The 125,128-nt window shown below is 43.3% G+C and overlaps 1 protein-coding gene and 1 long non-coding RNA gene across 4 annotated transcripts; one reads left to right on the top strand and one right to left on the bottom strand.

The window, feature by feature from the left end:
* Window positions 1-32,825: 32,825 nt before the first annotated feature.
* Window positions 32,826-94,704, bottom strand: ZNF652 (zinc finger protein 652). 3 transcript variants are annotated; one of them, XM_027519571.1, is made up of 6 exons: window positions 94,467-94,704; window positions 47,410-48,576; window positions 44,096-44,243; window positions 43,637-43,752; window positions 43,016-43,160; window positions 32,826-35,632 (listed from the first exon to the last, which is right to left on the bottom strand). In XM_027519571.1, the coding sequence occupies exons 2-6, from the start codon at window positions 48,313-48,315 to the stop codon at window positions 35,121-35,123; spliced, it is 1,827 nt and encodes a 608-aa protein (XP_027375372.1). In that variant the 5' UTR covers window positions 48,316-48,576; window positions 94,467-94,704; the 3' UTR covers window positions 32,826-35,120. The 3 variants fall into 3 exon arrangements, with proteins under 3 accessions (XP_027375372.1, XP_027375373.1, XP_027375375.1); XM_027519572.1 differs by lacking the exon at window positions 94,467-94,704 and adding an exon at window positions 93,520-94,385; XM_027519574.1 differs by lacking the exon at window positions 94,467-94,704 and adding an exon at window positions 52,002-52,096.
* A 267-nt stretch (window positions 94,705-94,971) lies between these two features.
* Window positions 94,972-107,030, top strand: LOC113878248. Its single transcript, XR_003506952.1, has 2 exons — window positions 94,972-95,090; window positions 106,236-107,030. It is a non-coding gene; the product is annotated as an uncharacterized LOC113878248 (long non-coding RNA).
* Window positions 107,031-125,128: the final 18,098 nt, after the last annotated feature.

The following is a 125,128-nucleotide window of genomic DNA, read 5'->3' as shown; positions in this document are numbered from 1 at the left end:
CTGACTCTGCAATCCCATGGAATTCCAGTCCATGGAATTCTCTAGGTCAGAATATTGGAGTGGGTAGCTGTTCGCTTCTCCAGGGGAATCTTCCCAACCCAGGGATCCAACCCAGGTCCCCTGCACTGCAGGCAGATTCTTTACCAGCTGGGCCACCAGGGAAGCCCGTGATTGGAGGAATCACAGCACAAAGTGCCAAAATAAGAACCCACTCTGCCCATTTGGCCAGCACAGCCTCCCTGCCTCTTAGTAACAGAACTGTTGCTTGTAAGTGACCCATGGCCTGTGGACTCCTTCCTTTTGTCCCTTCCTCCCTCTCACCTGAAGGATGTCTCTCTTATCCCGCAGTGCATCTTCATGGTCCCTCGGGGCTCCCCTCTGGCAGGCCCAAGGCCATAGCAATTGTATTTTCCAGATCAGAACAGACAGACAGTGCAGCAAGCCTGAAGGTATACTTAGAGGACAAAGGGACAGACCACTGAAGAAGGGACTTTCTGGGAAAATGAAGGGCCCAAAGTAGCAAATACCCCTGCCCCCAAGAGACCCACTCATCTTGGAGGGCAGATGTGCCATCCCTTTACTCATCAGTGAGTTCTTTCAACAAACTTTTCTTGAACCCCTACTATACAGCAGAACTGGCCCAGGTGCTAGAACAATCTGAGCAAGTCAGACTTCCTGCCCTGGGAGCGTTACGGCCAGCAAGGGAGAGAAACAGACCAGGGAGGGACTCTCATCTGAGTCCAAGGGGAGGACCTAGGAGGAGCGCGTACGTGTGGTGATATCAGGGGAAAGTGCCTTGGGAAGTGACCTCTAAGCCGAGATCAGCAGTATGAGTAGGAACTAGATGAAGAGAAGAACTAGGCAGGGGAAGAGCTAGTGCAGAACTCCTGAGGTGAGAGAGGTGGTAGAAAGGGCAGACAGTCTTGAGAGTTTCATCTCTAAGACCCACCGGGCATTTTATTTTTTTGTTTGTTTGTTTACATTTGCATTTTAGAAACATCACTTCTGCTACTGTATTGACTGCTCCCCACCCACTGCCCGCCCCTTCCTGGCCCTGTGGCTGGGCATGAGCTGAGGCAGGAGCCTCTGGGGAGACTTCAGCCCAGGCTGACCCAGTCTCCCCACGGTGTTGGGGGTGTAATGACAGGCTCTCCTCTTCTCTGCACCCCACCCACCCAGCAGACCACGGGGTCAGTTCTGAGGGCCGCTATATTGGGCTCTGGTGGGTGAGGGTTCCGTCCCTCCTCTGCCCGCATAGGCCGGGTTCCCCCCCGGGATTGAGGGGTCATTTATATTTCCAGGGTGGCAGGGCCTCCTCCCCAGAGCCACGGGCGCCTGAGATAACAGGGCAGCCCAGGCGCTGTTTATGAAAAGGCAGTCTAGTGGCAGTGGGCAGGGCCTGAGGGAATGGTGACTGCTGCCACAGATAGCAACTGGGGCGGGGAAGGTTGTCTAAATTACAGCTCCCAGAATAGAGGGACCCGGAGGGAGTGGTGGGGCATCCTACCAAGAAAGCACTGGCTGCCTGCCAGGCACGTCTGGGCTCCGGGCCCTGCTGCAGGCAGAGGCGGGGTGACCACACGCCAGCCAGGCCCTGGGGGATGCCATTCATCCCTAGCCAAGGCAGCGGGCAGCTCTGGGGTGGGCTGGGCAGTGGCAGGGAGGCTTCTGGGGCTTGGGAGAGAATCAGCCCGGTGTGACCTTCTCAAGGGGTGAGAGCACGAGACGAGGGAAAACCCGGGAATGGGGGTGGGGGGCACTGACATCTTGCTCGCCCCTGGAGGAGACTCCATCACACGTCTCTCTGGATATTTCACATAAGAAGTGTGAGATACTGTGAAAATAACAAGAATGACAGGCATAAAAATAGCAGCTACGTGTCAGGCATGGCTCTAAGCAATGACATACATCACTTTAGTTCACCCTCATAGCTTAAGTGATGTGGGTATTATCACCCCCATTTTACAGCCGAGAAAGCCGAGGCCCACAGAGGTCGAGTAGGTGCTAAGTAAAGCCAGTGAGTGGGAAACCTTATTTGACACTAAAGCCTGGGCTCAGTCAGGAGTCTGGTTGGAGCCTTTACCCACTGGGTTTGGGTTTTTTCTTCTTTTATGTGGATCACAGCTTCCTGCTTTGTATCAGCCTCCCAGAACTATTGTAGGAATCACATGCAGACAGCATGCTGGGCTGGGAAGATCTTCAACTCTGAAAACCTGGCCAAACTGTATGGCTTACCCACTGTAGGCCTCTCTGTTCTCATCTGTAAAATGGGGATTTCCTAGGGCCCTCTGATAATCAGATGAGAATATATATGTGGGAAAGTATTCAGAGCTTTGAAGGCAGGTTATAAAGAGAATGCCACATTTCAAATGATTATTGTTGGGAAGTTGAATTGTCATAAAGGTGACAATTCCAGTTCACTAGGGGAGCTCACCATCCCCAAGGAGCATCCTTCTTTTTTCTTTAAAAAATTATTTACTAATGGCTGCACACAGGCTTTCTCTAGTTGCAACTAGCAGGGCCTATTCTCTAGTTGCAGTATGTGGGCTTCTTATTACTCTAGCTTCCCTTATTAGAGCATGGGCTCCAGAGCACTGGGCTTCAGTAGCTGCTGCTCAAGGGTAGATTCTTAATCACTGGACCACCAGGGAAGTCCAAGAGTCCTTCAATATGGACTTGCCCCTGGGTTTATCCTTGGTAGCGATTTAGTTTTCCTGTAAGCGGTGGCTTAAAGCAAGGCACACTCACATCCATTTTCCATGAGGATTTGCTGCTCTGAAACTGCATTTCTTCAACTGCTTCTCCTCCAGTGCTGATTTTCAGCTGAGATGGGGGTCCCTCCCCACCCCTGAGTTCTCAGCACCAGCTGTGTTTGGGGCTGGGCTCTCCATACGGAGACCCAGACTTGGCCCCGGGTGACCCTTGTCCCCAGGCTCCTGTCGGCTTCCTGAGCCTTCTACCCTGCCCTCCCAGGTGTGTTACTTAATGTTGTGCAAGATCCTCCAGTCCAGCCCCAGGGGGAAGTGGGGCAACAAGCCCCAGAAGCTGGAACTTGCTGACTCATCCAGGAGTCAAGGGCAGGTGAAGGAGGAATAAGCAGGGACACCTGGCCACCAGCCTCACCGAGCTCCCTGCACACATGACTGCCTCCTCTCCCTTGGTCTCTGGCTCAGGGTCTTTGGTGACCTAGCTTTACCCCTGTTTCTCCCAAGCCCAGTGGTAGTCTTTCCCAAGGCCAGGTCTTCCTCCTCCCCCCAGGATCCTTGTCATTCACTGTGAGGAACTGGTTCAACTGGGCTCCTACACCTTCTGCTGAGATTTATGTCGCACTCTCAATGACCTCAGAGGGGGCAACGTTTAGTTTCGGAGAAGGCAATGGCACCCCACTCCAGTACTCTTGCTTGGAAAATCCCATGGACGGAGGAGCCTGTTAGGGCTGCCGTCTATGGGGTCGCACAGAGTTGGAAACGACTGAAGTGACTTAGCTTAGCTCAATGACTACTCCTGGTGAAACTGCCCCTGCTGCTGCTGCTGGCAGCCCACCAGGCTCCCCTGTCCCTGGGGTTCTCCAGGCAACAACACTGGAGTGGGTTTCCATTTCCTTCTCCAATGCATGGAAGTGAATAGTGAAAGTGAAGTCGCTCAGTCGTGTCTGACTCTGTGCGACCCTATAGACAGCAGCCCACCAGGCTCCTCCGTCCATGGGATTTTCCAGGCAAGAGTACTGGAGTGGGGTGCCATTGCCTTCTCCAAAACTGCCCCAGGACCTATTAATGTGAGCAGCTCTCTCCATCCTAGGGAGGATTCTATGGAGAATCCTTAAGGGGAAACCATTCACCATCATTCACCAGCTCATCCATTCAACGAATGCTTATTGCCTACTTACTGTGTCTATGGTGCTATTCTGGTCACCAGGGACACAAAACATTTTGCCCTCATGGAGCTCACATCTAATGCAAGAGGCAACTGATACCTAAGTATACAGAATGCTAGCCAGCTAGATACGCCATGGAGAACACAAAGCAGGGAAGGGTATTGAGAGTGGGGGGAAGGGTGATATTTATTCAAAGACAGCTTACCAGCTGGAAGAAACCCAGCTGGTAAGGTGTGGGGCAGGATGAGGGAGCCAGCTGTGCAGATGTTTGGGGACAAGCCTTCAGGCAGAGGGAACAAGCAGCAGGAGGCCAGAGCTTGTGAGAGAGTCCAGAGAGTCATTGCGGCGTGGTGGGGGCCGGCGGGGGGGCGGGGCACTGGAAGAATAGAGTTGTTGTTTAAGGAGAAGCAGGTTTGAAAGATGGACATTTTGGCTGTAAAGCCCTAAACTCTAACCCAAGTCCCTCAAGCCAATTAGTTTAAATCAGCTGGGGTTAAGGGTTCACGTCCTGATTGCCGCTTCCTCGACTCTGACCGTGTCTGCAGGGAAAGTGATCTAGCTCCCCTGTCTGGCAGAGTATCCTGCTGTCTCTCCCACCTCCACCCCATGCCTCCTCCAGCTCCCCCAGATCCACAGAGGAGATGACTTACCTGCCTGCTCACCTTCCTTAAGTCCCGACCTGGCACATACCTGCTTAATGTCATCACTTCTATTTATGTCTTTTCTCTCCAGCTACATTGAAAACAATGGGAGGGCAAGAACTAGTTTTAAACAGCTTAGAATTTATTGCGCTGGACTTAACAGAGATGTCTCTATAAATATACTTGAATTGATCAAGATGTAGATGCTCAAAGGAGGCTATCTCTCATCTTGGGGACAATGGGGCTCCAAGCAGCCTTCTCTCTAAACTGCCTTCATGGGTTTGAGGGATGTGAGGAAGCCTGGTGGGGTTTACCAGACACCAGGGGTTTCCAGGGTTCTCCCACCTTGGATCTAAACATCTAAACACCAAGTTCTTGTCACCTCTAGGATGTCACCTAAGATGAGACTGTGGTCTCTCAATCCTTGGGCTCCAAGAAGGTGCTGTAGGGGTTGCAATAAGGCAGAGGAAGCTCGCTAAACACCCCCTACCCACCCCACTTCGCCAGGAGGAGGAGCTCTGCTTTTCTTTACATATATGCTTCCAGGTATGATTTCTTTTTGAAAAAAGATTTGCTTCTAATCACACACACACACTCAGAGTCTGTAAAACACTGGTGTAGCTGAAAGTGTTGGAAACTCTGGTTCTAGATCTTATATGAAGCTGACCAGGTTTGGCCACAGTCTCCTCATTTAGAAATACTAACATATGGAAATACCTTTCCAACCACAGGATGATAAATGTCAAATTCTTCAAATCAATGTTCTCCAGCTCTAATGATTGTGGCCCAAGGAGCAGACACTCTGAGATTCTGACTCAGGTGATCTATAGAGCATGTCTTGACAAACACGGCTTTGAAAAATTCCTAAATGGGTAGGAGAGATAATTAGGATTAACATATACATACTCAGTTCAGTTCAGTTCAGTCACTCAGTCGTGTCTGACTCTTTGCGACTCCATGAATCACAGCACACCAGGCCTCCTGTCCATCACCATATCCCGGAGTTCACTCACACTCACATCCATCGAGTCGGTGATGCCATCCAGCCATCTCATCCTCTGTCGTCCCCTTCTCCTCCTGCCCCCAATCCCTTCCAGCATCAGAGTCTTTTCCAATGAGTCAACTCTTCGCATGAGGTGGCCAAAGTATTGGAGTTTCAGCTTTAGCATCAGTCCTTCCAAAGAACACCCAGGACTGATCTCCTTTAGGATGGACTGGTTGGATCTCCTTGCAGTCCAAGGGACTCTCAAGAGTCTTCTCCAACACCACAGTTCAAAAGCATCAATTCTACCGCACTCAGCTTTCTTCACAGTCCAACTCTCACATCCATACATGACCACAGGAAAAACCATAGCCCTTGACTAGACGGACCTTTGTTGGCAAAGTAATGTCTCTGCTTTTGAATGTGCTATCTAGGTTGGTCATAACTTTCCTTCCAAGGAGTAAGCGTCTTTTAATTTCATGGCTGCAGTCACCATCTGCAGTGATTTTGGAGCCCAAAAAATAAAGTCTGACACTGTTTCCACTGTTTCCCCATCTATTTCCCGGGAAGTGATGGCACCAGATGCCACGATCTTAGTTTTCTGAATGTTGAGCTTTAAGCCAGCTTTTTCACTCTCCTCTTTCACTTTCATCAAGAGGCTTTTTAGTTCCTCTTCACTTTCTGCCATAAGGGTGGTGTCATCTGCATATCTGAAGTTATTGATATTTCTCCCGGCAATCTTGATTCCAGCCTGTGCTTCTTCCAGTCCAGCGTTTCTCATGATGTACTCTGCATAGAAGTTAAATAAGCAGGGTGACAATAGACAGCCTTGATGTACTCCTTTTCCTATTTGGAACCAGTCTGTTGTTCCATGTCCAGTTCTAATTGTTGCTTCCTGACCTGCATATAGGTTTCTCAAGAGGCAGGTCAGGTGGCCTGGTATTCTCATCTCTTTCATAATTTTCCACAGTTTATTGTGATCCACACAGTCAAAGGCTTTGGCATAGTCAATAAAGCAGAAATAGATGTTTTTCTGGAACTTTCTTGCTTTCTCCATGATCCAGTGGATGTTGGCAATTTAATCTAAGGTTCCTCTGCCTTTTCTAAAACCAGCTTGAACATCAGGAAGTTCACGGTACACGTATTGCTGAAGCCTGGCTTGGAGAATTTTGAGCATTACTTTACTAGTATGTGAGACGAGTGCAATTGTGTGGTAGTTTGAGCATTCTTTGGCATTGCCTTTCTTTGGGATTGGAATGAAAACTGACCTTTTCCAGTCCTGTGGCCACTGCTGAGTTTTCCAAATTTGCTGGCATATTGAGTGCAGCACTTTCACAGCATCATCTTCCAGGATTTGAAATAGCTCAACTGGAATTCCATCACCTCCACTAGCTTTGTTCATAGTGATGCTTTCTAAGGCTCACTTGACTTCACATTCCAGGATGTCTGGCTCTAGGTGAGTGATCACACCATCGTGATTATCTTGATCATGAAGATCTTTTTTGTACAGTTCTTCTGTGTATTCTTGTCACCTCTTCTTAATATCTTTTGCTTCAGTTAGGTCCATACCATTTCTGTCCTTTATCGAGCCCATCTTTGCATGAAATGTTCCCTTGGTATCTCTAATTTTCTTGAAGAGATCTCTAGTCTTTCCCATTCTGTTGTTTTCCTCTATATCTTTGCATTGATCACTGGGGAAGGCTTTCTTATCTCTCCCTGATATTCTTTGAAACTCTGCATTCAGATGCTTATATCTTTCCTTTTCTCCTTTGCTTTTCACGTCTCTTCTTTTCACAGCTATTTGTAAGGCCTCTCCAGACAGCCATTTTGCTTTCTTGCATTTCTTTTCCATGAGGATGGTCTTGATCCCTGTCTCCTGTACAGTGTCACGAACCTCCGTCCATAGATCATTAGGCACTCTATCAGATCTAGTCCCTTAAACTATTTCTCACTTCCACTGTATAATCATAAGGGATTTGATTTAGGTCATACCTGAATGGTCTAGTGGTTTTCCCTACTTTCTTCAATTTAAATCTGAATTTATTAAGTCTGTATTAATTAAGTCTGTGTGTGTGTGTGTGTGTGTATATATATATATATATATATATATACACATACTACTATATGAAAAATGGGGCTTCCCTGTTGGCTCAGTGGTGAAGAATCTGCCTGGAATGCAGGAGACATGGGTTCGATCCCTGATCTAGGAAGATCTCACATCCCACAGAGCAACTAAGCTTGTGGGCCAAGATTATGGAACCTGCGCTCTCGAGCCCAGGACCCACGAACTACTGCAGCCCTGGAGTCCTAGAGCCTGTGCTCTGCAGCAAAAGAAGTCACCACAATGAGAAGTCTGTGTACAGCTAGAGAGTAGGACCCATTCCCCGAAACTAGAAAAAAGCCTGTGCAGCAATGAAGACCCAGCACAACCAAAATACATAAATAAATACAAATTTTAAAGATGTACCTTTATACGTAAAAAAAGATGTATGTAGTTTTTCATTTCCGTGTGGGCTTTTCTCTAGTTGTGGTGAGTGGGGGCTATTCTCCAGTGGCGGTGCATGGGCTTCTCATTGTGGTGGCTTCTCTTCTTGTGAAGTATGGGCTTTAGGGTGTGTGGGCTTCAGTGGTTGTGGCACATGGGCTCAGGAGTTAGCTCCCAGGCTCTAGAGCCTGGTGTATGGCCTTAGTTGCTCCAGGGCACGTGGGACCTCCATCAGGGATCAAACCCCCGTATCCTGCATTGACAGGCAGATTCTTTTACCAATGAGCCCCCAAGGAAGCCTCCCTTTATACTTATTTATAGGCTTTTATTGAGTGCTACTATGTGCACGGGTGCTAGGGAGATAAGTATAATTATGATGTGGAGAAAAGGCAGAAAATTTAACTCTTTACATCAGAGAAAGTATGTGAATTAGAATCTTGGAATATTAGTCCTGCAAAATTTCTTAGGGGTTTATATAATCCTTCTTATATGGGTGGGAAAACTGAGGTTCATGATGGAGAAGGAGCTTACCCTAAGTACCACGAGTTAGAATGCTTATGTGGTCTTTAATCAGATTTATTAATGAGAAAATAGGAGTGGTCCTTAGCCTCCCACCCTGATGGAGTGAAGCCAGGAAAGGTGGAGACAAGAGGGGGAAAGTGGAGTCATCCTGTAAAAGGAAGCCAGGGAACATAAAGCAAGGTCCAGGACCTAGGTCCTCCCTCCCTCCCAGCTTAGATCCTTGAAGCCTGCCATCACCTCAACAGGGGATGCAGGCAGGAAACGAGGGAGATTGGCCTGTTCGATTCTGAGCCCTGCTAAGGAGGGTTTTCCAGAACTTCACTCCAGAGACTGACAATGGAGGGATAGGAATTCTTTCTTTTCTGTTAGTTGTATCTCGCAATGCGTTTTTGGCCAAGTGGCTTCGCTCCTCAGTTTTGCCATCTGTTAAAGGGAGTTATGGTCCCCACCAAGTCGCAGACGCAGATGGCAAGAGAATCAAAAGAGACCAGAGGCAAGGTTATTTGTACCCGGCTTTTCCTGAAAACAGATTCCGCCCCCCTCCCCCAGGACCTGTCCCAAAGAGGCGTCTGGAAATTCAACAGAGCCAGCCAGTCTGGGAGTTAAACAATCGGCAGCCGACGCGGGGATCTGCAGAGACAGAACTGCTATTCAGACGGCGGGGGCGGTGAGCGGGGGCCGCGCAGTGACACGTGGAGGGAGCAGTGTTGCACACGCGTCCCCTCCCGGCCCCACCCGTTGCCATGGCCGACCCCACCCCACCTCGCCGGGCGTCCCCGGCTTTTCCCGGTTCGCGGTCGCTGGAGAGCGCAGTGTGTCACGTCCAGGAAGGACGAGTTGGCCCGCGACGGGGCCGGCATCAGGCTCCGGCTGGCAGCGGCCCTTTGGCTCCGGCCACGCCTCCGGCGGCGCCACATTCTGGGTCGGGTGCGGCCGCCAGGGGAGTCGCTTCTCGGGCCGGGGTGCCCGCGCGCCTCCCAGCCACACGTGGCGCTCCTGGGGCACCGGGCGGCAGCTCGCGGTTGCAGGGCGCACGTCCGTCACTGGCCGCTTTGTCAGCGCCGGACACTTGCTCAACTTGAGTTGGCCTCTTGGGGGCCGAAACCAAAGGGGAAGGGGCTCAAAGGACTTCCGCTGGGCCCCCCGCCTCTGCTGCCCCGGGTGGGGTTCCCGAGCAGAAGCAGTTGCTTCGCGCTTGTGTGACACTCCGTCTGCCCCAAGGGTAACACTTTGCCTGCTCAGATGGACCAATCGTAGAACTGACTGCAGGATAGCATTGCCTGGTGGAGCACGGTGGAGAGAGCCTAAGGGCACACCTGTGTGTTTTACTGCTGGGGAAACAGAGGCCCACCCAGAGAAGGGGGTTGATTTGTTCAAGGTCAAGGTCCCAAGGTAAGTTACTACCCAGCCGGAATTGGGACCTCTGTTTTCTATGCCTAGCCCAGGGCTCTTTCTCCAACACTCTCCTCCCTACATTAAATTAAATCACACCCACCCTGGGGCTAAGGACAGTCAGACTTTTTGCCAAGAGTGGCTTGGGTAAATTAGTGAAATGCTAGAAAAATGGAAGGTTTCTAATAAAAGCTGTCTCCAGGGGCCCAGAGTGTTAGAAGGTCTCACCCACTGACTCCACAAATCACCTGCACAGCCTTGCTGGATGTTTGCCACCTGGCAACAGCAGACAGTCCAACACCTCCCTCCCAACCCCCTCCCCTGCTCCGGACTCACAGACACAATAGCATTTTCTTCTCTGGCACTTGGAAGGAGTGGAGATGTCCAGAGACCTGATTTGACCTCTTACTGCCTGTTTTTTCTCTAACTTTAAAAAATCCTAGAACTGGGAAAGTGGGAGTGGGGGGGTGGGTTTGATTTTTCTCCTATCTTGTACCTCTTGATGGGGTTTTTGCATTCTACCCACGGGCAGTTCTCAAACTGTGTCCCAGAGTTATATTTAGATGTCCCTTCATTCCCAGTCTTTATGAAGGGCTAATTTAGCTATTATCCAAGCACACCATGGCAGCGTTTCAAACCGCATCAAGGAGGACCTTTTGTATGTGAGTCCCACATCAAAAGTATTGAGTAGCTCTCCCTAGGTCCCTGCCCTGCCCCCAAAGAGTTCAGAGAGGAAATGGCCAGCTGTGTCTGCTGCAGTAGATTGAAACCTTAACCTGGTCAAGATTTTCTTTGGTCAGGAAAACCCAGAGTAGAAATTGAGAGTGTCAGCTGAGCATCTGGATCACCCCTCAACATGTGTGTGGCTCAGCACATCACTCAACTCCTCTAGATTCTCCTCCTTCCATCCCCCTGGGGAAATGCTCCATCTTCTCACCTATTAAAGAAACACCATCTCATCTCACACTGTGATGACAGACCTCAAAATGCTTTCAGATGACTAACCTATGCCCACAGCGGGGGTGAGGGGAGTGGGAAGAGGCATGTCTAATCTCCAGATCTCTGTCATGCCGGTGTACATGATATATACATGTATTTTCCCAGACTGCTGCATCGGTGTCCCAGAGGTGACTTCTGGGGTTACCTCTCAGAGAGGTAACTTGTCGGAGACCAGCTGGGTTGGAGCACTTGGATCGAGCGTGCTTGCTCTGAGGGTTTAAGGATCCTGGGTCTTCCACCTCTCTGTGCCTCTCAGGCATTGGGGCCCAACCTCTGAAGTGAGGTTGGGGTCATCATAGACTCTGACAATAAGGAAGCTATCTTCAAGATTACATTGGGGCAATTCCATAATTATTTATTTGTTATCGAGTACCTAGAAAGATGAGATGATCAAGACAATTCTCTTCCTTCAAAAGCTCACAGTAGGCCCATGCACAGAGGAAGTGGTGCTTGAGCTGGGTTTTGAAGGATGGACAGTTGGCCCAGAAAGGCAGGTTGTGATAGAGGCTGGAGTTAGGACCTGTTTTCTAGGCTGGCGCTCTTTATATATATGGTCACTGCTTCTGTCATCATTTAAACAAATTATTTAAAAATATTTTAATTGATTTATTTCATTATTTATTTGGCTGCACTGAGTCTTAGCTGAGGCATGCAGGATTTTCTATCTTTGTTGCAGCATATGGGATCTTCTTTTATTCATAATTTTTATTTATTCATTTAGTTATTAGTTTGGGCGGCACTGGGTCTTCGTTGCTGCACACGGGCTTTCTCTAGTTGCAGCGAGGGGGGCTACTCTTCATTGCGGTGCGTGGGCTTCTCGTTGCCCTGGCTTCTCTTGTTGTGGCTCAGAGGCGCTAGGCCTACAGGCTTCAGTGGTTGTAGTGTGCAGGCTCACTAGCTGCGGCTCGTGGGCTCTAGTTGTGGTGCATGGGCTTAATTGTCCCGTGGCTGTGGAATCTTCCCAGACCAGGAACTAAGCCAGTGTGCCCTGCACTGGCAGGTAGAATCTGAACCACTGGACCACCATGAAGGTTCTTCTTTTCTTTTAGTTGCAGCATGTGGAATCTTTAGTTGCAGTATTCGAACTCTTAGTTGTGGCCTGTGGGATCTAGTTCCCAGAAGGCCTCCTGCAATGAGAGTGTGGAGTCTTAGCTATTGGGCCATCAGGGAAGTCTTTGTTTCTATCATCTTGAGATGACTTGCTAGGGAAGCTGGAGACCTCAATTCCTAGCAGCCTGAAAAGGGACACCGATGCAGCAGTCTGGGAAAGGCCCTTCTTATGTTCAGCCTTGATCCAGTATCCATCAGAAGACCAGAGGTGTCTGGGCAGTAGAGGGAGGAAATAAGAGACAGCCTCACAGATTCACTGTGCTAGGCAGCAGCAGTGGAGATTTGAAGCCTTCAAAACCTTGGCATCTCCTAGAGGGAAACCATGGTCAGGTTGTTCCATTTTTCCTAGGCAAAGAAAGGAGAGGTAGTTTCCATTTCTCTTTCCACTCATAGGCACCACAAGGATAACCTGCTGAATCTGAGCATTTGATTCTTGATTATCTGACTGTGGCTTATCCACTAGTAAAGAAGCTATTTCCTAGACCCCTGGGTCCCTGCCTTCTGGCATGGGTGTTCAAAGGATGCAAATATCTTAGCATAAGACAAACCCAACTCAGAATGGCAACATGCCTCATTAAACACATGCTTATAGAATGAATATCTAGTAAAAATGAAGTTGGAACCTGTTGCTGTTTTGGATTAGTCTCTATATTCCTTCCTCTCCTTTAAAATATGAATGAATTAGAATTTTCATATTATTTTGAAAAACTGAAATGAGAGAAATACCAAGGTAACAGAGCACGGTGCATGCAGGCCATAGCTCACAGCCATTCCTGAGCATCATCACTCACCCTGTTACTAGGCAACTGGTCCTGCTCAGTCATTGGTCAGTGCCTCAAATAGGCCCCACCCACTGGCAATCAACAGTCAAGAAATGACAGGAGATTCAGATAACAGTAGAGTGGTGGTTGTGAGGTAGAAAGTAAAGTAAGAGGCAGATCCCGGCCTTCTCCCAAGGCCCTCCTGCTCACCTGGGCCAGTGGCTGAGCTGGGGGGCCCAGAGAACAAGCTTGGGACTGTGTCCTACAGGGACACAGGGCTCTGTGTCCAGAGCCCTCACCAAGGCCACCCACTAGCCTTGGCCCAGGCCTTGAGGCAGCAGTGAACCTCTCCCCCATCCTTGTCTCTGCAACCTAATAGCAGTGGCAGTCTGCCTGGGTTGCAGTCTGTGGGACCTTGTCTCCCCGCCTTTGGGCGGCATGAGGAGCCTGAGGGCCAGTTGGGTTGGGTGCCTGCCTCCTTCAGCAATGACAACTGGGTAGGGTCTGGGGATCTGGCCCCGAGGAAGCTGCCAGCTGAGAGCTGCCTCCTCTTAACCAGGATGGGGACCTCGGAGGGTAAAAGTTATGCCTTGGGACCTGGCCCTTTCTTGTCAGCACAGAGAATAATATTCATTTGGTAGAGATTTACAGGTACTTGATTTGGTAGAGATTTACATCGTTATTTGACCATGACCTGACTTCAGGAACAAAGGATCTGATACCAAGAAATTTGCAACAATTAATTACACCCCTCCCTCACTTTTTGCTTTTAAAAGGGCTATGATGAAAGCTTTCAATAACTTTGGGGTTGTTAAGGCATGAGCCACCCATCTCCTTGCATGGCCCTATAATAAACCTTTCTGTGATCCAAACTCCAACATTTTAGCATTATTTGGCCTTACTGTGCATTGGGCACACTCACCTGCATTGTTTGGTAACATCAACATGCAAGTGGAAGGATGAGAAAGGAGTGCTCCATTGTGGTTCTGGAACTGACCTTCCAAGGATCAGTTCTGCCATGAACTTGCAATGTGGCCTTGATTGGTCACTTCTCTCCAGAAGTCAGTTTCCTCACCTATAGAATGGGGGCAGATACTCCAGGGACTATGAAACATGGAGTTTAGTCCTAGAAAGCTCAGACTCCTGAAACTGAAACCTGTCTGACTTTATCCCCCATCACATGGAAATGTCTCCTGGTGACTGTCCTGCGCATCAGTCTAGAACACAAGAGTAAAAGTGGAGGGTGAGAGTCTGAGTCTGGGGCCCAGGCCTGGGTGAGCACACAGCAGGGGAGCTCAGGGCCAGGCAGAGGGGCCCATGTGACCGTAAGAGGGCTGGTCTGAAGGGAGGTAGAGGTGGAGGCAGAGGGGCTGGAGATGGTTCGGCCCCTTGCTTGTTAGGTGGCCTTGATGGATCCTGCTCTCCTGTCATTCTCACAACACGTGATTCAACTGATGGGGCAGCTCTCAGGATTCTCTAGAATGGGTCCTCGAATATGGTGGAGTTTTCAGATGCTCCACCGTTGGTCTCCGAGCTGAAGTCCCCAGCTCTCTCCTTGACCCTTCCGTGGGGTCTGGTAACTTGGATCATAAAGAGATGGAAAAAAACAAATCCTTTGACAAGGGCTCTGTTCTTTCACTGAAGACAGCCAGTATGGTCTTCATAGGCCCAACCCAAACATGTCACATCACCCCCAAGGACATCATTCTATTCATTCTGCTTGTGGTGCAGACCTGGACAGAAAGATGTGGCTCCCTGAGGGCGAGGAAGGTAAATAAAAGGGTCTTAATTTGGTAACTAGCTAATGTCTGAAGTTCTAACTTTATAGCTTTCCAGGGTGAGCACTATTTTGTGGTCTGAGATTGTCTGGAACATTATTTGCTAACCCAAGCCACCGTCATTTGCCTAAGCCTGCATGCATTCCTGTTCTTTAAAAGTTCTGCTGCTCCATGCCCGCATTGGGCTGGCGTTTTCCCAGTGAGTTCCCTGATTTTAACCCTCCACTGGGTTGGCCTACGGTAATGAATGTCCTTTCATGGGCCCAGCATGAGACGAAGACAAACCCAGTTGTGAAATCAGAGCATCAGTCAAGGCAGATCAGTGGCTTCCTAAACTGATTTTTACAAAGTCACAATCGGAAAGCAAGAAAAGTAATTTTCAAATGCTGAATCCTGACTGTTCTCATTTTTTGGTTCAATATTCCTGACTCCAGAGGAGCATCTCTCATTACTCTGACTGGTCAACTTCTCATTCCTCTGCTTCTGACCCCTTTCAGGGCTTGATCTGGTCACTTCACACATGAGGGGCTGTGGGGGGTCATGCATTCATCCTGCGGGGTCACCTGTCTTCACCCCAACTTCAGCACCTGCCCATTTCCTCAAGGGGGAGACTTTTCAATGAAAGTCTTCTTTGGATGAATGTGCCTGCACCCCCTCAGACTGGCCACACTCTCTGGTTACCGTTTCTATCATCCATTGATAACATTGCCAAATGCGATTTGCCACCATCTGTGATTATTAGCCTGGAGAGTTATGATCCTGAATAGTTTTCTTCTTCCTTGGTCTTGTCTTTAACATCAAATCTGTATTAATGGATACCACAGCAGGTGCTTGGGACAGGTGAGCTGTGGACTTTTGAGTTCCCTGGAAACTGGTGATTTGGGAGCCAGATGCTTTCTGTCCACTCGCATGCTTTTTTTTTTTTTTAAGTAAGCCCTCAGATAGTGATGCTGGTACAGGCCTTAAATCAGCCAGGGCTCTACCAGAGAGACAGAACCAGTAGGAGATATATCTGTGTCTACCTATGGCTTTAGAGACTTATTGCAAGGAACTGGCTTATACAATTGTGGGGCTAGCTAGACATGTCCATGATTTATTAGACAGATCAGCAGTCTAGAACTCTTAGGCAGGGGCTGATGCTGCAGTCCACAACGGAATATCTTCTTCCTTAGGGAAACCTCACTGTTGCTCTTAAGGCATGGTAGTGGTTTAGTCGCTAAGCTGTGTCTGACTCTTGTGACCCCATGGACTGTAGCCCTCTGTCCATGGGATTTCCCAGGCAAGAATACTGGAGTGGGTTGCCTTTCCTTTCTCCAGGTGACCTTTCTGAACCAGGGATCGAACCTGGGTCTCCTGCAGTGCAGGCAGATTCTTTACTGACTGAGTCATCAAGGAAGCCTTGATTAGATGCTACTGCTACTGCTACTGCTACTGCTAAGTCACTTCAGTCGTGTTTGACTCTGTGCGACCCCAGAGATGGCAGCCCACCAGGCTCCTCTGTCCATGGGATTTTCCAGGCAAGAGTACTGGAGTGGGGTGCCATTGCCTTCTCCGTGATTAGATGAGGCCCATTCAAATTATTGAAAAGACTCTCCCTAGAGTCAATAGATGTTAACTATCATAACAGCAAAACCTAGATTGAATTGGTATTTCACTGAATAAGGGTGCAATAGCCTAGTCTAGTTGATGCAGTCCCTGTTAACTTCCCTGTGGCAGGAAAGGCAAACACATAACCAGAATATGTGTTGATTCCAGTCAAGATTAATTGCTGCTGCATCCAGAGTAGAAGGGATCCAGGGTGGTCAACCTGTTATCAAACGGCTAGTTGATTTCTTTGAGGAATGGCAGTGCTGGATCTGTACCACGGCACTGGCCTCTTAGAAGTAGGTTGGTTGGCAGTAACCAGAAGAATCTTGGTGAGTGGGAGTCCATGCTAGTTGGACCAGTTACAATTTCTATTCCCTGCTCTCATGGATCTCCATTCATATACCCACTGGGTGAGCACTGGATTGATCAGTGTTAATGGTTAATGTCAACTGGCCCAACCATTCGTTCTACTTGGCATGTAGAGTGTAGACATGGTGGATGTCTGGGATAGTCCTTAATGTGTATTGTGAAGATCTTCACACTTCCCACCCATTCTCTTAGGTCCATCTGCATATCTCTTTACCATGCTTCTTTGTTCCTGATCATCCAAACTTTATTTCTCAAGCCCCTGAACAACTAGTCAGACCATTTGCGCCTATGCGTGTCTCTGGCATATTCTTACCGCAGGCTGCTCCTTTTTCCACATGCAATGGATGTTGGCATGCGTGGCCAAAGCTCTGCCCATGGAGGATTCTCCTTCATTGCTCTTCCTCAGGATGACCCAGAGAGGGTGGCAATGTAACAGTAATCTATCCCAGAGTGTGTCCAGCAAGCCAAACCCCCTGTGAACCAAGCTTTTCCTTCAGATGATCCTAGAGGGCCCTCACCCCCCACTCCGTGTATCCACCACACATAGATAACCGGAGGAGAAGCGCCCATGTGGTGGGAGACATGGGGGTTTGGGCCGCGCTTGTGTGGCTTATTGGTGTGTTTTACTTGTGCCCTCTGTCTTTGCTCAAGTTCAACCCTGAATATATTCCTTACATCTTACAGTGCTGCTCAGCCCGCTGACCTTGTGCGCTGGTGAACCTGACAGACTCGAGCTCATGATGGGAAGTTCTGGCTGCACGAACATTGATAGCTGAGCCCAGCTGTTCTGTGTATACCAGGGTTCAGTGGCATTCCAGGTAGCTGTTTTGCAAAAAATGTTTAATGACCTGATGCAAATAGATCTGCTCCAGATCCCATAAGCAAAGTGTTAGTCATTCAGTTGTGTCCAACTCTTTGCGACCTCATGGACTGTAGCCCGCCAGGCTTCTCTGTCCATGGGATTTTTCCAGGCAAGAAGACCCCATGTCTATGTAATTCTCCTATTTGGGCTTGCTATAAACGCCACATAATTTCACAGATACCTCTAGCGCCACAGTTGTATGGCCCTAAGGTGTGAAGTGGTAGGCCCGCTTGCACCATGGCCTGGACCTGCTGAAGAACTCTTTTAAACTCTGGACCCCACTCAAGTTGGCATCCTTCTGTGCCACCATTTATATGAATTGAAGCCAAGTATGGAAAGATGCCTTCAGAACCCATTGAAGCCTACCAGGCATTATACTTCTTTAAGTTGGAAGGTGCAGGATGAAACGATTTGTCCTTTATTATGGATGCCCTAGGGGGCTTCCCAAGTGGTGCTAGTGATAAAGAACCCACCTGCCAATGGAGGAGACGTAAGAGACACAGGTTTGATCCTTGGGTCAGGGAAGATCCCCTGGAGGGGGGGCATGGCAACCCACTCCAGTATCTTTGCCTGGAGAATCCCATGGACAGAGGAGCCTGATGGGCTATAGTCCATGGGGTCGCAAAGAGTCAGACACGACTGAAGCTACTTAGCATGCACGCATGAATGACCTAGATCACTGGACCCCTAAACATTTCACTGATGTGGCAGGCCCTGGAATTTTAAGGATAATTTTCTACTCTCTAGAGCACACGTGTCTTAGCAAAGCCTACAAAATACTTGCCACTTCTTGGCCCTGCAGTCTGATTAATAATGTCATCAATGTAATGTATCAATGTGATGCTTTTCAGGATGTCCAGTTGTGTCCCTTTGGACTATATTATATCAGAGGCAGGAGAGAGGACACAGATGGAGGGTAGAAGGAATAAGGCTATAAAATATACTTTTATCCATCTAAAGTGGATGTAAATTTTTTTCTGCTTCTCTTTGACCGGCATAGCCATTCACTAGGTCAATGGCCATAAACCATGTATTAACACTTGAGGCTGTATTAATTACCTTTAGGAAAGATACCAAGTCTGGCACAGCAGTTTCAATGGAGCTACCATTTGTTGAGTTTGCAGTGAAGCCTGTTTTAATCCCTGAAGCCCAGTCTGTTTTTTTGCAAAGGCCAGACTGGTGAATTTAGCGAGGATATAATGGAGATTGTCATTCCTGCCATGTTCTATTAATCATCTCTGTAACTCTTTGCAGATCAGCTACCCTGCCCCCCAAATCTGACATGGCCACTCATTATAATTGAATCCACCTTGCCTCTGATGTTTAAGTGCTACCATCTGCTTCCATTATGTAAGGATCCTAGCATCCCCATTGCTATTAGGAAGTCTAGTTCTGCACCATCAGCTCTAGTCAGCAGAGGACAGACACATGGAGCTTCTCAGCCATGGTCTCCCTCTCACCAGAGATTTCTAATTCCTCTGGTAAAAGGCATGAGCTCCAGGTCCTCCTGTGGAATACAGTTATCTGTTGAATGTTCTAGCTCTTCATTGTATGTTCCACTCAAGCATGCCTACTTCTTTGAGCCTCCCACAGCAATTTCAGCTTATCTACTTCTCTCGGTGTAGGCCGTTTTCTCTCCGCATTTCCAACAGCCATCCTAGCAGCAGTATATTAGCACCATCTCCTGTGGAATCTTTGCTAGGGTCCATTTGCAGAATGCTCCCATATCAATAAACTGTCATTTATTCAACCTTACACCACTCTATATCTCTTGATCTTGATCATAATACTGTCCTGGGTTCTGTCAGTACATGCTGGCTAGGTCCTACAACTTCTGAATATAGAGTCTAAATCAGTCAGAGTCCAATCAGGAGTCAGAAACCACATTGTAATTTGGACATGGAAACTTTAATATGTAGAATAATGAAGTATAATATGGAACAGGAATGATAAATGATTGGCTAGTAAAAAAAACAAAGAGAACTGAGAAGAGTATAAAGCAGCAAACTTTATATGTTGCTGTTGGGATGGAGCAGTCAGGAAGAGGCCAGCCCAGGGCTGAGATCCAGATCTTGTTTAGAGGATATAGTCATGACTCTCAGGATGGCAGAGAAGTCACTGTGGTGCTGAGCAAGTGGAGCAGGAAATTGGCCCTGCAAACTCACCAAATCCATCCTCCAGGCTGCCTGGCTCAGTCCACTATGAAACTGTCTGATGGGAGTGTGGGAAAGGCTGCTGGCTGCTGGGTGCTGCTGACTGTCCTGCACCAAGACTGGACATGGAAGCTGCCCATGCTGCAGAAGCTGGGAGCTGGAGAAGCTGCAGGAACCTGCCAGGAGTGGCACACGAGACCTAGGAAGGAAAGCCCCTTGCTCCTGCAAAGGTTCTCCATAGCCCTCTAGTGCTGAAGCTTAGCATCATGCCAGCTGCCAAAGAAGAAACATTTAAAGGGCTCAGATCCACTCCTACAGAGCAGGCAGTGAAGGGTATTTCCGGAACTAAGAGGCAAAAATTGACAACTGGCACAACTCTTCTCTTCCTTTGGCAAGGCCAGCATTTCCCTGGTTAGGTTATGTTGTGACTTGATCCTAGTTATTGGTCTGGTAGCCAGGAGGAGAGATGGAATAGACCCAGAGAGGTGTGCATTATAGCAAGGCAGAGGTCTCTGCATCCTTTTTAAGCAAGAGGGGGATATTAGTTTCTTCCAGGAAGGGATGAGGTGTTTCTGCAGTGCTAGAGGGTTCAGGGAGACCTGGGATTCCTCGGCCCAGATGTCCCCATTACATCTCTTCCCAACCAGACCCCTGGACTTGTCATAGTAGACAATGGATGAGAATTCATTGGATGAGAATGCAATGGATGAGAATTCAACTTGACCTGGAATTCTGCTACTCTTACATTTACAAACTGGACCTGATCATCAGCTCTTCTCCTTTCTGACTGCAGAAGATGAGGATCTGTCCTTATATGCTGCCAAGGCAGTTAGTTTTCTATTGCTGTGTAACAGAAGACTGCAAAGAGTTGCTTTAAAAAACATCCACTTAGTGTCATGCAGTTATGTGGTTTAGGCGTCTGGGCAGACTGGACTAGGTTCTGCTCAGGGTGTCAGGTCAGCTGTGCCATAGTATATAACATAAATATGGGGGTAGAATCTCATCATATTAACAGGTTCCAAGGATTAGGGCATAGAATCTTGGGAGGCCATTTTTAGAATTCTGCCTTCTATAGTCTATCCTGTGGTCCCCAAAGATTCACATTCCTCCTAAATACAAAATATACTCAACTCCTTCCAAAGTTCCCAAGGGTCTCATCCTATTACAGCATCAATTCAAAGTCTAAAATCTCATCTAAATATCATCATCTCAAAAGTACAAAGTTTTATCATCTAAATCAGGTGCAGATGAATCTACTGAGTGTAACCCACTAAGTACAGCTCCTGGGCACAATTCTCCATCTATTGACCCATGAAACTAAAGAAATAACAGGCTCTGGTTCGAAAAGCAGGAAATGTCATCAGTCCAAAGCAGTCATTAAATCTAATCAAGCAAGCTCTTAGATTTCAAGGTTTGGAACAACTGGCTCTTGACTCTGCCGTTGGGGCTCTTGGATCCCCTATTCTTCATTTTTCATGAAAGATAGCACATGTTTTCAGCTGAGATGTTTTATCAGCCTGCTTCTTGCCAGTGAAATTTGGGGGACCCAAAAACCTTCTTTCATTTTCCACTCTCTTTCCCTGTGGGTATAAATTTCTTGAGAACCTTGTGGGCTATGCATTGATTGCACAGGGATTAACCAAACATCTAATGAGACAAAAGTCTCTCCCATACATCTTTCTGGAATAATCCCTTCTCTACATTTGGCTTCTGCTGAGAAGGCTAAGGAGCAATAACCCCTAAGCTTCCTACAGGACCCCTGGTTTGCTTGAGATCTATGACAATGACAGAGACTGAACTGTGTCCTCCCAAAACTCATCCTTGAAATCCTACCTCCCAGTACCTTAGAATGTGATTTTATCTGGAAATAGGGTTACTGCCGAGGTAATTAGTTAAGATGAGGTCAACCTGGAATAGGTGGACCCTTAATCCAATATGACTGGTATCCTTATAAAAAGGGGAAATACACACACACACACACACACACACACACACACACACGGAGATGCAATGAGAAGATGGAAGCAGAGATCAGGATGATGCTTCTACAAGCCATGAACTCCAGAGATTGCTAGCAACCTCCGAGAAGCTAGAGAGAGGCATAGAACAGACAGTCAGTCTTCAGAAGGAACCAACCCTGCTGATACCTCAATCTCAGGAACTGTGAGACAATACATTATTGTTATTTAAGCTACCAAGTTTGTGGTACTTCACTGCAGCACCCCAGCAATCTAGTACAACCCCTGATCTCTGGTGACTGGCTCGTGAATCTTTCTGAAGTTTCAGCAAAAAGTTTTACAGCCACATACCAGGGCTTTTCTTTAGGCCAGTTTTTGGCAGCCATTTGGCTTCCTCGGTGGCTCAGATGGTAAAGAATCTGCCTGCAATGTGGGAGACCTGGGTTCCATCCCTGGGTTGGGAAGACCCCCTGGAGAAGGGAAAAGTTACCGACTCCAGTATTCTGGCCTGGAGAATTCCATGGACTGTACAGTCCATGGGGTCCCAAAGAGTTGGACACGACTGAGCAACTTTCACTTTCACTTTCTGTATTTTACTATCTTTTGCAATCTCGATAGGCTGAGAATTTGCCAAATCATTGTCTCCATTCTCTTTCAACAATTCTTCCCTTAATTTCTTTCTCTCCTCTTGTATTTTACTATCATTAGCAAAAAGAAACCAGGCTTTGCCTAGAGAATTTTGGCTATGTATCTACATTCCTTGCTTGTAAGTTCTGTTTTCCACATAACTGCCGGACACAGTTCTGCTAAGTTTTCTGCCACTACGTAACAAGAATTATCCTCTCTCCAGTTCCAATAACATATTCCTCACTTCTGTCTGTGCCCTGCCAGCATCTTGTTTATGTTTCTATTAATGATTTGTTCATGGAGATTGAGGCTTTCTCTAAGGCAGTTTAGGATCTCTAAATTTTCCTCATGTTCTTTCGACCTGCAGCATCTTGAATGTACATATTTCTACTAAGAGTGGGTTCAAGGCAATCTAGGTCTTTTCTGTCATGTCCCTCAAAATTCTCCTGGCCTCTACCCGCTGCCCAGTTCCAAAGCCATTTCTACCTTTTTAGGTATTTGTTTTGGTACCCTGCTTCCAGGTACCACATGTTTTAACCTTCTATTGCTGAATATCACAAACTGGGGTGGGGGGTGGTGCTTGAAACAACACAAGGCCCTCGGCTTTCACACTTGTCTTCAGTTGGTCATTAAGCACCCTCAGCCATTCATTATCTTACTCCAGTGCGTCAATGGCATTCTCCAGTAGCCTTCAGATTCCCGGCTTTACAGTCAGTACTTATTCCGCCTCTCAAAAGCCTGTGCCATCAACAACCGTATCCCTCAACCGCCATGCCCAGTGCATCCCCTTCTGCAGGGTCATCACTAGTGACAGTTTGAACAGTTGTCCCACCTATCACTAGTGATCGTGTCTTCATTACCAGCTGCCCAGCAAGGGGCCAAAATCCCATTTTTGACTCTGCTTCCCTGAGCCAATCCTAGTACCAACTGTATTAGGTCAGGTCCCGATAAAACTTGGAAAGTCTTCAAGGAAGAAGGACTGGACAGAGGTCAAGTTGGGCAGAGTTGAACTGTGATGCATTCACTGCAAAGACCTCAGCTGATCTCACAGGAGGTCAGGAGAGGGCAGCTCTTTAAAACTCCTGCCCCCTGAGGCAGTAAGTCTGGGTCTTTATACCTCTGCACCAACCAGTCACTGGAAGTAGGCTGCCCTTGGGGAAGGGAGGAGGTGTGACTTTGGGGGAGGTGGCTGTCTTCAGCTGAGAGCAATACTGGAGAGAGACTCAGAAGCTGAGGCACAAAGGCTTTGGAGTGACTGCGAGAATGAGTGCCTGGACCTTGAAGCGGTGGCAGTAGGGTGGCAGGGAGTGCTTCGGGGGTAGAATTTGGAAAAGCACACCACAACATCTACTGCAATTATTGTTTTCTGTATCTGCTAATAGGTAACATTTATACTTTGTATTAATTCTTTATTGTTGCACAAATTACTCCCAAACTTAAAACAACAAACATATCATTTCATCGTTTCTTGGTCATGAATCTGAGCTCAGCCTAGACAGGTGTCTCTGGCTCAGGATCACCAAGCTACTGGCCTGGGCTAAGTCAATTCCAGACTGTACTGTGCTGGACAGCCCACTTCCAAGCTCACTGATGTGGCTGTTGGCAGGCCTCAGAAGATCACTTCCAAGTTCACTCACGTGGTTGTTGGCAGGCTTCCGTTCCTGGGCAAGTCATCCATAGGCTGCCTTAAGCGTTTTCACGACACAGCAGCTGGTGATTAAAGAGGGAGAGACTACGACCAGGAGTCTTTTTTCTTTGCTCCCAAGTCTTCTTGTAACTAATCTTGGAAGTGAAGCTGCATCACTTCTGTCATATTCAATTCCTTAGAAGCAAGTTTCTGAATCCAGCCCAACTAAAGGGGAGAGGATTGCATGGGGTGGAAATATCAGGAGGTGGGGGTCATTGGGGCCGCCTGGCACAAATACTGCCTGGCAAACACTGAGCGAGCATTTTACCTGCCTGGTTTTATTTAATCCTCACAGTGAACTTAAGGGAGCTGCTATTAATATCTTCCTTTGCAGATGTGGAAATAGGCACAGAGTGGTTAGATAACTTGCCCAAAGCCATACAAGGGACTGTCAGAGGAGAGAAAAAAGAGTCCAGTTTTGCAGACACACACAAGTCTATGTGTTTCTAATTCTTATAGTCTCCATTAATAACAACTCAGGAAAGTCAAAATTGTCGCAAAGATCAAAGCTAGATTGGGGGCTACCAGCTTTAGGTACAGGGGCTGGGAGTGAGAGGTACCAATCAGAGGGGTCTAAACCCAGGCAATTCCTAACTCAGGAAGCTCAGGAAAAAGGCTGAGGACACAGGAGGCAGGCCAGAAGTCTGGGTAGAGGGGAATTTTGAACTGGTTATGTTCTTGATGAAATCAGCTATGGACATGAGGAAATCCCTCCTTCCTTTGCAAGTTTATAGTTGCTGAGTAGGGACTAGAAATAGAAGTAGCAGGGTTACAAGTGAGCTACAACTATCACTCAGTCATGCCCCCCAGAGTTCTTACATAATGGACTGTGCAAAGTTATAAGCTTTTAATTGTTAGACTTAAGTTTTAACTGTTAGACTTAAATCTTAGGGCTTTTCCAAGTTATCTTATTGCTGTATAACAAACCACCCCGAATCTTAGTGGTTTCTAACAAAAATAATTTCTAGTGATTCTCTGAGTGGGCTGGGCAGTTATTCTGCTGGCATCACCTGGGCTCTTAAGCAGGTGTTTAGTTAGTGTTAGCTGAACTGAAGGGTCTGTGATGCCCTCACCCACAGGCCTGGAATCTTGACAGGGACACCTGGGACGTCTGTCTCCAGCAGTTCCTGTCAGTCAGTGGTCTTACCTGAGTTACTTCAGTCACGTCCCAAGAAACAAAGGCGGCGGCTGCACTAGGCTCCAGAACCACAATATCACTTCCTCACGTTCTATTGCTCAAAGAAGTCATGAGACCAGCCCAGGTTCAAGGCAGTTGAGAATGGCCACTAAGCTCCTACTGGGAGCTTGGTGGAGAGAGGGGCAAGGCCAAGACTACAGAAGGGTATGGACACAGGAGGCATGGCTCATCAAGGATCACTAGTATTACCATTTACCATGGAGACCTTGACACTGCAATAAAGTAGTTCTAGCTACCTGGGTACAGGCAGCAGGTTAGAGGCCCCATAAGATAGGACCGCAGTGTGCCCAAGACTGACCTGTCTTCACTGCAGGGCACTGGAATAAGCAATGGCTAATCTGTGCCAGGAGCTTCAGAGTCTGGACCCGATCAGAAATAGAAACATGTTAAGGCTTAAGATGTTGGAAGACCCAGTTAAAATAACCAGATTCTACATGACATTGAATTCAGGCTGCTGTTGGGATAAAATAATACACATACACATAAACCCTGTTTTAGGATTCTTCAAACTGCAGGCAGAACTTAGTGGGTCTTAAAATTAATTTTGTAGTTCAAGGTCAGCATTTAAAAAATAGAAAATATCAAAGTGGATACTTTTCTTGAATTTTTAATTCACTTATACAAACAAACTCATCAATATATATATTGATGAGAAATAGCCAACTAATGAGAGAATACATTTCTTACTATGGGCCACAGCCAAAGTTTGAAAGTCACTGATTTAGTATATACTGGGGTCAGGGGCTATCTACTTTATATTCATGAAAAAAGTATGTTAACATCAGTTTTTAGAGTTACAAAATGATAGAAAATAAGAATGTCAATTCTCTGATTTGGGCAGTTATGTTCCATTCTAAAAGGTTTTAAACAAAAGGAACATTGAACAAGGTTTCCTTTCTGTATGGTTAACTCCCTCAGTGGAATTCTTAATCTGAATCAAACAGGGTGCATCCTGAGCTGAAAGGCTCCTGGCAGAAAATGGTTGCTCCTCCAGTGGCTACAGTAACAGCTCATGTGTTGGAGAATTATTTACTTGCTTGTTGTCGGGTTTCCTCCACTGGAACACAGGCTCCACGAGAGCAGAGACTGTCTTGTTTACGGTGGAACCCCCAGTGGGCAGATCAGTGCCCAATACGTGTTGAGCACTCCATAAACATTTGTGGAGCAGACAAACGAGTGCATGAATGAATGGCGAAGTACCTCATCCAAGTACCACATTTATAATCATTGCTTTTCACTGAATGTGCTTTGTAAGCGCTTTCCATCTGGCTTCTTTTTCTTCAGACTGATCAGAACCCAATCATGAACCCTTTTTTCAAACACTGTTTTCTAGGACAGGTTCAGATTATTGCTCAGTAGACAGAGTAGTGTTACTGAAACCAATCAGCACTGAGCCAGGCAGCAGAGAAAAGAGAGAACTAATCACTCTAACTTTGGCCAGCAGCCGTGAAAACATGCTACTTTTCATACAGAGGTCAGCAGGATTCGTGGGCTGCCAGAGTGTTACGAAGACTGTCAACTGAGCATACGGAAGAAATGAACTGAAGGAAGACACACAGTGGATATGGCTACTTTTTTTTTTTTTACTGTGAACATTAGCATTAAATTGGTTACCGTACACATCCAAAGGCCCAGCATCTTGGAAATATCATGAAATGGCACATCTTGTACCAGAGTCTCACAAGAATAAAATAGACAATGCTACATCAAGTGGTTAAAAATACACAAAAAAGTAGTTTTAACAGTCTATAAATTTTTATACTTAAAATCATGATTGAGTTGAAATAAAAAAAAAAAGTGCATTTCAATTGCTAAAAAAATAATATTGGTACAGTTAACACAAGGGGGATAATCAGTACATTGAGGGATCTGACAGGATGCTGGAATACAGAGGACTCCGGGAAGCTGGGCACGTTTGGAGATGCGGGAGGGAAGCGTGGCTCCCCCTCACCATGGTTCCCTGGGGCCGAGCAGCTCTCCCTCCCCAGTGTCTTTCCCATCTTACGAGACCCTGTCCCATTACCTGTCACCTCCCCAACTGAAGACTCCTCTAAACTTCTTTGCAGCATGAGAGGTACCTGCCCTATATGAGTCCAACTTGACCTTCAACTGCACCCTCACAGAGGTAGGAGAGGGACACTGCCCTCTTCTGGACTTGACACAAGTACCCCAGCCACATGGCCTTAATCCTTATGACCTAGCAGGCAGAACAGGGACCAAGCAGCTTCTGTTTCGTCAAACTCCTTTGGACAAATGTTCAACATTCAACAACAAGCTCTGTAAACCTAACGCTGAACAATTCCTGGCAAGCAAACTGGATTTTTTCTTTAAGAAATGAGGAAAAGTGCAAGTGATTTCAGTACTGTCAGGGAAAACAAAAATAAAGACAAACAAGTTACCCCTGGCCCCGTTACCTAAACCGATCACAGCTTCAGTTCTCTTTTTCATCAAGTGGAGTTACAAGCAGATGCCTCTGTCTACCTATATTGCTCAGGGTCAGATTTGGCTGGGGAAGAAGGGCCAGGCAGACACCTGTTTGGAAGGCCATTTCAGGTGCAAATGCCTCCCAGTTCTACAGGCTAAATAGTTAGGGTCTGGGGTTTGCTCTTGGTTGATAACTGACCTGCTTCTTGTGAGGAAGACACCACTATAAGCACAAACAAACCTTGTGATCAGAGAGCTGATGAGGATTAGGAGCCCGAAGACAAATAACTGACACAGAGGAAACATGAGCTGAACTCTAACTGGGTGGAGTGGATGCCATAGCAGACCTCCCACAGGTCAGGATGCAGAGCTGACCCCAGTGACTTGCTCTCTGCTATAATGGACATGTGCTTGGAGCAGAGAAGGTAAGAAGCCTTTCCTCATTCCTACTCCAGTTATCCCTGCCGCTCTTCTTCTCAGAGACATGATGGCTCTATACTGGTGGTGGGATTTGGGAGGAAGAAGTAAGGAGGGTGACCTTCCTACTTTGCATTTAGCACAAGACAGATCCCTCAAGGGAAGGTTCTGGCTTTTAGTTCAGATGCCTGACCCCCAAGGACACCTGACCCACACATCAACCTTTGTTTCCATAAGGCTGAGCACTTAGTAATATGGGGAAACATCTTAAAAACCAAGATCTGAAAACAAATATGGAGCCAAGAAAGAATATTCTGTAAGAGACTTAAAAGTGGGATGTTGCTTTAGAAGGTGAGAATAGAGAAGCTCAAGTGTTTTGTTGCTCCCTTGTGGACAAAGCCAGTACTGCTGGTGGAGCAGAAGCACGCTGCCCATGTCAAGAAAAGAGGGAAAGGCATACTCAAAACTTGCAGAAGATTGAGAATTCTTCTGAGGCTGCATACGTATGGTTGGGGATACAATTCTAGCAGGAAACACCAAAATTATGCCACCTACTTTCTTCCTTTTTCACTTTTGGAAAAAGTCTCAGGAGTTGAATCACCAAGCATAGGAAATGTATTTCCAGGTCAGGTGAGAGATTCTAAGAGAATAAAGTATTTCCCCATGAGCTTTCAAATGCAGTTAAACATAGCCTCTAGTCCTATGCAGAATGTGAGTTGGAGTCTCTGGCCTTGCAATCACACGGTCCCTTTCCACCCGTAAAAGGCAGGTAAGAAGGAAGCTGTGTTTGTCAAGGGAGCTGGATATTTAGAAACACCTGGACTCTCTGGCACATCCACTACAGAGACAGGCTCTTTGGTTGACCAAACCCAACAACACAAGTACCAGACTTCCTTCCAACTTTGGAAGGAAAACTCAGCTCCTACCCCTTCTTGCCCTGTCCCCCAAATCATTTTCAAGTAATTTGTAACATCCCTGATCTCACCAGGGAAGCTCAGATAGTGTGAAACTAGAAAGTGGAGGTGACACTTCTCCGGGGCAAAGACCCTTTGATACCTGTGCCAAATGTCTCATACAGACATGGACATGAAACAGGTCAACAGTCTGTCTCAGGGATGCGGCTTCTCAGTGTGAGCCCCCCATCACTCCCACTGCTGTACTGCCTGAGAGTCCCAGGAGAAAAGCCAGAAATACAAAGCGGTTGCTTTCAGTAGAAAGTTACCACATAAAAGAGGCAAACTTCTAGGGCAATAATGGGGACTACCAAGGCATATTAAAGTAAAAAGATTTAAAACAACAAGAAACTGTTGTTACTTATTTCTGTAGAAATCAACTTTTTGCATTTTGTAAACTAGTATTCCCATTCCAAATACCCATGGAAATCTTCAAATGTCTAGAATGTATTCATTATCAAACCTAAGCATTCTCACAATTTTGCACTATCCCATCAATAACATACTGTCACCAGATAAAAAGCAGTAAGAATTTATTAACAGCTGCCTTCTTAGACTCCCACTTCATGTGGTTATTAGTTAGTCTTGAAAACCTGAGTATTAGAACTATTAACTTTAAGGAAAGAGACATGACATTTCAAGTCAGAAAGGAAAGATTTTGACTAAGGCCAACATACTCAACTCAACAGCCTTCTTTTACTCTGATTTCCTCATTTGAAAGAACTGAATTTGTTTTCAGTTTTAGAGGAGAACTGAAAGGGAGCAAGAGACCTGTACACAGCACAAACCACAGTGCTGACCGTGAAAGGTGAGCCAATGATGAAAATGTTTTTATCAGTAAGGTGCTCATATCACATGGAGAATACAAGGAAACCTCCTTTTTATTACATCCTTCATATATTACGTATCCACAATATTTTAAAAATTAATTAGATGAGAACAAGCAGAAGAGAAACTAACTGGAAGTTTTTGAGGGATAGGATAAAAGAGGCCGATCAAAAATCAGTAAGGGACTTCTGATAAACCCAGAGAGCAATTTGAAATTAGACTAAAATAAAATTATGAGTACAACCTTGCAAAATGTTTCTAGAAGAGAGAGAGAGCACATAGAAAGAGGGTATAGCAACAGCAGCATTCACGATCCCTTACTCAGAAAGGGGAGGCATTCAGGAAGACTGAGATGAGAAAAAGATGTTTGGAAGAGATACTTAGTGACCTTTAATTTGAAAGGACCATCTGGTTTCTGGTGAAAGAAAAACACATGAGGAGTAAGATAAGGATAAAATATTTCATCATTAGAGATGTAATACATGAAGAAACAAGATATAAATAAAAGTTTAAAGTGTAATCTAAATGGGGGAACAAAACAGAAATGCATAAAAAATTCACACCCAAGGTTTCAGCGAGCTGGTAGAGACAAATCAACTGGAATATAGGTGAGTTCCAACAGTCATGGAGGATGAAATAATCAGAGGTAGGATTCAGATCAGGAAAAGAATGTTCCAGGATGCTGGCTTTTTGAAGGCACTCAAGAACAGAGTGAGAGAGACTGAAGCTGCAGCGAGAGAGATTAGAGAGATGTACACTCACTAACCTGTCATAAGAAAATTAAAAACAACTCCAGAAACATTGTGACAATACATATATTATCAAGTTATACACAGAGTTTAACAAGGTAGAAATCCACTTTGTAAGTAGTTTCTGACAACAGTATAGCTTCTACCTAGGGGATAAGGAAGAGAAGTTTGTTTTCTGGATATGCGATTCTGCAAATGATAAATGGTATATTATCTAATTCTTTAAACAAAAGTACCGAGTTACAGCTTCAAAGCTGGGACAATCAAGGAGTGTGATTTTCCTTTGAATATTGCAAAACCTATCCTCTAAGACAAAAAGATCTGATCACAAAGTCTATAAAAAGTCCAGAGAGTATAAAAGTACAGAACTATGAAAGTAGATATCTTGATGGCAACTTTTATGGCTTCCATAGAAAGTCTAGAGAGGATCTCTGGTTTGCTTTATCGAGGTAGTGTCCAGGGTTGGAAGGTCATTGTCATTTGTCACAAATGCTACAGATGACAGAAGCACGTTAGCTAGGGTGTTGCTAGTACATAATAATGCCAGTATCTCTTAATGGCTAATGACCTTTCATTCCTGAAAAGGAAAAAAAAAAAAAAAAGATCTTTTGGGAAATTTCCTATCTTGGTTCAGGCAAAGGAAAATTAAAACCCAATATTTACTTGCTCAATTGTAATAGTCTGAAGGAATCCAAGTGGGTTGATTTTTGTAATGGGACATAGTTCATAAAATGTAATTTATCCCTAAATGTAATTTATCCCTTTTTCATCAAATACTTCTCATACAGTCTGGAACAGCATCAAAATGTTCATCATGTTGGTCAGCAACATAATAATAATAAAAGTTGTCTCTTCTATACAGTAGCTCAAACAGAAGGATTTCTCTAACTTTAGTTTTTCTTTCTCTCTTTTTTTCAAACATTAAAATCCCACCCACCATTCTGTATTTCACTAACTGAAATCTTTAAGATGTGGTAAATACACACACACATACATATATATATACACACACATCTGTAATGAATTTCTATGTCTGCTTGATTTTCTTAAAATTTAAAATTTCCAGTGAAATAAAAATTAAGCTAAACAAGCATATCCATTCAACAAACATAAAAACTGAAAAAAAAAGTCAAGAAATAGAAAATCAAAAGTTTACAAGCATCTCTTCAGAGTATTTTGCCTTTAGAATACAAGGGACAATCAACCATATATAGAGAGTGTATATAGGGAACATTCTAACCACAATGAAAATTTCCTTCCAATCAATGTTGGTTTAAGAAAGATGGTATGACTATGGCAATGTCCATGCTCAGTCATTAATTTAGAACAGAAAATGTAAATGGTAGACTGTAAAAGTATATGTAACTGATCTGTAAAGGCTACTGTGAACTATGTAGGAAAGTTTTATGTGGAGACTTCCCTGCCTGCTAAAAATAGGAATCAAATCACAAATATACATGGAAAGGAAGCCACATGCTTTAAACTGTTCATCTGATTTTCTTCATTCAAATGTAAAAGTCTAACTCTGTGTAAGCCTGCCCCTCTCGATTTGAGAAAGCAGCAAGCAGCCTTTCACTAAGGCTAAGGAAGAGTTTATATTTGAATGACAAATCTACGTGAAAGAATAGAAAAATGTAAAAAGAAAATTAAAAAGCAGTATCAACTCAAGCTGGGATTTCTAAGTAAGTCTTAATTCTAGCAATGGTACAAGCCTTTGAAGACAGGAAAATTTAAGTCATGAAAAGCAGCCTCAATTTGATATCTATATGATGCTGAAATGTGGCCTTTGTTGTCTTTAAAATTTAAGTACAGAGAAGGGCTGAGAACTCAAACTCCTCCAGAGTTCTTTTTTTCATAAACAGGTAACAAATAGGTAATAATTTCTGAAGAAGTCACAGGGTGCTGTACCATAGGTGAGAGGGAACACGCCACACAACTGTTATCTTAGTAAAGGATCCCATCAAATGTTTAACCCTGAGTTCGAGTCTTAAGCATGTTAAACCTGATGCACATATATGTTTAAGGCTTCATCCTGCAGTTCTTCTATTCAGAAACATTGTTATGAATATTCTTAATGCATTTCATTAGGCATATGTAATCTGACACTGATGAGCAGCCAATATATTCTGAGCAGTTTTCCTGAAGACCACAAACCCCAAATCAGGGAAGGTATACTTAACTAGGGGAAAAATTTGAGTTTCCAGATTGTTCCATAATATATTTCACTAAGAAACTGTATTGTGTGACAATGCTCATTTTTTAAAGAAGATAATCCTTTTTTTTTTTGCTTCTATTAAGGGTGGTAGTGATTTTCTGCTTAGTATTGGTTTTCCTACGTAGCAGATGTTTTATGGCTATATTCACTTGAATGAAAAAAGAAATATGACTAACTGGATTTTCCAGTGTGTAATTTATAGTACACCTCATAAAATGGTTGATTCTGTAAGTCTCCAGTTAGAATTCAGAACTGCAGCCCAATACTGTAAATTTATTTAGAATAAAATAACCAATTAATTAAGCTCAATTTACATCTTAAAAATCATTTTAATATTGTAAGCTTGGACATGAAAAAATGGTTATGTCCACACAAAGGTGTATACCCACAAATTGTCATGGAATGCCAAGGAAATTGTGGAAGTAAAGGGAGGCAGCCACCAAAGATAGAACAGTCATAAATTAACTTTTCTTATTGGTTTGGGTACTTGAGTGGTCAAAGAATGTATACAAACATTTAAAACAGCATTCTTTAGAAGTTACATCCAAAAATAGGGAGAAAAATATGATACTGAAGATACTTTTCTGCCTCACTTCCAAATTTTCCTATGCTCACCATAGAAGATAAAGGCGATAATCAGAAAGAAAAAAATCTGGAAGTATTAAACCAAAAAGCTAGCAGAGAATACAGCATTTTAAAAATAGGGACTTAACCTCAATGGAGAGTTCCAGTTTTTCCTACCACAGAGCTAATAAGCCAGAAAAGTGCTGCAAATATTTCTGCACACTTAATGTTAAAAATAAAAATAAATAAAAGTCAGGGTTCTGAGTCACGCAAAGATTTAAAAACCCGAGGAAAGAAAAATGAAGAAATTTCAAGATTAAAAAAAACTGAGGAAGGGAGAGAGAGAGAGAGAGTAGACTTTGTGCTGGAACTCAGTTCACTGACATGAAAAATTACAAAACTTTTAGCTATACTGAGTCTGAATAAATGTGATCAGTTAAAAGTAATCTGTTAGCCCTTCTGCTCAGCCTTTTCTATAATGAACCCCTGACTGACCATGCTCTTTAGAAGTTGCCCAAACTCTTCCAAACCTGCCCCAAATGAGAGACTGGCTCTTCTTATCACCAAGAAGACTGCTACCAGGTAATTACTTGCAGAGGACAGGGCAGCAAAATGTCACTTTCTTCCCCTCACTACAATTTTAACTGTGTTGAACAGCTTGAAGTTGTGACTATATCCATTGATACAAGAGACATTTTAGAAGTCATAACCCATTTGTGTTCTTATCCAAATTTCTCAGCCACTATTAGCAACATCATGTTTTGATTTTAATGTACTGTTTTATCTTTCCACAACAATTCTAGAAAAACAAGCAACCTCAAAATAAGCAGAGTAGCAGGAGACTTCAATCTATCATCCCACAAAGGTTGAACCTGAACACAGTTCTGAGGGAAGTGAGACGTGGCTGAGATGAAACAGCCTCCCCAACTTCCTCCTCTTGATGGTGAACAGCTTGACTCAGATTTTCAAAACAGGCCAGCTTCAGGTGACTTCCCTGGAAAAGGCTCAACCCCCTGCAAATCATTCCATTTAACACACTAAACTGAACCAAACGGAACATGGAGGATAGAGCATGTCCGTAAGCCTAACAGACCCCCCAAGTGTTAAGCAGAGATTAAAAAACTACCAAGGACTTAGGTCAAGTTCTGAAAGCTAAACCTCATTTTTTGCAGTAACTTGGTCTGGAGACCCTCTGAGATACATCTACTTTCTGAAGCACCTTTGAGTTGTACGGATGTAAGAATAACTTTGAACTATAGAAGTTATATGCATCTTTAAGAATCACATTTTGATGATTATAAAAATTTTTTCTATTTTACAACATAGGTCCAGCTACACTGAAAAAATTACACCGCTTATTGAAATACATTTCGTTTTAGAAACAGACTACTAAAGAAGTCTATACAAAAACTCTAAAATAATTTCTGTAGTAAAATAAAGAGTGCATTAGGAGAGCTACACAAAGAAGAAATTTTCTGTCTTTCTCTATAATGCTTGATATACTGTGAAACACAGCTAGCTCAACTCTGAAGCCAGCACCAAAAGCTGAAAATAATTTGTTACGATACACAGTGATACAATTAATGCTCTGGATTAATCTCACAGCCTTCCCGATTAGTACAAAGGAAACCAGGCCTGTCCCCTCTTTGAGGAGAAGTCCAGGATATAAAAGCAAGCATACCTCATCAGCTGATATGAAATTATAAAATTCCACAAGTCTGAGTATTTGAAATTTATAAAAGTCACCAGAAAATGCAAGCAAATTGGGCTTTACTTCGGTGGTTCCCTGGTTTAGATGACAGTTCCCTCCGTGAGCTCAAGGTCTTCTTGTTCACTCCCTCGGATGTGCTGATTCACCAAGACAATGACAAAGCTCTTGGTGGAGGCTGAGAGTCTGACAGCTACAGAAATGCTCACCAACCCCCTCTCTGCAAACTCAAACAGGGGCACGTAACTCGTGGAGAACACACTTAAGGAGATGGATGTTAGTGATGCTGTGCTGCACTGTTCTTCTCTGCCAGGTGCCGCAGAAACGTGTCCTCACCCTGGCCTCTGTTATTTAAAGGCTCACTCTTAAAGAGAGCTGGAGGTGGGGGCAGGTGAGGGACGGGGGGAATGGGAAGGTGGTGTGGGTGGTGAGGGTGAGCGTGGATGTGAAGGTGTGAGAAGGGGTGGGGGATGGGCCGAGGGGGCAGAGTGCCGACAGGGTTCATACTGACGGGAGGGGCGGGGGTCGTGGGGGTGTTCACCGCAGAAGGAACTGGGGTGGCTGGGGAGGTTGTGAGTGGGATCTGGACAGCAGGCGGCACGTTCACGGGGCTGGTCACCCGGAAGCACTTCTCCTTGTGGGCCTTAAGCATGTTGGAGAAGCGGAACCGCTGGCCGCACACGTCACACGGGTAGGGCTTCTCGCCTGTGTGAGTCCTACGGTGCCTCTTCATGTTGGGGCGGCTGGTGAAGCTTTTGCCACAGATTTCACAGATAAAGGGTTTCTCTCCTGAGATGAACACAGACACAAAGACATGATTAACACACTAGGCGGTAAGTATGTGCTCCAGCTACCCCTCATATTAAATAAGGTTACCACTCCTCTCCCTTACTGCATATTATATTCGGATAGTCATGAAAGAGTCCCCCAAAGTTGGGACTTCACAAAAAACAGCAGACACAACTAAAACTTATATACAACCTACCATCGGGGCTTGGGTAAAAGATTAAAAAAAAAAAAAAAGGCATCTACAAAAGTGATCTCCCACATCCTACAGGAAGAAGTGGTCGGATGGCTTTCCTGTGCTCAAGAGGACTAAGCCCACAGATGAATCTCTGCCTTTAAGCTAGGCCAGCTGATCTGTAAGCAATTTCTGGCATTCCAACACAACGCAGGACTTTGCTGAAAATGTCCCATGGAGTAAATGAGTCTCCTTATGTCTCCTCGTTGCTAAGGCTTCGCATGTGGCTTACTTTTTGGTATTTGGGGAAATACTGGACTGACTCACCCTACAACATGGATTTCACAATGCAGTGTTTCTCTGCAGGCAGTTTTCCATCACATGGGACTGTCTGCATATCTGAAGAGCACTCAGTGGTCCTGGCTCCAGTTTACTAAATGCCCCCAAGAAATTCTGACCATCAAAAATGTCCCCATACCATTTCCAAATGCCCATGGGTGTGGGGAGGATTGACAGGCAGGCTACCGTTCTTGGTGGAGAACATTTGGGATAGGGAGCCAAAAAGGAAACAAAACCCCATAATTCTAAGTGCACCTAGGGAGGAACTTGGGTTTGGGTTCTAAGGGATTCATTTTTAAGCTTTCCTTTGGACTTACTGCATAGTGGACTTACTGCTTATTCTATGCTGTTTGCCTGCCCCTCTCCCCAGGTCATAGGGGAGAAACAAAAATACGTGTCTGTGATCACTTCACCCAGAATGCTGTGGTACGGTGTGCAGTACCTGTACACATGTGCTTCAGTGACCATGTGCTTGTATTTGTCAATTCCTTCAATGCTCAGCGTATGTAGCTTCTATCTTTACTGTAGCTCCTGCTACAAGAGTTTGCTCTCACTTCAATCACTGCTCCCTTTCTTTCTAACAGATGTCCTTATTCTATTCAGTATAAATAAAAGATACTGCATATTGTTCTAATATGCAGTATTACTTACTATGTTCTAATCACTTAACATCTCATTAACCTTTGGTGATCCTGACAGCCTTATGAGGGAGGTATGTTGTTATCCCTATTTTACTGATGAGGAAATTAAGAAACTTGCTAAAGATTCTATGGCTAGCGGAGAGGCAGGATTTAAAATTCTGCAGAATGGCTCCAGACACAAAAACCACAGCACTTTATACCCCAATGCTTTGTGCATTCCTGCACACACAAAGGAATGTTATTTTCTTACTGTTTTCCTCCACTTTGAGACTTCTAACCCTTTGGCAAACACCTCTTTATCCATATTGCAGTCTTTACTTCTCTCTGCCTTTGAAAACGGAAATCTCCTGGTGCCCTCCCCTTCAATGGAAGCCAGAATTGCCCTCACTTCCTGAAGCCTGAATTGAACTGTCAGGACAGACCAGTCTTCTCCACTGTTACCAGTACTATCTGCTGACTAGAATATTTCTTTTATCTTCCTACCTTTCATTATTCAATCACTGCCACTCTTCACTGTGATTCACATTCATCTTTCTAGATACATTCTGTACCCATTTGCTTTCCTTCTTTTTAATCCATTTCCTCCAATTAAAAACTTAAAATTCTCTGTTAAATGGAACTGATCAATTGTGATACACTTATCTAATGGAGGGTGTCATTAAAAACAATATTTTAAAAAGTATAGAAATGTAATTCTTAACATGAAAACCTATAATCTATTATCTATAGTCTATTAAATAAAACAAGCAAGTTATGAAAATGTATGTATGTGTTATCCACTTTTAATGAAAAATGCATATAGGAAAATATGGAAAAAAATACAACAAATGTTACAAGTGATTATCTTTATTTATTTATTTATTTTTTTGATTATCTTTAGATAATGGGTTTATGAGTGATTTTTATTCTTTTTTATGCCTATATGTACTTCCTGTTTTCTAAGATAAACATGATTATTTGTATAATAAAATGTTTTAAAAGCACACCTATTTGATAACCTATTAATCCCCTTGACCCTTTCCTCCTTGACTCTCCAGAGTTAACATTCTTCATTCCCAACAGCCATATGGAACCAGAGCCAAAGGACCTAATCTTTGATTATTAATCTAATACACGCAAACACTCTCCATTTCACTAATCACTTTGTTGGTTCACTATACATTTTACTGACTGAAAGTTTACTAAATATATGGACTTTCTGTTATGTGTTCAAACCTGGCTCCAAAACTGGATTGCTCTAATCGTCTCTCATTTGTAGTCTTCCAGGCTATAATGATTTGCTACAGATAGATCAAAAACTATTAGAATTGGTCTACCACAAATCCATGTATTCAAATTTAAATGAGTCCTTTTTACTACTTACTAATCTTTTATCCATTTCTTGAGGTCCTACCAAATTTTCCACATTTGCTGTTCGAGACATACACCCACAATTTCAACTAACTCTAACTCTCATTATTTATTAAGCCCAATCTTTTAACTGTGCTAATGACTGATGATAAAGTTTCCCTGAAACCTCAAGGCAAGATTACAATGAGGCTGAAACAAGGAAAAATAAAAATATAATACTTGAAATCAACCACCTGTACAATGTCCCATTTTAAGGAAATGCTAGTAAATGGGTGGCTGGAGGAGGTACTAACATCTAAGTCCATCAGGGTAACTAGAAACACATATATCAATACACCTTATGATGTGACCTGTTACATACAGATAAAGCTAACCTAATTGTAAGAAATAGTATTATAGTGAATCTGAAGAACACACAATATAAACGAAGAGAGAATCTGCAGGGAAGATTAAAGAGAGCAAGAATTTGGCTAGTTAGCTGTCTTCTGCACTGTTCAAAGGAAAAACTGATCTGGCCAATAAACATAACCACTCTAGTCTGCTTATGAGTATCCATGAGCAGCATCAGAAATCTGTATATCTATACATCTGGCCTACCATAAGATTACAGTCCTTCACGTGGATTACTGCAACAGCCATCTGACTGGTTTCAGCTTATCTATTCTTGCCCCCACCCTCCAATCAGTCCACTCTTCACACTGTGAAGCCAGAGTGAACTTTCAGACAGTTGTGTCACACTCTGCTTAAAACCATTTAAGGACTTCTGACTGTCCTCAGAATAAAGCTCAAACTTTTCTACGTGGCTTATCCTGTGATCCAATACTTGCTTATTGCTCTCAGGTATCATGTCTTATCATATTCCCTGCCTCTTCTCCTCCCCTAATTCATCAAATTCTAGCCAGTTTCATTTAGTTGTACTTACTATGCTCTCATCACCAAACCACTGTTAGGCCTTAATTGTCTATCACTATCACCCTAATCTGACAATAAGGTCTGTGAACCTAGGGACTATTTTAACCTTGTTCATTACAGTAACCCCACTGAGTAGATTCTTAACATCAATAAATAAATATTAGTTAATTCTAAGACATGCATTCCCCCCATACTGACATCTGTGAAACTGATATATACCATAACAATCGATGGCATTTCATTCTTTAATTTGCAGCATTTTCTTAGTGATATATAAACTTAGCTTTGTCATGGAACTGATGACTTCTTGAATTCAATGAAGGTTGGGACTCACCATTAAGATCATTCAATTACCTTCCTTGCCTATAATTTCCTGTCCCTGACAATCTTGTGATTATAATTTAGCAACTAATATAAATTTTATTTTAGGCAAAGTATATTCTGACCAAAGAACATAAGAGTTCTGAACCACCTATCATTCAGGCTTTTCATTGTAAATTAGCAATTTTATTAATACATCATTAAGACTATTTAGCATACACACACAAAAAGACTATTTAGCACACACACACACAAAGACTATTTAGCACAGATCAATCCCTCTGATCCTGACTGGGTACGCTGACAAATTCTGGAAGTTGAGAACAGACTCTGGGATGGTGCTTTTTGCCCTCATGATGTCCTGTGTATCCTTCCATTTTATTACTTGCTTCCTTAAATTTGTATCAGAATAACTTAAGTATGTGTTTCTGGAATCAGATTGCCTTGGACAAGTTCTTTACTCTCTAAGCCTCATCTGAAAAATGAAGATAATAATAGGTTACTGTGATAAGTTAAAAATTTGAGGAGTATTTGATCAAATTCAACAGTATTTGATACACAGTAAACATTCAATGCATTTTATTGCTACTACTACTATTATTATTACCATTACTATCACTGGACTATAAGCTTTTTAAGGGCAAAAACCAGGCCTTAATTCATTCTGTATCTCTAGGTACTTAGCACTATGCCTGGTACAAGGAGAATTAGCAATTATTCTATGTTGAACTCACCCCGTGTCCACACCATCCCAGGAAACCCTGCCTGAGGGCTGGTCGCCTCCCTAGATAAGATCTGCCTCACTTCTGTTTAACTGCAAAGAAATAGCCCAATCAATGTCAGTTCCTGCAATGGCCTTAATCCCCACCAAAACACACTCTACAAGTGGTTCCAACCAGCCGTAAAAGAGCTATATTTTTTCTTCTGTAAAAGCTAACCCTTCTTGGGTCCTCTCCAAGGTACTACTGCCATCCTTATTTAATACTGATACCAACGGAACCAGAGGCCTACAGGGGTTGCATAATTCAGGTAAGGCCACACTGCTAGTGAGTGGCAGTGCCTTCCCAGTGTGAGCATCATAAACAATATTAAAAGGCAGATGACCAACCGGGGGAAGTATTTTAATACTGCTGTTAAACAAGATCCAGGGGACATAAATATATACAAAGAGCTATGATATAAAGAGCTACCACAAACAATAAGAAAAAGCCAAACATTGCAATGAAAGGATGAATACAAATAAGGCACAAGCAATTCAGAAAAGAAAATACACTGATACCCAACAAGTGTACTGAAAGAAATGTTCCATCTTACTTAGCAATTAAGTACAAATTAACACAAAAAGAAGCCATTTTTCACCTATTAATTCAAAAATTATTTTATTTACATTGGACAGGGTTGGGAAAATGAGTGCTTTCAGGCACAGCCGCTAAGAGTGTATATGGACAGCTATTTGGTAATACATACCACCAATTCTTAAAAATACACACATACCTTTGCCCTAATAATCCCATTCCCAGGAATTTATCTAAGAAAATAATCATGGATGTGTTAGCCAGAAAGTTGTTTGTCACAGTACTATTAATACTTGTAACAGTAAAAAAAACTTGGAAAAACCTAAATGTCCAATGGGGGACTAGTTAAGTAAAATGGAGATAATGTCCTTAACAGGACCATGGTAAAGGTTATATTGATTAAATGAGATAATGTATGCAAAGTGCTTAAGATAATACTTGGCATATATGTGCATAATAAATAATGGCTATTATTACAACAAATTTATAAGGGCTATTATTACACAACCATTAAAATGATATTACTGTTAATGACATAATACAGTAAAATAAAAGTAGGTTATAATAGAGCATAAAGACCCAACTTTGGTTTTATTACTATATATATATACACACATATATATATATTTATATATATATATATATAAAGTTTTTCACAGTATCTGTATATATATTAAAAAAATCACAGAATTTAAAAAATACATATGCTAAAATGTTAACAGTAGTGATCTCACTGATAAAGATTATAGAGCATTGCATTTTTCATTTTTTCTAATATACTTTCATAAGTATGTACTACTACTTTTAATGAGAAGAATAAACATTTAAGTGAATATAAGTGGCTATATTCCTTTAGAAGAAACAGGAAATGTTCAGGTTGCCTATTTGGTCAAAGAAGAATATGCTAAATATATAAAACTTTGTTTTTATTCAACAAATACATTAATCATGAAATGTACACTTCAGTTTCATACTCTGGACATTTAAGGGCCTGAAAACAGAAAGAAGGACAAAGGAGAAAGAAGAAAGAGGGAGAAACACAGGAGGAGAAGCGGGGGAGAAAGTCCAGGGAGGAAGCAGCACAGGGAGACAGGCAGGGAAGAGGTGGGCGCAGAGGCAGCGGCTCACACGGTGGACCCTTCCAGGCTTGCAGCAGACACTGACTGGGCGTCTACCATGTGCCAGGCGCTGTTTGTGAGTGTGAAGCAGCTTCTGCCATCAAAAGACTTACTTTCTCCTGAATAGTTTCCTGCTGAATTAACAAAAACTGTGCCCTAAAACTGACTCAGAACTGAGAGTCTATCCAAGAACCACCAGACTTTAAGGGGAGAATCTATTAAATACTCTGATATATACCGCTATCTGCTTAGGCTTCAAAGTTAGCATTACCTTTTGAAATGTAATTTACTTAAACTTCTCTCATGCTCTAGCTCTAGCTCTTCTCTTCTTCTAGCTTATTCCTTAAAATCTGAGGTGCTCTGCTCTGAAGGGGAAAGAAGCCCATCAGGCAGGCGTTCTTCCTTGGGCTTTAAATATAGAAATGGGAACTAGAGAGACCCAGACATGGGCAGAATTTCCTCACCGCTCGTAAGCAGGCTAAGCTAGATAATCTCTTGTGGTTCTTTCTAGCTCTGCTACTTTGCAGACTAATAAAACCTAGAATTCTGTGATTAGATTTTATTTAAAAGCTTGAAAAATGTTTCATACTGTTCAGTTTGTGCAAAGACATCTAATTCCAGAGCATCAAGATGAGATGGAGATACAATGCCCCAGTGTTTACACTGGGCTGTTATTCTAACCAGCTCTCTGAAGGCTGGGTGATCAAATGCTTACAAGACAATTCTATGCTATGAAGCATATACCCCTGAAAACATAAAGCAGTTAAAACATTATTTAACCTCAGTTGATGGTTATGTTCATGAAAAGTAGTGAATTTTGGTAAATCAATTCCAATCAAACTTTAAGAATACTGAGAGAGTTTTCTGCTAAAAGCAGTCAATATCCTCCATTTTTTTAAAGACCTAGAATCCTTTCCTCAGAAAAATAACATATACACATACACAAAATAAGTTTCATACAATTTCAGGAGATCCTGTGCCCCAAATAAAGAGTCCATCACCTTGAAGGAACTCACAGTTAAAAGGCACTAACAATACTTTTTGAAATAAAATAAATTGATAAAAGCTTAATTTTTCAATATTATAAATTTGCACTGTTCAATATCAGATTTATGTAAAGCGGCATTTGCACTTAGGATGCAGGCTTGTGGTTTAGAATTTTAAGTAAACAGATTCACAGGTGATCATCAATAAGCGCCTGAGACACATCTGTACCTTTCTCAAGAACTCCTTACCAGTGTGTGTTTTCATGTGCTCGTCGAAGTACTGCTTCATGTTGAAGTCCTTGCCGCACCACTGGCACATGAACTGCTTGTGCCCGATGTGGATGCTCATGTGGGAGCGGAGCTGGTACTTGTACTGAAACCTTTCGTCACAGTTCTGCATTGGACACAGTGGAGACTTCTGAATGCCAGGCAGAGCAGCTTTACTTGCACCCACCCTATATAGTCTGAGATTAGCTTTATTTTTCACACTCAAAATAGAACCTGCTTGTGTCAACTGTTTGGCTCTGTCTGCTGTATTTCCCCAGCTGAGTTATTAATAAAAGGGAACATTTCTTAAATAATTATCACTGAAGTATATCCAACTTCTCTGAATTAGTGAGAAAAGTAAAATAAGTCACCACGTGTTAGTCCCAACTTTAACCTAATCTAAGAAAGTCAACGCTGTGTTAAAAATGACTGCTCTTTACCCAGCAGTGAGCTAACAACACGCAGCGCTCAGCACATGGGTCTGATGCTTCTGTGGAAACGCAGTCTGCGCCTTGCACAATGCATGCCTCTCTTCCCCTGCTCACCACGTACACACACACAAGCCAGCCCCCACACCTGGGCCCGGGGGCAGCCAGGCCTTACCTCGCATCTGAAGGGCTTCTCTCCAGAGTGCTGCAGGGAGTGCACCTTGAGTGACATGCTGCGTTTGAATGACTTTCCACAGGTTTCACAGGTAAATGGCATATCTTTTGTGTGTGCTGCAACACAGAATGCACTTACACTCAGAATCAGTTCACCAAAAGGCTCAAACTGGAAAAGAGATACGTTCTACTGTAAGGACATCTTAATTTACTGCACTCTAATCTGTGAGGCTGTAACAGCAAAGGTGAAAGAAGAACAATGTTGAAAAGAAAGCGCGCTTCCCTGGGTGTGGAAGACTACCATCCAGTCTGGTGATGCTTACTGAAGACATGTTGCATTCGGTTTCAACAAGTCAAAACTGATTCAAATAAGGCCATGTCTCATATGCTGCCCACTTCGAAGCATAAGACACACCAAAGAACAAGGGAAAATTATAGGTGTTAGAGAAAAGCAACTTACCAACCATATGTTTCCGTACATGAGCCATGGTATAGAATTTCTTCTCACAAATTTCACAGGAAAATTTCTTTTCTGCATATCCATGGACAATCTTGATATGTTCATGAAGGGACCAGAGTTTCTTGAACGATTTATTACAGGAAACACACTGAGCAGGATAAACAGAAATAATCTTTATTTATAGGGATTTCCAGAAAACCTCACCTGTGGACCAGCAGCTGAAATTGGCCAAGTTGAATGGGTTGCAGTATCTTAGTTCCCTCGACCAAGGACTGAACCCAGGACATAGCGTAAAAGTCCAGAGTCCTAACCACTGGACTGCCAGGGAAGTCTCATGAAGTGGGTGTGTTTTAGATTTGTGGCACAGACCAGAATCCAAACAAATGCTATTCTTTCATGAAGTCCAGATTTCAAAGCCAACATCTTTATGTTCCATTTCCTAAGATGAATTTTTTTAGAGACACTTTGGGAGTATGAAAACAATGGCAAAAAGTAAGACAAAAAGAAATACAAAGTTCCACTAATATCAAAGAATTGACTGCTTTTATCAAATTAGTATTGTACCTTTGAAAAGAACCTTCACATTTTTTTTTTAAATATGGATTACCGTAAGCAGCTGTTTCCTACACATGGGTTACTATGTAGTTAATATGTGTTTACCAGAGAATACAATCTAATTTTAAATTAACATAAAAGTAAGATAAAACAAAGCATATGTGAATGGTTATAGATCTACAGAAGAATAACAATATTTTTGTAGCTTAGCGAACATATTCAGAGTCTTCATTAATACAAACTACTTATATTTTACTATATTTTCCTAATTTTCTCTATTAAACATTTCCCTCTGGCAGAATTTAACATAACCCCTCAGCTGCTGGTATCCTCCCTTTTCCTGAGGAGCTCAGATCCAGATCTCGTGCAGGCATCTGTAGGAGACACAGGCAATCTACCTACTGCCCTCTATTATGCATCATTACTAGTCTAGGATATCATAACATGTATCAAAATAAAATACTTCTGGTTAAAAACAGTATTATGACGTTCTAGGTAACCATCAGACTCTGTAATACATAAGGGAAAAACTTGTTACTTGCTGCAAAATTTAATAAAGATCTCTGAACACACTGTCACTTCAGGAAATGAGGACCAAGAAGAGTCACAAAGATAAGCCTCTGGCTGGATACTGCTGGAGGAAAGGATAGACAAACCCTATAAGCCATTCATTCTGTAGAGCAGTTTTAATTTTTACTTGTTATTAGGTCATCAGGATTAGAAATGCAAAAACAGTTCATTCAGCAGAATCCACAAAACTTAAATTATAAGTTTAAATGAAATTACGGTGAGGAACAGTGAATACAGTCACACAAAAAAAGGATTTATTAAACGTTTTCTTTTCTGCATTTCTTCTTCTTGTTTAGTCGCTAAGTTGTGTCTGACTCTTTGGGACCCCATGGACTGCAGCCTGCCAGGCTCCTCTGTCCACGGGATTTCCCAGTCAAGAATACTGGAGTGGGTTGCCATTTCCTCCTCTAGAGGACCTCCCTGACCCAGGGATTGAAACCGCATCTCCTGCACTGGCAGGCACTGGCATGCCAATTTTTAACCAGCAGAGCTACCAAGAAAGCCCCTTCTGTACTTAATGAAGCAAAGTTAAAAGAAAAAAAAACCAAAAAGCAACTACACAAACATCAAGATCAAGAGACACCTTTTCAGCAACGGATCATTACAGAGCTAAGTCTGACCCCTAGGGTGCAGCACCGCATCGCACTCCCTCTGGCCTGAACTGCCGCAACCAATTGAGAACCAAGCCCGGCACCAGCAGTTACTGAGTGACAGGCGCCACGATTCAGTCTTCTTTTATTTACCAAGTATGTCAGAGGTCAAGTCACAACTGATGGATCAAAACGCAGCGAATTTCTAGCAAATGTAATTTATATATCTATTTATTTATAATTTTATTTATTTATTTTTGGCAGTGCTGGTCTTTGTTGCTGCGTGGGCTTTTCTCTAGCTGTGGAGAGTGGGGGCTGCTCTCTAGTCGCAGTCAGTGCTCAGGCTTCCCACTATGGTGGCTTCTCTTGTTGCAAAGCACGGGCTCTCGGGCACAAGGGTTTCAGCAGTTGCAGCACATGGGCTTAAGAGTTGTGACTCTGGGGCTCTAGAGCACAGGCTCAATTGTTGTGGCACACAGGATTAGCTCTGGCATGTGGGATCTTCCTGGATCAGGGATCAAACCCATGTCTCCTGCATTGGCAGGCAGATTCTCTACTACTGAGCCAGTGGGGAAGCCCCTAATTTATATTTTTTAAAAATCTCTTTAAAGTAATGATTTCAGTTGTTGATTAAAAACAAGAAATAAAAATGAAAAATAAGGAACATTCCAAATCAGGACTACTCCAAGAAACACACTGAAACCAAACGGTTTCATCTTCTACAAGCAGTTCAGCTTAAGTATGGTACAAGACATTTCTATTTTACATATCTTTTAGAGACATTAATAGACTTACCTTTTATGAATGAAAATTCACATTCATAAATATGCACTTACATGTGCAAACCAACACAGCTCAACATAATATAGTTTACACAACATAATTAGCACACCTCTTAACCTATCACAATGTAGTCCTTTCAAGACACCAACCTGGTTTGAATACCGTGTTTTGTTACTTTAGTACTACACAGTAGCATTATATAAGCCTACCACCAGGTAGGCAATATTTTCAATTAGCTCAGCCTCCTTTAAAGTTTGTATATTCCCATGAGCTTAGCCTCTTGACACATTTAGTGCTGTCATCTCTCCACTGGTTTAGAAGCAAACTCACTCCTGGAGATCTTCCATTTCCACCAGTCTGAGTCATTATGGTTTTTGTCCCCAACAGCTGTACTAAAACCTGGCATCCTTTCAAACCTTAGAAAAGGACCTCTCTCTACTCCTGACTTTTACTTGGTATCTCCCACCTTGACAGCGAAGACACGAGAATGAACTATATTACATGTCTTACAAGAGTAAATCTCAGTGCCAAGTCAGTGTTGACTATACCTCCTTGTCAATCACCTATAACAGATTCCCTTTTCCAATGGACCTGGGTTCCCACTAGTCCAGCGTCAGTTAAATTTATGCTTTTGAAAGAAAATGTTAAGCCTGGTTTTGAAAATACCAAAGCAGGGGCTTAAAAAAAAAAAAGATACATTGGTGAAAACTGTCCCTTCAGCCTCTACTGTATTTATTTTCTTGGGCAGATACCAGGTGAGTCTGAAACAGCCAGGTTCTATCCTGGAAAGTTTGCCCTCTTGGTGATAAGACCTACCTGAATATTTTTTTCACAGTCTGTTTGCTGGTGAAGGGACAGCTCACTTTCCAGGACAAACTTCTTGCCACACTTATCACAAATCTGCATGCGCCTATGAGTAACGTTCATGTGCTTCTCCAGGTACCAGCGAGTATTAAACACCCTGGGGCACTTCTCACAGGTCAGAGTCTCTTTCTCTTCACACTTAGCTTTCTGGACTGCTGCTTTGGGCTCCTTTGTGGCCCGCTTCTTACGCTTAGGTGGCTCTACACTCTTCCTACGACCTCTTGTAGCTCTGGGAGTAGGGGAAGTGGCAGCTGCGGCAACAGAGGCAGCTCTCCTCGTTCTCCTCTGTGTGACGCTGACCTTCTCCACCGTCTTCTCCTTTTTCTTCTGCCTTTCGTTCTCTCCATAGTCATTGCTGTCATCCGTGGCCTCTTCCTCACTCTCTTCCTCTTCCTCCTCACTGCTTGTCTTAAGAACAGGAGTCTCTTTGGACTGAGAAGAGACACCCTTTTCCCCTTTAGACACATTTAACGTTTGATTATTAAGGTTTACCTCCACTATGATCTGCTCCCTTTTGTAGGAGACTTCCTCCTCCTCCTCTTCCTCTTCTGTGTCATCAGAATTCTCTCGGTCTTCTTTAACACCGTGCACGTCAGACACTGCTCTTGTCTCCCTGAAATACGGCTGCTCCTCTGTTTCATGGAGATGTGGCTTGCTCATCTTGGTGTCCACTAACACAGAATAAGGACTTCCTGATTCCCTTTTGTACACTTTGGTGGACAGGTCGAGTTCTTGGTTGGCACCATGATAAAAGGAAGATGGCACTTGACCGCGGCGGCTATCTTCTTGTGCCATTCCTGCTCCGTGCACAGCACGGTTTTCAGCCAGCTCCTGACAAGAGCTGGCTGTGTGGCTCATTAGTAAGTGGCCTAATTTATTAAGCAGTTCAGACTATAGAGAATAGGTTTAAAACAGGATAATCATTAAGACTCAAATCTTTTTCTATCCATGAAGAATCACTCAAACGGGGGGGAAAAAGGTATTCCTGGAACCTCTGTGCAATTCTTCCAGTGTGTTGCAGCACCAATGCATAAGTCAAAAGGTTTGGTATTATGGCAAGAGCAGAGCACTAGTGATTTTCCTTTTGCAGAGAGCTGCAAGTGACTTGGAGCATCCTATCTGCAAAGAAAAGCAAAGAGAAAAAAGATCAGATATCTCTTATTTCCTTCTTATAGCAGGCACTGACATCATACAACAAACATATCTTAAATGATTAAACTCTTTATATATACAATTCTTTATCCGCTCAAATGGTTCAGTGTGGGCCATCATTTTACTGCATTACATGAATTCAACAAACATGTGTTAGAATGTAAATTCTAAGACAGCAGGAGTCATTATCTGTCCCATTCACTGAGATATCCTTAGAGCTTAGTACAGTGACTACCAGCACTTAGCTGGTATTCATTACATACTTAATGATGCTTAGTGAACATCTGTTTTTGGATAGCAGTCATTCTCCTAGACATACTGACATGGCAGAATATATGGTCCATGTCCACAAGGAGTTTACAGTCTAGATACACAGTATGTGAGGTCCATGAAACACACAAGAACCTCACGTTGGCTGGCTCTCTTTTCAACATCAGACACCACCATCCACCACAGTGAGAGCTTAAGGAACAAACGAAGTAGTGGTCTAGGCACTGTGGACCCAAAAAATAAAGCAGCTAACTGACATAACAATAGAAGAGAGAGAGAGAGAGATCCCTGGCCTTAAATAATTTATAATCTAGTTATAGATATCATTGTTTTCAGGTTTATTAGAATAATTTCAAAGTTGCTAGGTATTTTTAAGTTTGTTCTATGCATAGCTCTCTAGATTCACTCAATAACCAGATGATTTTCATGTGTCAGCTGCACAGAAGTCTAAATTCTAAGAAACAGTAGCCATAAAGCTGATATGGTTCCAGGAAAAATAAAATCATCCATTAAAAAAAAAAAAAAAAGATGAGAAGGGTGCATAATTTGCTTTGTGACATACTTCACATTGCTGTTTAGCCAACCACTTAACTTCTGAGTCACATAACTATTACTACAGGCAAATACCCCGTCTAATTAACAGAAGGAAGGAAACTAGTCCTTACTGAATAGCTGCTATGTGCACAGACATGGTAAAGGTGCTCATTATTTGTTATTTCTATTTAATACCCACTATGAAACTTTGCGGTTGAGTTTTAAACTTATTTTAAATCTTTCATCAAAGTAATCACTAATAAAAAAAGCATCCGCAGTTTTACAAATCAAATATACTGCAAGGCTTATAATAAAAGCAGCCATCCTCTGCCTACTCCATCCCATCTGAGTCCTTTACCTGAGACAAAAGTGTTTCTTTTAGCTGCTCCTCTTCCCTTTCCCCTTGTATTTACTTTTATATTTCTAAACAATGTGGTTATATTTCTTTTCTTTTTCTTTTTTTTGGCTGTGCCACATGGCATGTAGAGTCTCAGATCTCCCATCAGGGGTTGAGACCGGGCCCCTGACAGTAGAAGCGTAGAGTCTTAACTATCAGACCACCAGGGAAATCCCTGTGATGATATTTCTATTTCTTGACTTTTTTCCCCCCAATTTGACACTACCACTTATCTTCCACTATAGTTTTCTTACCTTATTGCTCTCAACTCTCCTTTCATCCTCCTAATATAGCTGTGTCACTTTTTTGTAAGGTATTTATTGCTTACATTATTATGACCATAATAAGTAATTCACAACTATTTCTATCATTCCTCTGCTACTGTCTCTCTTCCATTTTCTAAACAATTATTTTAGGGAATTCGCTGGTGGTCCAGTGGTTAGGAGGCTGTGCTTTCACTGTCAAGGGCCCGGATTCAATCCCTGGTTGGGGAACTAAGATTCCACAGCCGTGTGGCATGGCCAAATAAATTAATTAATTAACTTAAAAAAATGTATTTTACTTTCATTTTAGTAAAATTTCAGAAAGGAGCAGTGATAAATGCCACCGTGCTTTACTTGACATCTTTATATATATATATATATATATATATATATATATATTTCTTTGTATTTATAAAAGAGGAAATTATGCCTATGAGAGGTTAAATAATTTGTCTAAGATCACATATCTGTTAAATGACAGAAGCAATATTTGACCCCAGGCCTGACTCCAAAGCTTTATTTCTACTATAACAGATGACATTCCAAAATAATTTAAACTCAACTCTTCCTGTAACCATATTGCTTTTTAATCAGTTTTATACCTTGTATTTTAAGTAGGAAAATCACAGTAGCTTTATTTTGTATTGCCCAAACTTCTGAAATAATGTAAACTACTACAAGGACCAGTAAATAAAACGGACCCACATTAATTATCTCAAATTAAGCAAGGGAAGAGAGACAGTAAAATTCAATTAACCAGCAAAAAATAGGAACGGAACAAAATCATGAAGGAAAATAAATGAAAGGATATCCTCTATGGCAGTCAGTCATTCATGTGCTCTTCCCAAATATCCTGGCCCTCAGCCTTCTGGACGCACGACAGGCCTGCACTTTCTGCCTCTGCCCCTCCCCAGGAGTCGGGTGGGGCCGCAGGGCTACTTTCGGCCAGTACAGTCGAGTGGCAGTGACACGTGAAGAGCAATGTGAGACCCTCCAGGCCTCTCCTCCACTGTGACAGCGACCAGCAACCCTCAAAGTGACGACTGCTTGGCTGCTGTCAACCTAGGACCCTGAGTAACACAATGACCCACAGGATATGCACAATGCAGCAATCATTAGAATTCTTTTGTATTTTATTTAACTTGAGGGAGAACATGTTTTCAAAGCCACTGAGATCTTGTGTTGTATATTACTGCAGCATAACCTGGGTCTCTCCTAGCTGCTACAGGTGGAATCCAGAAGTGTGGTACTGTCTCATCAAAAAACCTAAAGTATATGGTGAAGGCTAAGGAGTTAGGGAGAAGGAGGTAAGGAAAAACTTATCAGAGGCTAAAAGGATAGCAGCTCATAGTGTGCAGTGGTGAAGAGAGCTAATATGCCTTGAGAATTTATAGCTCTAGTGGGAAAATGGACCATTAAGAGATTGTGTTGGTTACTGCTGGCTGTATTTAACAAATAATTGGATGAATTCAGAAAAGAATCAGTTTCCAGCGATTTGTGGGGTCAGAAGAGTCAAGTGCTTAACCCAAAACTGAGAAGGTCTCTGAGCTACAAATGCTGATCAGAGTTCAGTCTTGAGGCAAAAATCAAATCAAAGATTTGGCCTTTACAACCACTGATAAAACTTCCCAATTGCTTAAGGTACTGCTGAATAAAACAGCTTTTCTAAAAAAAGACTAAAGAGGGGTTCTCTCATCAAAACAGCCTCTTAGTCTGTTTTGTTACTAAGCATGTTGCTTTGATGTGAATTAGTTCAAATGCTATTAGTAAATAAGGAAATGATGTCAATATAACACAGAAGTTAAGTTGGTTTATATGCATTTTTCTCTTGTTGGTAGTAACCAGGCAAAAGCTTTCCCAAATTTAAAAGAAAGCCTTAACAATATATGAAAACAATAAGAAAAAAGCTAAACATCCCACTTATGTACCTTTCTTTAATGCAAGTCGTGGCTGATTCAGTTGCTTCATGAACCTGCATTTTCCACTTTATATCTGGTGAAGCTGAGGATATATGTTTCTCCTCCTGTGTTTAAAGAGGAAAGTTTTTGACTGCTGAATCATATACCACACCACAGATCAAATTTTTACTATAATGAAATTAGTTTCTATTGTAAGTGAATGTCTTGAAGACCCCAAAGTCTCAGAGGAAGAAACAAGCATTCCGGAGACTGAGTCTGTAAAGCTTCAGCCATCTGATGCTGACTGCATATGCCAGTGGAGATTTAATATGCTATTGTTTTTAATTATTTTGTTTTTATTAGTGCACTGGCTACAGTGGTCCACAGATTTTGAGTCTGCACAATCCTATTTTTTCCTATAAGCCCTGTTTATTTTAGTGCGCAATTTTGCAGAATTCAGGAAAGCATATATGGCATTATAGCAGAAATACCTGTACTCAAAATTCAGTCAAGAAAGAAGTATGAGACCAATAAGGCAGAGCCACACAACAAATCTATGAAGTATGGTTAGAAAAATTATGGATGTGGCTAGGGCACATGGAGCTGACTGGAAACAAATAAGTAAAAAGCCAACTAAGTTTTTGAGGGTTATACTGCTAAAAGAACCACCAGCCTACACTTGGGAGGCTGTGACTATTCAAGACTTTTTCTTTTTGGCCACACCATGTGGCATGTAGAATTTCCCTGACCAGGGGATCAAACCCATGCCCTCCTCAGTGGAAGTGGAATCTTAACCACTGGACCACCAGGGAAGTACTCAAGACTTCTAAAAAATGATCTTTGGGTTCCCAAGCATCCATGGCAGGAAGTGGATTAAAAAAGCTGTTCATCCCCTTTAGGGGGAATATTCCTCATTGTCCATTTGGAATACAGCCAAGGAACCTAACAGGAAAAAAGGAGGAGGCTCAAGGAGATTAAGCCAGGGAGCAAAGAAAGAGCAGACAATTGAGTTAAGGAGCAAACTCGGGATCTTGTCAAGAACATTCACCATCCCTGGAGGGGTCCCTTCAATGACTGCTCAGAGGGACTGCCGTATTTGCTGTATGTCTCCTGTCCTTCCCCTTTTCAAATGGGAGGTGTTTTTTTTTTTTTTTTTTTTTTTATCATCCTGCCACTAGTCACCACTGTACATTGTTTGTGAGGGCAGCCAATCATTTGTCAATTTTTTCCTTAAGTCTATGGATCAAAAAGAGCAACATTTGGGCCCTATGTAGAGATGACCACGCATCATCTCCTCACAAACAGACCACCAGGATCACATCCTTGCATATCTGCTCAGAGATCCTGGACTTCAAGCTTAATGCCATGATTGGATAGGAACTTAGGGTTTTCTACCTGGGGATGAAGTGAGTATATTTTTCCTGTGTGAGAGAGTAGATCAACTATTAATCAAATATTTTCAGCTGTCTGCCTGGCATAGGTATGATATGTTTCCTGGCCTCGCCTAGTTACATGGGACCATCATGTTGTGAAATAAGCAATGTGAGTCACTTCTGAGCTAATGAGAGACCCTCTGGACTTCATTTCCCTCTTAGCATGATGACCAGTAGAGTACAAAAAGGTGGCTGGTTGTTCCATCAGCCTGGATCACTGAGTGACACAAGCAGAGCTCCCCTGCTGATCTATCATGGCCACGGAGTGAGAAAAAAAATCCCTTCATTGTTTTAGTGAACCAGACTGGGACATGGTTTGTTACTGGAACACGACAGCTAATGCAGTTTTTATGAATATATATGCATACATCAATGGTTTCAGTCTTAAGCTAAACAGAATTGCCAGGTGCAAGTTAAAAAATCAGAAAGATAATGAGATCAATTTTCTACTTAATAAGTTAGAAAATAAGACTTTTCCTTTTTTAAAAAAAATTAGACTTAAAGGGCTTTATTCTATTTTTTTGTGGGGGTGATGCTGCATGGCTTGTGGGATCGTAGCTTCCTGAGCAGGGATTGAACCTGGGCCCTGGAAGTAAAAGCACCAAATCTTAACCACTGGACACCAGGGAATACCTCTCCCCTCCTGTTTTTTGGCTTTATTCTATTTTTAACGACATACGCATATATGGGACCTTCTCTGGTGGCTGCAGTCCAAGAGATACAGGTTAGATCCCTGGGTCAGGAAGATGCCCTGGAGAAGGAAATGGCAACCCACTCCAGCTTTCTGCTAACATTTTACTTTCTTCATTTGATTTTGGCACCTTTTCCCTTGTCTGAGTTTTGATGATAATCTTCCTGTATTTTCTTTCCAGAAAACTTAAAAATATCTCTTAAGGGCACAACTGAGTAACTTTTAAAAAACCAAAACCACATTAGGGAAATTAAAACCTTCCATGTTCCATTATCCAACTCTTCATGTGTAACTGAGGATATAGTTCTATCCTTACTTATAGAGTAAGAGCTCTAACTTACCTATTACAAATCATCTTAACTTAGTTTTTAAGAAAACTAAGTGAATATATTGAGCTCTAAGAAACTAAAGACAGACAGAAGAGGCAAATGAGAAGTAACTTTCACTGATATTTAAAGCTGTTCTATAGTATTAAAACAACATAAGTCCATCAGTTCTTAAAGATAATTTTCTAAAGTGTCATTAAAATAAATTCCAAAATAAAGTCAGTCATTCTTTAGTGTTCTGTTATAATTAATGTATATAACTTGGGGGGAAATGTAGTATGTATGTCAGGGGTACACAAGCTGAGAAGCAGTCAGTCCTGGTACTCTATAAGTTGGACCAGCTATTGGCAAGAAAATACAATTTTTTTAAAAAAGTTAGAAAATATGTCAGCATATATATAGATAGTAAAGTACAGCCTCCAGAATGTGCTTTTTTCAATGCCATTTCCCCCCAAGTGGACTACAAAATAAGTTTATGCAGTCCTCAAGGGTGTTTATTTGAATTTAGTTTTAAAAGGAAAACAATTAATTTTGTTCCCTGAGAATTTTAAGTTAATTTCAACAAATTTAACTTTTTTTTTTCCTACTAAAATATGTACCTGTGCATTCCCCTTGTATGTTAAAAAGATTCTATTTGGGATGAGTCTTTTCAAGTTGAAAAGGCAATCTTGTAAGGTATATCAATCTGGTACTTCTGTTTACTCTACTTCCTTCAGAGCCGTGGCCCCTGACCTGTTTCCAAAGCTCAAACCACCCATGTGCTGCCAGATCCTGGTCCTGCCAAACGGAGAGGTTTCTAAAGCATACAACTACCTACAAGGCTCAGGCCAAAACTAAAACCATCAAGAAATGGAAAGGAAAAAGGAGGGAGAGATAAATAGGTATCAGCAAAGTTCTTTCCAAAAATAATCCATTAGGAAGAATGGATAAGATGGGTTTGTGACAGCAAGGGTCTGATGTTTTAGTCAAAGCTTTCTTGCTTTTGCTTAAGGCTATTCATTTCTTTCTTACTGGGAAAGTATGTTAGGGACACTTTATCAAATAACAATTAATCTCAAAGTCTTTGGATGGTCAAGTAATTATTTAAAACCACTAACTATATGTTTAATATGAATTTAAAAAGTAGAAATCTGAAAGTTTGGAAGATAAATTGCTTTCAGGTGCTAAAATCAGGAAAGTTCTGTGAAGGATAGTACATTTCAGGAAAACCTGAAAGGCGGGCAGGTTTCAGAATGGCAGAAATGAAGGCAGAAGTAATAATTTGTAGCACAGGGAAATAAGAATGGGCTAACGGTGAGGTACACTCCTGAACAAGAGACAGTATAAGTTGTTTAGTTTTATTAGAATACAGAGCTTGAGCAACAGAGAGATGGCAAGATAGGTGAGTTACTACCATATAGTGACAAACCTTAAACCCTGGGCTGAAGAGTTCGTAGTTAATATGGATGACAAGATAGAGCAAAGGTTTTCCAAGAAGGAACTAATATAATTAGAGTCATGTTTTAGGGGTCAAATTATATCATAACAAACAATTGTAGACCTATATTTAAGTATGTCTTATATATATATATGTGCTGTGCTTAGTTGCTCAGTTGTGTCTGACTCTTTTGAGACGCCATGGACTGCAGCCTGCCAGGCTCCTCTGTCCATGGGCATTCTCCAGGCAAAAGTACTGGAGTAGGTTGCCATGGCCTCCTCCAGAGGATCTTTCCAATCCAGGGATCGAACCCAGGTCTCCCACATTGCAGGTGGATTCTTTACCATCTGAGCCACCAGGGAAGCCCAAGAATACTGGAGTGGGAAGCCCTATCCCTTCTCCAGGGAAACTTCCCAACCCAGGAATCAAACCAGAGCTTCCTGCATTGTAGGAGGATTCTTTATCAGCTGAGCTAACCGGGAAGCCCAACATATACATGGTAAAACAAATATACAATTAAGCAAAATAGAATAAATTTAAAATATGTAAGTAAATTGAAGTAGAAAAAAACTAAAGTAGGAAAATAAGAAAATACCAGGAATTAGGATAAAAACAAAATGAAAACACAATTTTATTCTAAATACTATATTAATACAGACTAAAATTTACAATATCCAAATGGCAACTTTAAAGAGTTCTTTACAAGAATGCATTCTTTATCAAATAATTAACTCCCTACTTAGTGACTGAGTTTAAGACTCATGTTCACACTAAAATCTTTATATATATATTATATATATATATAAAATACAGTAGGTTCCACTTTCAGTAGGCCTAAAATAAGTGATATCTTACCATGTCCTGTTTTTTCCTTAAAAATCATCTGTGAAAGCAGCCACTATGAAAAACAGTATGGTGATTCCTCAAATTAAATTAAAAATAGAACTACCTTTGATCTAGCAATTCTACTCCTGGGTAATTATCTGAAGAAAATGCTTATGTTCATTGTAGTATTATTTGCAATAGCCAAGAAAAGGAAGCAACCCAAGGCATCGATATATGAATGGATAAAGAAGATACAGTGTGCACACACACACACACACATACACACACACACAGGAATATTACTCAGCCATGAAAAAGAATGGGCTTCCCTGGTGGCTCAGTGGTAAAGCATCTACCTGCTAATGCAGGAGATGCGAGTTCAATTCCTGGGTTGGGAAGGTGCTCTGGAGGAGGAAATAGCAACCCACTCCAGTATTCTTGCCTGGGGAATCCCATGGACAGAGAGGAGCCTGGCGGGTTACAGTTTATGGGGTCACAAAAGAGTTGGACATGACTTAGCAACTAAACAACAAGAACAATGAAAAAGAATGAGATCTCGCCATTTGCAACAGTATGGATGGATCTAGAGGATACTATGCTAAGTAAAATAAGTCAGACAGATACTATGACTTCACTTATATGTGGAATCTAAAAAACAAAACAAGTGAACAAACATAACAAAACAGAATCAGAGTCACAGATACAGAAAACAAAAAGGTGGTTACCAGAGGGGTGGAGAATGGGGGGAGAACAAACTATCCCCCATTAAGGTGAGGAAGATTAAGAGGCACAGACTATCACTTACAAAATAAATGAATCATGAGTATACAATGTATAGTGTAGGGAGTATAGTCAATAATTATGTAATATCTTTGGTGACATATTTATAACTAGACTTATCCCGGTGAAATTCACAGAAGTACTGAATCACTATGTTGCGTACCAGGAACTAACATAATGCTTTAGATCAATTATAGGTCAAAACCAAACAAACACACTCACAGAAAATAGGATCAGATTTGTGGTTACCAGAGGCAGGGCATGGGAGGAGGGGGAACTGGATAAGGTGGTCAAAAAGCATAAACTTCCAGTTATAACTCAGTTAAGCAACATACAATATGATTAATATAATTAACACTTCCATACATTATACACGAAAGTTGCTGAGAGTAAATCCTAAGAGCTCTCATCACAAGGAATTTTTTTCTATTTCTTTCATTTTGTGCTTATGCGAGATGATGGATATTCACTAAACTTATGGTAATCATTTCATGATATATATATGTCAAGTCATTATGCTGCACACCTTAAACTTATACAGTGCTGTGTGTCAATTACATGTCTATAAAACTGGGGGGAAAAAATTCTTTAGAAATCTTTCAGTATACAGTTGGCGCCCCCTATCTAGGGGTTCCACATCCACAAACTCAACCAACCTCACATTAAAAATATATATATTTGAAGGCGAGGGTGGGATGATTTGAGAAATAGCGCTGAAACATGTTTATTACCATATGTGAAATAGATCACCAGTCCAGGTTCGATGCATGAGACAGGGCGCTCAGGGCCTGTGCACTGGGATGACCCTGAGGGATGGGATGGGGAGGGAGCTGGGATGGGGGTTCAGGATCGGGGACACATGTACAGCCATGGCTGATTCATGTCAGTGTATGGCAAAAACCACTACAATATTGTAATCAGCCTCCAATTAAAATAAATTAATTAAAAAAAAATTTTTAATTGCAGAAAGTTCCAAAAAGCAAAACTTGAACTTGCAGCACCCAAGCAACTATTACACAGCATTTACACTGTATACCTAGTACAAGTAATACAAGTACTTAGAGATACCTACAGGAGGATGTGCACAGGCTATATAAATACTATATACCATTACATACAAGGAAGCATCCTTGGATGTTGGTATCATGGGAGTTCTGGAATCAATCCCTCATGGATACTGAAGGATGACTTTACCTTGTGGTATACACCAGAGGTCTGAACTACTTAAGATGATAAACTGCTACATAATTTTAATTAGTAAGAATCATTTAGACCCCTCTCTCCTTGCTCTTTTATATAAAACAAAGCCATATTATTATGGTAAAGAATGCATGATCAAACAGCCTTAATGATGGGACTGATAACCAGGGTTCATTTTTAACCTAAATTTTGGTATTGTCAACCCTTAAATTTTACTAATCTATGTCTCAATCTGCTAATCTGGAAGATGGGAGTTAAGAAAACAAACTGCAAAACTTGATAAATTCTATTCTCTGATCTATGAAACATATACGGTAGTCGAGATAATTATACACATTTACATACTTTACATATTATATAAAGCACATTTATCATACATTTGTTAAACATTAACTAAGTGCCTACTTTCTAAAAGTGCTCACAAAATTGATCTGGGTTACACAAGAAAAGCTACCAACACCAACACTTTACAACAAACTTAAAGGCAACTTTACAACAAACAAAACCTCAAATGATATATATCACTGAACCATACTTTAGATAAACGTCCTAAAGTGTTCTCACATGCCTATATTGTATATAGTTGAAAAATGTAACTAATTTTAATGCTGTCTTATTTAACAAAATTTAATATGTCAAATAATTATTTTTAAGCAGTCCATTTAATCCATCAACTGTTAAAGATGAAATTGAGAAATGTCTGTCACCTTCAATTTTAAACAAACCTTCTGTAAAAATAAAATTTCACTGTGGTTTCTTACATATGCATTTAAATGAGACTGTCACTGTGTTCCTTGGTAATATGCAAGTGAAGCTAGTGGAAGAGGACAGGGGAGAGGTACTCTTCCTAGGTACTATCTGATTACCTTCAAGCATCAACAGTCTCCACATTTCCATATAAGACAATAAAAACTAAAGTGCATTACTCATTACACTGTCAGCTTAAGCAACCTTCAGTTCAGTTCAATTCAGTCGCTCAGTTGTGTCCAACTCTTTCCGACCCCATGAATCAAAGCACGCCAGGCCTCCCTGTCCATCACCAACTCCCAGAGTTCACTCAGACTCACATCCATCGAGTCAGTGATGCCATCCAGCCATCTCATCCTCTGTCGTCCCCTTCTCCTCCTGCCCCCAATCCCCCACAACATCAGAGTCTTTTCCAATGAGTCAACTCTTCGCATGAGGTGGCCAAAGTATTGGAGTTTCAGCTTCAGCATCATTCCTTCCAAAGAACACCCAAGGCTGATCTCCTTTAGAATGGACTGGTTGGGTCTCCTTGCAGTCCAAGGGACCCTCAAGAGTCTTCTCCAACACCACAGTTCAAAAGCATCAATTCTTCGGTACTCAGCTTTCTTCACAGTCCAACTCTCACATCCATACATGACCCTAACTTTCACCCATAACTCTCTGCTGCTACTGCTAAGGCGCTTCAGTTGTGTCCAACTCTGTGCAACCCCAAAGACGGCAGCCCACCAGGCTCCCCGGTCCTTGGAATTCTCCAGGTAAGAACACTGGAGTGGGTTGCCATTTCTTCTCTAATGCATGAAAGTAAAAAGTGAAAGTGAAGTTGCTCAGTCGTGTCCGACTCTTAGCGACCCCATGGACTGAAGAAGCCTACCAGGCTCCTCCATTTATGGGATTTTCCAGGCAAGAGTACTGGAGTGAGGTGCCATTGCCTTCTCTGAATTCTCAGTCTAGCTTTGACCAAAGATTGTTTTATGGAACAGTTATTGCATTTAATGTACTAGCCTATTTTCAAAACTGCTATCAATGTGAGTATCTTGGTCATTATTAGTTGATATCCTGCCTATGAGAATGAGAAAAATTAAGACTTGAAAGGCCTTGCGCATCTTACATTTCTTAAACTCCTAAAGGTAACACGTTAAGTTAGAACCGAGACCTAATTAGCAGGTACAGATGTTCATACATGGCTACCTATATGGAAGCCATCATTAGAGGCCTATATGTATGTTGATTAGAGCACTGTGAACTTGAATTAAAAGCTCATTTAGAAAACGAAAATCAGGAAATTCTCTCATTACATTCATCCGTGATACTTTACAAAAATAAAAAATGCAGTATTCAGATGCATGACCAACACCAGGAAATTATAGAATTCATATATTTGACCTGCATACATGCCTGCTCAGTCATTCAGTCACGCCCTACTTTTTGTGGCCCCACAGACTGTAGCCCACCAAGCTTCTCTGTCCATGGGATTTTCTCAGCAAGAATACTAGAGAGGTTACCATTTCCTCCTCCAGGGGATCTTCCTGACCTAGGGCTCGAACCTGAGTCTCCTGCACTGGTAGGTGGATTCTTTACACTGAGCCACCTTGGGGTGGCATATCTGACCTACCAAAAGACAAAGGACTGTTTATGTTTTCTCATTGTTGTTGCTGTTCAGTTGCTCAGCATGTTGGATTCTTTGTGACCCCATGGACTGCAGCACAGCAGGCTTCCCTATCGTTCACTATCTCCTGCTCAAATTTGTGTCCATTGAGTCACTGATGCCAATCAACCATCTCACTCTCCTGCCCTCAATCTTTCCCAACATCAGGGTCTTTTCCAATGAGTCAGCTCTTCGCATCAGATGGCCAAAGTTTTGGTGTTTAGCATCAGTCCTTTCAATAAATATTCAGGGTTGATTTCCTTTAGGATTGACTGGTTCGACCTTCTTGCAGTCCAAGGGACTCTCAAGAGTCTTCTCTGGCACCACAGTTTGAAGGCATCAATTCTTCGGCGCTCAGCCTTCTTTATGGTCCAAGTTTCACATCCATACATGACTACTGAGAAAAACCACAGCTTTGACTATATGGATCTTTGTCAGTAAAGTGATATCTCTGCTTTTTAATATGCTGTCTAGGTTGGTCATAGCTTTTCTTCCAAGGATCAAGTGGTTTTTAATTTCATGGCTGCAGTCACCGTTCCCCAGTGACTTTGGAGCCCAAGAAAATAACATCTGTCACTGTTTTCATTGTTTCCCCATCTATTTGCCATGAAGTGATGGGACTGGATGCCATGATCTTCATTTTTTGAATGTTGAGTTTTAAGCCAGCCTTTTCACTCTTCTCTTTCAAGAGGCCCTTTAGTTCTTCTTCCCTTTCTGCCATAAGGGTGGTGTCATCTGCATATCTGAGGTTACTGATATTTCTCCTGGCAATATTGATTCTAGCTTGTGATTCATCCAGCCCGGCATTTTGCATGATGAATAAGTTAAATAAGCAGGGTGACAATATACAGCCTTGATGTACTCCTTTCCTAATTTTGAACCAGTCTGTTGTTCTATGTCCAGTTCTAACTGTTGCTTCTTGATCTGCATGTAGGTTTCTTAGGAGGCAGGTAAGGTGGTCTGGTATTCCCATCTCTTTAGGAATTTTGCACAGTTTACTGTGATCCACACAATCATAGGCTTTAGTGTAGTCAATAAAGCAGAAGTAGATGTTTTTCTTGGAATTATCTTGCTTTCTCTATGATCTAACAGATGTTGGCAATTTGGTATCTGGTTCCTCTTGCCTTTTCTAAATCCAGCTTGTACATCTGGAAGTTCTCAGTTCACATACTGCTGAAGCCTAGCTTGAAAGATTTTGAGCATTACCTTGCTAGCATGTGAAATAAGTGCAATTGTATGGGAAGTCTGAACATTTTTTGGCATTGCCCTTTGGGACTGGAATGAAAACAATTAAATAAATGAAATGAAATGGGCTATCTGGACACGAATACTTCAAAGATGGTCCAAAAGAAAAGATGAAATTAGGTATTCTATATAAAAATGACATTATTGATTTACTGGATAGGTCATAAGTGATGAACTGGACTCTTAACAGGAGTGATGCAATGAGACTGAGTGGAAAATTTAAAACCACCCACAGTACTAAGGTCACAGGATTTAAACTGGCACTATTTTGGGCTCTTCCATACCACTGGGCAGGTTACTTTACCTTTCAAACCCTCAGATTTCTCCTCTACATACTTAAGGGCATCACTTCCACCAGTGACACTTACTGTTTGCACTATTCTTTCTTTCCATTCTCTTGCCTATTTCATCTGGTCACCTACTGCTGCACAGTAACCCTAATCTCTTCAACATGAAGGGCTATCATGCTGCACAGTAACCCTAATCTCTTCAACATGAAGGGCTATCATTTATACTCCCCTTGCCACTCTCATGATGCCCCTTCCATGTGTGCATGCAGCATTGTTTTTGAAAGTTGTGTTTAGGAATTTGTATTTAGGTCATACTTTAAAAAATTTTTTGTACTAACCAAATATCAAAACATAGCCTACCTTAATTTTTCGGTTAGGCTCTCCAGCTTTTACCATAATTTCCATTTGACTTTCTGAACACTAAAATTAGTTTCTTAATCTCAGGATAGGGATGCCTGAGTTAAGGGTATATATTACCTACAGTCTTGAAGGAAGTATGAGACTAAATGGGACTGGCTCATAGCCTGAACCACAGTATAGGTAACTTATTCCAAAATCAACACTGGGTCCACCACACATTCTCAGAGTAGAGATATGACCATGCTTAACACCGTTCCTTGGACGATTCAATCCTCAGCCTTGATCAGAAGGCATTTACGACAACATGCCAAATAGGATGTAGAAGAAATCTATGAAGCCTCAGATACCTGCCATATCCTTTGCTACCTTATTTTTAATGGTCCTTAAAAAAAATAAGTTGTAGGTTGAGTGAAACAAAACCAAGTAGCAATGCCACAACTGTGTCAAAAAGGTAGAGACATGTGGTAGCAAACTGAACCAATGGCTCTTCCTTCTCTTTTGGGAAGTACAGCTGAATATAGAGAATTGGTTGATACTGGGATGTGGGTTGTAACCCAAACCACACTGAGTTATGGTTAAAGAATTGTCACGAGACATCCAGTGAGTCACAGTCTTGGAAGTGGCAGGACTCTACCAAAACTGCTGCTACTCAAACATAGGGTTTATTTGTGAATGCCCAGATATCCTTTCTTCCTCTAAGGAGAGAAATGTTTAACTTTTTTTTCTGATTATTAAAGGCAAAGTTTACGGGTCAAATGGGTTTATACACTAAGTGTTTTCTGTCCAATTATAGAACTCTACTCTTCATTCACATCTGTCATCTACACACAAAGTACCAAGAGTCTAATATAAGGAGAAGATATTTATTTATTCCTTCAAATAATTACTGTATTGACCCCAGCCTTCATAGGCTTAAATTTGTTCGGAGAGCAAGAACAAAAAACAAGTCACAATTGCCCAATAAAACAAATGGTATTTTTTAAAGGCACCACATACTATTTAAAAGGGCAAGAAAGATGGAGAATGTGCAGCTTTGGGAGTCCCCATGAAGAGCATGAGATCTGAGCGAGGTCCTGGAGGATGGAGGGATCTCAAGAAGCAGAAAGGAAATGAAAACACAGGCTGAGGAGAGTAAGGCTGTCATCATGAAGAAGCACAGTATACTCAGGCCCAGCCAAAGAGATCTTACCAGGGGTTATAAGCTTATAAATGTGATTAGCGCAGGGACAGAAAATGGAAGGGTTTGACTACAGGGCTGAGAGATATGGGCATTACTAAAAGTGGCAGGGGGCCAAAAAAAAAAAAAGGGGAAATCAACAGGATTTTCTCATCAGATGTGAAGGATAAACAAAGAAAAGTAATGGACTTCCCTAGTGGTACAGTTCAGTTCAGTTCAGTTCAGTGGCTCAGTCGTGTCCGACTCTTTGCGACCCCATGAATCGCAGCACGCCAGGCCTCCCCGTCATTCACCAACTCCCGGAGTTCACTCAGACTCACGTCCATCGAGTCAGTGATGCCATCCAGCCATCTCATCCTCTGTCGTCCCTTCTCCTCCTGCCCCCAATCCCTCCCAGCATCTGAGTTTTTTCCAATGAGTCAAGTCTCTGCATGAGGTGGCCAAAGTACTGGAGTTTCAGCTTTAGCATCATTCCTTCCAAAGAAATCCCAGGGCTGATCTCCTTCACAATGGACCGGTTGGATCTCCTAGTGGTACAGTGGATAAGAATTCGCTGCCAATGCAGGAGGCGTAGGTTCAATCCCTGGTCTGGAAAGGTTCCACGTGCTGCAGAGCAGCTAAGCCCGTGTGCCACAGCTACTGAGCATGTACCCTAGAGCCCACACCACAACTACTGAAACCCATGCACCTAGAGCCTGTGGTCCACAACAAGAGAATTCACCACAACTAGGAGCTCGCACACCACAATGCAGAGTAGCTGCCGCTCACGGCAACTAAAGAAAGCCTGAGTACAGCAATGTAGACCCAGTGCCACCAAAAAAGGAAAGAAAGAAAAGCATCAAAGATGACTTAAGACAATTTGAATTTTCGTATCTAAGGCATCCTAATTTATACGGTCATGTTTGACATGCAAACTAACCATGCAAGCAAAGACATCAAGTAATCAACTGGATAGAAGATCAGGGGTGAAGTCAGGACTGGAGTTACATATTTTGGAGACAGCAGCATACAGAAAGAATTTAAATTTAAGGACTGGGAAGACAGGATAGATAGAGAAAAGAAAGCTTTAGGGCACTCTAAGAGCAGAGGAGAAAAAGCCAACAAGGAAGAGTGAAAAAATTAACACTGAGGTAAAATGAAAATGCTAAACTGCAACACACAGAAGCCAAGAGATTAAAAAGAATTTTTTTCCTCCCAAGAAAAAAGAACTGGTCAGCTGTATCAAATACTGTTGAAAACACTGAGTAAGACGGAGACCTGATGTGAAGCACAGGCCCATTGGAAAAGACCCTGATGCTGGGAAAGAGTGAAGGCAGAAGGAGAAGGGGACGACAGAGGATGAGATGGTTGGATGCCATCACCAACTCAATGGATTAAGTTTGAGTAAGCTCTGGGAGTCGGTGATGGACAGGGAAGCCTGGCATGCTGCAGTCCATGGGTCGTAAAGAGTCGGACACAACTGAGTGACTGCACTGAACTGAAGACAGAGAAAAGTGACCGCCGAATTTAGTGGCTGAATAATTCCTTAATGTGAAGGGCCCTTTGTCCTTCCACAGCCTCCTTCTCCCTGGAAAAACAGGGGTGTTGAGTCAATTAGTACAATACGTCCCCTACATATGAGTGAGTTCCATTTTGAGAACATATTTGGAAATCTAATATGCTTTTAAGTCCAACAAAGTTAGCCTAGGTACCCAACTAACATAATCAGCTATGTAGTACTATACTGTTATAGGTTTATAATACTTTTCACACTAATAATACATAAAAAAACAAACATCAAAAAATAAAGAAAGAAGTTTAAATCCTACAGTACAGCACAGTAGTACCAGCTACATCACTGCTGCTTTTACGTTTGCTTCAGGACATCCTGGGCTTGAAATGTAGTTCGGTATATTTCAAGCCTACACACAGTACTCTACAGTAAAGCACACAAAAGCACAACCACTTGTAAAGAATGCACGCACATGACAAGGTACGGCCACATGCATACCAGACATGTGAACCAGCTTACGTGACTGGACATGCGAAACGTTTGCTCTTGGGAAGTCTGCAACTTGAAGGTGCGTATGTGCAGGACTTACTGTGTAATGCTTGAGGGCTCAGGCTTGGGCTGAGTTCTAGAGCTTCCACTCCTAGCTGTGGGGCCTACTCAACTAACCAGCCCCGCCTGAGAGGAGGAGGGAATGGCAGCTAAGCAGTGGAAACAGAAACAGGACTCCAAAAAGACACAAAGTTTGATTTGGTTTTCAAGGATGGCAGAGATTTGAGTGCGTTTAACTGCTGATGGGAAGGGACACCTTTTACCACAAAGAACCCACTACAAGAAAAGATTTTAGAATTTCATCATAGTAGGTTAGTTTAATAAGCTTTAAAAAATTATATACAGAAGAAAAACTATGATAAAGTCACAAACTTAATCTCCACCTCATTTCAGAACATGTCAACCCCCCCCCCCAAAAAAAAAAACCCATCTATCTACCACAATAAGTAGTAACAGTAAATAATGAAAAGCAGAAAAGTACCTAATCTTCTCTTGGTTATACTAAAACAGTAATTCCAATATTAAAACACTGGGTACTAAATCATAAAAGTTCAGATATTTTAAAAGCTAAGGAAATCTATAACACAGCTACCTAAAACCTTTGGAAATACGCTCCTGAAACACTTTCAGTCTTTAATAAACAGTCTCAAATCTTAAGTATTTTTTCCCTGTGGTCTTATTGAAGAAATACGCTGTCTAGAGATAAGCTTTCTATAAACTTGTGTACAACAACCACATAAAAAATACTAAAACATTTTAATGTTCCCTTCAGAAACTTCTAAAATTTAAAACCACTCCAAATTAAAATACGACCACTTCAAAGAAAAAGGGATAATTTCAAAGTTAAGACCAAAACAGCTTTTGATACAAACCACCGCATGTTGCAGAAGCAGTAACCTAGTTTCACTTTGAGTGTAGTGTTTGTTGCCCTCAAGGGAGCTGCAACTTTCAAGAAAAAAATTTTTTTTCACTAAATGCCATATAACAGGTAAAGCAGTGGAGAAAAAAAAAAGTCAAACACATCTCAATAGTTCAGTTTAAGGAAAGAAAAGCACACTCCTTACTAACACATACATATACATACATGCATACATACACATGTATCATAGTGACAAACTTATGCTAGTTATTGGTGACTAAACACTAAAATTTTAACTCAAGGCCAACCCATAAAACATGTGGCAATTTAACAATGTGTTTGTGAGGAGCAAAAATCCCTCAGCATCACACAAAATTATTCTCCACTATTTGCTCTGTGGTTCAATAATTGGTCAGGGGTAACCTGAGCAGAGAAAGCTGATTATATATACAAAGGTTTTTCCACACAGAATTTTTAATTACTTTTCCCCAAACACGGTTCTCTATATTGAGCTGAGAATGACTGTGCATACTTCAGTAAGACAAAAAATCCAAACATCCATATTTCTGAGCGAACAACCTGTTCCAAGGCACCATCTCCCTATAAGCCCCAGAGAGGTTACTTTTGAGGGTATAAAATAAATTAACTAGTAACAATACACACTTTAAACACTTATATTTTAAATGCACTGGAATGTCTAGAAAATGAGCTTATGAACAGCAAAGGCACTGAGCCCAAGAGGAAATGAACAGACAGGCTCCTGGCTTGCAGACAAATGAGTGGGTAGAGGAAATGTTTATGTGGAGATGATTTTTTACATGATGCTTTCCTTAATCTAAAGAAAACCACAGCTCTTCACAATATATGTGCTATAAATAGATGTAACCAGTCAAAAACCTGAATATTTATTTGCCTACTTTTTTCCTTTTAAATAACTTTTGTCATAACCCAAATCCAATGAGTGATCAAGATAAGCAAGCCAATATGACCAAGCAGGTTGCCCAGTCAAAGCCTCATGGACATGTGACCAAGACAAATTCTCTTTCACCTAAACACTGAAGAAAATATTTTAAATAGTAATGTGGATTTTTACTGTAATATCTTTAAATATACTTCCCTCACCAAAATCAAAGTGTTTTCACACTGGTTCACATCAACGCAAAATTTCTATCAACTATTTTTGGCAATACTTGAGAGTTTTAATCACATAACTATTGCTCAAGTAACTGCTTTCTTCTTCCCCAGCTCCTCCCTCCCCCAACAAAAACCCCACATAAATCTAAGAATTACAAAGTTCCTGTCAAATGCGTATAAGTCTCCTTTATAAAGAGAGGAAATTAAGATCCATTGGCTAAATGGTGAGTGAGAGGGATTCTGAGAGTTAAGAACTAGTTGAGTATATAACTGCTATGCTCTTCTCTTCCTTAAACTAAAATCCAATCAAAGGATGTTGTTATTTTTTAGTTGCTAGTCATGTCTGACTCTTTTGTGACCTGCCAGGCTCCTCTGTCCATGGGATTTCCCAGACAAGAATACTAGAGTGGGCTGCCATTTCTTCTCCAGGGAATCTTCCCCACCCAGGGATTGAACCGGTATCTCTTGCTGAGTCTCCTGAACTGTAGGCAGATTTTCTACCGTTGAGCCACTGGAGAAGCCCATAATCAAAGGATAGATGACTTTTGGCAGGGGGGGGGAGCGGAGGTGAGAGTTGCTGGTAAAGAGGAAATGTACATATTCTAATATTTTTTACAATGAACATGTATTATTTCTATAATAAACAGAACAACAGATCCTAAACTTAAAAATTAAATGAATTCATCAAATCTATTCAGGTTCAACATATAAGATCCCTTAGACGCAAGTGTTGATGAAAGCTGGAAGAAAGTGCAAACATAATTTAACAAAGCATAAAAAGCACTTAAATCTACACCAAGCCTCAAAATACCAGCAGATTTTCAGTAACACTCAACAAGTATTTACTGAGCACCTACCACACATGAGTTACCACAGATATAACTACTAACATGCTAATATGATCCCTGGTCTCTGGAAGTTTACAATATTGCCAATTAGTTTATAAACAGGGTGGTGGTATAGTCCTGATTTATACCTGTTTCTCCCAGAGTAATTATTAATAATGCCCCTCTCACATTTCTCCCAGTCTGGACAATAAATTACATGGTTACACATTTATGCAAAAAAACAAACATACTATTGTTCCTGCATGGCAACAGGTTTGTAAAATGTGTATCATTTCCAGGTTTTATCTTTTTAAAGTCATTCTATGAATTTTTATTACATATTAAATTAAAAAAAATTATTTTAGACCTTCATCTCATTCTGATATATACCTATCATACAATAAAATCAAAATTTGCTTCAATCAAATAAGAGAAAATCGAAATCTGATTTTACCACATCAAAATGTATGCAAAGTAAATAAACCAAATGAATAAAAAATAAAAACTTTAAAGACTATAAGCCACTTGAGATCAGGTAGTTCTTTTTGAAATACTACTTCAGCATTCTAGCTTATGTCTAGCTCAGTACTGAGAACATACTGAGGTTCAGATATTTCCCACTAAAAGGAAATAGGACAGGAAACATCTAAGTCTGAAACATCTTGTAATAATGGAAAGCAAAGAAGCTATCAGAGACTACCAAGGTGGTGTCAAAAGACTCAGAAGCCAGCCTGATAAGCTCCTAATGGATAAAAACAGGACAACTGGGTATCAACAAGGATGAGGAACAGAGCGCATTCAAACACATCAAATATGCTTAAATCCACTGGTCACCTGTAGGGGATGACAAAATAATAAGCTCATGCTTCTGAAAACTGGTTAGTGAAGGACAAGAATCAAGCATTGAACTTGCCATTCCTACCAGATCTGTACTTCAAGGAAATTAAATATTTGTTGATGGGAAATTTCTTTCTATAGAAGTATTATAATTGAAGAAGAAATTATTTTTGTATCATTTTGCATCCTGTAATGAATTAATAAATATAGACAAAGATCCTCAGTAACAGTACCAAAGAAGAAACAACCAACACCGTGCATCTCCTGGCAGCATTATACACCACCGCCTGTTAGTCTTGCCCCACACCCACAAGAAAAACTGAACCTTAATCGGATCGAGTCCGTAGATCTAAAAACCAATTTACAGGAAATAAAAAGGGACCAAGGAACATGTTAAATGGTGTCACATGGATACAATCAGCACAATCCAGACTACGGAAGATTATCCAATAAATGACATGCATTCCTCAACAAAAATTCCAAGGAAAAGGAAAAAGAAAGGAAGGAGAACCTATATATTTTATTTAATAGACATATTAACAAAGCTAGTAGAGGTGATGGCATTCCAGTTGAGCTATTTCAAACCCTGAAAGATGATGCTGTGAAAGTGCTGCACTCAATATGCCAGCAAATTTGGAAAACTCAGCAGTGGCCACAGGACTGGAAAAGGTCAGTTTTCATTCCAATCCCAAAGAAAGGCAATGCCAAAGAATGCTGAAACTACTGCACAATTGCACTCATCTCACACACTATTAAAGTAATGCTCAAAATTCTCCAAGCCAGGCTTCAGCAGTACATGACCCGTGAACTTCTAGATATTCAAGCTGGTTTTAGAAAAGGCAGAGGAACCAGAGATCAAACTACCAACATCTGCTGGATCATGCAAAAAGCAAGAGAGTTCCAGAAAAACATCTATTTCTGCTTTATTGACTATGCCAAAGCCTTTGACTGTGTGGACACAATAAACTGTGGAAAATTCTGAAAGAGATGGGAATACCAGACTACCTGACCTGCTTCTTGAGAAACCTATATGCAAGTCAGGAAGCAACAGTTAGAACTGGACATGGAACAACAGACTGGTTCCAAACAGGGAAAGGAGTACATCAAGGCTGTATACTGTCACTCTGCTTATTTAACTTCTATGCACAGTACATCATGAGAAACGCTGGACCGGAAGAAGCACAAGCTGGAATCAAGATTGCCGGGAGAAATATCAATAACCTCAGATATGCAGATGACACCACCCTTATGGCAGAAAGTGAAGAGGAACTAAAAAGTCTCTTGATGAAAGTGAAAGAGTAGAGTGAAAAAGTTGGCTTAAAGCTCAACTTTCAGAAAACGAAGATCATGGCATCCGGTCCCACCACTTCATGGGAAATAGATGGGGAAACAGTGGAAACAGTATCAGACTTTATTTTTGGGGGCTCCAAAATCACTGCAGATGGTGACTGCAGCCATGAAATTAAAAGATGCTTACTCCTTGGAAGGAAAGTTATGGTGAAAGTAATGGTGAAAGTGGGCACCCTTGTCTTGTTCCTGACTTTAAAGAGGAAATGCTGGAGGAATCAACCTACCTGACTTCAGGCTCTACTACAAAGCCACAGTTATCAAGACAGTATGGTACTGGCACAAAGACAGAAATATTGATCAATGGAATAAAATAGAAAGCCCAGAGATAAATCCACGCACATATGGACACCTTATCTTCGACAAAGGAGGCAAGAATATACAATGGATTAAAGACAATCTCTTTAACAAGTGGTGCTGGGAAATCTGGTCAACCACTTGTAAAAGAATGAAACTGGACCACTTTCTAACACCATACACAAAAATAAACTCAAAATGGATTAAAGATCTAAACGTAAGACCAGAAACTATAAAACTCCTAGAGGAGAACATAGGCAAAACACTCTCCGACATACATCACAGCAGGATCCTCTATGACCCACCTCCCAGAATATTGGAAATAAAAGCAAAAATAAACAAATGGGACCTAATTAACCTTAAAAGCTTCTGCACATCAAAGGAAACTATTAGCAAGGTGAAAAGACAGCCTTCAGAATGGGAGAAAATAATAGCAAATGAAGCAACCGACAAACAACTAATCTCAAAAATATACAAGCAACTCCTACAGCTCAACTCCAGAAAAATAAACGACCCAATCAAAAAATGGGCCAAAGAACTAAATAGACATTTCTCCAAAAAAGACATACAGATGGCTAACAAACACATGAAAAGATGCTCAACATCACTCATTATCAGAGAAATGCAAATCAAAACCACTATGAGGTACCATTTCACACCAGTCAGAATGGCTGCGATCCAAAAGTCTACAAGTAATAAATGCTGGAGAGGGTGTGGAGAAAAGGGAACCCTCTTACACTGTTGGTGGGAATGCAAACTAGTACAGCCACTATGGAGAACAGTGTGGAGATTCCTTAAAAAACTGGAAATAGAACTGCCTTATGATCCAGCAATCCCACTGCTGGGCATACACACTGAGGAAACCAGAAGGGAAAGAGACACATGTACCCCAATGTTCATCGCAGCACTGTTTATAATAGCCAAGACATGGAAGCAACCTAGATGTCCATCAGCAGATGAATGGATAAGAAAGCTGTGGTACATATACACAATGGAGTATTACTCAGCCATTAAAAAGAATACATTTGAATCAGTTCTAATGAGGTGGATGAAACTGGAGCCTATTATACAGAGTGAAGTAAGCCAGAAGGAAAAACATAAATACAGTATACTAACGCACATATATGGAACTTAGAAAGATGGTAACAATAACCCGGTGTACGAGACAGCAAAAGAGACACTGATGTATAGAACAGTCTTATGGACTCTGTGGGAGAGGGAGAGGGTGGGAAGATTTGGGAGAATGGCAATGAAACATGTAAAATATCATGTAGGAAACGAGTTGCCAGTCCAGGTTCGATGCATGATGCTGGATGCTTGGGGCTGGTGCACTGGGACGGCCCAGAGGGATGGTATGGGGAGGGAGGAGGGAGGAGGGTTCGGGATGGGGAACACATGTATACCTGTGGCGGATTCATTTTGATATTTGGCAAAACTAATACAATTATGTAAAGTTTAAAAATAAAATAAAATTGGAAGAATACAAAAAAAAAAAACAAAAACATTAAACACTTAAAAAAAAAAAAAAAAAGAAAGTTATGACCAACCTAGATAGCATATTCAAAAGCAGAGACATTACTTTGCCAACAAAGGTTCGTCTAGTCAAGGTTGTGGTTTTCCCAGTGGTCATGTATGGATGTGAGAGTTGGACTGTGAAGAAAGCTGAATGCTGAAGAATTGATGCTTTTGAAGTGTGGTGTTGGAGAAGACTCTTGAGGGTCCCTTGGACTGCAAGGAGATCCAACCAGTCCATTCTGAAGGAGATCAGCCCCGGGATTTCTTTGGAAGGAATGATGCTAAAGCTGAAACTCCAGTACTTTGGCTACCTCATGCGAAGAGTTGACTCATTGGAAAAGACTCTGATGCTGGGAAGGATTGGGGGCAGGAGGGAAGGGGACGACAGAGGATCAGATAGCTGGATGGCATCACTTACTCGAAGGACGTGAGTCTGAGTGAACTCCAGGAGTTGGTGATGGACAGGGAGGCCTGGCGTGCTGCGATTCATGGGATCGCAAAGAGTCAGACACGACTGAGCGACTGAACTGAACTGAAACTAAGGAATTACAGAGGTAAAATATAGTTTTAAAATCCCCCATATTATGACATTTTCTTTTCCATAACTTAAATTTCACATCTCTAAAAACTATAATATAAAATGTACCAAACATGGTATATGTTTGATATAATAAAACTTTAATCCCAAATATGCTAACAGAGAATAATAAAAAAAGTTAAATATGTTTGAATAAAACAATATGCCTAGTAAGATCATCATTCAGTCAAGACTGGTTAGACAGTAGACACTACTGTATCCTATACACTAAGTCAACTTTTAATTTGTCAATGAAAGGACAATAAAACTGAACTACAAACTTCTATCTTCATGTGGAACTCACTATGTAGCTCTGGCTATAGGTAAGGTTTTAGATCTATATTGTTTACATGCTTAGCCAATGTTTTAGTAAGAACTAGCATTAAAGCTGCTTTACATGTGTTCTCTAGCTGATGGACGAGACAATACATTCTGTCACCTTCATATACACCGGTCCAACTAAGAAGCCATCAGCCAAACAAAATACGTGTATGTTTATAAAGAGAGGCCTATGGGTGAGCAGAAGACCATTTTAGACGATTTTCTCAATCTGCTGCACTATGAGGCCACCAGGATTCTCATCTTCAGTCAGGGCTGTGGTGCTGCTATCGCCATAAGCACAGTATGTGCTCAGTTGCTCAGTCATGTCCAACTCTTGTGAGTCCATGAACTGTGTAGCCTACTAGCCGCCTCTGTCCATGGAATTTTCCAGTTAAGAATACTGGAGTCAGTTCCCATTTCCTTCTCCAGGGGATCTTCCTGACCCAGGGATCAAACTCACATCTCTTGAGTCTCCTCTGGATTCTTTACCACGGTGCCACCTAGGAAGCCCAAGCAAGAATACTGAAGTGGGCTGCCATTCCCTTCTGCAAGAGATCTTCCTGAACCAGATATTGAAACCAGGTTTCCTGCATTGCAGGTGAATTCTTTACTGTTTGAGCCACCAGGAAAGCCTGTAAATAAAATGGCCTACACCACTTCACCATATAAAAATCAGATGCAAGTACAAGCCATAGCAATGGTTCTCCACTGTTAAATGAAAAACTACCTTCTTTCTTCCCCAGTTTGCTTCCTCTGTCTCGAGTCGGTTCTAAGCTGCATTTTATGGTTTCTGGAACAAGGAGACTACATAATTTTCCTCAGTTCTAGGATGTTATTGTTTTTAAGTTCTTATTTTATGGTCAATTTTGTGGAAGATCCAAACGAAGCAGCTGTAGTTTCTGACTTAGGATCCAAACCTCAGGTTCATTCTGGGCTGTTCCTTCTACCTTACCCCAATACCTAATGAACCAACAAGTCCTGTTTTTAAAAACTGACATATCCTCCCTATTCCAATTGCTAACATAACCTCTGAGTTCAGGCCCTAATCATCTCATACACACATTACAATAGTCTTTCTGCCTCCCTCTTTTAAACCACCTTACACAGAGATTTTCTAAACTACATTTTCCTAAAGAATTTGGATCATGTCATTCCCTAGCTACAAAACGATAATTGGCTTCCAGAGCCTTGGAATAAAGTTCAATACCTTAGCAAAGCATTCCAAAGCTCTCCTCCATCTGATCCAACTGACTTTTTCAGACTTGGATCCCCAAATCCTTCTCTCCCACCTAATGTCATCATGCTATTTGTAAAGTGCACCCTGACTTTTTCCACTTCTAAACCTTTGGTTATGTCATTCTTTGCTTCTACCTAGGAACACCACCACTCCACCCCCACGGCCTATATGACTATAAAATTCTAGGCACATTGCAGACCTAGCTCAAAAGTACCTATCTCCTTCATGAAGCTTTTGCTGACTACCACTTTTGTTTCCAAGAATGCTTAGGAAGATTTTTATTTACTTTTAAAAGGACATGTAAGCGAATGGAACACTCAACAGTTTTGTTTAAGCTGGGAGGAAAGTGATTTTTAAAAATCCATACCCATGTGATGTTGCCAATTTCTTCTGCCTCTTCCGTAATGTAAACTTTCAATAAGTCATTTAAATATAGTGAGTTTGGATGCCACAGTTTGCTGCAGGAGGGATTCTCTGCATTAGCAAGTGAAGAGTGAAAGATAGCCAAGTAAGTACCCCCTCTATAATGGTTCAGTTCAGTGCAGTCACTCAGTCATGTCTGACTCTTTGTGATCTGATGGACTGCAGCATGCCAGGCTTCCCTGTCCATCACCAACTCCTGGAACTGGCTCAAACTCATGTGCATAGAGTTGGTGATGCCATCCAACCATCTCATCCTCTGTTGTCCCCTTCTCCTCCTGCCTTCAATCTTTCCCAGCATTAGGGTCTTTTCCAATGAGTCAGTTCTTTGCATCAGGTGGCCAAAGTATTGGAGCTTCAGCTTCAGCATCAGTTCTTCCAATGAATATTCAGGGTTGATTTCCTTTAGGATTGACTGGTTTCATCTCCTTGCACTCCAAGGGACTCTCAAGAGTCTTCTCCAACCACAGCTCAAAAGCATCAATTCAGTGCTCAGCTTTCTTTATGGTCCAACTCTCACATCCATACATGACCACTGGAAAAACCACAGCTTTGACTATATGGACCTTGGTCAGCAAAGTAATGTCTCTGCTTTTTAATATGCTGTCTAGGTTGGTCATAGCTTTTCTTCCAAGAAGCAAGTGGCTTTTAATTTGATGACTGCAGTCACGGTTCCCCAGTGACTTTGGGTCCCAAGAAAATAATGTCTGTCACTGTTTCCACTGTTTCCCCATCTATTTGCCATGAAATGATGGGACGAGATGCCATGATCTTCATTTTTTGAATGTTGAGTTTTAAGCCAGCTTTTTCACTCTCCTCTCATTTTCATCAAGAGGCTCTTTAGTTGTTCTTCTCTTTCTGCCATAAGGGTGGTATCATCTGCATATCTGAGCTTATCGATATTTCTCCTGGCAATCCTGATTCCAGCTTGTGCTTCATCCAGTCCAGCATTTCTCATGATGTACTCTGCACATAAGTTAAATAAGCAGGATGACACTATACAGACTTGATGTACTCCTTTCCCAGTGTGGAACCAGTCCATTGTTCTACGTTCGGTTCTAACTGTTGCTTCTTGACCTGCATACAGATTTCTCAGGAGGCAGGTAAGGTGGTCTGGTATTCCCATCTCTTTAAGAATTTTCCAGTTTGTTGTGATTTACATAGTTAAAGGCTTTAGAGTAGTCAATGAAGCAGATGTTTTTCTGGAATTCTCTTGCTTTTTCTATGATCCAACAGATGTTGGCAATTTGATCTCTGATTCCTCTGCCTTTTCTAAATCCAGCTTGAACATCTGGAAGTTCACGTACTGTTGAAGCCTAGCTTGGAGAATTTTGAGCATTACTTTTCTAGCATGTGAAATGAGTGCATTTGTGTGGTAGTCTGAACATTCTTTAGCATTGCCTTTTTTGGGGATTGGAAATGAAAACTGACCTATAATGGTATTCTGCTGCAAAACCAGCACCATTTTCTCTTTCAAGAACTGCTTAATATTTATATTCTCTCAGAGCCAGACAGTGCAACCATCCAGCACAAGATAATTTCTTAGTAAAACAAAAGGTAGCTATGTGCTCCTGGAGATAGAGACTTATAACTGGACTGAAAAGGGTATCACTGTGCAAGAACTATACTTACTCATATTATAAATTATGCTTCTGCATGGACACAAGAAGGGTAGGGGAAAAAGACCTCCAAACCTACCCTAATATGGCCTTGGGCAGACATCTGTGAACATCAAAAGATAACTTTCAAAGATAATAACGTCAAAGATACTTTAAACTTATCTAGACAAATATAGAGATCCAGATACATTATACACGGTACAAATGTACAATGTATGACTAAAATTAATCTATGAAAAGATATTCAAGCTTATTTAAGCACAGAGTTTAAAAGCTTGATTTAGGATGTTTCCAAATAGAAAAAGAATATTAGTTGAAAAACTAGTGAAATCTGAACTAAATCTGGAGTTAAGCTGATAGTAATGTACCAGCGCTGGTTTCTTAGTGTATGTAAGACTTTAATAATAACAGAACTAGATGAAGAGAAACATACTCAATATTTTGTAATAATGTATAAGGGAAAATAATCTGGAAAAAAAGATAAATATCTGAATCACTTTGCTGTATATCTGAAACACAACACTGTAAATCAATTATACTTCAACAAAAATAAAGTTAAATTAAAATTTTTAAAAAAGAATTAATATATGAGAAAAGTATCTCAAAATCCTATTTGTTGTTGTTGTTCAGTTACTAAGTTGTCTGACTCTTTGCAACCCCATGGACCGTAGCACTCCAGGTTCCCCTGCTGTCCTTCACTGTCTCCTGGAGATAGCTCAAATTCATGTCCAAAACCCTACACAAATGTTATAATTATTACTATGCTTTGTGTTTATATGATTTTCAACTTTATTCATAAGATATAATCATCTGGAATATTTTCATATTCTACCTTTATCATAACTTAATGTGAACAAAATGTCAACACAATGAAGTAATTTTCAAATGCTAATTTTCATAGTTTGCCAAATATACAATAAAAATATACCAACTTCAATGTTCTTACCATTTTATTTTACCTGTTCTAACAACTATAAGAGAACAATGAATTTAGCTAAAAATAATTACAGATTCATTTCTCTAATATAAAGTACTTAACTTCTAAAATCTATGTAGAATACGTAATAAGCTCAGAAATACTGATATATAATTGCTTTTTAAGTAATAATTTGTTTTCAGTTTGGTTCAGAGTAATGTGAAAGACTAAATTATATTATTTTAATGGCTGTTAGGTAAAACTCTCAGTATCAGGTTAGGAAATGGAAACACGGCCATAGAAAAAAACAAAAATAAACCTTTAAAAGTACTGGACCTTAAACTCTACCATTATTCCATAAACCACAAGAAGACTATAAAGTTATTGAACATTATCAATAGCATTTATAATATTTCTATAGAGTTAGTTGTACTGTGTTACTGTAACATTTTTAAGTGTATATTTTAACCAAAGGCTTTCTTTTTATAACCAAGAAACAAATGCATATACAGTCATCTTAAGAAAAAAGAGAGGACTAGATGAGGTGATATACACGTACTTGTTTTAGTCTACAAACAATAAATGCTGGAGAGGGTGTGGAGAAAAGGGAGCCCTCTTACACTGTTGGTGGGAATGCAAAGCAGTGCAGCCACTATGGAGAACAGTGTGGAGATTCCTTAAAAAACTGGAAACAGAGCTGCCATACGACCCAGCAATCCCACTGCTGGGCATACACACCAAGGAAACCAGAACTGAAAGAGACACGTGTACCCCAGTGCTCATCACAGCACTGTTTACCAGAGCCAGGACATGGAAGCAACCTAGATGTCCATCAGCAGACGAATGGATAAGAAAGCTGTGGTACATACACACAATGGAATATTACTCAGCTATTAAAAAGAATGCATTTGAATCAGTTCTAATAAGGTGGATGAAACTGGAGCCTATTATACAGAGCAAAGTAAGTCAGAAAGAAAAACATCAATATAGTATATTAACACATACATATGGAATTTAGAAAGATGGTAATGATGACCCTATATGCGAGACAGCAAAAGAGACACAGATGTAAAGAACAGACTTTTGGATTCTGTGGGAGAAGGCAAGGGTGGGATGATTTGAGAGAAGAGCATTGAAATATGTATATTATCATATGTGAAACAGATTGCCAGTCCAGGTCCGATGCATGAGACAGGGTGCTTAGGGCTGGTACACTGGGATGACCCTGAGGGATGGGATGGGGAGGGAGGTGGGAGGGGGGTTCAGGATGGGGGACACATGTACACCCATAGCTGATTCATGTGAATGCATGGCAAAAACCACCACAATATTGTAAAGTAATTAGCCTCCAATTAGAATAAATTAAAAAAGAAAAAAAAGTACCCGTTTTGCATCTTTTCTGTGAATCTAAAATTATTCCAAAATTTAATTTTTTTTTAATTTTAAAAAAGAGAACTTACAGGGGTAGTACAAATCGAGATATAACCACATCAATGAAAAGATTTTCTTTGAATTAAAAAAACAAACTGCTTTATTAGTTTTTCTCAAAAGTGAGGGCTTTTTAAATTTTTTTTCCCATGCCACGTGGCTTGCAGGACTTCAGCGCCCCTACCAGGGACTGAACTGTGGCCTTCAGCAGTGGAAGTGCAGAGTCCTAACCACTGGATCACTAGGGAATTCCTTAAAAAACTGCTTTAACTTTGATGTTTTTCAACAGTTTCAGGTTTACTTGGTAAAGACTATCAATTACCAAATGGACTGAGTTTTTTCAGCAGGATCCACCTACAAACATGTATAGATATGTTTTATGGCTTAAATCCCAAACTGGCTAATGCCAAGATAACCTGACTTCTGACATCAGCTGGTTTGGCCAATACAGACCAGAATGCTATGTGACTATGGAATAACCTTCATTAGAGCAACTCAGCACTATTTTCCTCAGTGTGAAGTGTGCATATTTTTGGACCCAGCTTATCGAGAATTCCTCATTAGTAGATAATAACACAAGTACAAAAAGATATGTATACAAGGGTATTCATTTTATAGCACTACTTAATATAACAAAAACTTGAAACATAAACAGTGATACACACAGATCCTGGCATACTACACAGTCATTCGAATGATGATGTAGGTTTATACTAATTGACAGAGAAATATGTCCACATGAGAAAAAATAAGAGTAAAGTACATGTGGGAGTGGAATCACGCAATCCCACTACATAAAACTATGCCCACACAACTATGCATATGTATGCTCATACTGAGAGATACCTAGGATAGGGGCAAAGATGAAGGAGATACTTTGTTCTTTCATATTTTTCTGTAATCCTTAAATAATTTTGGATAAGCTTGTATAATTCTTTAGAAAAATAATAAACTATTCTTCATAACATTATAGAAGCAATTCGTTTCACGCTCAAGTAAGACACTAAGTACCCAAATACGTAATTTTTAAAAAATGACCCCTTTTCATGACTGAAAATGGTAAAATATTTGTTACTAAACTTACTGTAAACAACAGCCTTTCTAGAAAGCTGAGAAATAGTTCTATTATGAAAACATCCAACATTAGCCAAAGACTCTTGATTGTCAATGTTAACTGCAACATTAGCTATATAATTTTAGCTTATAGACATGACAGACACGTCTCAGTATTATTTCTGCTTTATTGACTGTGCCAAAGCCTTTGACTGTGTGGATCACAATAAACTGTGGAAAATTATGAAAGAGAGGGGAATACCAGATCACCTGACCTGCCTCTTGAGAAACCTATATGCAGGTCAGGAAGCAATAGTTAGATCTGGACATGGAACAAAAGACTGGTTCCAAATAGGAAAAGGAGTACATCAAGGCTGTATATTGTCACCCTGCTTATTTAACTTCTATGCACAGTACATCATGAGAAATGCTGGGCTGGAAGAAGCACAAGCTGGAATCAAGACTGCCGGGAGAAATCTCAATAACCTCAGATATGCAGATGACACCACCCTTATGGCAGAAAGTGAAGAGGAACTAAAAAGCCTCTTGAGGAAAGTGAAAGAGTAGAGTGAAAAAGTTGGCTTAAAGCTCAACATTCAGAAAACGAAGATCATGGCATCTGGTCCCATCACTTCATGGGAAATGGATGGGGAAACAGTGGAAACAGTGTCAGACTTTATTTTTGGGGGCTCCAAAATCACTACAGATGGTGACTGCAGCCATGAAATTAAAAGACACTTACTCCTTGGAAGGAAAGTTATGAGCAACCTAGATAGCATATTCAAAAGCAGAGACATTACTCTGCCAACAAAGGTCTGTCTAGTCAAGGCTATGGTTTTTCCAGTGGTCATGTATGGATGTGAGAGTTGGACTGTGAAGAAAGCTGAGCACCCGTGAAGAATTGATGCTTTTGAACTATGGTGTTGGAGAAGACTCTTTAGAGTCCCTTGGACTGCAAGGAGATCAGCCCTGGGATTTCTTTGGAAGGAATGATGCTAAAGCTGAAACTCCAATACTTTGGCCACCTCATGCGAAGAGTTGACTCATTGGAAAAGACTCTGATGCTGGGAGGGGTCGGGAGCAGGAGGAAAAGGGGATGACAGAGGATGAGATGGCTGGATGGCATCACCGACTCGATGGACATGAGTTTGAGTGAACTCCGGGAGATGGTGATGGACAGGGAGGCCTGAACGCTGCGATTCACGGGGTCGCAAGAGTCGAACATGACTGAGCGACTGAACTGAACTGAGAGCTAAATTACAGTTATAAATATCAAGTTATTTCACATAGATTCTACTTACAAATAGACACGTATTGTTTATAGTGTTTATACCTTAGCTTAGATCTGTCAATAGATTTTTTTTGCACAAGCAACACAGATCTGTCCTGTTGCCAAGGATTTATGCTTCCACACCAATGAACCGGGGAGCTGCAAAAGAACTTACAACATATTCAGTATTCTTTATTATATGAGAGATGAAGAAAAATGAAGCTTTAAAATGTTAAATGGTTCCTGTAAGGTCAACAGCTAGTTGATGGCACAGCTTGGTCTATTACCCAGATTCTGGTCCTAAGGGTCAAAATGAATTATTTCTACATACTCATTAGGACTCAGGCTTCCTTGGTAGCTCAGATAGTAAAAAAAATCTGCCTGAAATGCAGAACCGGGTTCAATCACTGGGTTGGAAAGATCCCCTGGAGAAGGGAATGGATATCCACTCCAGTATCCTTGCCTGGAGAATTCCCTGGACAGAGGAGCCTGGTGGGCTGTAGACCATGGTTTACAAAGAGTTGGACATGACTGAGTGACTAACACTTTCACACACACACCCATTAGGACAGTGAAGATAAAAATACAATTTCAAGGGTCAGCAAAGACGTAGACCAAACAAGACTTTTGTACGTTACTGGTGGAGATACAAAAGGGCACACTCGCTCTGGAAAACAGTTTGGCAGTTTGTTACAAAGTTAAACACACACACCTGTCATCAAGCAGTCCCACTCCTAGGTATTTACTCTAGAGAAATGGGAATTTATATTCACCCCAAACTAGAAACAATCCAAATGCCCTTTAAGAATGAATAAACAATCTGTGGTGTACCCACACAATGGGATATTACTTGGTGATAAAAAGGAACAAACTGTTGATAACCAAAAAACTTGGATGAATCTCATAAGCATCAGGCTAAAGTGGAGGAAGACAGTCTCAAAAGGCTACATACTGACTGATCCTATTTATGTAGCACTTTCCAAAAGAGGACATTACAGAGACGGACAACAGATCAATGGTTGCCAGAGTGGAGGGTGGGGGAGAGTACCAGTGCAAAGGGATTACAGGAAAGAGTTCTGAGGGACGGACTTGTTCTATATCCTGACGTGGTGGTGGTCACATGAATCTATACAGGTACTGATACAAAGAACTGTACACATGCCAAAACATCAATTTTGCTGTACATTATTTTAAAAATACAACAGGGACTCCCCTGGTGGTCCACTGGTTAGGACTTCAGGCTTCCACTGTAGGGGGCACAGATTTGCTCCCTGGTCGGGGAACTAGGATCCTGCACACTACACGGCATGGCCAAAATATCTCTTTTTAAATAACAATTTAACAAAATTACTTACATAGTCTCTGGCTTCTAAAAGCCAGAAATATTTATGGGTTTTTAAATTTAATTTTAAAACTAATTTTTCAATTACCAAAATAAAATCATTTGATGGGTCTTTTCCTACAAAATCTCAACACTAAGAAAAGAACACATTCACTTTGGCAAGTTACATAACCTCACTTTGTCTTAATTTCCCTGTTGAAAAATGGGGATAATAATACCTACCTCAAAGGGTTATATGAGGATTAAATGGTAGCTAAATAAAGAAAAATACAGACAAAGTCACAGTATACAGAACTTTGGGTATGGAAATGAAAGACAACTCCAGCCAAGTAACTTTTAAGTTTTGTCCTTCCATTGAACCAGGTTCTGATGATTGCTTTTCTGACAGAGATATTTCTGAAAGGTAGTCCAAGCCCAGAGTCTGATTTTCACACAGAGGTAAAAATTCACTATTGAGTCCTTGATGTATTTTTATCCTGTAACCATTTTACACAAGTAAATTGATATTTAAACCACATTTTGTGTTAAAGGTTATGCTGTATATATTTATTACATTTGTATATGTTTATATGTATTTGTATATATTTCTTAGTCCACTCAATTCTACCTAATAATGAATAAACAGGTAGCCAGTGTTTGACTGTATGTGTGTGTGTATTAAGCAAGAGTAAGTGTCCCATCTTTTAGAAGAACATAGTTTAAATGTTAGGCAAAATGAGAATCCAATTTTAACCTTTCCAGAGTTTCATCTTTAAGAATTAATTCTCTTTATGCAATAACTGGGCTTCCCTGGTGAGACTGAGCAGTAAAGAATCCTCCTGCCAATGCAGGAGATGCAGGTTCAATCCTTGAGTCAGGAAGATCCCCTGGAGAAGGAAATGGCAACCCGCTCCAGTATTCTTGCTGGGGAAATCTCACAGACAGAGGAGCCTGTCTGTGGGTTATAGTCCATGAGGTCTCAAAAGAGTCAGACACAACTTAGCGACTAAACAACAATAATGCAATAACTAGGTCATAAATATGATGATTTCCTTCATGCCACGTTTCTTAACACTTCAAACTCATACCATTAAGCACAGCTTTTCATTTTATCACTACCCCCATCCCCATTTACTCCAGTAAGCATTTGTTTAGCATCAACTTCAAGAAAATACTTTTTGTTAAGTTCTATTTAGGGCAGTGATTTTCAAACTGTCTGTCCCAACCCAAGTTTTACAAATGAAACAGTGTAAAACAACAGCCTGTCTCACAGATGGTAAGGCTAAGTACTGTTTCTGGAGCTTTGTTTCAATTGTAGGTGGTGGAACACATGTGAGGGAATACACGTGGGCATGCATATACTGCTTCTCTCTGTGGATCATGGTCCAAAAGTTTGAGAAACAGTGTCACAGAGAATTAAATAAACACCAGTTCCAGATTTAGAAGAGTCCAACCCTGCAACAGCTAGCTCCTGTGGAATGTCTTTAGGACTCTCTGTACCACCTGACCTTAGAGACACAAGACATCTTTAAAGAAAAAAAATCTAACTTTCCATTTGAGGTGATGAAAAGGTTGAGGAGTTTCTGAAAGGCAGAAAAAACTACCTTTTGGATGCAGTTTTAATTCCTGACGAGTTGGAATGGATGCGTAAGTGTCTACGTTGTTTACCACAATCTGACAGGAGGAAACTAGCCATTTGAAATCATATAATTTTTAAATTAGAAAAATTATTTAGTATACATATGCAAGGATCAAAAAATTTAAGTACAGAAGAGAATATAGTGAATACAGCAGCATTACTCATGACAGCTACACCAGAAACAATCCAAATGTCCATTAATGATAGAAAGTGACAGTGAAGTCACTCAGTCGTGTCTGACTCTTTGCAACCCCATGGACTGTAGCGTACCAGGCTCCTCCATCCATGGGATTTTCCAGGCAAGAATACTGGAGTGGGTTGCCATTTCCTTCTCCAATTAATGGTAGAATGGAGAAATAAATTATAATGTATGTATACAATGAATATTATATGAGAATAAATGAAGCATTATTACATACAATATGAATGAATCTTATAAGCCATACTCAAAAGAGTACATATTGTATTACACTTAAATATGGCTTAGAGATTTTTCACAATATATAGCTTCTTCATTCTTTTTTGTAGCCATATAAAATTTACTCAATTGCATGAATATACATTAACTTATTTATCCAATTCTTACTGTAAGGATTTAGGATTTTCCTAAACACTTACTGAGTTAATTTAAATGACTTTGTATGCCTAGTGTGTATGCCTGGTATGCTGAAGAAAACGGAAGAGCTCAGGATGCTTCAGGCAAGGTTAAGTTCAAACTCTTGTTCAGTCACTCATTCATGTCTGACTCTTTGCGACCCCATGGACTGCAGCACACCAGGCTTCCCTGTCATTTGCCATCTCCTGGAGTTTCCCCAAACTCAAGTCCGTTGAGTTGGTGATGCCAATCAATCATCTCATCTTCTGTTGTCCCCTTCTCTGCCTACCTTCAATCTTTCCCATCATTAGGGTCTTTTCCAATGGGTTGGCTCTTTGAATCAGAGGCCAAAATACTGGAGCATCAGCTTCAGCAACAGTCCTTCCAGTGAATATTCAGGGTTGATTTCCTTTAGGATTGACTGGTTTGGTCTCCTTGCTGTCCAAGGGACTCTCAAAAGTCTTCTCCAACACCACAGTTCGAAGGCATAAATTCTTTGGCATTCAGCCTTCTTATGGTCCACCTCTCACATTCATACATAACTACTGGAAAAACCATAGCTTTGACTATACAGATCTTTAGAGGCACAGTAAATGCTGTCTACGTTTGTCATTGTTTTTCTTCCAAGGAGCAAGAAGCTTTTAATTTTATGGCTACAGTCACTATCTGCAGTGATTTTGGAGCCCAGAAAATAAAGTCTGTCACTGTTTCCATTGCTTCCCCATCTATTTGCCATGAAGTGATAGGACCAGATGCCATGATCTTAATTTTTTGAATGTTGAGTTTTAAGCTAGCTTTTTCACTCTCCTCTTTCACCTTCATCAAGAGGCTCTTTAATCTCTTTAATTCCTCTTCTCTTTCTGCCATAAAGGTGCCGTCATCTGCATATCTGAGCTTATTGATATTTCTCCCCTCAACCTGATTCCAGCTTATGATTCATTCAGCCAGGCATTTCACATGGTCTGTGAGCCATGAACTTCCAGATGTTCAAGCTGGTTTTAGAAAAGGCAGAGGAACCATATATCAAATTGCCAACATCTGATGGATCATCGAAAAAGCAAGAGAGTTCCAGAAAAACATCTATTTCTGCTTTATTGACTATGCCAAAGCCTTTGACTGTGTAGATCACAATAAACTGTGGAAAATTCTTCAAGAGATGGGCATACCAGACCACCTGACCTGCCTCTTGAGAAACCTATATGCAGGTCAGGAAGCAACTGTTAGATCTGGACATGGAACAACAGACTGGTTCCAAACAGGAAAAGGAGTACGTCAAGGCTATATATTGTCAATCTGCTTGTTTAACTTATATGCAGAGTACATCATGAGAAACGCTGGGCTGGAAGAAGCACAAGCTGGAATCAAGATTGCTGGGAGAAATCTCAATAACCTCAGATATGCAGATGACACCACCCTTATGGCAGAAAGTGAAGAGGAACTAAAAAGCCTCTTGAGAAAAGTGAAAGAGGAGAGTGAAAAAGTTGGCTTAAAGCTCAACTTTCAGAAAACGAAGATCATGGCATCTGGTCCCATCACTTAATGGGAAATAGATGGGGAAACAGTGGAAACAGTATCAGACTTTATTTTGGGGGGTTCCAAAATCACTGCAGATGGTGATTGCAGCCATGAAATTAAAAGACGTTTACTCCTTGGAAGGAAAGTTATGAGCAACCTAGATAGCACATTCAAAAGCAGAGACATTACTTTGCCAACAAAGGTCTGTCTAGTCAAGGCGATGGTTTTTCCAGTGGTCATGTATGGATGTGAGAGTTGGACTGTGAAGAAAGCTGAGCACCGAAGAATTGATGCTTTTGAACTGTGGTGTTGGAGAAGACTCTTGAGAGTCCCTTGGACTGCAAGGAGATCCAACCAGTCCATCCTAAAGGAGATCAGTCCTGGGTGTTCACTGGAAGGACTGATGCTAAAGCTGAAATTCCAGTACTTTGGCCACCTCATGCGAAGACTTGACTCATTGGAAAAGACTCTGATGCTGGGGGGGATTGGGAGCAGGAGGAGAAGGGGATGACAGAGGATGAGATGGCTGGATGGCATCACCAACTCGATGGACATGAGTTTGGGTGAACTCTGGGAGTTGGTGATGGACAGGGAGGCCTGGCATGCTGCAGTTCATGGGGTTGCAAAGAGTCGGACACAACTGAGTGACTGAACTGACTGACTGAACTGACTCTGCATATAAGTTAAATAAGCAGGTTGGTAATATACCCTGACATACTCCTTTCCCAATTTTGAATCTATCTGTTTTTCCATGTCTGGTTCTAACTGTTGCTTCTTGACCTGCATATAGGTTTCTCAGGAGGCAGAAAGGTGGGTCTTGTATTCCCATTTCTTTAAGAATTTTCCAGTTTGTTGTGATCTACACAGTCAAACGCTTTAGTGTAGTCAAGGAAGCAGAAGTAAGATGTTTTTCTGGAATTCTCTTGCTTTTTCTATGATCCAATGGATATTGGCAATTTGATCTCTGATTCTTCTGCCTTTTCTAAATCCAGCCTGTACATCTGGAATTTCTTGGTTCACAAACTGCTGAAGTCTAGCTTAAAGGATTTTGAGCATTATTTTTCTAGCATGTGAAATGAGTGCAATTCTGTGGTAGTTTGAACATTCTTTGCCCTTGCTCTTCTTTGGGACTGGAATGAAAACTGACCTTTTCCAGTCCTGTGGCCACTGCTGAGTTTTCCAAATTTGCTGGCATATTGAGTGCAGCACTTTAAGAGCATCATCTTTGAGGATTTGAAATAATTCAGCTGGAGTTCCATCACCTCCACTATCTTTGTAGTGATGCTTCCAAAGGCCCACTTGACTTCACACTCCAGGATATCTGGCTCTAGGTGAGTGATCACACCATTGTGGTTATCCAGGTCATTAAGATCTTTTTTGTTCAAACTTCAGCTCTTAGTATATTAATATAGGAAAAGTCCGTGGTCAGCTGGGACATAGTTTTAAGAGGAACCAGGGGAAAAAAACAGATTTATGTACAAAACTGAAGTCACAAATGCTCTCCTTGCCACCCCCTCAAGAAACAAAACAGTACTTTACTGTATTATTTTTTACATTTCAATATTCATAGGCCACTGATATTATTCTAGATATATTAAAATGATATATTCAAAAGGGTAAAAACAATTTATAAGGGCCTAGTTATAAATCTCATTTTATAGCTCACACAGTACAATTAAGAAGTTATATGCTGGGACTTCCCTGGTAGTCCAGTGGTTAACAATTCGCCTGCCAATGCAGGGGACACAAGTTTAATCCCTGGTCCAGGAAGATCCCACATGTTGTGGAGCAACTAAGCCTGTGTGTCACTACTGGAGCCCCTGCGCCTACAGCCTTTGCTCCCCAAGAGAAATCACCACAATGAGAATCCTACGCACCACAACTCTAGGGCAGTCCCTGCTCCACGCAACTAGAGAAAGCCCATGAGCAGCAACCAAGACCCAGTGGAGCGAAAAATACACAAAAAATGTTTAAAAGATTATTTAAAAAAAGAAGTTATATTCCATTGAATCCCCCAAACTGAATCTAAATCACAAAGCTGAAAAGTATAAATGTGTTGAAGATTATATTCTACATTAGCACTGAAGTCAAAAGGAATCACCCACACTGCCTATCTTGGTGAAATCCAGGTAGAGTCACAATTCTCTGATACCATGGTCTTTACATCCATGGTAAAGACCAAAAATCATGCTCAGGAGCCATTCTTTGCATTATTTCCATTCTTATTCTCTTCCAGTAATCCCTTCTCACCACACACTGACTGGCCTATCAAGAAATTGACAAAAGCAACAAGCCATCTACTGAGCCATTTGACTCCAGTAAACTAGACAGAAAAAAAAAAAAAATACACCACTTCCAAAAAAAAGTTTACTTGGCAAAATGCATTATAGTTGAGAAAAAACTATGTTAACTCAATCATCTAAACCTTGTTTAGTCAGTGGGCTCACATAGCATAAATGCTGCTGTTATGCATTCTGGCCAAGACTAAGTTTTTTTCAAGTGTTCTGCAAAGTCTAAGGTGAGGCTAAGACCATTACTTGCCAACTCTTCTTTATCAGCAATCCAATACTAGTGACCGATTCCACTCATGGGCAAGCCCCTAGGTGGCTCAATAATAAAAGAAAATAAGGCTTAGCAGATTCCCTTGAGCTATTTCCTAATGCATTACTGATGTGCCTACCTTATCTGAAAAGTCTCTAGCTAACTCTTGGGTTATGGACTTATCACAGTGATATTCTGCAAAAATGACAGAATAATTTAATTCTATAGAACTCAAGAAACCCTATTTTTAAAGTTCTGTGTATTGAATAAAACTGTATATGTGCCCTGAATCTACTTTTCAAAGTAATCAGACTCTTAAAGTATGTTTATGTATGTGAAGTCGCTCAGTCATGTCCGACTCTTTGAGACCCCATGGACTGTAGCCTACCAGGCTCCTCCATCCGTCCATGGGATTTTCCAGGCAAGAGTACTAGAGTGGGTTGCCATTAAAAAAAAATAATGTATTTTACCATAAACTTGCCTTTTTGACTAAAAACAATGCTGGGAACTATATACACAACCTAAAGTTATAGGTCTAAAGTGGAGAGCTGATCAAATTTGACAGGTAAGGGACCTTACTTTTCTTTCCTTCACCCATCAAAGCAAAAATGCCTTAGGCACTCAAAGTTATAGCCCTAATAATAGTTTATGATCAAAACCTCAGAAGAGCAATGAGAATTTTTTAAGAAAAAAATGTTCATAAGTGTTTTCAAATATTGAAGATAATGCTATATAAACAAACAGATTAACTAAAATAAGCATTAGATGTCTTCACTGATTCCACCAAGCACTTTATGACTTGCATTAACCATGAAAATTTACACAAGGCTTTGCACGTGATTCAGCTCTGGACACAGAACTCATTGAGCTACATTAGTGTCCTAAAACACCCCTTTCACCACGTAAGCTCTGAAAAGGCTTAAAACAAGCACAGCCTGTGGGTAACACTGTTGAATTTGGAGCTAAGTTTTATTGTCTCCACCAAGTTCAGCCAGCCATAGAGCAACAAATCAAAGTTCCAACAAGCACAGTGCACCTGCAAGACTTAGGTATGCACCAAGTTAAATATTTGCAATTTTTTCATCTCAAATCAGCACAAATTAAAGTATGCAGATCGCAGCACCAGACTTCTAAATCCTGTAAGCCAAAATGATCTGCAGTTTCACTCCATCACTGCTGTCCTACCATTGAGTCCTTAATGTGTATATGTGCCTGTGTTCCAGAAGTTCATATATATTATCTCTAATATCATAACAAACCCCATTGTTCCGATGAGGAAACTGAGGCTATAGCGAGGTCAAGGTGATTAGTCCAATGCTGTAAAGGCAGTGGAGCTTTATTCAAACCTAGTTCTGCCTGGCTCCAAAGAACCATCTTCCTGATCCTCCCTCAGCTAAAGTCACTAACTCCAACACCAACTCACTTTTATTAAAATAAATTCTGCTTATCAAAATCATTTTATCAAAATGCTGTCTGAAATGATGACAATAGATGAGAAAAACATCACACCTAAAACGGTAGCATAAGACTCAGGAATTCCTGGCGAGGAAATGCAGTCACCTCCTTTAGTTCCAAAGGCTATGATTCAAAATACGAGAGAGTCCAGTTGAGTTCTTTTTTGCTTTTGGTTGTCTCTCAACTGACTTTTTAGAACAAGGGAAATGAAACTCAAGAGTATATTCACATTTTGGTGAAATTTTCCAAAACTCTTGAGAAAAGGGTGACTTGTTTTTAAACAGTTCACTTTTACAAGTTTGCTTCTTCGAAAGGCTTCAGACATTCAAAAACAAAATCACATCAGCAGCATTACTAATCAACTTTTTTCTACAGACTTGAAAAGTATTTTCTTACCACACTACAAGATTACTTCCCATACTGAGAGCAGAAATGGAAACAGCTCTGGGTGTCACGCATCAGATCTTGAGGCCACAGTTGCAGAAAGTAGGTGCTGTTTCCCTTGAGTAGAAGCTGCTGATCTGAAACCTCCTAAGGGAAGGGTGTCTGAAGAAGAGCGTTGAAAAAACTACAGCAAGCTGTTTGTGTTAATGAGAGTGAGTAGCCGGCACCACTACTCCATGTTTCACTGCTATGCAATTGTTTTCCAGCTTCCAAGCTCTGAATTTGGCAGAGAGAATGCTGTTCTCACAGCCATATGAGTTATATGATCAGCTGCTTTGTGGTGTGTGGGTGTTTACCTAGGTAAGTGACTGGTTAGAAGAGGTTCTGTGATGTTAAATCAAGGAAGCACACTGTCCCCTGAGATTTTAATGATTTGTCATATACTACACTGAGAAAGAAAAGCAACATATTTGCAATTTTGAAATTCCTTGGGCTTAGGATAGGCAAATAATTTCTGACAGTAAAACTTTAGGCACAACATGAAAGAAAACATAACCTGCAATATAAGCCACCTCAATCACGTTTATTAGATAATAAAAATGCAATATTTGCAATCTCAGCATGCTTTCAAATTTCATAGGATATACTGCGTAATTATTAGAATAAATGCTATTCTTCAGGTGAATGAAACAGATTTTATGCAAGATTCCAAGGCTCCTTTGCCATCCAAAATGCAGTTAATACCATAAATTCCTTAGCCTCTCAGAAACTCCAAAATATCAAAAATATGAACGTCCTAAAGGATTTTGTAAGCGAAAAATATTATCAGAATTACAAGCTCCTGGAGCGCTGGGGACCTGTTTCTTTTATCTCACCGCCCATCATAACACTATCACACACTGTCTCCTGACTGAGATATGGTCAAAAGGCAAAAACTGAGGGCAGGGTGATTTAAACAAGAATAGCTGATATTTATCCCCTGCTTATTGTAGAATTGTGCAACATTCATACCTAATTCTAGATTTTAAACACAGAGACTGAATTATTTCCTTATTATAATTAAAATCCTTCCATTAAAACGAAATTTAAAAATGGATGATTCTGCTGGTAACATCACTCTGAAAAAAAGACATGAAATCACACTTAATAAAGTTGAAAAATCTTCACAGAGCAGGTACTCTACCAGGGGAAAGATAAGGCCTTCTTTTAAGAGATCAGATCAACCTCAAACAACACAAATTGATTCCAGATAGGCATTATAAAACAGACCACTGATTCTGCTGTTGAAATCTGCTATACTTAGAAGATAGTGCCAGGCACATTTAGACACATTTAAACAAGTTATCCTGACTCCAGTTTTAACTTTTTCTGAAATTCTCACATACATTTCTTTACTGCAAGACAGGGAAATGATACCTTACAAATACCTAACTCACTGTAATCAAAGAACAAAACATGAGGATACATATTTCATCTAGTTTGTTGCTTACTGCTCCGGACCAAAGTAATGCCAATCCTCAAGAAAGAAAGCAAAACACAAAACTCAAAGTCCTTTCAATACAGATTTTAACCTCAGGGCCCAGGACCAGGCTCAAGATGACTGTAATTGCATACAAAATTATGAGTGTCTATTTCCCCTGCAAGAGGGTCCTAAAGGCTTCCATGAATCCAAAGAGAGGTTAGGAACCACTAAAATAGACATTTTCAGAATCCCGAAAACGCAGCAGTGTACATTTTCAACAAAATTATACTAAAGGCAGTATCTATCTGAATATATGTGCACAGTCCTGATACAAACATCCCAGATGCCTGCCAGCCCTGTCACGGTACAGCTCACCACTCTCAAATCAGCCCTACATGGGAACACAACCAGCATTCAGTGCACACACTCTCACACGCCAACCACAGCAGCTCTTCATTCCCTAAGCACACACATGTCAACAAAGCATGTGCTATTTGCCATTCCCAGAACAATACGGACCAGGCCATCTCTGGGAAAGAAAAAAAAAAAAAAATTCGTCCCCAAATATTACCCTATATATTTACTATGCCTTGACCACAGATGTTAAACATTACAACAGAAAAAACGAATTTTTAAAAAAAATGAAATTCCCACACACCATACGTAATTAACTGGGGGAAAAAACTCCATCACTCAGGTATTACTGGGGATCCACGGGAGATGTAATGTATATAGGGGAAACGCTGGAAAGATGATACTTGAACACAGAGGCAACCTGAGGACAATCAAAGACAAGACTCACACAGCAATATCCTGAGAGCATGGTTGTGGAAAGCACCCTTCTCCAGAGGCAAAAGCACATTCCTTTGATTGGCACAAGCCACTCCTGACAATGGATCCGCGATGACAGGGACTGTTCAGCAATCAGGAAGTGTGTGTGTGTGTGTGTATGTGTGTGTGTGTGCACGCGCGGGCGCGTGTTGTGGGGGAGGGATGTGCTAGATGGGATCAAAGACTGGCCCTCTTCAAGAAGAGCAGACGGGATCTTAAATCGTGAAGACAGTGTTCCAGGGTGAAGCAGGGGTATTTTTCATTTCTGGCGGAGACATTCCTCGACAATGAACATGTTCTGTGCAGATGTAACGGGGGTGTCACTACCTTTAGTGGCTCCCATCTAAGAATCTTAAGCAGAGCCTGATTGGAGGGGAGGCTGTGGTGGGGGTGGAGAAAGGTCTGCATTACCCTCTGGGTGAGTATTGGGCGGGTGTACACTTAGATGCATTTTTATCTCAGGCGGCACAATACTCCCGGGGGTTGGTGGTTTGGGCGCAGCCGCAGGGCAGGGGAGGCAGTGGGTGCAAGCCACCAGCTGCTGGGCAGGAGAATGCTCGAAGGAGGACCGGTGCAAACCTCCCCTCGGCCCGCTACCCCGTGCAACCCCAGCTTCCCCTCGGGCCTTCGGGCGAGCGCATTCTGCAAAACTGGAGCCCAGCCCGGGTCCGAGAAAGAGGGGGCGAAGGAACAGAAGCCGGCGCCTCCAACCAGGCTCCGGGCCAGAAGAGCTCAACGCCCGGGGCCTCCCCTCCGGATGGGGGCTGCTCCGGCCTAGTGCACGCAGCTGCCTCGGCGAAGGGTTAACCCGGCGCCCAGAGCCCCTGTCGGCTCGGAGGGCGGCGGAGAGGAAGGGCTGCTGCCAGGGGCGCAGCCGCGACTGTGGCGTGTACGTGGGGGGCAGGGGCTCCTACTCACCCGGGCCGGCCGCCTCCGCCTCCGCCGCCCCGACCGCCGCCTCGGCGGTCCATCCCTGCGGCGGGGGGCCTGTAGCCGCGGCGCTCGAGTAACAACCGCCGGCCGGGCCGGCCCCTCCCCCCTGCCCAACGTCTGTCCTCAGGGCCGCTCCGCAGACCCGGCCTCGGCCGCCGCCGCCGCCGCCGCCGCAGCGCTACGTGGCCGCCGCTCCGACGTCTCGCGACTCCCTTCCGAGCGCGCGAGGGCGAGCGGGGCTGGCGGGGCGGGCGGTGCGCGGGGAGGGAGGCAGGGGAGGGGGGGGTGTGCGTGTGTGGTTGTGTGTGCAGAGAGGGGGGCAGGGAGAGAGGGAGGGCGAGCAGCGGCGAGAGCGCGCGCGCGCCCGCGGCCCCTTCCCTTGCCGGCCCCCCCCCCCCGCCCGCCCAACAGGGAGCCCGACACCTCCCTCCGCCCGCCCCCCTGGCATCCCGGCCGCTGGGCGCGGCGGCGCGCATGCGCAGCCCTCGGGGCCGGCCCTGGCGCACCTTTTCTCCCCGCTGCCACATTGTGAGCGCTTCGCCTCCCACACAACCGCCGACTCCCGCTCCACCCCCGCCTCCCCTACTCCGCCCACTGCCGAGCGCCCAGGTAAAGGCGTGGAGTGCGCGTGCGCACCGCTCCCCTTGGGTCTGGGGGCGTGGCTGCTGAAAGGAAGCCAAAATGTAGAGTCGGAGGGAGCTTTGGGCTGGAGAGTGGGAGCGTTCCACGAAGTAGAGAGCGGGTTAAGATTAGGGAAAGTGAAGTTCAGAAAGGGGGCCAAAGTAGAAAAGTAGGTCCAAGCGAGATTTAGTAGAAGTCAAGGAGGTTTTTTGGTTTATAAGGTAAATAAACAAAAAACAACTTGACTCTGGCCCCCTTGTTACTGAAGGGCTGTGTGGGTGACAGAAGACAGAAATAAAAAAGACGGAATGTAAGCAGTAGTGGGTTATTTGTCTGATGAATGAGACAGCTAATAAAAACGAGAAATTTAGAGATCGCCCAGACTTGTCAGAAAAACAAATTTAGAACCCTGCTTGTTCTGCGGCCAGAAATAGGGAAGGGGATTTTGTGTGTGTGTGTGTGTGTGCAGGCGCGTGTGCGCTATTGTGCTTGAGATATGGAGCTGCCGAAAGAAAGGAAGCCTCCATTTAAGCATTACAGCATCATGACTAATTAGCTATTAATCATTAATATAATTAATGGTACTATTAGCTAACAAGGTAGCATTTATCCAAGTTCATCGCCAAGAGAAGCTGTCCATAATTGAAAGCGCTTGGAGTACAGGGAGGGGAAATGAACCAGGCAAAGTAAAGGCCTCCAGTGGAGTAGAACCAAGTCATGACCTTTCCCACCATAAACCAAAGTTCTCTGATGTTTTCCAAATTTTATCTTAATTGGAATTCTTTATTATTCTTACACTACACTTAATAAATGTTCTTGCACTAAATCTGAGCTTTCAACATTTTTAATACGTATGCAGCTACTTCTCCAAAAATTGCACCCCCAAAAATTCCTGTGGGGAATAAAGTGACCTGAGTCTGGGAAAAGGGAAGAGATTGAAACTTTATAAATTAAAGGGTTCCAGGGCTGACTCTATCCTTGGCTACTTCTCAAAACAGATGCTTCGTTTTTATTACACTTGGACTCCAGGGATCATAATTTAGCAACTTTGGGTCAAGTTCTTCAATAGTGAATGTCTTCAGTGGATAAACACTAAAAATAATGTCATATTGAAGCAGGTGAGAGAAAATCTTCAAGAAAAACAGGAGGAAACAAGCATAAGTAGTAAAAGGAAAAACCTAGATTCGATGTGAGAAAAACCTTGGCATCCATGGAGGCTAGTGAGCCTAGAATATCTCACTGAGATGTCTAACTTTGCCTTCTTGGACATTTGTTCCATCCCTTCTCCCACTCTGCCTCTTGGAAGAGGGGTATGCAGAGTGAGGGCTGAAGAACCAAGTCTCTAGGAGTTTCTACCCATGGGCCAAACCTCTGAAGGGCTCCTAGTCTTTGGAATAGTAGTAGTATCACCTTCCACTTGAAGAGTGCTTTACGGTTTTTGCAGACAGGTTATATCCATTATCAGATTTTCCAACAACCCCATGATGCAAACAGAACAGGTATTATTCCCAATGAAGGCAATTCAAGCCAAGGTGTGTCTACTGGCTCAGCCTAAATCACCCAGCCCAGTCAACAATGGAGGCAGGGCAGGACTCAGTCTTCTGACTCCCAACATGCTGTCCTCTCAAAGGGCTTCTTGGAAAAATGGCTGCATTTTCCTGTGGAGTGAAAACAAGTAGCCTCACCATGTGAGGGATAATAGTTCTAATATTCAGTTTTACATATCTCCTTTATTTCATGTTTTTTTCCTCTTCGCTCTCTCCAGGCACTTGGGACTTGACCAGTGTATTTGAAGTGTTGGTGACAGGTACTTTGGAAGGCCTTGGGCCTGGCATGGTGATCCTAGTTCCTCTGCTCCCCCTTAACTCTTCCCCCTTGAGAACCTACCAGAAGAAGTGCTGTCATCATTTGGCTAGTTTCAGTGCCTCCCTTCTTCTGCTTGGCAGTCATTACAGGCAATATTTAGCACCCACATCTGGCCTTACTGGAAAATGAGACTTCTGTCATCCTGGTTTCCTGGTCCTGGATAATTCTTCACCATCTCATTAAGGCCATCAGCCAAAAGCAGCAAAACTCCCTTGCCCCCACCCTCTTATTGGCCATGGCATGTAGCTCGTGGAATCTTGGTTCCCCAGGGACTGAACCTGGGCCATGGCAGTGAGAGCCCAGAACCCTAACCATTGAGCCACCAGGGAACTCCCACCATTTTTTTTTTAATTTAAAAATTTTAGTAAAAAGTTCTGTATATTTTGACAGCTCTGAAAATCTTACAGATTTAATTTAAACAGCAGCAGAGCTATCTGGTTCCTATAAGGTGAGCTGGACAGCCTAGTACAAGCTCCCGATTCACTGCATTTCTTTGCTCCCCAAGTTCCCAGGGATGCAGCCCTAGTCGATACTAGTTCTTTCCACGTGGAGGGGCAGTGGCTGTGGCTCCCTGCCTACCCATTGACTAATGTTACCCCATGTATTGCACCAGACTTGGGGCCAGAGTTCTGTTCGGGGTTTCCTAGGCCCTCATACTTGTAGTGCTGTGACCTTTGTTCAATCACTCCACCTTTGAGGTTTTGTAAGAAGAGGGGATTATATGGCTTTTAGAGCCTTTCAGATGTAATACCTAGGATTCTCCTTTAGAAAGTTGACTGTGTTCCTTAATACCTTGTAATTCCATTCCTTTCCTAAGAGTTACTATCTAATTTCTCATCTCGAAGCCCTTGCTATAAGAAACTGCCCCTTTTACAGAATGGATAAAGTTGCCCTGGACTTCCCTTTGGTAGCCACTTTTTTCTCAAGTGATAATGTTTAGAGACAACCCAGAAAGCTGGACTTTTGGCTTGTCTGCCAGGCGGCTTGTGTGTGTGCACTTGTGTGTATGTGGTCCACGGGCGCTTTCATTCTATACCGTCTCAACTTGCACCACCCCCACTAAAATTCCAATGAAAAGTTAAAACAAATGCCAGAATGCACTAAAAGGTCAGGTATGTGAGTGGAGCTCTTTTGCTTTGGGGACAAAGATGAGGGAGGCTCTTGAGGCTCTTGGCCACTTTGATCTCAGCTGATTTAGCTGCCGCATGGCCTGGGACCATCATCTGGTTCAGAACTCCATATAGCTGTGGTCTCTATACATCAGCTTCTCCAACTGAAACATCTCAGAGTTTAGGTCATAATTACTCTGGTGTCCTTATCATCAAAATGCATTTTATAATTTTTTATTTTTAGTTCTACCAGTTTATTGCTATCAACCCATCTCCCTCCACCCTCATGCACACATGCTCAGTCATGTAACCCCATGAACTGCAGCCTGTCAGGCTCCTCTGTCCATGGACTTTTCCAGGCAAGAATACTGGAGTGGGCTGCCATTTCTTTCTCCATATAATTTTTTTAAAAAACGCACTCTATGTGACAACTTCTACAGATCTTTCTTTTACAATATTTCACTTAATTCTTCCTTCAACACTGGAAGGTAGGAAGGGCAGAAAATGTTTGTTTCTGCTAATTTTTTAAAAACAATATATTAAAAACAAGGTTCAGATTTTAAGGGTAACATGACCAGAATGAAATCCTGGGTCTCTAGGGTCCAAGTCCAGGACTTGTCTGTAATACTCTACTGCAGCCCTTTGCTGGACACCATACAAAGCAAATGGAACACATGTGGTCTCTGCTCTCTGGAAGTTTGGACTCAAATGGCCAGCCACGATTCTGGCAAAGATAAACGGACAAAAAGATTCACAGGTGACTCACGTATGCCAATAAAGAAATGAGTTAAATAGATAAGGAAAGCCATGTTTACGTGGCCTACTAATGTGTTTGTTTGTTTGCTTTTTTAATTCCAGTTGGGTAGAAAGGACAATGTTAATGAGGCTGAGGTTTTAAACCAATCCCATATGTCTACTTGCTTTGCATGTGGAGAACTGTAGATGTACTGCATGCTCTTACCCCTTTCTGTCTTTAGCATTCTCTGAACCTTCCTGAAATATCTACCAAGTGTCTGTCATGCAAGGTGGGAATCAAGGACCATTAAGAAATTATCTCTACCCTCAAGCAACATCTGTGACTGTTTTCCTAATTCAAACCACTGTGAAAGCATTAGTTAAGCCTGTGTCTACCATCTCTATGGATGGAAGGACAGATTAATTTAGTCCCCATCCTGTTGTGTGAGGGCCTCAGATTCATCTTTATCCAGGCAAGATGGCCAATTAGGACAGTAGAGAGGCGGGCTTTGGAATTTGAGAGACATTGTTACTACCCTAGAGAAACCACCTGAGCTTCCTGACTATTTAAGCAAAGGCCAAGAGGAACCCTGGGGTTAGGGAGCATGGGTGGCCCAGGGCAGGCACCCACAGCAAGAGAACATCTTCCATTCCTAAGTGGATTGCTGCAGCTCGATTCTTCCCCTGGGGGTTCGGCCTCAAGGTCCATGTACAGCTGAGTGATCTAAGGCAGTTAGACTCGAACTGTGTTTGAGTTGTTTAAGAGGCTCACAGCTTCTTTAGGCAGCAGACTTAATTGTTGTGTGTAATTGATGTGACATGTGCCCCAGAGGCATGCACTGAGGTCCAAATGAAGAGATGATTTTTCAAAAATTGGAAGTAATTAATTAAAGAAGGCAGCTGCACGGGGCTGTGAGTTAGTGCCAAACTCCGTAACCCTAAACCAAACCCACCCAACCGGCCTTGCCACCTGAGGAACAATCCTGAAGGTCTCACGAAGGTGGGATGCGAGACCTGGGATGCAGTGGAGGACATGGGGAATGCAAGGGTGAAGGACAGGGCTCAGGGGACCCCCTCTTAGCTTTCGTGATCCTCAAAAGCCTTGGCTCTGGAGAGCAGTTTGGGAGTCAAAAGAAATGTGTTGGGAGTGCTAGAAAACTGCAGAAAAGGGGAGACAAGGTCAAGAGAGGTGTGTGAGATTCCACGGGGGAGAGGTGGCAAAGGGGATGCGGGTCTCTGGAGCTGGGAGCAGTGGGAGCTGGAGTGTTTGCGGGACTGAAGAACGATGGAGTCCCTCAGACAGGGCCTGGGAAGATCTGCCAGGTTGCTAGGACCCTGAAGACGGAGCTCCAAGGAGGTGGAGCCTGGATGTGGGGGCGGGAACATAGTGCCTGGGGCCTCTCGCTTCAGAAGAGGTATTCATTAAACCCCTGACCTGAGGTCACTAACAGAGCTGTGGCAGCTTTTCACAGGAGTTGGGTTAAGAACAACAATAACAAAAATAATAACAACAATTAACGATAATGAGACCTTATCTGCAGCAAGTTGTTCCTAGAGCTTTGTAGGCATTAAGTCATTAATTCCCCTGGCCCCTCAGGGTCACTTTTTCTAGAAGTAATGGAGGTGCTAGAGAACACAGTTAATCCTGTGTGGTTAGGCCTCCTGCCTTCAGCTAGGTGGGTCAGTTCACATCCAGAGGGGGTAAAATTCCTTCCTGTTTCACAAACTGTTATAATCGTTTGCATTTACTTAGAGTTTCTGAAATGATGCTGAAATGGGGCTGAGTACAGAAATGTAGAAACCAGCCATCACAACATGTCTAAATAACTTGGATGTGAAAACTCAAGTCCTACCTAACAGCACCAGGCTGAACAATATGCTGCAGTGGACAGTGGCTGCAGATGACCAGGGAGTGACCTGGAAGTGATCATCTGCTTGAAGCCCTAATTGGCGGCAGGGCTGAGCCTCAGCCTGCAAACACGTTGGAAGATTTCAGGTGTTTACCCCCCACTCCCCGCCACAGACCGAAGTTTAGAGGGCTCAAGTTGAATAAAAAAGGAGGGTCATTCTAGATTGGAGGAGTTACATGGAATGGAGCCTGAGAGCCAAACCTTGAGCAAACCTAGTGCCAAGAGTGACTAGGCTTGCAGATTTCAGCTGTTCTTTTGTTTATGTGTTTCATATAACAGTGACTGCAAATTATACACACCCAATCCAGAGACAGACTTTCACTTACATCCCATAGATGGTGAGAGTCATCATCATTATCCTAGTCCAGATCAAAGGCAGCCATGTAGACAAAATAATCTCAATATACTTAAGCAGAATGGGTGTCCTGGTCATCCTTGGGTCCTGGAGCAGCAGCGATGATCCTCCCCATTAATGTGGAGGGCAGACGCGATACAGAGCAGGAACTGAGCTTTTCTGAATCTCAGAGTTGGGCAGAAGAAGAAATTGTATCACAGCTATCACCATTCATTTCAGAGAAATAGAGGGACCAGACCTCACTATTTGGACCCTTGCCATCCCTCTGGAAACAGTCTTCCCTCCTTTCCCTGTGTTAGTACAGAGAATGTCTACCCGCAGAAGGTGCGAGAACTTTCAGGGCTTGAATACCAATCTCACTTGTAGATTACATCAAAGAACATAAAGTATTATATGATGAATTTAGGGAACAGAGTATTCTGGTTAATCAAATAATCTGGTTTTTAAAGTATTACTAAACATAAGGCAATGACAACCCACTCCAGTACTCTTGCCTGGAAAATCCCATGGGTGGAGGAGCTTGGTAGGCTGCAGTCCATGGAGTTGCCAAGAGTCAGACACAACTGAGGAACTTCACTTCACTTTAAACATATAGTAACATTTGAGACATACTAAAATCATTCATTGTTTATCTGAAAATTCAGGTTTAACTGGGTGTCCTGTATTTTATCCATTTGCAGGTAAACTTCTAGGTAATCCAAAACTGCTCCTTTAGAGTTCTGTAGAGAAAAATAACGGAGAAGGCAATGGCACCCAGCTCCAGCACTCTTGCCTGGAAAATCCCATGGACGGAGGAGCCTGGTGGGCTGCAGTCCATGAGGTCGCTAAGAGTCAGACATGACTGAGCGACTTCACTTTCACTTTTCAGTCTCATGCATTGGAGAAGGAAATGGCAACCCACTCCAATGTTCTTGCCTGGAGAATCCCAGGGATGGGGGAGCCTTGGTGGGAGGCCGTCTACGGGGTCCCACAGAGTGGACACGACTGAAGTGACTTAGCAGCAGCAGAAGCAGAGAAAAAAAGACAACAGAAAGAAGAGATTTGCTTTGATAGCTTCAGGTTCATTGGTACCAGAAAATAGGGACAGAGAAGATAGGGAAGAAGAGGCCCCAAACCAGTTGTCCATCAACTCAGAAGCACACTCATGGTCACACTGGGTATGTGGCTGAGATGTTGCCAGGTCTTTCACTGGCCCTGTGTCAAAGCAAACACTTGTTCCAGGGATCTCAGGGAAGAGCTTAAGACAAAGCATCACCTACTGCAGCCATGAAATTAAAAGACGCTTACTCCTTGGAAGGGAAGTTATGACCAACCTAGATAGCATATTCAAAAGCAGAGACATTACTTTGCCAACAAAGGTCCGTCTAGTCAAGGCTATGGTTTTTCCTGTGGTCATGTATGGATGTCAGAGTCGGACTGTGAAGAAGGCTGAGCGCCAAAGAATTAATGCTTTTGAACTGTGGTATTGGAGAAGACTCTTGAGAGTCCCTTGGACTGCAAGGACATCCAACCAGTCCATTCTGAAGGAGATCAGCCCTGGGATTTCTTTGGAAGGAATGATGCTAAAGCTGAAACTCCAATACTTTGGCCACCTCATGTGAAGAGCTGACTCATTGGAAAAGACTCTGATGCTGGGGGCCGTTGGGGGCAGGAGGAGAAGGGGATGACAGAGGATGAGATGGCTGCATGGCATCACTGACTCGATGGATGTGAGTCTGGGTGAACTCCGGGAGTTTGTGATGGACAGGGAGGCCTGGCGTGCTGTGATTCATGGGGTCTCAAAGAGTCGGACACGGCTGAGCGACTGAACTGAACTGAACACTCTACTATTATCCAACACAGACAGAACCCCACCTAAGGATAGGAACAGATTGGTGCAAATTCTTTCTCTCATTTCATTTTGCCAGCAGAAAGGAAGAAGGTGAGAGCTCCGCTGAGCAACGTGGTGCCATTCAGAGGGCCTGCATAATTCCTCCATGCCATAGAATCCCCTGCCGCTTGGAGACCTCCTTCCTATCGTGTTGATGGTCCTGTGGAAATGGGTCCCCTAGAAGCTACGTTCTGCTCTGCATGGCGTTGACTGCAGTCTTTTTCCTGGCCAGATTGCTGTTCTTAGCATGTACTGAGCACCAAGATGTCCCCAGCTTGAGTCCTTTCCACTCTCCTAAGTGTTGCACCTCTGTTAGTCTGCAGTATCCTTCCGACTGTCTTTTGAGGTAGATATTCTCATTTCACAGATGAGGAAACAGAGAGAAGTGAAGTAGGAAGTGATAGAAGGTCACATAAGTCTTACATGATGGAGTCAGGATTGGATCCAGGAGGTCAGACTCCTACAGCTGCTCTTTGAACCACGATGCTGTACTACCCAATACTCCAATTGCCCCCTGCTCAGAATTCTGGCACGGCTCCTGTGATAAGCCGAATAATAGCCTTCTAAATATGTCCACATCCTAAACCCGGAAGCTGTGAATATATTACCTTATGTTGGGGAAAGGGATTTTGCAGATGGGATTAAGTTAAGGATCTTGAAATGCGGACCTTAACCTGGATAATCCAGTGAAAGAAAGAAAGAAAGTGAAGTCACCCAGTTGTGTCTGACTCTGTGACCCCATGGGATTTCCCAGGCAAGAATACTCGAGTGGGTTGCCATTTCCTTCTCCAGGGGATCTTCCCGACCCAGGGGTTGAACCTGGGCTCCCACATTGCAGGTAGACTCATTACCGTCTGCCAGGGAAGCCCCATTATCCAGTGGCTCCAATCTAATCACAAAGATCCTTAGAAGAGAGAGGCAAGAACATTAGGGTCAGAGGAGAAGTGACCAGGAAGCAGAGGTCAGAATGGTGTGATTGCTAGCTTTGAAGATGGGAGAGGGACAGGTGCCAAGGAATGTCGGCAGCTTCTAGAAACTGGAATAAGCAAAGAGCTGACTCTCTCCTGGAGCCCCCAGAAGAAACACAGTCTGCTGACACCTTGACTTTGGCCCAGTGAAGCTCTTGACCTCCAGAACTGTTAGATAATAAATCTGTGTGGTTTTATGCTACCAAGTTTGTGGCAATTTGTTACAGCAGCAGTAGGAAACTAATTCAGCTTCCATGGCTTAAAGGGAAATCTGAACTGCTTTGCAGGACATTCAGGGGCCTCGTGTTATCTTCCCCTCGTCTAACTGCCTGGCTAGCTTATGCCCACCCCACCCCTGTGCCACCCTCACCATTCTTTACAGATTGAATTGCTTCATGATCCTCAACAGCCATACCCTTTCTTATGTCAGTGCCTTTGCCTGGAACACCCTTTCCTCACTTGTTTGTCTGGCAAACTCCTCATCCTTTATGTCTCAGCTATTATAAAACAATACCTCCTCTGTGAGGCTTATCCTACTTCCCCCAAAGGAACGTGGGACTCCTTTCCTGTATCTCATGCCTCTGCTGTTTTTCATGTTCACTCCCGTTAAAGCAGATTGTAAGAACCTGTCTGTTCCCTTCCTGGGTTATGAGTTGTTTGAGGGCAAGGACCTCTCTTTTCAGCTCTGATCTCCTTTAGCACCTAGCATGGTCCCCAGCACATCAAAGAAAGGTCCCCAGAGAACAGAACTCTTATCCTGACCTGTGATGCAGGCCCTCTAACCCCATTTCACCATCAGTAACAAGCGTTCCAGGACATCATCCCTTCCCTTCCCTGTTGAGAAATAATGACAAAGAAAATCAGACATGGAAGTGTTTCAAGTTTTTTTTGTTTTGTTTTGTTTTTTAATAGCACTAATCAAAGTTTTGTGATATTCCAGCTGTACCTACGGTAGAAAATGCTTCCTGTCCAAGTCTCAATTTTTTCAGCTGAGAAATGGATCAGAGACGAGCTGTACAGAGACAGGAGCTGTGGCCCCTTTGCATCCTATTGTATTCCCCGCATCTCCCCTGCTCTTGACTCGGGTGAATCCTCTGATGTTGGTTGGTAAAGGTCCCGAGGGAGGTTTGTCCACATTCTTCGGATTCATCACTTCTCTCTAATGTGCACGCCAGTGTTGGGTCTCTTAAGCGAAGGTTTCCCCACATCAAGTTCTATGTAACTGAGTTCCAGAACACTGAGTCAGATGAGCCTTCCAAGCCTCCAGACTCACCCGAGGGCTCTCCCACAGACACATCAGATATGGGGCTTCTCTCCAGTAGGAATTCTCTGATGTATAAAATGGTTGACAACTCCACCCAAAGGAAGGCTTATTCACTTTTATTATTTTTATTTTCCTGTGTGAATTCTCTGATGTTTAATGAGAAGTAAAGGGCAAGTGGAGGTCTCAATAAAGGCCTATTAGATACCCAGCTCTGGGCTGAGGGACTCTAAAATGTAAGGAATGGCCCCTGCCCTCTAAACGTTTTCAACCTAGTTGGAGAAAGAAGACTTGTACACAAAACAGCTGGGGAGCATCAGACACTGTGTAGTCATACCAAGCGATTCAGAGAAAGGAGTGGACAGCTGGAGATTGATTAGATGGGAAAGGTGTGTGAAAGAGGTTAGCCTTTAGCTTGACCTGGAAAGATGGTAGAATTGAGCCTGGAAGAGAGGAAGAAGGTGTTTCCATTGAAAGAGAAACAAAAGGAAGGATGGAAATAAAGAAGCAGGGGGAGACAGGAAAGATGGAGGGAAAGAAACTTTCTAGTGTAGGGATTTGCCTGTTGGTTTAGGAAACCCCCAGCGACTTAGGGCAGTGGCCTTTGAAAGTTTTCTTCTGATGCTTTTCTTGTTTTAGCGCTCACGCCACTTTCACTTCTGCCAGGAGCATCTAAAAAGGAACACTCGACTGCTGCCTTGCTGCCTTGCGCAGGCCAGCCCCACCCCACCCACCACCTCCACAACATTCTTAGGCCCACTCCAGTTCCACAACCAGATGATAGAGGCCCCAAATGGGGAGAGACCCCCACCCACAAGAAGGCCCCGGGGAAGCACCCAGCAGGCTTACATTCAAGAATATGGGAGCTCTCTGCCCCCACCCTCTTATCCCACCATCACGTCCTCTAAAAAAGTTTCTGCACAGGATCCTGACCCTTACAGAGAATGAGGGTCGTCAGCTTTGAAACCCTTTTATTTTTGTCAGTTTTATAGATGTTTTCTGAAAACATTAGGAGTAGGGGATACTTCATAACTTTTCCTTATTTTCCCCATTCCACAGAGAGCAGTGGACAAGCAAGTCGAGTGGAATATGTAGTGTCTCGTCTTGGTTAGATTGTTGGAGGACTTTTCTGCAAATTATAGTGGTTAAGCACTGACTCAACATCCAACAACTGCATAAGAGCTTCTTAGAGCCTTCGTTCATGGACAAGTTTCAAAATGAAACAGCGTCACCACCTCTCATGGGCGATGTAGTCAGAGAACAGAAGAGAGTGAATTTCACCTTTAACAAAGTGGCTGCTTTCTGGAGAAGTGGCAGGATCTGGTATTTCCCAGCACGGTGAAATTGGGAAGTGCCTTTTGCAGCCCTTCTCACTTTCATGGTTTGTTTGGACATGGAATTCTTAAGCTCTTAATTCCGTCCCTGCTTCCTGTGTCACTTCCCTAGGAGACTGAATTCGAGGGCGGGACCTCCTCCCCAGGGGCGGGGGGAGAACAGAATGGGGACTGATGCCTTTGGGCTCTTACCATGTAGACATCCTGTTGGCACATTCTCCACTCCTCCCCAGCAAAGCATGCTCTGCTCTGTGAAGAATCCAGGCAGGAAGTAAAAGAGATCTGTGCAGCCACAGTGGAAATGCCCGGCCTCTCAGGAACCCCAGATGGCCATCCAGTCTGATCACACATCCCATTCTGTTTTCATTATTAGTGTCCGTCCTGTCTGTTCATGGGCTCCCCCAGGACAGGAGGCATATCTGCCCTAGTCACCATCAGAGCCATCTTAATACATCACAGTGCCTGGTACAGAGTGGCTGTTAGTAAATATTTGTTGAATAAATCAACTATGAATGTGGAAGTGGTTCTGTTAAAGAGCTCTTTGCTCTTTCTCAGCTACTGAGTTACAAGACGAGTGTGCTGGTGGTGAGAAGGGACACCTTTGGGTTATAATAAAAGGAGTTAGAAATGTGTGGGAGGGCTCCTAAGTGTTCCAGTTGTATCTACTAAGCAACAGGGAACCTCTGCGACTTCTTTAGGTCACCAACAGGAGATGGCGAGCCGGTGGGGGCTGTGTTATTGTTGTTGTTCAGTCGCCCAGTCGTGCCTGACTCTTTGCAGCCCCATGGACTGTAGCACGCCAAGCCTCCCTGTCCCTTACCATCTCCTGAAGTTTACCCAAGTTCATGTCCATTGCATCAGTGATGCCATCCAGCCATCTCATCCTCTGACACCCTCTTCTTCTTCTGCCCTCAATCTTGCCCAACCGTAGGTGACCCCTGGGAGTGGGGACTTTGCAGGCTGTATTTGATCTGGAAGAGGGTAGGATCACCTGAAGAACAAGTACATCTTCTTGAAGAAGTCTAATCACAGTTGCAAGCTACAGAGATGACTTTTGTGACTGAAGGGTGACTATTTTAGCTAGGTAAGTGTCAAGAAAGTGGTAGGAATTCTAGTGAGCCTTGCTCCTAAGTGAACTCAGAGCTGGCGGTGGGAACAGAAGCAAGCAAGTGCAGTCATGGTCAAAAATGGCCAAAGAGGAAGATGCCTCGGGACTCAGCCCAGGATCCTGGTATTGCACTACATGGAGTAGGGGGCACGAAACCAAGTAGGAAGATTTGTCTTTATTCTGAAGGCAGAGGCCATGTCTTAAGAATCAAAGCCACGGCTCAGAGCAGAGCACCTGACATATCATAGCTGCTTAACACATGCTTGGTAGTGAATGAATCGGGCTTCCTAGGTGGCTCAAGTGGTAAAGAATCTGCATGCCAACCCACAGGAGACGCGGGTTCAATCCCCAGGTCGGGAAGGTCCCCTGAAGAAGGGCATGGCAACCCATACCAGTATCCTTGCTTGGAGAATCCCTTGGACAGAGAAGCCCCGCAAAGAGGCAGACGAGACCGAGCACGCAATGAATGATTGGGTAGTTGGCTGGCTCTGGGACTCGCTGAGAACGCGAGAGCTTGTGGAGGCCTCCGCAGCTGTGTCTACTATCCTCTCTCTTCATCCTTCTCGGCCTGCCCTCCGTGGTCCCACCTCTGCATTAAGCCAGAAGACGTTCCCAAAGCTCACTGCTCTCTCGGTGGACAGCACCAGCTGGGTCTCAGGCTCAGCTGATCAGGCCATTCCCTCCCTTCTCCTGGGGGTTCCCACTGCCAATAAGATCCCTCTCAGCCCCCCACCCAGCCATCAGATTGGTGTTCACATCTTCTGCTCTTCGATCTCCTCTGGGCAGGCAGGGACATGCCACTGCTAGAAGCCTGGCCTTAGCGAACGCGTGTGTGCATGCACACACGCCCCCCTCCCTGTCTCAGGGCCTCGTCTGGCCCTCCGCCCCTGGCCTGGCCCGTCTTTATGAGACTCTGGCTCTTCCTCTCCAGGTGCTGAATGTAGTGTCTGATTCGAGAGAACAGGGCATTTCGCAGGTCTGCATCTGTGGCCTTGGCCTCCCTCAGGGGCTTGGGTTGATCCACCCATAAGGAGGGACCTTCCAGAGAGACGCCAAACCAGGAGTCTGACCTCATGACGCCCGCAGCACCTGGCAGGGAGGGTACCAGCTCTGCTGTCCTGGCCCAGACCCAGTTCTCTCTTCTAGCATCCACACCTTCACCTTCCCTGGCTCCCCTCCAGGCCGACAGGACCTGCCCCGTCTGGGGAAGGATAAGCCTGGTCTGGTGAGCAGGGCCAGGATAGTGAGGACCCCCAGGATCTTGGTCAAATCATTCCCTGGCTCCGTGCCTCAGTTTCCCCCCTGAGAAAGTCGGCTCCTGGTTCCAGGGTTAGGAAGTTAATTCCCTGGTCTCACTGGGGAAGAAACCCGAACTAGTGTTGTGTTTCCTTGCAGCCAAGACCTGCCCGCCCCGCCCTGCCCCAGGAGGCTTTGCTAGTTAGTGACGCCTTGCTAGTTGGTGACTCCCGGCCAGCAAGGCAGGGTCCTGCAGGATGAAAGCTCAGAGAAGCCAGAGCAGGAATAATAATGATAATCATCAGCTGTGGCGTCTCAACCACCCGGGAATGCGAGGCCCACGCCCTGTGCTCCCCACACCCCGAGACACTCCGAGGGCTCCTCTCCATTTTATTGCAGTGATCCCACACTCAGCCATTCCCAGCCCAACCTATTTGGGTTCCCAACGACTGCAGTCCAGCTACCTGCTCACTCAAGCCCCATGGGAAGAGTGAGCTCGACAAGACCCATTTGTCGAAGGTAGGATGCCCGGCTCCTTGGAGACTCAGGCTCCTGGGTTTCCCAGAGAAGCATCTGGCCATCCCTGGCCTGAAGCACTTTCCCACAGACCCATTTCTGTCGGGTTAGCGTCAGGTCTAGGAGCTTTGCCTGTGTCAATATAAATCTGCATTCAAGTCCTGGCTGGGCCACAGATTAACTCACCATAGGACCCTGGGTGACTTTTGTTTTGATTTCGACATTTTGTGTCTACTACCTCACCTGCCCCTTGCTCACTGCAGATAAACTCTGAATCTTGTAGTCCAGCATGTGGCTGTTGAATCTGGTTTTAAATCACTTTTCCAACCCCACTGTTCATTCTCTAGATGCCAGCCGAAAGTGACTCCTCACTGCTGTCCATGCATATCCCATGCCTTCCCATTCCAGAACTTTTGTCCTTCTTTGTGAATGTCATTTGCTCTGTTTCTACCTTGTCAGACCTTCCTAGCCTTTGAGGTCCAAGCCAGGGTCATCACCTCCATGACTCCCCACCCACCTTAGAACGCTTGTTCCTCTTTGTCTGAGCCTCAAGCCCCTGGGTCTGGCCTGTACCATGGTATGTGCAGATCTCAGGTCGCTCACTGAATCATCAGTGCGCTGGAGTCTCCATCTCTGGGTCCTCCTGGTGCCTCGTATAGCACCCTGCATATACAGCACATGCTCGATGAGTGTGTTGGGCATAAATTGTGGGAAATAATCATCCCCATCCTATTAATTTCCCCACACAAACGTGCTTTGAAAAAGTAAAAGTAGTTATTTTAACATAAAATTGTATGCATGTGTGTTCTCCCCAGTTTCCTCGGGGGCAGTGGGATGCAGGTACTCAAGTGGCAGGGGACGGCATTAGCTCCCTGGCGTTGGGCCACTAGGTGGAAGGCTTTCCTCAGCCAGTCTGGTCCAGTCTGGTCTTGGATTCCGGCTCAAAGGAGATGAGCGCTTCCTTCCTCAGAGAATAGCAGTCCCATCCCTTTGGGGCTTCTAAACCCTAGCAGCCTCCATGCCCCATGGGACTCACACCAGCAGGACCCCTAGATGCAAGTGTTGTAAAGAGATGAGTGGTTGGATGTGTTTAGAACCCTCTCAGCTGGATCCTTATGAGAACACCTTGGAGCAGCGTTCACTGCTGCTGCCTGTTTAGTGTTGCGAATAGTATTAACAGTAACGTAACTTCGGCAACGCCTTGTATTTACTTAATGCTTTTCTCTAGGGAGCTCAACTAATCTTTCCCTCATCTCCAGAAGGAAGAGAAGGACCAAGACAATGAAAAAGTGAACCATTGGGGCCACACTTTGAGTACAAGCATCCTTTGTTCTAAGAGGTAAATGCAATACGTAGCATTGCAGATGTGTGGAACTGGTAAAGTAGGAAACCTGTTCATGTCCTGGGACCTGGAACTTATGACTTAAGAATTTCCCCCCAAATCAAAGCCTGTGTGAGATGACAGCTCTCACACTGAGAAGGTGCATCTCATCAGTAATAAAGTCTGAGAATGCACGCTTGACATAAGTTCAGTCACTGACAAATCACACACATGACCCACTATCATTCTATTTCAACACACAAAATACACTTGGGTGAGGTCTGTTTTTCACAATGGTAGGAAGTGTAATTCACATTTCAAACAGTGACCTTGATAATGACAAATTATAAAGCAAGTTCGCTGGCCGTCATTGTGTTAGACCTGATCAGCTTGTCCCTGTGTTACCTTCCCGATGGGGCTGACCAGGAGCTCCTGTGAGGAGCACCCGTACTGCTGCTTTCTGTTGTGCTAGCGCTTGCTGAGTTACAGACATCTTTACCCTGCAGCTCCCTTGCGGGAATTATTTTAATTCCCATGTCCACTTTGTGAAGTTGATTTAGTTCAAGGTGGATAATATAATCCACAACATCATTTAACCAGGCAATGGAAACTGTGATATTAATACTCTGTGGTTTTCTAGCCTCTTGATGAAAGTGAAAGAGGAGAGTGAAAAAGTTGGCTTAAAGCTCAACATTCAGAAAACTAAGATCATGGCATCTGGTCCCATCACTTCATGGCGAATAGATGGGGAAACAGTGGAGACAGTGTCAGACTTTATTTCTGGGGGCTCCAAAATCACTGCAGATGGTGACTGCAGCCATGAAATTAAAAGACGCTTACTCCTTGGAAGGAAAGTTATGACCAACCTAGATAGCATATTCAAAAGCAGAGACATTACTTTGCCAACAAAGGTCTGTCTAGTCAAGGCTATGGTTTTTCCAGTGGTCATGTATGGATGTGAGAGTTGGACTGTGAAGAAAGCTGAGCGCTGAAGAATTGATGCTTTTGAACTGTGGTGTTGGAGAAGACTCTTGAGAGTCCCTTGGACTGCAAGGAGATCCAAGCAGTCCATTCTGAAGGAGATCAGTCCTGGGTGTTCATTGGAAGGACTGATGTTGAAGCTGAAGCTCCAATACTTTGGTCACCTCATGCGAAGAGCTGACTCATTGGAAAAGACTCTGATGCTGGAAGGGATTGGGGGCAGGAGAAGGGGACGACAGAGGATGAGATGGCTGGATGGCATCACCAACTCGATGGACATGAGTTTGAGTGAACTCCAGGAGTTGGTGATGGACAGGGAGACCTGGAGTGCTGCGATTCATGGGTCACAAAGAGTTGGACACGACTGAGCAATTGAACTGAACTGAACTGAGCTATGAGCTAAGGATTCGGGGAGCCCTGTCAGCCCCTCTTTTGTCACCCCCTCTGGTATTAGCTCTTCTGGTGTCAACCCCTCTGGTGTCAGCCCGCTGGTGTCATCCCCTCTGGTACCAGCCCCTCTGATATCAGCCCCTCCGGTATCAGCTCCTCTGGTATCACCCCTCTGGTGTCAGGTCCTCTGGTGTCAGACCCTCTAGTATCAGCCCCTCTGGTGTCAGCCCGCTGGTGTCAGTCCCTCCGGTATCAGCCCCTCTGGTATGGGCTCCTCTGGTATCAGCCCCTCTGGTGTAAACCCCTCTGGTATCACCCGTCTGGTGTAGACCCCCCTGGTGTCAGCCCTCTGGTATCAGCCCCTCTGTGTCAACCCCTCTGGTATCATCCCCTCTGGTGTCAACCCCTCTGATATCAGCCCGTCTGGTATTAGCTCCTCTGGTATCACCCCTCTGGTGTAGACCCCTCTGGTATCAGCGCCTCTGGTATAAACCCCTCTGGTATCAGCCCTCTGGTGTAAACCCCTCTGGTATCAGCCCCTCTGTTATCAGCCCCTCTGGTGTCAGCTCCTCTGGTATCACCCCTCTGGTGTAGACCCCTCTGGTATCAGCCCCTCTGGTATCAGCTTCTCTGGTGTCAACCCCTCTGGTGTAGATCCCTCTGGTATCAGCCTTCTGGTATCAGCCTCTCTGGTGTCAACCCCTCTGGTGTCAGCCCCTCTGGTGTCAACCCCTCTGGTGTCAGTCCCTCTGACATGCCTCCATGCCTCTCCCAGCAGCCCCCTGGTGTCTACCATGGCCTCTGGCTTCATGTCCCAACTTGCTTGATTCAGTCTAAAGCGAGTCTTCTGCAACTGCACCTCATTTCCATCACTGAACTACCATTTCTTCCATCTCCAAGCCCCTCCTGGCTATCTCAGGCACCTCACGCTCACCCTTTTCTTTTCCTTTTTAAAAAAATTTTAGTTATTTATTTTTGGCTGCCCTCGGTCTTTATTGCTTCAGGCGGACACTTTCTACTTGTAGCTTGTGGGCTCAGTAGTTGCGGCACACAGTCTTAGCTGCTCCACAGTTTGTGGCATCTGCACAGACTAGGAATTGAACCTGTGTCCTCTGCATTGGCAGGAAGATTCTTAATCACTGGACCACCAGGGAAGGCTCACTCTTTCTCTCTCTCTTTCTTTTTTTTGACCGTCCCATGGAGCTTTCAGGATCTTAGTTCCCAGACCAAGGATTGAACCTGGGGCCTCTGCAGTGAAAGCGCTGAGTCCTAACCCTTGGGCTGCCAGGCAATTCCCTGAAGCTCACCCTTCCTAAACCTCCTCTGTCAAGCCTACTGTGTTAACTTTCTTCCCCATCTCTGATAAGGACACCACTAAACACTCAGACTAGAAACTACACGGGCATTTCTTCTCTTTCCTCCTTGCCATCCTTCCAAACTAGTCCACTTTCTTTTGTTTTCTTGAGCAGTATTTTTAGTATTATTTTAATTGTATAGTTGCTGTACAATATTATATTGGGTTGGCCCAAAAGTTTGTTCAGGTCTTTCCATAACATATTACCTAGTATGTTGCTGTTTAATTAGTTAATCATGTCTGACTCTCTGCGACTCCATGGACTGTAGCACGCCAGGATTCCCTGTCCTTTACCATCTCCTGGAGCTTGCTCAAATTCACATCCGCTGAGTCGATGATGATCCAACCATCTCATCCTCTGTCGTCCCCTTCTCCTCCTGCCTTCAATCTTTCCCAGCATCAAGGTCTTTTCTAATGAGTCAGCTCTACATCAGGTGGCCAAAGTATTGGAGCTTCAGCTTCAACATCAGTCCTTCCAATGAATATTTAGGATTGATTTCCTTTAGGATTGACTGGTTTGACCTCCTTGTATGTTATAGGTGTACAATATAGTGAGTTGCAGTTTCTAAAGGCTATACTCCATTCATAGTTATTATAAAATATTGGCTGTATTCCCCATGCTGTATTATTTTTTTATTTTCCAATTTTTTTACATTTATTATTTTATATTGGAATATAGTTGATTTACAATGTGTTAGTTTCAGGTGTACAGCAATGTGATTCAGTTATATATATGCATATATCCATTCTTTTCCATATTCTTTTCCCATATATTAGAGTATTGAGTAGAGTTCCCTGTGCTCTACAGTAGGTCCTTGTTGTTTCTCTATTTTGTGTATAGTAGTGTGTATGTGTTAATCCCAAACTCCTAATTTATCCCTCCCTGCATTAGTCCACTTTGTAAGGGTCCTCCTTTTGGTGTCTCTGGCCCTTACCATTGCTGGGCCAATAAACCAATTGGCCTCCCTGCCACTGTTCTGGTCCCTCTAATTTCCCCTCCACATTTCTGCCAGAGAATTCTTTCAAATACATGAGTCTGATTTGGGTCTCTCCCTTCCTAGCCTCTGCACATGCCTCAGACTTAAAGGATGAAGTTCTACCTCTCAGCAAAGGATTGTATGGCTGGGCCCCGCTGACCCTTCTAAGCTGGTCAGTCCCAGCTACTCTCTCTGCTCCCGACCCCCAGGCATTCACCCAGGAGCCACAGCTTGAATACCATGCTCCCTTCTCAGCCTGCTAACTTACTCTACTTGACCTCTAAGACCAGTATACCCGGCACCTTCCAAACACTGAAAGCAGGGAAGTTACTCCATCTTCATGCACTCTAGCACTTGGTACGAAATGCTTTTGTTTAATGCTGAAATGTGATTGGCTCTCTGTATCCTCTTGGTTCCTGAATGCTTAGGCAACATCTATCTTAGTTCTATCCCCTCCTTCCTCCTCTTCCTGCCTAGCCTGGGGTGGTGCAGGCTCTCTGCAAAGCACTGTCCCCTGGACATGGGGCATTGGGAACTCCTTCCCACCCATCACCCGCACTGTCTCCTACTGCAGGCCCCAGTGGCTAATGCTGAAAAGCAATACTTGGTACCAGGTACTGTTCTAGAAGCCTTGGGCAAACTAGCTCACTTAATCCTCCCCCCAACACCATGAGGTTGTCCTTTTTGGCATCTCCATTTACCGACAAGGAAGCTGAAGCACAGAAAAGTTATTTGTCAGTCCCACATGGTGGGGCTAGTAGGCGGTTGAGTCAGGAGTCAGACTCAGGATCCCGGGTACAGGGGCTGATGGTCACCTCTGGTCAGTGCCGTGCCACCTCACTCAGCCCTCTCACTCTTCTCCCTTCCCTCCAGAAGAGTGGGTGCTGTTCCCAAGGCCAGTTGAACCCCCTTCCACCCTGTCCAGGGGAGAGACTGAGGGTCTGGTGGCTCAGCTGGCTCTCTCCCCCCAGAGGAAAGGACAGACACAACAGTCTCCCGCTGGTCACCCCTGCCCCACTGTCCCTGGGGGCACTGATTTCCTGGGCCAAGGCTCTTTGCAGGGGATTAGAGCCCTGGTCTCAGTGGATCCAAATCATTTCTCTGGGAATGTCTGCCTGAACCCTGCCCACGGGCCCCTTGGGCACCTGGGGGGCTTTCCCTACCTCTTTTACCTGATCAACTTCTGGCATTACTAACATCTCATTCTCCTTCTCTGGGGCTTTTTTTTCTATTCTGCCTTGCTTCCCCACACTTCCTTCCTGTTCTTCTTTCTCTTTACAAGAAGACTGGGTATTTTTAACCTGAGGTTTCCACTCACCTCTTACTGTCCGGTTGGGACTAGGTGGGGCTGCTGGCATGGTTTGCCAACCATGGGGGTTACAGTCTGTGGCCTCCCTGCTGAGCCCAGCTTCAGCCCTCACCCTTAGCCATCTCCCTAAGCTCTCCCTTTTCCACTTATAGAGGAAACACCCTAAATGGGCTGTTCACTGAAGCTTTGGAAATTGTGCAGGTAAGGTAGGGAGCTGACTCCCCCCACCTCCTGCAATGCTGGGAGGCTGCTGTGGAACCAGGTGAGGATCACTCACATTGGAGCCTCACCAGGCCTCCAAGTTCAGCTCTCGGTCCACCTGTGTGACCCTCATTAGGAAGCGTCGGGGGCTGCTGGTCCCTGGTCTGTGTTGTCTGCGCATTTTCGCATTTGCATTTTCGGAGAGGCGGCTCTGACCCCCTCTCTCCCCTCCCATGCTGTCCGCCGCCGCCGACGTCTCTGCCTCCTGGCAACGCTTCCTGCTTCACCTTCCCCCCCATCGCTCTGTCCTCACCAGCCTCCAACCAACCCCCTGCTCAGGCTTCCCAGCCCTGCCAGTGCTTAAAAGAGAAACTTTTATTTGAAAACCAAACAACTGCAAAGGGAAGATAACTGGGCTTTCAGAGTTTCCCAGTTATTGTTTATTTTTAAGTTTGGTTTCTGCTTTCTTAAATAAGAGAATAGTGGCAACTAAATGAGTTGATAGCTGAGATTCTCTTTTAAGCAACTGACGGTGACTCACTGCAGGCTGCTGGGCCCACGGCTAATGTTCTCTAAATAATTGATAGGCGTAAGGACCGCCCCGGGCAGCGCAGTATCCCACTGCGCCCTCTGAGTCACCACGAAGGATTAAAAGTATATTCAGCATTGTTTTTATGTTGTGCGTGTGTGCGTGCTGAGTCGCTTTTAGTTGTGTCCAACTCTTTGCAACACTATAGACTGTAGCCCGGCAGGCTCTTCTGTCTATGGCATTCTCCAGGCCAGAATACTGGAGTGGGTTGCCATGCCCTCCTCCAGGGGCCCTTCCTGACCCAGGGATCAAATCTGCATCTCTTTATGTCTCCTGCATTGGCAGGAGGATTTTCTTTTTTTACCACTAGCACCACTTGGGAAGCCTGTTTTTATGTTGACTGTGCTTTAAAAAGTTGAATTCCTTAAAAAACAGGCACTCCAGCTCCCCTCCCCCCGTATAACCTATATAGTAACTGGCTGACTACTGATTGGAAATAGGCTTTTGGGCCTTGTAAACCTGACAGAGTGCAGCCCTCATCCCTGGCCTCGGCCCCAACCACCTCTCTGCTTCACATTCTCTTAACTGACCCACCACTCCCGCTGGTCAGCTGCCCCACGGTCTGCTCCAAAGCAGCGATGCCTTCAGGCTCCACCACGAGCTGGGACTACAACCCTGTCCTGCCTCCCCTGCTCCCTGGCACCCCTTTTGGAGTTGGTCAGTCATTCAGTCTATTGACACTTATTGGGCATCCCCCATGAGCAGAGTGCCATGCTGGGTAGGCGCTGGGAAGAGACAGAAGAGGTTGGTGCCGCCTTCAAGGGGAAAGCTCTGCCACCACAAACACCCAGAGAGCTGCTTACTGCAAGTTCACAAGAACTCTGTCTCACAATCAAAGAAGAAGGGGGCGTCAAACGGGGAAGCCTTTATCAGAAAAGTCTTCTTGAAAGGGAGAGGCTGGAGTCTAACTTTGGTTCTCAGTAGGGCCGTCCCAGCTGGGCGAGTAGATGCACAGGGCTGCGGAGCTCATCTGGGAGTGGAACCAAAATTCCCCACCACCTCTGCCCAGCAGCTGCCTTGTGAATCCTGGGCTGCCCCTTCCCCCCTGGGCCAACTGGGTGATAAGGACGGGGGACCAGCCCCAGCAAGGAGGAAGTGGCCTGGCTTCCTGTTTGTTTGTAAATCTCAGAGCAGCACCATGGAGCCATGAACCTCAGCAAGCAGAGCAACCCCAGCCTGAGCCAAGAGCTCTGGGGAGCTCGCCAACCAATCCAGCAAGCCCTCAGCCAGCTGGGACTCAAGAGCAGGGACCTGTCCAGGGCAGCCGTGCTTGGATGGCCAGCCTGGTAGCAGCCATGCCAGCTTGGCAGGGACAGGAGGTGGAGTAATGACTTCTCCAAAGAAGTTAGAGTCACACACTCACAAAATGAAGCTTCTGGGCAGCTCAAAGGGCTCAAGTAATACCATCCCCCCACCCCAAAGATTATTTCCTAGGACCCTGGGCACATCTCTTTTGCCCTAGGGGGAAACCTTGTGCAGAAATCATTGGACCCTTTGAAAAATGGAGATGTGTGCATTGTGGTTTTGTTTGCAACACCAAAATACATGAAAAACCACCACCAAGTCATACAAAAGCCAATTGGTGGCAACAAAGTATGATAGATTCAGGGGAAATGCTGCAGCCATTCAAAAGAATGGGGTGGATTTGTTTGTGCTACTGCGGTGAGATGTCCAAGATAAGTTCAGTAAATGAAAGCAGTCAGATACGGAAGAGCATGATCCCTTTTCTGTAAATAACCACAGAGGACATGTTCATATAGGCTTAGAGATGGATGTGCTCCTGAATGCTTGACTTTTTGTTTTCTGAAAGGAAATTTAAGTGACCTAACAGTGATTATTTTGGGAAAAGCAACCGTGGGAGAAAAGTGGTGGAAAGGTATTCACTGTTCACTATTTATTTTCCTGTGCTTTTTTCATTTTTAAGTGATATATATACGATATTAAATATAATATTTAAAAAACACTACCATAGGCACTGGGATTGTGGTTTACTCTGTTTAATTCTTTGTACTTCTCTGTATCATTTACAATAAAAAATATTAGGCTTCCCTGGTAGCCCAGTGGTTAGGACTCTGTGATTCCACTACGGGGCACCTGCTGTTTGACCCCTGATGGGGGAAGATCCCACATTCTGTGTAGCCAAAAAAATAAACAAATGAAATTAAAATATCAAAGCAATAAGTATTATTTTTAAGCCAATTTAAGGAGTCAGGCAGCGTGCATTTGCAAGATTAAACAGGGTAGAGCTAGGATCACATATTCTTCAGAAAAATTGACCAGAGGAGATGGGGAGAATGCTTTGCTTTAAGATCTGTACACATTGGTAAGAGTGGAGCCAATTCAATGTTCCACTTTATGGATTCCTATGGCAAATGTTTGAACTGTCTCTGTTTTCCTTTTAACCATTCCATTTCCCTGTTTCTCCTCCCATTTCATGCCCTCATCATTTAACTTTTGACCTGAACCAAACAATAAGAAACAGAAATCTGAAGGGAGAAGAAGATACACAATATGACTTCAATACACACAACCCGATCACCTGTCATTTGACTTAAGTTGTACTCACTTCTTTACAAAAGATCTGTGTTTGACTCATCTTCTGGTCCCCCGAAGCATCTAGCCCAGGACTGCACCCAGTAGGCACTCAGTAATCATCGTTGGATGAGTAAATGGACCAGCTTGTGCATATGACACTTATCCTTTTCAGGTCTATTCATTCACAGAGCATCCACGCAGTGGAAGTCCAAACTACCCCTAAGACTATCAGATTTGATTTTGCTTTTCCTCATGAGTGTTTGGGGAGTTGGAAGGAAACTCTTGGGGTCTCAGAAGGAGAATGTGATGTCTCCTCTGTGTCTCACTAATTCATTAAAAACTGGTTAATTCCCCCAAACTGACCTCAGGCTGCCAAAGCCTGAGTATCCAACACAGTAAGAGCCTGTCTGGTTTTAGAAAGAGTTAAAGCTGAACGAGTGGCGATCTCCCACCTGGCAAAGAGAGGGGTAGCACCAGTTTGGCTGGTGGTTTGGGCAGAACATTTGGTATATTTACAGTCACAGATGCCCAGGGGGTTCTATATCAGGAAGTTGACTGCAGAGGGTCACCTCTATCTATTTACTTACCCTCTAGTTAAGGGTAATGTTAGCTGGTGCTAACATCCTCCTGGTCCTTTCCCTGGGCTCTTTTTCTGAACATCTTGTACTTGTCAACACAGCCTGGCACCTGCAGCAGCAGGCAGGTTGCTGCCACCTGGTGGAGAAGAGAGGCCACAGCCTTGCCAGGCTGGGCCTGAAACAGACTTGAGAGATGAAAGTGAGTGATGTTGCTCAGTCCGACTCTTTGCGACCCCATGGACACCAGGCTCCTCCGTCCATTGGATTTTCTAGGCAAGAGTACTGGAGTGGGTTGCCATTTCAAACAGCTTCCACAGGACAGTGGATTTCAAAATTTTGTAGCCATGGATCTCTTCCTTTAAGACCACTAAGTGACTGAGGCCTTCCTGTAAGACTGCTGAACTCAACACTGCTGTGGCTGTAGCAGGGGAAGGAGGGACTCGGAGCCCCAGGGAACACGTTCCACACTCCCCTGAGCTCAGTGGGCAAACAGCTGTTTACTCACTCATTGCAAGGATGGGAAAATGGAGACTTGGAGATATAACGAGATTTGTGCAAATCCTTTGTATGAAACACATTTTGGAATATGTGCAGCCAACTTGTACCCCCAATCTCAAAAAAGGAAGGTCTGAATGCAGCTTTCTGAGTGCTAGATCAAGCCTCCTACCTCAAGACATCTGGGCTCTGGGGAGGAGGAGCCTGGAACTCAACTCCTCCAACATCTTCTTGTTTAAATCAATCCAGGGGCAGACCCATGATGGTCCCTATGCCCTCTCTTCAATAACTGGCCTTGAATCAGGGGCCTGTAGATGCCCAAAAAAGTTTTTTGATATCTGATGTTAGGGAGAGGCAGGCAGCACCTTCGAATACAAATGGGGATAGGAACGAGGAGATTTGGGGCATCTCCTGTGTGCTGAGCCCTGTGCTGAGCATTTTCACATCTGTCATCTCACTTATTCTTCAATAACCCTGCAATGTGGATATTTGTGTCCTTAGTTTTAATGAGACAAAAAGGATGGTTAAAGTTGTTGAGTAATTTACCCAAGGTCTCCCATACTAGCAAGTGGCAGAGTCAGAATCCCAACACGAATCTTTCTGATTCTAGAACCCATATTCTTTTACAAACTTAGCTGTCTTCTGGGGTGAGAAACCTGGGACTTCCAGGCCAGCTCAGAGTTTCAGTGTCAGCAAGGCTGAATATAGTGCCCTGGCATGAGGGCCTTAGAAGGCGTAAGTGCTGTCTCTGCCTCCTAAGTGCTGTGGTCTAGCTGGGGATGGGAGTGCGGCCACAAAGGGAAAGAGGACCCCACACGCACTTGCACACCCATGAGTGCCAGGGATTTATAGGACAGGGGCTCCTCGGTATAGAATCCTGGAAGCTGAGAGATGGGATGGAAACAGTACTAAATGGAGGGTGGACGCCAGATTCCACCCTTGGCCTTACCACCTGCATCCTGTGGGATGCTGGGCAAGTCTCCTCCCCTCCTCCCCCAAATGAAGGGTTGTTCCTGAGGCCCTGAAAACCTTCTGCTCCATTCTGTGCTGTTGTGACTGCAGTGGAAATTCCCGAAGGAGGTAAGTGAGCTGGAGGGTTGTGGACGTGGGAGAGGGAAATAGCATTTCCCACTGAGAGGCCGGCGGAGGCAAGTAAGATAAAGAAGCCATTAGCCAGAGACGGCAAGCTCCTCTGCTCTTGAATGTTTGGTGGAGAACAGGGTTGGCACAATCTACAGTGAGGAACATCTGTGGGTTCTTTTGGGGTCTCTGATTGTCCAGGATAGACACCATCTTAACCAAGAGACTCTCCCACCCAGCGGCTAAATGTCCCAGAGGCCGCATCTCTGAAGTCATTGCTGCACCAGGCTCCCTTCCTTGGCTGTGGCCTCGCCTGGCTTGGAAAGGACAGTCCAGCAGCAAACCCTCCTGGAGGGTAGACAAATGGAAAAGAAGTGGTTTTACCCCAGGCCTGGAGATCCTCAGACCCCTCGGTGACTATGAGGTCACCTAATTCCCATCTGTCTCCTTCCCCATTCCCATTCTGCCTATTCCAGAACCACGTGCAGCCACGGAGACGCTGGTGTTGCAAGTCTGTGTGCTAGGGCCTCCGTGTTACTTTGCTTCCCAGTTCACTGTAGCCTCGGACACAGTCGAGGACTCGGGTGACAATCACATTGTATCTGACATAAAGCCCTCAGGCCTGAGACTTCCAAATTTCAGGCTTCACCCCATCTTTAAGGCTATTTAATCTCCTTAAGTCAGAGGTCAGCAAACATTTCCTATAAAGGGACAGACAGTAAATACTTCAGGCTTTGCAGGCCATATAATCTCGGTTATAAGTATTCAAGTCTGCTGCTCTAGTGCAAACGTGCATAGTTATTTCCCAATGAAACTCTACTTATGAACACTGAAGCTTGATTTTCATATCTTTTTCGTGTTTCACAAAATAGTATTCTTTTGATTTTTTTCCAACCATTGAAAACCAGTGAAAACCACTGTTAGCTCAGGAGCTGTACAAAAACAAGCAGTGGGCTGCATGTGGCCTGCATGCCAGACTTTGCCAGCCCCTGACCCAAATGTTTGCAGCTCATTCAGGCAAATTTAGATGGTCCAAGCCTGTCATCAATAAAAGGCTTTTCTGACTAATCCAGGTGGTTTGTCTGATCTTCCCTGGATGACAACAGCTTCCAGTTCCTTCAAAGTAGCCTTGCCCTGTTAGCTGTACTCTCTCTTCCAAAGTAGCTTGATTGGAGGACGCTGGAAATATACCCTCCTCCTCCTCCACACAGCGTCCTGGGCAAAATCGTCCTCTTTCAAATCTAAACTAGCTTCCCCAGGCCGGTACATTTCCATTCTCTCTTCCCGCCATGTGCGTCTGGGCCTTGCCAAAGCATCCCAGCCTCTACCGGCTGGGACAGGCCTCTTCACTCCTTTTTTTGTTCAATCCTCAACCCCTCTGTTGCCAGAGTTCCAGAGCTAAAGTCTTTTGAATAAAAAGAGACCTTCTGTGTAAAGAAAGGTGGGAAGAGGTCAGCCACAGGCAAATTCCTGGAGAAGAAGGATTTTAAATTGGGCTTGAGACAAAAAGGGACCGGGATTGAAAGAGGGAGGTGAGAGAAAAGAGGTGCTCCAGAGAGAAGCAACGGAGGGCAGAGGAGAGCAAGAGCAGAGTCCGCACACGCAGGCCGCAGGAAGTGAGAGGGTGGTGGGACCTTTGTGGGTGGGTCCGTCTGCAGGACTGTGAGCCCTGCTTCAGAGCAGCCTGAGGCAACCTAGGGAAAAACCCTCACCTCACCTCTAACTTCAGTCCTGTATGTCTATTCTTCATCTCATCTGACTGACATTCAGGAACTCCCACCAAGAGCCAGGAATGTTTAACTTGGGGGGAAAAGGTCACGGGGGTTGGGGGAAAGAAGAGGAAGGGGAAATGTTGACTCACATAAGGGGCCTGCCCTCCTTAAACGCACACGCACCTGCAGCCCAAATGAGCACGAGTGCCTCCCGGGACTGTGGATCGGGTAAGTTTTGTGTGTGTTAGAGAAAGAAGCTGAGCTAGCACTCAGAGGATGTGAAGGAGGAAACAGAACAGGCTCCATCTTGAAAGCAGGATTCCATCTTGGGCCGGACTCTGGGCTTGGAGCTATATGCCCAGCATCTATGGAAACGACATACCAACTGGAAAACCAGACCCCCCCGGATGGAAGAGCCCCAGGGTTTGTACCTAGACTCTCCATAGCCTGAAAGAATACCCTAATTATCTGTGTAACCGAATAGAATCATAAATTATCTTGTGCTTATTGGGGTATGACCATAGGCCTATTAATAATTGTCCACTGTTAACTACCTAGGCTTAAGGCATATGAATCACGGGTTAACTTTGATTGTATCTTTCTTTTCCTTTGTTCAGGCCAGTTTCAGGGAATCTGGGGAGGTGGGTTTGGGCATGTACACTTAGGGTATATAAGGTTTTCACAAAAAGTGGTCAGGGTCCTTGGCTAAGAGGAGACTGCCTTGAGCCCGCCGGTATAATAAACTGCACTCCACTATCTGCATTGTCCTTTGGAGTGAGTTTGTTTCCCAAACACGTGGCTACAACAGATGGGGGACATCTGGACTTGTGAAATGTGGGGGAAGGGCTGACTGGAGGAAGTGACGCTGTGAGCAGAGGGGTGCAGTGAAAGTGGGGGGTATGCAGACAGGAGCAAGGAACTCAGTTTGGTGTGTTTTCAAAGAGGGGTTTCACTGGCATTACATTTGGGACTTTTGTCGTGTGAGTCTGTCCCATACGAGGTAGGCCTCATAGTGTCCCCGCCACCTCCACTCGCCACCACCTAAAGCTAGTAGCAGCTGCCCCTCTCCACTTGCAATTTCAAACAGCACTCCCCATCCCATGGGAGCCACTAGGTGGGCATGCGACAGTAAGCAGTCAAGTATGTTGGACTAGAAAGGCAGCAAGGGCCTTGAATGCCAGAACAAGGTATTTGCACTTTATTAACCAAGGGAGGCTTCCCTCGTAGCTCTTCTGGTAAAAGAATCCACCTGCAATGCAGGAGATCTGGTTTGATTCCTGGGTCAGGAAGATCCACTGGAGAAGGGATAGGCTACCCACTCCAGTATTCTTGGGCTTCCCTTGTGGCTCAGCTGGTAAAGAATCTGCCTGCAATGTGGGAGACCTAGGTTCGATCCCTGGGTTGGGAAGATCCCCTGGAGAAGGGAAAGGCTACCCATTTCAGTATTCTGGCCTAGAGAATTCCATGGACTGTGTAGTCCATGGGTTGCAAAGAGTCGGACACGACTGAGCAACTTTCACTTCACTTCAATCAAGGGAGGAGTAGCTGCTGAAGGTTTTTCAGGAGAGAGGGGACGAGACCTACTTAGAAAAATGAAGTTTGTTGACATATACTCATTACTGCACATAAAATAGAAAACTGATGAGAACCTACAGTATAGCACAGGGAACTCTATTCAATGCTCTGTGGTGACCAAAACGGGAAGGAAATCCAAAAAAGAAAGGACATATATATATATATATGTATGCATGCTAAGTCATTTCAGTCATGTTCGACTGTTTGTGACCGTATGGACTGTAGCCCACCAGGTTCCTCTGTCCATAGGATTCTCCAAGCAAGAATACTGGAGTGGGTTGCCAGGCCCTCCTCCAGGGATCTTCCCAACCCAGGGATTGAACCCCTGTCTCATTATGTCTCCTGCCTTGCAGGAGGGTTCTTGACCACTAGCGCCACCTGGGATGTGCACACATAGAGCTGATTCATTTTGCTATACAGCAGAAACGACTACAACACTGTAAAGCGACTACACTCCAATAAAAATTAGTAACGAGAAATGAAGCTTGGAACAGTGTGCAGGATGAACAGGAGGCCCAGGAAAGGCAGGGACATCAATTACAGCTTCCTGTGACTGTCTCACCCAGGTTATTTTCAGTCACGACGGGCTGCTTTGCCCACAGTATTAGCAGATGGCAAAGGTCCAGGGAGGGCCTAAACACTCTTCCCTGCTGATGGCTGG

The sequence above is a fragment of the Bos indicus x Bos taurus genome, chromosome 19 (assembly GCF_003369695.1).
Source record: "Bos indicus x Bos taurus breed Angus x Brahman F1 hybrid chromosome 19, Bos_hybrid_MaternalHap_v2.0, whole genome shotgun sequence".
NCBI classification, from domain to species: domain Eukaryota; kingdom Metazoa; phylum Chordata; class Mammalia; order Artiodactyla; family Bovidae; genus Bos; species Bos indicus x Bos taurus.
The sequence above is the reverse complement of the archived record's forward strand: the minus strand, read 5'-3'. Positions and strand labels throughout refer to the sequence as shown.

Coding starts and splice junctions, on each gene's coding strand:
- ZNF652 (XM_027519571.1), bottom strand. CDS start 48,315: ATGAGCCACACAGCCAGCTCTTGTCAGGAGCTGGCTGAAAACCGTGCT. Junction 43,161..43,636: donor AGAAGCCCTTCAGATGCGAG/GTAAGGCCTGGC, acceptor TGTCCAATGCAG/AACTGTGACGAAAGGTTTCA. Junction 35,633..43,015: donor GCACATGAAAACACACACTG/GTAAGGAGTTCT, acceptor TGTTCATCTCAG/GAGAGAAACCCTTTATCTGT.